This window comes from Euphorbia lathyris, chromosome 9 (assembly GCF_963576675.1).
Source record: "Euphorbia lathyris chromosome 9, ddEupLath1.1, whole genome shotgun sequence".
In the NCBI taxonomy this organism is placed as follows: domain Eukaryota; kingdom Viridiplantae; phylum Streptophyta; class Magnoliopsida; order Malpighiales; family Euphorbiaceae; genus Euphorbia; species Euphorbia lathyris.
The window spans coordinates 62357118-62501296 of record NC_088918.1 but is presented as its reverse complement, the minus strand read 5'-3'; the positions used below and the strand labels follow the sequence as shown (position 1 = coordinate 62501296).

Sequence of the window (144179 nt, the reverse complement as noted above, 5' to 3'; positions counted from 1 at the left end):
TAATTCAATATCATCAGGCCAATATAAGTGGGCTTATTATTATGTTTCTTTCTACTTTTGTAGGCCCAAACAAGATAAAAAAAAAGTGTTTCAAACGAAATTGGACAAGTTTGGGCAGGAAAATGAGGCATACAGAGACAGTTGTGTAAATAGGGAACAAAGGAACACGAGGACAATGTAATAGGTGTGGTGGTACCACGTAGGATTCCTATATGTTTAATAATTTTATTTTTGCAGTAAAAATTCTTTCTGCTGTGGGCATTCTCGGTACATTCTACCCTTTTGGTTAATGGAAAAGGTTTACTTTTTTTAGGAGGTGGCCTATTTAAGGAATCATTCTGGATCCTTTGGGGCATATATTCCACTTCCATCCTGAAGAATATTTCTAGTACATTTTTATAATAGTTAATTTTTATTTCCACCATTATCATTCTTTGGAGCTTTTAACCTCTTCTTTATATTCTACGAATATGGGCTTGTGTGATTTACTTGTTTTTCATGATTTCATTATCATGAAGAGTGAGTAGGTCCATTTATATAGAGTAAGCATCAAACGCGAAGTTGGGTAAGGTTTATATTTGTTTAGGTATTTACTTAAATAGTATTCTTAGGTTGTGTATTAATTCTGTGTTATTCGGCCATTAACACTCCTTGCTTATTGGTTGTTACTTTGAGAAAATGATTATCAATATAGAGTTCTGCCTAGGATGTTTAACATAAGTTTGGATAGAGATATCGACTTAAAATGCTAGATAGATCATATGTTTGATAAGAGATTATAAATATATTGTTCACTATGCTAATATGAATGTTGTTTACTATAATGCATATAGATATAGTTTTAATGTTATAACTAGATTCCTTGACCATACAGATGTAGAAAGAATGATTGTTTGAATATCTTGCTTGTTCTTGAATGAAAATACCCATTCGATCATATATTACTCGATGCTCTGCCTGTTTAGCTTATTCCATGTGTCTTTATCATATTAGTCTATTTTATCCTTAGACTATGTGATTTATTATTTCTTACGTAATTCAGTTTTCAATAATCAAAACTCTCAACAAATAATTTTTAGTTACTTTCCTCTTTTAAGTTTAAGCGAATATAATATATTAACCCATATTTCTCTATATGGATTGATACATGGACTTCCATTTTAATATATTATGAATCATGACCTACATGTAATAGGAATATTACCCTGTGCTAAATAGCTCGAATCAGTAAACACCATATCATACATCATGCTACCAAACGCGTTACAATATGGGACACATGCCATGTAATCCTCTTTTTCTCCAGATTTTGGTGACATCGTAGCAAAGAGCTTGAAATGGGTTGTCAATGGAGTAGACACCAATTTTGCATTCATAATGCTAAACCTCTTAAGGACTTTCTCGATATATGTTTCTTGATTAAGGTACAACTTACTAGCTGTTCTAATCTTGAAAATTCCCATTCTCAAGATTCTCTTAGCTCCACGTAAGTCTTTCATCCCAAATTCACCATTTAACAGATTTTTTGGCTTACAAATTTCAGATTTATCTTTGCAAGCTATCAGTATATCATCAACATATAAAAAACCAATAGATGAAGGAATCTTTATCTTTATTAGATGAACATAACTATTATAATGTGATCTCGAGTAACCATATGACAACATAAAAAAATCAAACCTCTTGTACTATTGCCTCGACAACTACTTTAGTCTATATAGAGATTTCTTCAATAGGAATACATGATGTTCTTTTCCTTCAATCTCAAACCCCTTAGATTGCTGCATATAGATCTTCTCCTCCAACTCTCTATGAAGGAAAGCTGCCTTAACATCCAATTTAAGTCATCATAACAATAAGAGCCAATAAAGCACAAATTCTTGTATGCTTTACTACAGGTGAGAAAACATCATGGAAATAACCCCCAGCAACTTGGTCGGACCCATGTGCCATAAGTCTTACCTTGTAGCATGTCTCGTCCACAACAGAAATACATTCTTTCTTTTTATACACCCATTTGCAGCAATCTATCTTCTTGCGTTTGGGTGCCAAAACTAAATTCTATATGCCATTTTGATGATGTGATTCACTTTGTTCTTTCATAGACACCAACCATTTGTCAAAATCAACTGAATTAATAACCTCATTGTAGGAAATTGGATCACCATCTGACTCCACCTCACTTGCAATAATGAGTGTGTATGAAACTTAATTTTTATACCTCACCGATGGACGTATATGTCTTCTCAGTCTATTCTTAGAAATAGATACAAACATTTGTTGCATCATAGATCCGAACCCCAAATGAATCGACTCATCAATAACAAGTTCTCTAGATGTTGGTGTGTGGGATGGCATTTTAATAGACGAGGGAGATACCTCTAACTCAATTGATTCATTAGTTAGAGTTGTGAGAAAGTATATGCATAATCCTGGTAAAGGACATTGACAAGCTGTGAAATAGATTCTACTATATATCCAACATATTATGGATGTTGGTTTGAGGTTTGAGGAAGATGAGAAAGTCAGCAAATATATAGTTGGATATTGTGATTATGACTATGCTGGTGATTTAGATAACTAACAGTCAACTAGTGGTTATTTGTTAACTATGGAAAAGACACTAGTTAGTTGGAGGTCTACATTACAGCCAATAGTTGTTTTATCTACGATGGAGGTAGAGTATATGGCAGTTATAAAGGTTGTTAAGGAGGCAATTTGGCTTCAAGACTTGCTGAAAGATTTGGGAGTTGGTCAAAAGCATGTCAAAGTGAATTGCGACGGTTAGAATGCTATTTATTCAGCAAAGAACCAAATCTATCATGCAAGGACGAAGCATATCGATGCCCGTTATCATTTTGTAAGGGAAATTCTTGAAGCGAGTCAAATACAGTTTCAGAAGATTCCGACCGTTGAAAATCTCGTGAATACGACAACAAAAGTTGTGACATCAATCAAGTTTCAATATTGTTTGGACTTGATTACTGTCCTCACTACTTGAAGTTGCATTTTGGAGAAATTACTGAATATGGAAAATGATAAAGAGATAGTTCGGTTGGGGTTTCTTGGAATATCGCCAAGGTGGAGATGATAGAAAATGACTATCTTTTGGATTCCTTAGGAAAGAAGAGGAAAATAAGATGTATATTAACTTGTTATCCCACATTGGAAAAAGTTTAGCTCATTAAAGCTTTTCTAAGACTATATATTGGGCTTTGAGCTTTATTAAGCTAAAAACATCACAAAACTTGCATCCTCTAATTCTAAGGCTAAGTTGTTTCCTCTTTCTTTCTCCATTGTACTACTATTTTGCTCATTAGTGAAATATTTATTCAATAGTGTCCGAGGATATAGGCAATATTTGCAGAATCTCGTTAAATTTTGGTGTTTTCTCTATTAGTTTTATACTTTAGGTTTCAAATTGTTGGTTGTTTCCGCAACACTTCAAACATGGGGCCATTCACATGAGGAGTATGTCAGAAATAATAATAAAAGCTATTATGAGGCTTTAACTATCAACTTAAACTTTTAGTTCAATTGGTTTTATGGCAATGAAGACAATACATGGATTAGCTGATATTCTCACAAAATCATCGACATTAGATTTTTTTTTTCAGAAATGGTATGTATGTTAGACTTATTCAATTTACATTGTCCAGATTGAGAGGCATTAATGTTTGTTTAGTTAAACTAGGATCGGTTAATTGAAATTAACCATGGGTTATTGTAGCTTAGTTAATATATATATAACCATTATAGCCATCACGATATATACAGAGGAACATAATACTTTGTGATATCAGTATACACGTGTCCTCATGTTAAGTTATCACGGATACCTGGATCGAGGAGGACCGTCAAAATAAACTAAACTGGAATAACATCACTCAAGAAACGTGGATCAATGGGACGACTCTCTGAATCCTCTTCAGGTCAGGACCCTTCAACACCACCTAAGATTAAGGAATCCCAATTCAGGCATGTTACTAACTACCTAAAATACGTCCACTACTAAGAAGCGGTTTTCTGTAGAATCTAAGGAGAAGTTTATATCATATACTCCGCAAACTTAGACATTGGAGTGAGATGGTGTACCAACCTCACGCTAATCATCTTTGTATCATACTTCGAGCATCGGCGAACCGTTTTCTGGCAAAGACGTACTTTCCTTGAGTCATCATAACCCAGTTTGATCAATCTTGATATGAAGTGCAAACAAATCATAAAATATTGGACAGGGCAGATTTATTAGGTTTTCTCAAAAAACAATTTTGATTGTAATATATATGAATGCAAACAAGAATTGTGCGGACACATGCATGCATCGTATCCTATTCATATTACAAGTGAAAGGAAATAATTAAAAAGGATTGTATGTTCTTCTCTATGTTGGCTTATAATCTCAAGAACGATATTAAGTGTATCATCTCATACTTTTGTTTGGTTCCTAATTAACTCATCCACCATTCCAAGATTAATTCCCATTTTAATCCCTTAACTACGTACACCACACGGACAACCTTCCAATTATATTGGAAAACACAAAATCAATTGTAACCCAATTACAAATAAAATTATTTGGTAAGTGTGAAAAATATATTTCCAAGCTTCATATAAAAGAGATAATTGCTAAAAGTATAATATTATATTCATAATATAAATAATAAATATTATATACTAAAATATTAATTGAATTCACAAATTTAAAGTGATATCCACTGCTAAATTATTATAGAAATGAAATGTATTTTAAAAAAATGATTGAAATTTTGGTAACAGAGCAATAGTACCATGTCCTACAATTGCATGGGATGTAAATATTTTGAATTTCATAATTAGGTGGATTAATCTCTCCTAAATTTGTACTAATTTCATGGTACTTTAAATATAATATTTTAAAGTAACTAGTGTGTGATTTCATGATCCTTGATTTTTCAATTATAATGTATTATATAACAAATTAATTTTCTAATATATTAATTTATTGATAGATAGAAGAGTAAATTTATTTTATTATCTACTTTTAATTAAAACATACAGTAAATAATAATATAATTTTTTAGTAAAAAAAATTAATAATATAATTACATTACTAATTTTATTTCTATACTTGTATTAATATAATAATATATTTTTTTTGGTAGGAATTAATATAATAATATATAAAGCTTAATAAATGATATATAGGTAAATTAATTAATGATATAACAAGATAAACTTATCATTTTATATAAAATTTTATTCCTTAACAAAACTACTACTAAAAAATTGTCAAACTGTGATAGAATGCTGTGATAGAAATATTTAATATATTCACTATTATGAGGATTATTCACAAATTGATCTATTTATCTGTTTTGCAAAGGAACAATATGTGTGCTGTTAAACATGGCAGGCAGTATGGAACAAATACATGCGTGTCTAAGCGTTTTGGGAGCTAATTTGCATAGTATCAAAAAAAAAAAATTTAGATTACTAGAATAATACACAACTATAACCTAATTTTGTAATGGTATTATATTTGTATATTTTGAAGTTTAAATTATGTTAAATGCATTATTTAGTATAGAAAAACATAAATAGTATACTGCGATGAAATTTCGGCAGAATTTCAATTCATAACGAGATTTTCATCTAATTTAATTTGATAATTCTCACAAATAAATGTCGCTTTAGATGTAATAAAAATTCTGACATTTATTTTCGTCTTTGTATTCCGTCCTAATGTTGTGACATGAAAACGTCACTGAATAACGTAAGGATGCCCTGACGTTTATTTACGTCTCGATTTCCATTTCCACTTGACGGAATTTCATCACCCGTCAAAGTTACGAAAAATGTATGTGAAATCTGCTTTGACGGATATAACCACAGTTTTGTTCCATCTCAAATTCCGTCTTACGACATTTAATGACAAAATTAGGCAATTTTCAGACGAAAATTGCCGTCATAGTTCGACAATTTTCTAGTAGTGATAATTATGCTATTAAAACTCATCGATTTTAGTCTCAATGTTTGTTAAATGACACAATTAAAATGATAATGAAATTGAAATATATTACATCTAGATCTAGATATTTATATTAATTATATCATTTGACAAATGTTAGACTAAAATTGTGTTGTTTTCTATTAGCTCCTGTCCAAAAATATCAAGACTATTTTTCTCGCATACTTTTTTCCTGTTTTTATTCTTAAATTTTGTATTAACCTCTATAGTTAATGAACACTATATATCACATTAATCAACAAATTTCTGACGGAATATCAAAACTTTTCCTCAGAATTTCTGACGGAATATCATTAATGCACAAAAATATTTTACTGGACAATTAAAATTTTGCAATAGAACAAAAATACAAGCACACTATTGATAAAATTACAGAATTAGCCATTAAATTGCCCTGCTGCAACTGCAAGTAATGACTATGAAAGCCGAGCTTTAGCAAGATTAATAATATACTCAATCTCATCAGCAGCTTCTTTCATTGAAGGCCTGTTCTGTCTTTTCTCATCTAAACAAGCTACTGCTAAGGACCCTAATGTCTTTATACTTTCTAATTCTAACTTATTAGCTCCTTCTTTAATCAAAGGATCAACAACATCTAACAATCTTTTTTCATTCAAAACCCTTCTAACATAAACCACCAAGTTTACATCTTCATCTACTCTACTAAAATCTATCACTTTTTTCGACGTCAAAAGCTCTAACAATACTACTCCGAAGCTATAAACGTCGCTCTTATCCGTCAGTTGAAAATTGAGATAGTACTCCGGATCAAGATACCCCAATGTACCTTGAGCACATGTTGTAACATGACTTGTATCACTCACAGCTAATCTCGAAAGACCGAAATCAGACACTTTCGCGTTTAGCTCTTCGTCGAGTAATATGTTGCTTGATTTTATGTCTCGGTGATATATAGGCGGTGCTGCAGATGAGTGGAGATATGCAAGTCCGTCGGCTGTTTGGTGTGCAATGGTGAGGCGATGATGCAATGTTAACGGCGGTTTTTTGCTTGAACTTGTGTGGAGATGATCATAGAGTGTTCCGTTTGGAATGTACTCGTAAACTAAGAGAGGCTGCTCTAAATCGACACAGCAGCCGACAAGTTTTACTAGACTTCTGTGGTTTACTTGGCATAAAATTCGAACCTCGTTGAGAATTTGATCAGTTCCTTTAGTGTTTCCAGGTTTGGCTCGCTTAATCGCGGTAACAATTCCGTCACTAGTTGTGCCTTTGAATACTTCCCCAAATCCTCCTGAACCAAGAAGATTGTCTTTGCTGAAGTTGTTTGTTGCTCTTTTGATTTCTTCACCGGTGAACATTTTTCCCATTATTCCACTTGTGCTTATACTTAATATTCTTTCCCTTACCTTACTTAAGCTTAGTTGCCCCATTTCGCTTCGCTTCCGACTCTGTTTTTTGTAGACGAAAACCGTGATTGTTACTCCAATTAGTAATGCAGCAGCAGCAAGTACTGAACCTTATAGATCATTCATGGTTTAGGGGAAAAAAGAATGAATTAGTAGGTTTCTAAATGTAGTTTGATGGCATTACTGTGTCAAATACATAATCTGTGTAAGAATTACATTGAAAATTCATAAATTGATCATAATTTTTTCATTTGATGACAGAATTTTCAAAGATACGTACCACCAATGAGGGGAGTTTTTTTCTTCACTTGATGATGGCAATGCTTCCCTTTTTTACATTTCTCACCTGCAATCAATCACTTTGTAAGAGTACAGACTTTTTTCTAGGAACAAGTACACGCGCAAAGATCCGTCACAAATTCCGTCTGAACATCAAGTTTAAAATGAAATTACCAACTAAAATTATATGTTTAACTATTCTTTAAGCTAATCCATGAAATTTTGTTAAATTTGAATTTTAAGCTTCACATTTAGCATAAAGTACAATTTAGGAAGATATTTTCTAGATACCCTGTTTTAGGAAGAACTAACCACTGGATTCAGAGTTTAAACGGATTAATTAGCTTCCAAGAATAGTCTTAATTATCTCTAACACATATTTCATCAAACACCTTGTAATCGTAAAAATGAAAAGAGTTAAATACAACTGAATTCCACTTACCTGCTGCAAGACAAATTCCATTCATAGGATCCCACCTGAATCCAGGCCGGCAATAGCACCGTTTTTGTGCAACATTGACCCGATTTTGCAAGCACAAAGAGTTCGGCAAATCCTGACAATCCAATGGAGTTTTACACTGAGGTTCCTCCGGCAGCGCCCACTCCAATTCTATCCCAGATTCCAGCCACTTGCTCACCGGTAACTCCATATCCAGATTCACAAAACTCTGATAAGCAGAACACCGGTCTTTCCGAGCCCTAATTTTAAACTCCGTCGCGGATCCACCAGTCTTCAACCAACAACAAATCAATTGAGGCATTGATCCACAGGCAGCTTTCGCCATTCCATTTTCCCTGATAAAGTCATGACATCGACTAGTGGATGAACAATTGATTGACGCATATACCTCCAGAACTGACAAAGAGCAGTTCATGATCATCACAGTGTTGCTAGTAGTAATGTTGAAGGGAAGATTGGTGTCTAATAGAATTCCTCCGCTTGAAAAATCAGCTGAAATGCAAGTGTGTGCATTTGCGTAGCCTGGATTTTGGATAATTAGGCGTTGGGTTAATGGATTAATGGATGTGATTAGATAAGAGGATCCATTCAAGGCATTAAACCATAACTTTCCTGCTTTGCAGCTAACTTTGTATAATGGATGGCCGCAGCCTTCGCCGGTGCTAAGTGGATATGGCACCGGAGTCCGGCCACATTGAGGGCAATGCTGCCGCAAGGGTTGTGGATGGCTACTGCAGGATAGGATTGTGAACATTATAAGAATAATGGAATATAGAAACCCGTTCACCATCACATTTGTTAGCAAACTGAAGTTGTAGAGGAAGATAGTATATATAGGTGTAGTGTTTGCTTCCTTCTATTTGATGAGCTAAAATTTCTGCTGTGGAAAGAATATTCAAAATTATTAGCAGTTTATTGTAAACAGGGACACAACTACATGCTAATTACCCGAATAAATTGTCAAATTGGCCCTTGAGGTGCCATGAAGGGTCAATTTGGCCAATTTGGTTCGGCTGTTTGGCTGGATAATTTTGTCAATAATATATAACTATAAATAACTGTTTACGATGAGTTTTTCATGAAACGCTCTATAACGTTGCAGTTTCCAAAGAAAATATTAAACGTTGTGTTTATATAAACCTAACCAAACGCTATATTTCATGCGATTTGGAGTGAAATACTAAACGCATGTCCGAAAAGCTGAAACAAACACCCTCTTAGTCAAATGAGTATCAACTCGTTTTTTTTTCCCGAATGGAATGGAGAGCTATAAACCCAGAAAACAAAAAACTAGGACCGAATCATCCCTGGACGATCTGTCCCACAATAATAAAAAAACATCCTGGATGCCTGCAGGAGGCTCCTCACACATGCACTAGTTAGCCAAAGATAAACGTCTACGAAGTTAGCCATCCAATCTGCATCGCAATTACCTTCCCGATACACATGCACTAGTCGAATCTTCAAATCATTTGCACACAACCTTCGACACTCATTCACAAGCCAGTAACAACGATAACGGTTCTCAGTGCCTTCCTAAACTAACTGGACCACAACTCTAGAATCTAACTCAACCACCACCCGTCTATACCCTTTATCCCAAGCAACTTGAAGCTCGAAGTAGACGCCCCACAGCTCAGCAAGGACTGCGAACACGCCCCCAGATTCACTGCAAACCCCGTAACTCAATAGGCATGATCATCCCACGGCACTCCTCCAGCCGACGCCAATCTGGAATTCCCTTTGCTAGCACCGTCGTTGTTTAATTTAAACCATCCAACCTCCGGCGGTCGTCAGCGAATGAAAATCTCATACGGATCCCCAACCCTCATGCACTCTTCAAAGCAGAAAGCTTCCCTGAACCCAACTCAGTTTTTCAAGTTGGTATGAAAGTCAAATTAACCATGATTAAATCAGTTTTGAAAGTATAATATATTTTTTATACCTGAACTTTATCATGTTTACAATTTGATACTTGTAATTTATTTTTATACTTAAAAACTATTATATTCTATGTAGCCGTAAAACGCTTTGTCAGAAATAAATCTCGATATATTTTATTTATATATAGATCCAATTTTAGATAAGGATTAATTGAATTGAGAATTTCAATTTTATAAAAAAAGTTTTTTTTTTTTTTTTGCTAATGAATGAATTAGATTAAGTGATAAAAATGTGTGAAAAATAAATAGAAGCTAAAACCATACAAACAAATAAAATCTCTAAAAATCACGAACAATTAATTTTGATAGAAACTCCTCGAAACAGAGGTAAAAAACATCACTGAACTCCTCAAAATAGTATCACTGTATTGATATTCTGCATTAGCGTATAAAGTAATGTGATGACCGCATAACATTCTATCGTTGCGTAGAATATAATAGTTTTAAGTATAAAAATCGAATTTATGTATCAAAATGTAAAAATGATATAGGTTGGATATAAAAAATATATTATACTTTCCGGCTGATTTGATCATGAGTTAATTTGACCATTCATACCAATTTTAAAAATCGAGTTGTCAAAAATTGATTTGACCTAAATTGACCATTTATTCCTAATTAACCCTTTCGGGTTTTTTTAAGAGCAGCTCTAATGGTGTGCTGGAGGCAGTGCTCCCTATCAGCATATGTTAGAAGTGCGACCGCTTATACTCAAAATTGAAAGAGTTTGAAATGAAAGGTTAGGGATGACCATTATGTTGAAAAAGGTAGAGTTATGAAAGACTTTTCAATTACCACCCACAATTAACCGTACGAAAATACCTTCAGCAGTCACGTTCCTATTGTTTGCTAGCTCATCACAAATAACGTCGTTTGACAGAAATATCTATGTTTGCTAACGGATTGAAATACATGGTACAATTTTTAAATTTTTTAAACCACATGGGTTGCAATTAAAAACAGGTGTAACCACTATATAGGAAAAATAAAGCAACACAATTGAGAACAAAATAACTACTATATATGGAAAAAAAAATCGAATACTTACGTTCAGAAACATAAGAATTTTCTATAATTTTTACACCTTTGCGTTTTCCGATTTTAGTTGTTCATGCATCTTCTATTTCTATCAGATTTCTCCAATTTGAGATATCAAAGTTTGAATTTTCCAAAATAATTTATAAATGGAAACCGTTTCTAAATAGATTTGAATCTTTTAATGAAGCAAGAACAAAATTATAAGACTATAAAGTAAGAACAAAATTATAAAACTATATTATTTAAATTTAAAGGTTGATGAGGACTTTGGTTTTCGATGACCAATGAATATAATGGTGGAATACTATCTATCATGCTTTATATATATATTTATTTTGTGACTTTTGGATTTTCCCTGCTTTATGTTTTTTCATCTTTCTTGAATCTTAGGCACTGTTTGTTTGGGGGAAAATATTCTGCAGGAAAATATTTTTCCAATTTTCCAGTGTTTGTTTGAGCAGAAAAATAAGTCAAAGGAAAATAAGTGTCAAGTCAATGGAAAATGAATGAAGAAATAAGGGAAAATGTTTGACCCTTAAAAGGGTCAAACATTTTCCCCAAAATATACGCGTTTAGAGAAAAATGAGAAAAACGTTAAAAAAATGTAAAAATACAAAAATATGAAACACAAAAAAAAACATGAATAACATGAAAACGTTACAAAACACGAGAATATGGAAAAAAAAACCTGCAAAAAAACATGAAAAATTGAACATACGTGAAAAACACAAAAACGTAAAAAAAATAAACAATTGAAAAAGCACAAAACATGAAGAACGCAAAAAAATGAGAAAATACAAATTATAAAAAAACGTGAAAAATACAAAAAATACGAAAAACGCGAAAAATGCTAAAACACAAAAACGTGACAATAAGGGAAAAACAAGATAAACATGAAAAGACAAAAAATGCAAATAAAACACGAAAACGTGAAAAATACAAAAAACATGAAAAAACGTGAATAACACGAAAAAGTAACAAAGCGCGAAAAATAAAAAACGCGAAAAAAAATGTGAAGAAGGGAAAAACCGAAAAACGAAATGTGCAAACACGAAAAAATGAAGAAAGAATGAAAAAAAAACACAATAACGTTAATAACATGAGAAAACGTACAAAAAATGCCGAAAATGTGAAAAAACGTTTTTCGTGTTTTTAACATTAATTTTTTTTCACATTTCGTGTTTTTTCTTTTTTTTCCATATTTTTAATATTCTTTTTACTTTTCGTGATTTTCGCATTTTTTTTACTTTTAATCTAGAAACCAAGTCCAAGTGTCAGTACTCAGTCGCTTACCACAACCCAAGCAATTGGGTAGATGCAGTCATTAGGATCAATGGTCACAGCGGACAATAGTTGACCTCCATAAGTTCCTTTAAGGAAACACCCATCAATACATACTAGTGGTCTTTCAGATTTTTTGAACCTTTCCTTTAATGGATTCTAACACATATAAAATCCACTAACAACCCCCATACCTCTTCGAACCTGAACAGTTGATCCTGGATTAGTCTGTTCAATATCTCTTTGATAATCAAGAAGCTTCGAGTATTGTTCCTTCTCTTCACCTCGAATCCACTTCTTCACAAATTCCTTTACACGATAAGCAATTTGTCTAGTGATCGTGTATGTTGTATCTCTTTGAACAACAACAATAATTCCATTGAGTGACCAAACGATGTCATTTCTGAATTGGTCATAATATTTATTTGCCAACCATTCTGCGTTTGCAAACTTATTTTTGAACACTTTACTGCATGTGTGCTTCAAGTTTAATTCTCTAATTTGCACGTATGATCATTAGGATCTTTTCTATTCACCTTACAAGCATAGATTCTGAACTTGCATGGTTGTTCATTGATGTCATTGTGACAAGTGGGTATGCATCTTTCACTACCATTGGTTTTAAACAGAAGCTGAAATTTGTTTTTTATTGACCAATTCCTGATAGTAGCCTTGAATTCCTTAAAATTCCCAAACATCATACCCAATTCAAATGCTGGATCATAACAATCTCGTTGTATGTTGAACTCGCTGAACTTAGGTCTCTGTTCTTCATCTGAATCTGATCCAATGTGCAACTCATCAGATTGTGCATAATCTGTATTTCCATCAGAAACATGATAAACAATTATAGGCCTCTTCCCTTTACATTTATCTACTCTGTATGGTCTTCTAATTAATGTGGTTGTAATTCCCGCTCCATCTCTATCATTCTTCTTCCTTGCTATTTCTTGTACCACTTCATTGTAGTCGTCATCCCCGTATGGGATGTCATAGTCATCATCCACAAATTCATCATCATCTTCTTCGGCACCAAGACTAACACCTCCACCTTCATGTCTTCCTTCATTCCCCATTTCTGATGCGAACCAACGAGGAACAGTGCCTCGAAAACCCGACAACTAGATTTGATCCCTAGGAAAGCTAACGAATCAGGGTCGGACAGAAAAGAACACTTACAAAACTAAGTTGTAAAGACCCAATCCCAGTCTCCAACAATTAAGGATTTAATCCCGAACTGTTCAAAGCAGTGCCCCAAAGAATACAAGAGAAACCACTCACAAACTCTTAAGAGTAATATTTTTATTGAAATCAAACTTGTGTCTTACATATGAAAAAGCTCACCTTTAAATAGGTAAAGCAAATACAAACAATGACTTGAATTGCCCTTACATATCTTTGATAACAATAATAATACAAGGGCATTTAAGTACTTTATTTAGTCAAACCATTAAGACAAAGAAAATCAATATACATAATTTGACAATAATGTAAATGAGAAAACAAGACTCAATTCTCATGGAATTGATTAGGTTCACATTGTGTTGAAATTGTCGTTTTGACCATTGAAATAATTAAATCAATTCATATTGAATTGATTTTATTTTCCCAATAAATCCAAATGGTTAAAATTCATATGGTGATTTTTGACTCAATTTCACCGCTTGTTTTGTTTAGTCCATGTTCGGTTTCTTTGATGTGTCCGCTTTCCGAATAACCCGAGAGGTATGAAAAAGTTATAGCTTCTTGAATTCCATCTGTGTCAATTTGGTCCGACATATCTAACATTTGCACCACATATGTTTGGAGCTCCTCTTCAAACTGCTTAGCACGTGCCCGAGTAACAGGTCCATCTAGTAGACGTATTCGCTCCATATGGGAATCCGGATTTTCAACCCGGGTTATATCATTCCCTCCCTCCTCAGAAGGATTCGACCTCGAATCAGAATCTACATCATAAAAAGATAAATCAGTAACATTAAAAGTAGCTGATACATTATACTCACCAGGTAAATCAATTTTGTAAGTGTTGTCATTAACACGCTCCAAAACTCGAAAAGGACCATCGCCTCGGGGTTGAAGCTTATTTTTACGAAGTCCTGGAAATCTCTCTTTTCGAAAATGCACCCACACCAAATCACCAGATGCAAACACAACCCGTTTACGATGTTGGTTTACTTTAGAAGCAACCCGTCTATTTTTTTCTTCAATGTGCTTGCGAACCTTCTCATGAATGGATTGCACTAATTCTGCTTTCTTAACGCCATCTGTACTAGACCTGCGGGATAGTGCATCAGCCACCACATTTTCTTTACCTTGCTTGTATTGAATAGTATATGGAAAAGTCTCAATGAACTCCATCCACCGGGCATGTCGTCTATTCAACTTACCTTGTCCCTTGAGGTGTTTTAGGGATTCATGGTCAGAGTGAATAACAAACTCCTTAGGCCAAAGATAATGCTGCCATGTTTCCAATGCCCTCACTAGAGCGTATAACTCTTTGTCATAGGTAGGGTAATTAAGTGAAGCCCCACTCAACTTCTCACTGAAGAAGGCAATTGGTCGTTTATCCTGCATCAAAACAGCACCAATACCTATGCCAGAGGCATCACATTCAATCTCAAATGCTTTCTCAAAGTTAGGTAATGCAAGTACAAGAGCAGAACATAATTTATCCTTCAAGATATTAAAAGCATTCTCATGTTTTATTCCCCATGAAAATCCTACTGTCTTTTTAATCACCTCAGTGAGGGGAGCAGCTAAAGTCCCTCACAAATCGTCTGTAGAATGATGCTAAGCCATGGAAGCTTCGCACCTTAGACACACTACTAGGTGTAGGCCAATCGTGGATTGCCTTAACCTTTTCCTCATCTACTTTAATTCCTTTAGCAGACACAACATAACCAAGAAAAATAATTTGGTCTGTGCAAAAGGAACACTTAGACAAGTTAGCATATAATTGTTCTTTTCTAAGCACATCAAAGACACTCCTTAAGTGACCTAAATGCTCTTCTAAAGACCTACTATATACCAATATGTCATCAAAGTAGACCACCACAAACTTGCCTATAAATGCACGCAACACATGATTCATTAAGCGCATAAAAGTCGACAGTGCATTGGTCAGACCAAAAGGCATAACGAGCCATTCATACAATCCGTGTTTAGTTTTAAATGCGGTTTTCCATTCATCCCCTTCTTTCATCCTAATCTGATGGTATCCACTTTTCAAATCTATTTTACTAAACACAATATCTCCATGTAATTCATCCAACATATCATCTAACCTAGGAATAGGGTGACGATATTTTACCGTAATGTTGTTGACGGCTCGACAATCAACACACATTCTCCAACTTCCATCTTTTTTAGGAACAAGAAGCACATGTACGGCACATGGGCTCATCGACTCCCTCACATACCCTTTAGCAAGTAACTCCTCCACTTGTCGTTGTAACTCCTTCGTTTCCTCAGGATTACACCGATATGCTGGACGGTTAGGAATGACTGCCCCAGGTACTAGGTCGATCTGATGTTCGATGCCTCGAATAGGTGGTAATCCTTCAGGCAATTCCTCGGGCATGACATCTTGATATTCCTGTAAAAGAGAAATACAAGAACTAGGCAGGACATTATCAATTTGACTTACATATGCTTCTCTATAAACAAGTAATAAGACAGGTTTATTTACAGAAAGAGCATACTTAACCTCGCAGGACCTCGCAAAGAAATTAGCCTTACCCCGCCCCACAATGTTATTCTCTATTGACTCTCCTTTTGCATGTGGCCCCTCTCCTTTTGTAATTTCAGAATTACTTTTACCTCGGCTCTCTCGCTCTTTGGCCACATCATTATCAATTCTCTTTTTTTTTAATTTTGCTTTTCTCTCACCAAATCCTCATTTTCATCACTCTTCTCACCATGCTTTTCTCTCGACTCTCGGTTATCATCCAATGATACATGAGTTTTATTAGAAACATACCCACTATGATTTCTAAGCTTGATTTGGTCTTCATAGACCTCTGTAGGCGTTAAGGGAGCTAAAACAATTTTTTTACCAACATGTTCAAAACTGTAACGGTTCTTTCTCCCTAAATGCATAGCATCTCTATCAAACTGCCATAGTCTACCCAACAAAATATGACCAGCTTGCATGGGTACTACATCACACAGTATTTCATCCTTGTATTGCCCAATTTTGAGCGACACTAAGACCCGTCTATTTACTTTAATCTCCCCACAATCATTTAACCATTGCAATTTATAAGGGCGCGGGTGCTTTGTGACTGGTAACCCTAGCTTCTCTACTAAGGTGGTACTAGCTACATTAGCACAACTACCACTATCAATAATCACACTACATACCTTGCCTTGCACGAGACATCGAGTGTGGAAAATGTTTTCCCGTTGTATCTTGTCTTCGGCAATCTTCATTTGAGAATTCAATAGTCGGAGGACGACTAAGGACTCCCCTCGTTCGGCTCTAGTGAAGCCTTCTGCCTCCTTAGAGTCTTCGTCTTCGTCACAGTCACTTTCAGTGTCAGTGACTACTTCTCCGCCCCTCATGATCATGGCTCATCTATTTGTGCATTCGGATGCTATGTGACCGAATCCCTAACATTTGAAACACTGAAGTTTGCTTGGTCTCGGTTTCTCTTCTCCTTTTTGCTTACTTTTGTCAACCGAGTTTGACTTGTGTTTGGCATTGTCAAACTTTGAAGGAAATCTGCTTCCTTTCTCCTGGTTACCCCACCGGTTCTTCCAATTAGAGTTAGAAGATGATGAACCTCCTATGTAGGATTTGTCATACTTTCTCTCCTTGAGTTGTCGTTCTACTATCTTTGCTGCATGTACCATGTCTTCCATGTCTACACAGTGTTGCAACTCGATAATATTAGCTATGTCCCTATTAAGACCAGCTAAAAACCGAGACTTAGTAGCTCTTCGATCTTCAACGACATCGGCTCTCAACATTGCTATCTCCATCTCCTTGAAATATGCCTCTACACTCTTTGAACCTTGTTGAAGGACTTGCAATTTTCTATATAAACCTTCATAGTAGTCATTAGGGACAAACCGCTTTCTCATAACAGTTTTCATTTTATCCCACGTGTCAACTTGCGGCTCTCTACATCTGGTTCTCGTGGTGACAAGTTGATCCCACCAGACTAATGCATAATCCGTGAACTCAATTACTGATGCTCTCACCTTCTTCTCCTTTGAATAATTGTGACATTCGAATATGAGTTCAATCTTTTTCTCCCATTCTAGGTAAGCTTCAGGATCGCTTTTATCATTGAACGAGGGAATTATCAGTTTTACATTTCCAAGACCCCTGTCGTCTCTAGCATTATCATCCCGCTGTCTATTCCGTCTTTCTTCATTATCACGCCGGTTTTCTCCACCAACTCGATTTGCTTCTAGAGCAACTCGATGATTTTCCTCCATGATGTCCATACGTTCCATCAAGCGGTTTAACATTGTTAGCACTTGATCTCCAGCCATATTATTGTGCAAAAGAAATTCAAATAGATCAAATAAAAAAAAACTCACGATTCACTCGGTGTTTCGCTCAAGTTTTTTTTTTTTTTTGCTATTCTCTCTTATATGCTCACCACTCTGTGTCTTTTACCGCTCGATTTCTCTTATAGTATTTTTTAAAGAACTCAGTAGAACAAGTTCAGTTTTAAAAAACTCAACAATCAAAAACAAAAATTTAATTGTACAACCTAAGAAAAAAGACGTTAAACAATTGAACGAAACGCGGATAAACAATTCGATGACCAAAGTGTAATATTGACGATTTGAGAATTTTAATAGACAAGAAAAAGATAATAATAAATACAAAAAAAAATGAGACAAAACAAAGGTTTCTTTTTAAATTATATATATATATATATATATATATATATATATATATATATATATATTTTTAAATATGAACCTTCAATTCTTTTGTTTTCTTTTTTTCTCTTCTGGAGTCGCACTTTTTTTTCTGTTCTTTTTTTATTTTTTTTTCTTTTCTTTTTTTTCTTTTAATTAAAATCAGATAAAAGAAAATTTAATAATCTATATATAATATAAAACAGTAACGATGGAGATGAGGTGTCACTTCCTCCTTTTTTACTGATAAAAAATATAATATAAAATATAATATATTAACTTTAGTTATATTATTATATTTATTTATAAAAAGATTATTTTATCCGTACTGTATCTAAGAGTTCTACAGAATTTAAATTAATCTCTAAAATCTCTATAATTCTCTGCATATCCATATCTAAAAGTTCTACATAATTTAAATTAATCTCTAAAATCTCTCTAATTCTCTGCATATCTATATTATTATATAATATAAAACAGTAACGATGGAGCTGATGTGTCACTTCCTCCTTTTTTACTGATAAAAAATATTTTTTTTTTTTGGTAAGAAGGGAAGAAAAAAAACAAACAAACAAAAACCTAACCCGGGATCAGTCTAGGAAGACTGACCCCAATCCTATCCTCAAGAAGAGAAGGTAACAGAAAAGAAGGAGGAACGGAAAGGGTAGAAACACCTAACATCCCCCCATGCCCAGCAGCTGCCAAGCGATCCGCCACGCAGTTTTGCTCCCTATAAATATGGGAGAAGGTAAGAGAATCGAAGGCAGGACGAAGCCTCAAGATGGCTTTAATGAGATTCTGACTCTTAAGACAAACAGCATGTCTATCCGAAATCCTGTTGATAGCCTCCAAGTTGTCAGACTCCACCGAAAGTCTTTTAACACCCATGCGAATGGCGAGTTTAATGCCAGACAAGATCCCCCAGAGCTCTGCAGTAAAGGAGGAGCCCGTACCTAAGTTATGGGTAAACCCAGCCAGCCAGGCGCCACCAGCATCCCGAAGAACTCCACCAGCAGCAATTCTGCCATTACTAAGGCAGGAGCCATCCGTATTCAACTTGACAACCCCTTCCCTGGGCTTCCTCCAACCAACTAACTGGACCTCTTTAACCAGAGAGGGGTGAACCAGGAGCTCTCCTTCAAAACTATTTGTAATAACAGAGAGTTTTTTCGAGAAGTAAAACCGGAGGTCAGGAATAAAGACAGTCTTCTCAGCAAATAACTCTTCATTCCTCCATTTCCACATTTGGTGACAAATAATAGCGAAGAGAATAGCCCCGTGCTCCATACTGGCCAACAAATTCCCATTAACGCCTTCAGAGAACCAGTCAATATCAGAGAACCCCATAAAGGAAGGAAGGATGTGGTGAGGAAGGACCCCTTCCCAAACCTTTCTACTATTCGGGCAATCCCTCAAAGCATGGCACAAGGTTTCCACATGGCCGCTGCATCTGCTACAGGCACCAGATACAGCCAAGTGCCTTCTGTGTCTATCTGCATTCGTGAGGAGCCTGTCTTTGACTCCCAGCCATAGGAAACTCCTAATGCGGTAGGGGACTTTGAGGGCCCAAATGGACTTCCAAATTTCCAAAGGAGGATCAGCCCTATTAGGGGTAAAAGCTTCATAGGCCGATTTGCAAGAATAAGAACCATTATTAGTCAAGGCCCAGCAGTGTCTGTCCTTATCCTCCTCCTGATTACTAATCTTCACACCTCTAATATTAAGGAGGGTCTCTAGGCTAAGAAAGGAGTCGAACTTAGACCAGATCCAGTCTCCCTCCGAGTCCACCACATCAGCAATTCTCCAGGAGAGGAGATCATTCGGCGGAGGGGCGATGCACACCTCAATCAACGGTTTGTCACCAATCCAGGTGTCATACCAGAAACTAATGGATCTCCCATTACCCACCTCCAAGCCAATCCCTGTACAGAACTCAGCAAAAACAGCACTAAGCCCTTTCCAGAGGAAGGAACAGCTGACAACCCTCTCCTTCGGGCCACCAAAGATTCTATCTTTCCTATACTTGCCGCACAGAAGACGAACCCAAAGGGAGGAGGAGGATTGCCACAATCTCCAAAGAAGCTTCATTAACAGGACTTTATTATTGTCCTTAGCTTGCCTTATACCAAGACCCCCCCTGCTCTTAGGCTGGCAGGCTTCCTTCCAAGGGACCAGGTGAATCTTCCTCCCATCCCCAGACTCTCCCCACAGAAAACGCCGATTAATTTTATCAAGGTCGTTGAGGACCGGCTCAGGGAGCTTACAGGCTTGCATGATGTGATTTGGAGCAGCGCAGTTGATAGACTGGATTAAAGTAAGGCGACCTGCAAGGGAAAGAGAATTAGCTTTCCAGCTAGCACACAAACCGTTAGATTTGTCCAAAATGTCTTTAAAAGAGGCTTTGGACACCCTGTCACTATGAAGAGGGACCCCAAGATATTTCCCAAACGATTGAGTCAGGGGAATGCCAGACATCTCACTCAGTCTTCTACACAAGCTATTATCCATATTCTTGGAACAAAGCATACGGGATTTATGGATGTTAATCTTCTGGCCAGAAGCCTCACAAAAGCAGTCGAGGATATCCATCACAGCCTTAATTTGTTCCTCATTACCCTCCACAAAAAGCATGACATCATCAGCAAAGAGTAAATGGGTAACAGGGGGGCAATGTCTGTTGATGGAAACAGGGTGGAGAGTCCCTTTGCTCACCGCCTCTTGGATCAGGTGAGACAATCTTTCCATGGCAATAACAAAAAGGAAGGGGCTCATAGGATCCCCTTGACGAATACCCCTGGATGGAGAGAACTCATCCGACATATCCCCATTGATCATAACCTGGAAAACAGGAGAGGAGATACACTTTCCAATCAAATTCCTCCAGTTCTCCGGGATACCAGCTTTGGCTAAACTATCCAGAAGAAAGCTCCAGTTCAACCTATCATAGGCTTTCTCCAGATCCAGCTTGAGAGCCACGATCCCTTTCTTGCCTTTCTTAATCTTCATAGAATGGACAACCTCCTGGGAAATAACAACGTTATCCATTAATTGTCTTCCAGGAACAAAGCTCCCTTGATTTTGGCTGATAATATCCGGAAGGATCTTCCGGATTCTATTAGCCACAATCTTAGTAATAGCTTTATACAAGACATTACAAAGACTGATGGGTCTCATCTGAAGAAAGGAAGAAGGCTTGGCAACCTTAGGAATCAAGACAAGGAGGGTTTTATTAACCAAACTGATATCGTTCGAACCACCAAAGACACCTAACACAAAGCTGTATATACCCTCTTTAACAGTGTCCCAGTGTTTATGATAGAAACTAGCGGGGATACCATCAATACCAGGAGCCTTAGTGGAACCGATGCTGGAGAAGGCCAGATCAATCTCTTTAAGCTCAATGGGATGGAAAGCATTATTAATAGCATCCTCCCCCAAACGAGGAAAGGAAATGCCAGAGTGGGCACTCTCTAGGTCCACAGCTTCCTCTCTGAACAGGTCCTTGTAGAAATCAAGGGCAAGGCGCCGAATGTCCTCCTCCTCAAAAATCCACTCACCACTGGCGTCTTTAATAGCCTCGATCCTATTTCGCTGTCTCCTAATGATCGTTGAGAGGTGGAAAAACCTGGTATTCCGGTCCCCATCTTGAATCCAAGCCTTCCTAGATTTCTGGAACCACAGAAGCTCTTCCTGTCTAAGCACAGCTTCCAACTCGTTCTGAAGAGCTCTTAGGTGACCATTCAGGCTATGATCAAAACGAACCTCCAAGCAACGCTGAACACCTTCCATTCTCCTCAAGAGTTTGTTCTTCCTCCTGATAATATGACCAAAAGTATTTTGATTCCAAACAGCCACATTCCTCCTGAATTCCTCAGTAGCGAGGAGAACATCAGAGTGGGGATGCCAATTGCTTTTAACGAAATCCTTAAACTCGGGGTGAGACTCCCAAGCCACCAGATACCTAAAAGGTCTATTACCTTTCAGCCGATTTCCTTTGACCAAATTAATGAGGATAGGGCAATGGTCTGAGTGACGGAAAGGGAGATTAAGTACCTTGACCTCAGAAAACCTATAAATCGCTGCAACATTAGCGTACACCTTATCCAACCTAACAAACACACTATTCCTTTTCCAGGTAAATTTGTGGCCAGCAGCACCCAGGTCCGAAAGCCCGCACATATCCATACTTTGCTTATGATTAAGACACCGGTTCACATAATGATTACCCCCTCCTCTCTGATCACTCAAGAGGGCAATGTCATTAAAATCCCCGGCAACCAACCACGCCTCCACCATGTTAGAGCTAAAAGAATGAAGGATCTCCCACAGCCTTCTTCGGTTAGTCGAAACAGGATCAGCATAGACGAAGGTAATAAAGAAGGGTTTATTACCCGGGTAACACACCTTACTATGGATGAATTGACTGTCCATAGTAACAATATCAATATTGACTTGACCTGGCTTCCAAAAGAGCCAAATCCCCCCTGCCCGGCCAGTAGCCTCCGACCTGACGCAATTCCAATTCTTAAACTTTCTAACCACCTCATCTGCTTTGGCTCCACTAACCTTGGTCTCAAGAAGGACAAAGCAGGAAGGGTTAAACTGTTTAATGAGATCATTGACATGAATGCGGGTAGCCTTGCTCGCCGCACCTCTAACATTCCAAACAAAGAAGTCCATCAGAGGGGGAGACTACTGATAAAAAATATAATATAAAATATAATATATTAACTTTAGTTATATTATTATATTTATTTATAAAAATATTATTTTATCCGTACTATATCTATATCTAAGAGTTCTATAGAATTTAAATTAATCCCTAAAATCTCTCTAATTCTCTGCATATCTATATATAATATAAAACAGTAACGATGAAGCTGAGGTGTCACTTCCTCCTTTTTTACTGATAAAAAATATAATATAATATATAACATATTAACTTTAGTTATATTGTTATATTTATTTATAAAAAGATTATTTTATCCGTACTATATCTAAGAGTCCTACAGAATTTAAATTAATCCCTAAAATCTCTCTAATTCTCTGCATATCTATATCTAAAAGTTCTACATAATTTAAATTAATCTCTAAAATCTCTCTAATTCTTTGCATATCTATATATAAAAAAATATATAATATAAAATATTAACGATGGAGCTAAGGTGTCACTTCATTATTTTTTACTGATAAAAAATATAATATAATATATAATATATTAATTTTAATTATATTATTATATTTATCTATAAAAAGATTATTTAAATTAAATGTAAAAATAAAATAATAATATTTAATTTATATAACACCTTTATATCATTAATTGTAATTATTAAATTATATTTTTTGTTAATATTTATATATTAAGATGAATCCGTGCATCGCACGGGTCAAAAACTAGTATTGGACAACTTTGACTCTAAAAGAAAAAGATAATAGTCACGTGAATGTTCAGTGGATACTTTTTTTTAACACAGAACTCAAGGAAATATTAATCAAGGTATTTAGGGATAATATTAAGCTAATGATTCAAAATTCTAAAATAAACAGAAATCCTAATTTCCGAAATTTGATAAGAAAAAAAATAACAAAAACAAAATAATATATTTTTTAAAAAAAAAATTTGCGCACAATGCGCTTACAATTAAAGAAGAAAGAAAAATTCCCACCCCACCCGGATGTGGTTCGAACCCATGACCTCCCTAGTCATAGGTAAACTCTCAACCACTAGGCTAAGAGTTTCACCACAAAAACAAAATAATATTACGAATAGTTAAAACCTGTAAAGTTAGAGCTCGGCTCTGATACCAAACTGATGCGAACCAACGAGGAACAGTGCCTCGAAAACCCGACAACTAGATTTGATCCCTAGGAAAGCTAACGAATCAGGGTCGGACAGAAAAGAACCCTTACAAAACTAAGTTGTAAAGACCCAATCCCAGTCTTCAACAATTAAGGATTTAATCCCGAACTGTTCAAAGTAGTGCCCCAAAGAACACAAGAGAAATCACTCACAAACTCTTAAGAGTAATATTTTTATTGAAATCAAACTTGTGTCTTACATATGAAAAAGCTCACATTTAAATAGGTAAATCAAATATAAATAATGACTTGAATTGCCCTTACATATCTTTGATAACAATAATAATACAAGGGCATTTAAGTACTTTATTTAGTCAAACCATTAAGACAAAGAAAATCAATACACATAATCTGACAATAATGCAAATGAGAAAATAAGACTCAATTCTCATGGAATTGATTAGGTTCACATTGTGTTGAAATTGTCATTTTGACCATTGAAATAATTAAATCAACTCATATTGAATTGATTTTATTTTCCCAATAAATCCAAATGATTAAAATTCATATGGTGATTTTTGACTCAATTTCACCGCTTGTTTTGTTTAGTCCATGTTCGGTTTCTTTGATGTGTCCGCTTTCTGAGTAACCCGAGAGGTATGAAAAAGTTATAGCTTCTTGAATTCCATCTGTGTCAATTTGGTCCGACATATCTAACATTTGCACCACATATGTTTGGAGCTCCTCTTCAAATTGCTTAGCACGTGCCCGAGTAACAGGTCCATCTGGTAGACGTATTCGCTCCATATGAGAATCTGGATTTTCAACCCGGGTTATATCTGTTGAAACACCTTTCCACATGATTTTGATTTGACAAAATTATTTAAGTATATGTTTAAATATATTCTAAACACACTAAGTTTAAATGCTTTGACTTATTACACTAATGTATTTGTTCAATGTTAAGTTACTTGTTTATAAGACACAAATATTAAAAGGCTAAAGGCCCAAAAGAAAGTCAAAAGCCCAAGTCAAACAGATCAAGACCACTCGGCCCATTTGAATAAAACGCTGTCGTTGTGGGCAAAACGCAGCTCAGCATGAAGAAGGATCTGGAAGACTTTCTTCATCTACTTCGGAATGAAGCTGCTGAGTTGGACGACAAAGAGTACAAGACAGCAGCTGAGCAGGAACAACTTCAAGACAAAGTATTTCTACTTTGGGTAAAGTTCAGAAGACACAGAAAGGTGTCTGGAAGACTTTGCTATAAACGGCGAAACATTCTGCCTGTTTGACTAAAAGCTGCTCAGCACTGACCAAAGACAGAAGATGCAATAATCTGATTGGCCAACGGCACTGAGCGAGTACTGAGTGACAACGGCATGAAGCCGTTTCCCCCCAACGGTTATTCGAAATTCGAAATCACCGAAGCCTCAAGTGTCACTATAAATAGGCCTTTCAGTTGCTTCATTCGATGCAGATCTTCAACTAGCAATTACGCTGACCAAATTCATACTCGAAGAATCTGTGAGAAAAGCAAAGCAAATACTTACACCAATTTCCATATTATTGTATAAAAGTCTAGAGTGATTATTCAATCGTCTAAAGTGTCTTAGCAATTGTTGTTTAGGACAATCTCATTATCATTTCTAGAAGAATAGAAAGGAGAGGCTGAGTACTCGGTTATAGTACTCAGCAGTAGAATAGGAGTGAGTAGAGGTATAGAGGAAGGTACTCTTGTTATACTCAGCTTCTAGTTGTAAAAGGTTTGATGCTCTACCTTTAAAGAGCTCAGTAGAGAATTCGAAAGCTCGGAACGTGTTCCGGGGACAGGACGTAGGCATAGAGGCCGAACCTGGATAAATCTGCTGAGTAATATCCTTCTAACCTTTAAACTCCTTTATATATTTTGCTTGCTTGAAAACTGACTAAGTAAAGAGGTCACACTGAGTTGTGTGTGCATTGAGTATCCGAGTTCAGGAATAGACTCAAGTGCTATCTCTTGACTCAAGGAAAAAAGCTGACTTAGTCACAAGTTAACTAAGCTAGTGTCTTAAAATCACTCAGCGCGCTGTGTAATCCTTTTCACTAAGAAAAGAAGTCAGCCTTAACGTACCAAAATTTTAAAATAGTTCCTATCCCCCCCCTTTGGAACTAACTTGTTACGTTATAAGGGACTAACAAGTGGTATCAGAGCCTTAAAAGCTCACTGAGCAAGGTTTAACTACCTTGATCTGATCCCCATTATGGCTGAAAACAGCACTCGGTTTCTCCCAGGAAATCTGACAACTCAGATTTTGCCTGAGGGTCTGTCCATAACTCGGCCTCCTTTATTCTTCAGGTCTAACTATACCTTTTGGAAGAATAGAATGAAGAATTTCATTCAGGCAACTAACATGAGCGCATGGCTATCTATAGTCCAAGGCCCATTTGTTCCTGGTGAAACTATTGATGGCCAAACGGTTGTCAAAGCTGAGACTATATGGACAGAGGATGATCTCAAGAAGCTACAAAACCATGCTTCGGCTATAAACATGCTTCACTGTGCGCTAGATGCTGCAGAATACAACAAGATTTCAGGTTGTGAGTCAGCGCAGGAGATCTGGAAGAAGCTGGAGGTCACCTACGAAGGAACCAACAAGGTGAAAGAATCCAAGGTGAACCAGCATATGAGATTATACGAGCTGTTCAAAATGAACGATGATGAAGGGATCTCAAACATGAATGCAAGATTCATAAACATCATCAACGAGCTCAAGAGACTTGGGAAGATCTTCACTGAGGAAGAACAAGTCAAGAAGATTCTTAGAAGTCTTCCTAAAAGCTGGAAAGCGAAGAAGACCGTTGTTGAGGAAGCTCAAGACTTAACCACCTATAAGTATGATGAACTCATTGGCTCACTTCTGACCCATGAGATCTCAATGAAGAATTTCGAGGTGAAGGAAAAGTCTGAAGATAAGAAGCAAAAGTCTCTTGTCATAAAAGATGACTCCACTGATGGGAGCTCAACAGACGATGAAGAGATGGCTATGTTTACCAGAAAGATGAAAAGGCTGTTCAAAAAGAATGATAAATATTCTAAGAAGCCTTACAAGAAGTTTGATAAGTACAAAGCTGACTCCAGCGACAGCAAGTACAAGAAGGACAGCTCAAAGCCCATTACATGCTTTGAATGTCATCAAACTGGCCATATCAAGTCAAGCTGTCCCTCGCTGAGGAAAGAAAGGAAGAACGGCAAGAAGGCAATGGTGGCAACCTGGAGTGATAGTGATGATTCATCATCATCTGAAGCTGATGCCATTGAGTCAGCAAAGATTTGTTTCATGGTTGACGAACTTGCTGAGCCATGTGTTTCTGAGCATGCTGACCCCTCCATTGCATCTGACGATGAGGAACACTCAACTGAGGTAATATCACTACCCCTGCTCAGAAATGAAATGGTTAATGCCCTGAGTGACCTCTACACACTTGTCAAAAAGTGTAATAAAAAGGTTAGAGCACTCAGCAGGCGATGTGACGAGGTTGAGGAGGTCAAACTGAGTGACCTTCGATATCTTCTTCAGGACAATTCAGATTTGCATAGTAACATAGGAATTATGCAAAAGTTTGTCTCTGAGGTCCAATCAGATTCTAAGAAACTGAGGAAGGACATCACATCAATTCAGAACCAACTTAAGGTTCCGAATAAAAGAAATAAACCTCTGAACACTGAGTACCGAAGTACTAGTCAGCAGAGATGGAATCCACAGCGGAATGTCCAGTGTGATTTCTGTGGGAAGAAAGGACACACCACAAAGGTGTGCTGGCACGCTCAGTACTGGGGTGCTGACCAGTCAGTGAGACATCCTAAACGGAAGGTCAGCTGTGACTTCTGTGGAAAGAATGGACATACTGTCCAAGTATGTCGTCATAAAATAAAATATGATGCTTTACCTGTTGAACCTAACAAGCAAGGACCCAAAAAGAATTCGGTACCTAAAAGCAACTAGCTATATTGTAGGTAAGCCTGAGGTGTGCTGAGAAGTCAAAGATGTGGTACATTGACAGCGCATGCTCGAGGCATATGACTGGTGATGAAACTCAGTTCATCACATTTGAGCGTAAACGAGGAGGAAGCGTAAGTTTTGGAGACAACAAAAAGGGTAAGATAGTAGGGTCAGGAACCGTTGGTGGTAATCCTACTATTGAGTCTGTCTCCCTAGTCAGCGGACTCAAATATAACTTACTCAGCGTAGCTTAGCTATGTGACAATGGGAGAAAAGTTATATTTGATGACACTGGATGTAAAATATTCGAGGGCAAAACAAATGAGTTAATTTTAACTGCCCCTCGTATTGATAATGTCTTCATGCTGAACTTAGAAAAGAAGTTTTCAAAAACTGTATGCTTAGTGTCAAAGGAAGAAAATTCCTGGCTATGGCACAGGAGACTTGGTCATGTAAGCATGGACCTCCTGGCCAAATTAGCAAGAAAGCAATTGGTTGAGGGTCTGCCAGAACTTAAATTTGAAAAAGATCAACTATGCCACGCCTTGCCAAGCTGGAAAACAAACCAAACAATCTTTTCATAGTAAAAACATTGTCTCAACTAAGCGTCCATTAGAGTTACTACACTTGGATCTCTTCGGTCCAGTCCAGCCGCTGAGTTTGGATGGAAAAAGATTTTCCTTGGTCATTGTAGATGACTTTTCTCGGTACACTTGGATCATCTTGCTGAGTAGCAAGGATGAGACCTTTGAGACATTTTCAAATTTGGTAAGAAAACTTGAAAATGATAAAGACCTAAGATTGGCTCACATCCGAAGTGATAATGGTGGAGAATTCAAGAACCAACAGTTTGTTGAGTTCTGTGAAACCAACGGCATTGACCATAATTTTTCTGCTCCTAGAACGCCGCAACAAAATGAGGTTGTTGAAAGGAAGAACAAAACCTTGGTTAAAATAGCCAGGACAATGCTGAGTGAGCATAGGCTTCCAAAGTACTTTTGGGGAGAAGCTGTCAACACAGCGTGCTATATTCTTAATAGGGCTCTTGTTAGACCTATACTAAAGAAAATCCCCTACGAACTTTGGAAAGGACGAAAGCCCAATATTGGATACTTTCGTGCCTTTGGCTGTAAATGTTTTATATTAAATACCAAAGATAGCCTAGCTAAGTTTGACTCAAAAGCTGATGAAGCTATCTTTTTAGGCTACTCAACAAACAGCAAAGTATATAGAGTTTTCAATAAATGAACTCAAGTTTTAGAAGAGTCAGTACATGTAGAGTTCGACGAAACTAACCCTGCAGGTAGATACCAGCCGCTGACCGAGGATGATCCACACTCAGCCCCCGCTGATCAAGAAACAGCCGCTGAGTCATTTCCTCAAGGGCTGATCAAAGGTAAAAGTGAACCTCAAATTGTTTTCACTGACCAGTCTACATCTGCAGAGATTATTGAAACACAGCCAGCGCAAGACATCAATCTACCAAAGGAAATTAGAATACCAAGAGGCCACTCAGAAAGTGCCATTCTTGATGCCGCTGAGAATACCCTGATGACGAGAAATCAACTCAGGAGATACCTCAGCAACGTAGCATTCGTCTCAATCCAGGAACCAAAGAATTTCGCTGAAGCTGAGTATGACGAATTCTGGATGAATGCAATGCAAGAAGAACTTGATCAGTTCAGACGAAATGAAGTATGGGATCTAGTGCCAAAACCAAGAAGCCAGAAGACCATAGGAACAAGATGGGTCTTCCGCAACAAGCTAGATGAACAAGGGAACGTGGTCAGAAACAAAGCAAGACTTGTAGCTCAGGGCTACAGTCAGCAAGAAGGTATTGACTACGGTGAGACCTTTGCCCCAGTGGCAAGGCTAGAGGCTATTAGAATTTTATGTGCATATGCATCTTATATGAACTTTAAATTATTTCAAATGGATGTTAAGAGTGCATTTCTTAATGGAGTTATAAACGAGGAAGTCTATGTTAATCAGCCTCCAGGGTGTGAGGATCCTAAGTTCCCAAACCATGTTTATAAACTCAAAAAGGCTCTATACGGCCTCAAGCAAGCACCACGTGCTTGGTATGAGAGGCTGACCAGTTTCCTGCTGACTAGAAATTACGTCAGAGGCAAAGCTGATACAACCTTATTCATTAAGAGGAAGGGTAAAGATACCTTGCTGGCTCAGATTTATGTGGATGACATTATTTTTGGTGCCACTAACGAGTCAATGTGCAAGGAATTTAGCAAGCAGATGCAAACTGAGTTTGAAATGTCAATGATGGGAGAACTCAACTTCTTCCTTGGACTTCAAATCAAACAAGGGAAAAACGGCATCTTCATAAGTCAAACTAAGTACGCAAAGGAGATATTGAAGAAATATGAACTTGAAAATTGTAAGCCAATATCTACTCCAATGGGCACTGACACTGTCCTCTGCATTGATGAGAATGATAAGTCGGTAGACAGCAGATTGTATCGAGGTATGATAGGCTCTCTACTTTACTTAACAGCAAGTAGACCGGACATTCAGTTCTCAGTATGTTACTGTGCTAGATATCAATCTAACCCTAAGGAATCTCATTACATAGCTGTAAAAAGAATCCTTAGATACTTGCAAGGCTCAGTGAATGCAGGTTTATGGTATCCCAACACTTCAGATTTCACACTTCTTGGATACACTGACGCTGACTACGGACGAGACATGCTTGAACGAAAAAGCACCTCAGGAGGATGCCACTTCCTTGGGAGCTGTCTTGTGTCCTGGTTCAGCAAGAAGCAGGCGTCAGTAGCCTTGTCAACCACTGAAGCTGAGTACATTGCTGCTGGAAGCTGTGTTGCTCAAGTCCTTTGGATTAAGCAACAGCTAGAGGATTATGGTGTTCAGACTAAAACAATTGAAGTCAAATGTGACAACAAAAGTGCCATTGACCTATTAAAGAACCCAATCCAACATAGCAGGATGAAACATGTCAGCATAAGACATCATTTCATCAGAGACCATGTACTCAAAGGGGAGATCAAGCTGACCTATGTTCCAACAGATGAACAACTCGCTGACATCTTCACTAACCCCACTAGCACGTGAGCAATTCAACATACTTAGAGAAGCCATTGGTATGTTTAATCCTCTTTCATAAATTCCGAAGTATTATGTGTGATATATACATGCTGAGTTGATTGCCATACTGAGTGTTTAATGCTAAATGAATGAATATCACATGCTGAGTAAGTATGCACACTGAGTGGTTATCTCAAACTGAGCAACCAATCACTTAAACCATCTGTTTGCGTAAAACTGACTACTCAGAATATAGAACGATTAGAATTCTAACACTGAGTAAAATATCCGTTGCACTTAATGCTAAGGCACGCGAATAACCACCTAGGATGACGTATGCGCCGAATGTGTCATAAATGTCAGGATCCTTGTCGGTTGAATATCCCAAGGACAAACTGACACATGGATTCGATAAGATCCACCTCTCACCTCTATAAATAGTGGGCAAATCCCCATTTTTATTTCTTTACGCTTACGAATTCTTTTGGCATTCATACTCTCTCTCTCAAAAACTACAAATCCTCCCAAACTTCTCTGCAAATATGACTAAGGTTTCACTAAACATCTCCGGTGCCTGTCACGCCTAGAACCCCTCCGATGCAAACCCCAAGCCTTCTACACCGCGTGACCTAACTAAAGCTACCACGCCGAGCAAGAAAACCCAAACTGACCAAGGCACCTCCTCAAAGGGAAAGAAACCTAAAGAACGAACATACACCAAGGTCTATGAGAACGTGAGGGAATACAAGATTGACCTCTCAAGTTGGTTCTCGAAAGGATTTGTGAAAACTGAGCAACCATTCTGTGAGTGGATCTCAAAGAATGAATGGACCGAGCTGTTCTCAATAAATTACCCTACCTACCCTGACTTGGTAAGGGAATTCTACCACAACCTGCGTGTCGCTGATGACAACCAGGACTATTTGGTCACCAAGGTGAAGGACAAAACCATCTTCATCAATCCCACCTACTTAGCCAGCCTTCTGAAACTTAAGAATGAAGGAGCCATTCTTAGGAAGTCTGGAGATCAGGACGGAACTGGGTACTCCACTACGTTCTGCAAACCTTCTGGCCATGCTGGAGAAATCTCCAGCTCTTCAATGGGCTGACACCAAAAGATGGCACACTACCTGCTGACTAATTATATCTTCCCAAAGATAAATTGCACCAGCTTAGCAACAAACTTTGAGCAATGCTTCATATGGCATATGCTGACCTACAAGCCCATCAACATGCTAGTATTCTTAATCGCCGGCTTTCAAAGGAGCACTGGAACTCTGAGGCTGGGCTCACTCATCACCAAAATCCTCCTAGACCACCGAGTGGACCTATCGGAGGAAACCAAGGCCCAAGGATCAGAGATAACTGCTGCTACTCTGTTCGCCTTAAAGTTTGATCAGCCAATTGCTCCCAAAAAAGCAAAAGGTGCTGCTGATCAGAACACTGAGGGAACAGTAGTCAAGAAAAGCAAAAGAACTAAGGCCCCCGCTGCCAGGAAGAGGAAAGCTGTGCAAACCACCTCTAAGGAAGCTGTTCCTCCTCCAAAGAAACTGAAAGTTGTATCCAAAGGAACAACTACTCAGCCTCAGAAAGGTCAAGCTGAGCCCAAGTCAACTGAGAAAAGACCTAGGCAAGATGAGCCTGAGGCAAAAGAAAGTGTGGACGCTGATGAGGAATCACTGAGAAAGAAAAAGAAGAACTCTTCGGAGTTAAGACCAATTGATGTTGTACCTACTGACTTCTTCCTACCCTCTAACTCTCATTATGCCCAGAGTCAAGGCATCGACGCTGAGCAACAGAACGATGCAATGGAACTGGATGATCAGTTCATTGAACAACTCGAAGAAGAGTTAGATGAAGAAGAGCAGGATGATGAGCAAGAACAACAAGAAGAAGAGAGTGGTCAGGATGACACTGAGGAGACAGCAAGTGAAGAAGATGCTGAGCCAACTAACACTGAGTTGACTGCAGAAGAAGAAGCTGAACAAACAGAACAGTATGATGCTGATTAGGGAGAACCTTCTCCATCTCATTCAATTGAGTCAACTCACGCTGATCCCACTCCTCAAAGGACCCAGGGACGAAGAAGAAGACTTGTCAAGGCACATCCAACCACAGTGCTTGACTTCATGGATGATTTACCTCAGCAAAGACCGACCAATGATCCATCGAACATCAAGCTGAAGTTCTTCAGAAAACCTTCTACTTCTCTGACAGAGCAAACTCAAAAGCACACCTCTGTTTCTCTTCCACAGGAACAAGCCAACCTAAATGCTCCTGAAAAACCGACCAACACCGAGCAAGTTCTCGATGGAGCTGCTGAACCTAGCCCTCTGCCGGCTAAGGAAACTCCTGCTCCAGGCAGCACTGAACCTATCCCACCTTCAATAGCAAGTCAGCTTCAGCCTGACTCTGAACCTATAATCAATGCTGCTATTCAATCACTTCCCAAACCAACAGAACAAGTGCAGATTGAAACACCAAGCCCAGTCACTAACCTCGCTGGCGCTTCAAATGCTGAATTGAACCTAACTCCTCCACCGACTGGTCATACTCCGGCAACTGGGCAACCAGATGAAGGATCCTACAACTATCTCACTGCCACTGAGTCTGGTAGAAGGATCATTAATTCGGCACAGTCCTTGATCCAAAACCTTCATCAGACTTCAGAAACTGCTGCTGGGTCTGCCGATTTTGAGTCCACTCAGCTCTCACCAGTCACTCAACTTCTCAACGATGTTCGAGGTCTAAAAGACCTGCTGAGGGTAATGACTTCTATCCAAGCTCAACAACCAAAGCAGGAGTCCATCACGAAGCTGGCTGAACTCCAGCTGACCATGGTTCAACATCTCAACTCCCTTCAGGGATAATTCCAAACCTTGTCAGCTGCAAATTCAGGGTATGCAACTTCTACCGAAGTTTAGCATCTGTTCACCCAGCTTAAGACTGAGCAAGAAAAGACAAATCATCAGCTTTCTTCTTACTCTTAATGTTCAGTAGAGCAGATTAGCGAAGCTGTTCGTCTACTAAATCTAAACAAGGCAGAGATGGACACTGACCAGATGAAGCAAAATGAGATTCTCCAGTACACACACAAAACCTTCACCCATGTACGTCACTCAAACATTCAGCGTCAGTACTATGACTCATCTTTGCTAAAGATGTTTCATCAAGCCTATGCTGCGCTGACTGATACAATCACTTGGGTGGGTAAATCTCAAGCATACGTACTGAGCATGCTCAACGCAGCTGAAATTGGTGTGCCTCAAGGAGTCTTGGATGATGGTGTTGCTGTCTTCGATGGCATAAATGAAAGCACCGGCAAGCTGAAGGATTTCTCAGCTCGCATATCTGAAGCTGCTCTAACCAACTCTTTCAAGTCTCCTCCTCCTCCCGATGCTGACAAAACGGGGGAGAAAGAACAAGCTGGAAGAACTCAGCCTGAGGCAGCTGGAAGTAGTCAGCAAAAGGGAAAGGGCAAAACAACCCATAAGAAGAAATAGCTTTTGGATAGCTAGTTTCTAATTCTTAAGTATCTGTGCTTTTGTATGCTGCTGACGTTAAATTAATACTATGCTTGCATCAATTATTCAACTTGATTAAATCTTATGTGATGCTGAGTTATTATGTTTTATGTTTTGCATCTTCAAATACATCAACTATGTTTATCATTTATAATGTTTGTTGATGGTATGCTGTGTGGATCAAATGTTAACATTGTCTTATAAGACTCATTGAACAACAATATACTCAGCGCTCTCTGATAGTTAAATCTTCCGCTTAAAACTGAGTTAATAGAATATGTTCCATGAGCTGACCTTTATCTGAAAACTGACCTAAGACTTACTCGATTAAACCTTAAAATGTTTAGAGTAAAACTAAGTCAGTAGCTCAACCCTTACGGGGGAGTTTATTAAGTAATATAAGGTCAACTATCATGGGGGAGCTCAACACTGAGTTCTTCACTGAATAGTTTTGCCAACATCAAAATGGGGGAGTTTGTTGAAACACCTTTCCACATGATTTTGATTTGACAAAATTATTTAAGTATATGTTTAAATATATTCTAAACACACTAAGTTTAAATGCTTTGACTTATTACACTAATGTGTTTGTTCAATGTTAAGTTACTTGTTTATAAGACACAAATATTAAAAGGCTAAAGGCCCAAAAGAAAGTCAAAAGCCCAAGTCAAACAGATCAAGACCACTCGGCCCGTTTGAACAAAACGCTGTCGTTGTGGACAAAACGCAGCTCAGCATGAAGAAGGATCTGGAAGACTTTCTTCATCTACTTCGGAATGAAGCTGCTGAGTTGGACGACAAAGAGTACAAGACAGCAGCTGAGCAGGAACAACTTCAAGACAAAGTATTTCTACTTTGGGTAAAGTTCAGAAGACACAGAAACTTGTCTGGAAGACTTTGCCATAAACGGCGAAACATTCTGCCTGTCTGACTAAAAGCTGCTCAGCACTGACCGAAGATAGAAGATGCAATAATCTGATTGGCCAACGGCACTGAGCGAGTACTGAGTGACAACGACATGAAGCCGTTTCCCTCCAACGGTTATTTCGAAATTCGAAATCACCGAAGCCTCAAGTGTCACTATAAATAGGCCTTTCAGTTGCTTCATTCGATGCAGATCTTCAACTAGCAATTACGCTGACCAAATTCATACTCGAAGAATCTGTGAGAAAAACAAAGCAAATACTTACATCAATTTCCATATTATTGTGTAAAAGTCTAGAGTGATTATTCAATCATCTAAAGTTTCTTAGCAATTGTTGTTTAGGACAATCTCATTATCATTTCTAGAAGAATAGAAAGGAGATGCTGAATACTCGGTTATAGTACTCAGCAGTAGAATAGGAGTGAGTAGAGGTATAGAGGAAGGTACTCTTGTTATACTCAGCTTCTAGTTGTAAAAGGTTTGATGCTCTACCTTTAAAGAGCTCAGTAGAGAATTCGAAAGCTCGGAACGTGTTCCGGGGACAGGACGTAGGCATAGAGACCGAACCTGGATAAATCTGCTGAGTAATATCCTTCTAACCTTTAAACTCCTTTATATATTTTGCTTGCTTGAAAACTGACTAAGTAAAGAGGTCACGCTGAGTTGTGTGTGCATTGAGTATCCGAGTTCAGGAATAGACTCAAGTGCTATCTCCTGACTCAAGGAAAGAAGCTGACTTAGTCACAAGTTAACTAAGCTAGTGTCTTAAAATCACTCAGCGCGCTGTGTAATCCTTTTCACTAAGAAAAGAAGTCAGCCTTAACGTACCAAAATTTTAAAATAGTTCCTATCCCCTCCCTTTGGAACTAACTTGTTACGTTATAAGGGACTAACAATATCAATTTTAGTCCCCTCTTCGCACATGTCTCTAGGCACTTGGATAGGAACTTCAACTTCAATTAGATCGAAAACAAAAAATTAATAAGGTATAAGATGCTACAAATAGCATAATTCTACAAATTAGAAACACCAATTCGTTATAAACAAACAACATAAATGATTCAAGATTTATCCCTTGCATCAAAGAAAAACAATTCAAGTAAAACAAACACATAAGACAAGCCAAAACAGGTATGAAACCATTAAATTGAAAAAAAAAGCATAAGCCACATAATAGATTTCAAAGAACTGTGAGAATATATGATACTAAATTATGAAATGTGTATGAAAATGATATATAATGGTGGTTCAGTTCCTTAAGCTTTTGAACATAACTGGATTCACAAAATTATCATTTGATTTCTTTTAATGGTGGTTCAGGTTGAAACAATGATCATCAATGCTCCAGAACCCATCATTACATATGAAATCAAACCTAAAAGCTGAAAAAACATGGTTTGTTAATTTGATTTTCATTAGTATCTCCTAATTAATTACTTAATTCACAAAATATATTTGAACAATCACATACCAGTTGTTTGGTTTTTTCCATCGTTTGGATATCAGAACTGACTGGCGTTTGGGAATGGAAGAATATGAACGAACTTGAGGGAAAGAATACTTAAAAGCAGTTCAGTGTTGGTGTTGGAATCGTAATGGTTAGGGTGAGAAGAGGAGAATGTCCTGGATTTTGAGAATGAAGAAATTGATGGGTTTTTTTTTTTTTTTTTTTGAGAATTTAGAATTAGAATTTTAAGTTTACCGAAATAGTGTTGGTTTGATTTTAACTCTAATTATATTTAGATAATTTTGGAAGAGTTAAAAGTTAAAAAAAAATCATAAAAAAAAGACACGTGGCAGCCAGTTGGTGATGACGTGGCTGCCACGTGTCATTAGCAAGATGACATGTTGGACACGTGATCATTCCGGTGATCTCAGTTCAGAAAAAATGACTGGAGTGACTTAATTGAGATAAAGTTTAAAGTTCAGTGATTTTATTGAAACAAATTGAAATTCAGTATGACAACCATGTAAGTAACGAGTGGTGCATTTAACCCCATATTAAAATAAAAGGGATTCAGTAATTTTAAATCGAACCCAAGTGATTCAGATTATGCGATCTGACTCAAATTTTGAACCAACCCATCGAAACGACAAGAAGTTTTAATTCAAGCATATCTGGTTAAACCCTAGAGTGGGGTTTAATTATTCTTTGAAAAACAATGTCAATCACGAATCAGTTCAACTATCTCAGATTGGAGCAGACAATGGCAGGTGCAGAAGAAGCAAAACTCGAAAGATTCCTCCAGTGGCTTCAGGTCTACTTCCCTTTTTTGATATATATTTTTTTATAATTTTATCATTGAATTTCTCTTGCATTTCTGCTCATCTTTTGGATACTGGAATTCAGGCGAATAAGGTTGAGCTACGAGGTTGCAACATCAAATATTGCGGTCCAAATAAAGGTTTTGGCATTTTTTCTGCAAATGATGTCCCTGATGGTAAATAATTTCATTTTCATCCTTTTCATGTTCAGTGATTGGTTTATATTCTGTTCTGCAAGTAAAAAGAAAATTCGTGAAATTTCAGGAATCCTGGTTGTTGTTCCGTTGGATTTGGCAATAACTCCAATGAGAGTATTGCAAGATCCTCTTATTGGACCTGAATGTAGAGCTATGTTTGAAGAAGGAGAAGTGGATGACAGGTTCTTGATGGTTTTGTTTCTAATGTTGGAGCGACTTAGAAAGAAGTCTTCTTGGAAACCGTATGTATCTAATGCAATTCTCAGAACTTTTATTCTCTTTCATTTTATTAGCAATTTCATGTGTTTATAAATGATTGAGATTGATTTTGGGTGAAACAACACAATAGGTACCTTGACATGCTTCCTTCCACTTTTGGAAATCCACTTTGGTTTACTGATGAAGAGCTATTAGAGCTGAAGGGAACAACTTTATATCGAGCAACTGAGATGCAGGTCAATCATTAACGCTTTCCCGCCTTGTGTTCTTGTGTCCCACAAAAAATTGTTCTATTTTGTGTAACATAAGCCTCTAAAATTTGAGTACTGACGAGAATATAAAATAAGACTATACAATTTGAGCACTAGAGAGAATAGGTATCACCACCATGGCTGATGACACCTTTTCAGAACTTCATAAACTGAACTTTCCATTGTCTAGTATTATTATTTCTGCCATTGGATGGTTGACATTTTTGCCCTTTTCAAGATGAACGCTGCATCAGGTGCAGTTCAATTCATGCTCCACTTCTTCATATGTGCTTTATTATCATGCATTATTTATTCATTGTCTAGACATTGGGTTTAAAATGTGAAGTTGCATTTATCTTAATAAAGCTAAACTGCAGTACACCTTTTTTTTGCTAGCAACTCTACTTCCTTTTCCCCCCTACAAAATCAATTCTGTGCATATGTAGCTTTGAACTTTATTATACCTGATTCCATTATTGCATACTATGGCTGATTGACTGGGGGTTTTGAACTTAACTGCACAGCATATATGACAAAAGACAGATTTATGTTACAGAAGAAAAAGTTGCTCTCTCTATACAACGACAAAGTAAAGGGTTTGGTGAAGAAACTTCTAAATCTAGATGGGGAGTCAGAAAGGTACGTATAAAGTTCAAATATGCTCTCCAAGTACCCTTGTGGTTCTTTGTTCCTGGTTCTTCTTGAGCATAATGGATTATCTTAGGGATATAACTAACACACAAGTAGAAATCAAAGTTTTGCTTGGTGGATTTGGTATATATTTTGTCAATTCATTTGCACTCTATGTTAACTGAAAGTATAACATATCAGCGATGGGAAAGTCTAGGGATTGATTGTGAAGTTTTCCTATTGCAAATTCTATATTCTGTTATTTCGTTGTTTGGTATTAGCAATCGTGGGTTGTGTTTCTTATATAGTAGTATTAGAAATTAAGTAGGAAAGTGCTTCCTAATTAGGATGTTACAGCTGTCCTTGTAACTGGCTTGTTCTACCTATCCATAACCAATACCTACAGCACTTCCTCCTAAATAGGAAGAACAAGGCAGTTACAAGGACAGCTGTAACATCCTAATTAGGAAGCACTTTCCTACCAACTTTCTAATACTACTATATAGGAAACACAACCCACAGATTGCTAATACTAAACAACGAAATAACAGAATATAGAATTTGCAATAGGGAAACTTCACAATCAATCCCTAGACTTTCCAGTCGCTGATATGTTATACTTTCAGTAATGCATATAGAATGAGTAAGACATAAAAAGGAACAACATTTTCTGCATAAAAACCTGAGATTTTTTGTTATGTTTTTCCTTTGCAGTGAAGTTCTTTTTGAGGATTTCCTTTGGTAAGTATTTTGTAAGCCACTTCTGCTAGATTTTTTTTTTCCTTTATTTAGATTGTTGATCTTTCTTCTACTTTCATTTGTTAATCTTGCACAATTTTTTTATGCTAGGGCAAATTCTGTATTTTGGAGTCGTGCGCTGAACATTCCCTTTCCACGTGCTTATGTATTTCCCCAAGTTCAAGAGGTTCAAGGCAGTCAATTTACTGTTACTGACAACCCTGAGCTATCCTTCAATGGTGATTCTGATGGAGGCATGATTAATGAAAAGGATGAAACAAGTGAGATAATCTTTTTCCTCCGGGTATGATTATATAGTTTACAAGTAACGGATTTGATGGTGCTTTTAACACTACCCCTCTTATATCAGAATTAAAGGTTCGTGCAATTGACACTCAAGTCAGTGGAGAGGTTTCTGCTTCAGTTCCAGGAGAGACAGTTTGGGTAGAGGGTCTTGTTCCTGGCATCGATTTTTGCAACCATGGTATGCCAGTTTTTTTTCTTATGAAATCTGGGTAAATTAGCTCATATGTTTTTTTACCTCCAGTAACATACATGTCCCAGAGGCTGTAATTTTGGTAACTGTTGATCGAAATTGATTTTCCATTTTGCAACCTTTTTACTTTGTTCAAAGGCAAGTACTTAGTTATGAAATTTTTTCCATCTGAATATTTCAAATTCTCTGCTTCATAGCCTTTTGTAGTTGCTGTGACAATGCAGTCAATTGCGAGGTTTGATACTTTTGTGTTTTATTTGTTGCAAATATGGTTATGTAGATTTGAAGGCAGCAGCGACATGGGAGGTTGATGGGACTGGCTCAGTGACTGGAGTTCCGGTCTCCATGTTCCTTCTTTCTGGTATTGTTCTTTTTTATATCTATATGTTCAAACCTCACAGACATGTATTAAATATGAGTTTTGGATAGTCTTAACTCTTAACTTCATTTAGTTTTAACAGTTACTGCTCATATTGATTACGTTTTCTTCATGACTTTTTGTTTGTACCAAATGGAAAGCTGAACAAACTCCCTTCCAAATTGAGAAAGAGATTTCCATTAGTTATGGTAACAAAGGCAATGAGGTAATTTCTTTTCACACTGTGAAGTTACCTTATTAACTGACCCCTATATATTTCTTTGCACACTGTTCAATGCTTGCAGTTTTGTCTACAGATGTATTCACCACTTTCTAGGATTTCTTGCTTTCGAAATGATTGTGCTATTTTATCAAATTCAACAAAATTATATGTTATACATTTTCTGGAACATGTTATAATATGGCATATTCTAACATTAAAGTAGTCTTCGATGGAGCTTTCTATTAACTTGCTCAATCTATTTTCTTTTCTTGATTATGGATGTTGTCAGAACTTTTACTTTGTTCAAGGGTTTCCCTTATCTGCTTACTTTTGCTATGTTGTAGCTCTAGTTTCACAAGTGCACTCATGGTGCATGTCCTTTTAGGTTACCATTAATCAACATTCTCCTCTGTCTTCTTGGTTCTGTTTTGAATTCAATGAGCTGCAGATGATTTTTAGGAACATTTGAGTATTGGATTTTGGCAATGCAATTAAAATGCGCTGATAGCCCCTTAATTATCCGTTATATCCACAAGTCTTTGCAGCGAGAGCTTGTAAATGATTGGAAATATAATCTGATGAAGTATTATCTTCAATCTTTCTGTTATTTTATTAGATTCTGTTTGTCTTATAGCTATTTTGCCTTTTTGTATTTTATTTCTTGCAATGATTTTGCAATAGCAGCTGTAGGGTTATCCTTCAAATTGAAAGCAATGTTCTTGTATTTTGATGCAGGAGTTACTGTATCTATACGGATTTGTGATTGACAATAATACAGATGACTATCTCATGGTAAGTAATTTATATGAATATTTTGGGTAAAATACAACAATGGCTCCTGAATTATATCACTACTAACATTATAGCCCCTAAACTTTCATTTCTTGACATATCACTTTACTTAATTGTTACATTAAAGACCAAAATCAAATAAAATTCGTTTAAAAATTAATGAAATGATAACGTAGAAATAGGTATTTGACCATAATTTATGGTGACATTGATAAAAACAGTCAATGATGTAGTCGAACTTTTTCTAGTCACCATTTCATTAATTTTTCAAAAGTATTTTCTTTTATTTGGACTTCAATGCTACAATAATGTAAAATTCAAGGACTTCCCTCAGGAAATCAAGTTTACGGGCCACAATGTTAGTAGTGTTATAGTTTAGGGGCCATAAATATATTATATCCTATTTTCGCTTGTAGACTTTAGTCATTTTCATTGTTTATTTAAGCTGCTGCACTCAAGTGAAGCCTGGAGGAAGTTTCTTTGAACATCTGGGCTGTTGAGATGGATTTTTAATTTTTCATGAGTTTTAGAAGTTAGAACCATACTTTTAGTCAAATTGCTGGATGTTAGCCAGTGGATTGTATGACAAATACATTGCTTGTCTAATGCTTGCAGGTTCATTATCCTGCAGAAGCAATTCAAAATGTTCCCTTTTCAGACTCTAAACTGCAGCTTCTAGAAGCACAGGTTAGCCTTTTGTGACTCCTAAATGGTCTGGTTGGTTCTATATCCTTTGTTAAGTTAGTGAAAATCTGATAACATTTCATAGAACTATTTCTTACCGTTCCATCCTCGCTTCCGTTCACAGAAAGCTGAAATGCGGTGTCTTTTACCAAAAAGCTTACTAGATCATGGGTTTTTCCCAGTAGACACCTCAAAAAGTGACAGCAATGAGAAGTGCCAGAACGATAAAATTTGCAACTTCAGTTGGAGTGGTCAGCGCAAGAACCCCTCTTACATAAGTAAACTAGTCTTTCCTGAGGACTTTTTAACTACATTGCGGACGTTAGCCATGCAGGAAGCTGAACTGTATGAGGTTTCCTCATTGCTCGAAGAGGTATTTTGAAATCTTTTCTTCCATCAATTATGTTCCGTATTATGGGCAGCAGTACAGCACAATATCTGCACTGCACATATATTAGAAAAAACATTCAGTCAGCAGTTGTAATATATGTTGCACGTAACTTTGATTTTATAGCGTTCACATTTTGGGAAACGTTTCGGAAACTGACTCTTGGAAACTCATACGAAATGTTTCGGGTCACATTTCCTTAATTTAAGAAAATTGGAAATTTGTTTCCTAGCATGTAATGTGTTATCAGAAGTAGATCAATACTAATATACATTGCATGTAACTTTGATCTTAAAGCGTTCACGTTTTGGGGAAACGTTTTGGAAACTCACACAAAATGTTTCGGATCACTTTTCCGTAATTTAAGAAAATTGGAAACTTGTTTCCTAGGATGTAATGTGTTCTCAGAAGTAGATCAATACTAATCATATATTCATTAAATCCCTAAAACTTTTTGGATGATCTTCTACAAGCTTTGAAAATGAAAAAAACTCTATTTTTTCCCCTCCTTTATGTGACTTGTATATACTCCCTCTGGTCTTTAACATATGTCGTTTAGGTTTTTCACAAACCAATAAAATATTAGTTAGACTATCAAAATGACTAATTTACCCTTAATACTTCTCTCCTAAAACTCTACTTTCTATGCGGAATTTCTCTTTCTTCTTAATTATTATGGCTTAATTAGAATTATTTGCATTAACTATTAAACCTCTCCCTTATCATAAATAAAGTAAACTTGAGAAAATATTGTTAAAAGTGCATTGGTAATACAAAACAGCATATAAAATAGACCAAATTAAAAATCCTAAAACGACATCTATTTAAGATCGGAGGGAGTAATTTCTCTGAACATAGATATAAGAAAATAGAATATACATCCTTCAATTTAAAAAGTTACTTACATATCCTTATACTTTTATTATTTATACGTTTCTCACACGTTTCCGTTTCTTATATTATTTAGAAATATCGTTTCTCTATATCAGTTTCAATTTCTGTATCCATTTCCATATCTGTTACCATTTCCAGATAACTTAGCTCGTAATGATTTTTAGTTCTTCCCACAATTGAATTTTTTCTTTTATATTTTTCTATTTAAAGCTTGTTGGAACTGAAGGGGAGAGACAACCAACTGATTCAGAAGTTAGAGCAGCAATATGGGAGGCATGTGGGGATTCTGGAGCTTTGCAGTTGCTTGTTGATCTACTTCAAATGAAGTAATCGTAGTGAAATCTAGACAATATACCAAAAGCATGATTCCTGTAGCTTAAGACATCTTTTTTACTCCGTGCTTTTATTTTTCTGCTTGCAAGGATGGTGGATCTTGAAGAGGGTTCTGGACCAGAGAGCTGTGATTCTGAACTTCTGGCAAATGCCCAGTTTGTTGAAAGCCCAGAAAACGATGGGAGGTAACATAATTTCACCAAGTCACAAGTCCTTATTTTTAATGGAAAATGCCCAATCCCAAGTCCTTATTTTTAATGGAAACATGCATATTTGAGCCCTTGATCAATTCAATTTTACTGATTCAGCTTTTGATCTTTTAAATGGATACATATCCTTGATCAATTATTTTTTTGATCAGGCTTAATGTATCCATTTAGAAGATCAGGGGTTTAATGTGTTCATAATTAATTGATCAAGGGAGTAATGTATCTATTTAAAGGATTAGGGGCTTAATCAGTAAAAATAGAATTGACCAGAGGCTTAAATATGAGTTTCTTCCATGTTTTTTTTTGTCTATAGATACTGAGCTCTATATTCTTTACCATTCAAAGTTAGGGGTGTCGACACAATAATGACACTATTATCTATCTACAGAATATGTAAATAGCAGGTACATTACACCCATGATCCCTTAACTTTGGCCTTAATGTCTTTACAGTCTCTGAACTTCAAAACAGAACATAAAAGTCCTTGAAATTTGCTTTTTATTAACATAATGGAAAGTCCAAGAATGAACCACATTTTCGAAATTATTCCTTTCTCTAAATAATTACTCTCTCTTTCCTTAGCAAACATCTAAATCACCTCAAAACCAAAGTTCAAGAATTAAAGTGTTTAAAAATATCATTTTCATCACCTCTACAATGGAGATTATGTTATTGGAGTGGTAAAAGGTTAGAAATTTTTATGTTAGTAAAGGACAAAGTTCATGAATTTTTATATCCGGTTTTGAAGTTCAGGACCATAAAGAAAGTAAGATCAAGTTATGCGGCTATAAGTGTTATTTACCCTATACGATAACCTAGATTGCCACCTCTATTCAAAGTTGTTTTTGCCTCTTCTAACTTCCTCTCATCATTCAGTATGAAATAAAACTTCCTCTCATCACTTTCAGAAACAGGAGGGCTTGTGTGGTGTACAGAAGGGGGCAGAAGGAACTCACCAGATTATTTCTCAAGGAAGCAGAGCATGCCTTGCAATTATCCTTGAGTGAAGGAAATTGATTTCCCCATTTACTATTGGTTTCACTCATGCATTAGGGTTTCTTTAACTTAGTTCAGAAAAAACTGATTGGCCCAATCAATTGTAAAGATGTCCCGTTAGCCTTTTGGACTTAAAGCGTAATAAGAGGTGATTTGGTCAATTTGAAAGCAAGTTCAAGGGGTTAATGTCATTTTTAGTAAGTTCAGGGGTCAATAAGTCACTTTAAACAAGTTTCTAGATGGTGAAACTCTTGATTTATCTTTTTTATTTGTTGGCATGTGTTTTTTATTACATGTCATTCAAGCGATATTTTCTGTGAACGTGTTTGTTGTTAGACATAATATTGGTTTGATAAAAGATCATGGTTGAAATCAAAGTTATGTCTTTCTGAATAAGGATTTAAGATTTAGGGTTAAGGTGCAAAAATATCCCTAACGTTTTGGATCAGGAGTAATTTTATCCCTAACGTCCAAAATGGTGCAATTTTACCCCTAATATTTGTAGCCAAGAGCAATTTTACCCCTAACGTTGATAAATTGAATCAATTTCAAACATTATTATAAAATACAGTCATTTTTTTCTTTATTTTGCACCGATTGCATATCAATTTGTTCTAAAAAAAAGGGATATAATGTTTTTTTTTAATTTAATAATAAAATTAGAGATTAATATTTATAAATTCGGTGAATTTTTTGATTTTTTTTATCTAATTCGTACAAAAGACAGTATATTTTTAATATTTTTTTCTTATTTTTTTCACATCCCAACATATGTTTGTGATTTGTTACTGATAAAATAACGCATGTGTGAAGTGTAAATGACAAGATTCATGACCGAGAAACAGTTTGATGAATTATTTCTCAAATTGAACCAATTTATTAACGTTAGGGGTAAAATTGCTCTTGGCTTCCAACATTAGAGATAAAATTGCACCATTTTAGACGTTAAGGGTAAAATTGCTCCTGATCCAAAACGTTAGGGGTATTTTTGCACCTTAACCCTAAGATTTATTATATTTTTACTTTTTGTGATAGTTAAAGGATCATTAGTGTTATTATCCTCTTTTGGGCACCCTACTTTCCTTTCGATGGCTGTCGTTGTCTCCTTAGCTTGATAAAAAAAAGTGTAAGTATTTAGAATTTTCTGTTAAATTAGCAAAGTTTTTAAATTTCTTTATGCAATATTAATTCTTCAATTCTCTTATATTATGGGGGTATGAGTTTAATTCTTAAAATTGAATAGATTAATGATTAATGTTGTGTTTAAAAATTTTACTTCTTCCAAAAAGACAGTTCAGTTTAAAGGTTTACATAGTTAAAAAAAAAAGTATAATTAATATATGGAAAAATTATAAAATTGGGGTAAATTGAAGGTCTATTTACATATTTAGATTAATTATTCAAGTCATTATATATCTAGACTATATATTTGTGATTTTTTCAAAATACTCCAAATCTTTCGTCTTTTTCATTTTTTTTCTATCAGTTTCATCGTCTCATCTTCCCTTTTATGTCTGTCGTTTTATCTTCCCCTTCTTTTATATTGTGCGAATCATCTCCATTTTTTCATCATCCTGTCTCTTCTTCCTCTCTTTGTCTCCCTATTTTTGTGAAGACATGGTTCTTCATCTTCCTGTTTCTTCTTCGTCTCTTGGTTTGTTTCTTCTTGTGCGAATAGAAAGTATCGCTATTCGACGTTTTTATGTGTTTATCATATGTTTATTGTCAATTTCAATGACAAAAGGCAGAAATAAGGTAGTATTTACTGTATTTCTCCTGTTTCATTTTCATCTTTTTCCAAAAAATGGTTTCGCAAAATGAGTTTGTGTCACGTTTTGTGAATTCTGCAAAGCAAAATCATCATCTAAAGTAATATTTTCTTCATAAAATGGCTTCGCAGAATGATTTTGTTTCACATTTTGCGAAGCCTGCAAAGCAAAATCATCATTTTTCAGGTGTATTTTTCTTCACAGACTTCGCAGATTCGCTTTCTGTGAAGCACAAATCATCATTTTTCAGTTGTTTTTTGCTTCGCAGATTCGCTCTCTGCGAAGTGTTTCTTTCATTATTTCCCTAAAAATGACTTGATTTTTTTATAAAGGTTGAATACAAAGGCATCAATCACAGTGATCCGTTTATCTTGAATACAAAGGCATCAATCACATTGAGGGTTGATTGGGATGTGATGAAGATGGTGAAAACCAAATGTTCCAGTTCCTTTTGCTTCTGAACTTCACCAAATGTTCTAGTTCCATTTTGTAACGACCCGGTCCGGAGTGGGTGGCGCCGGGGTAAGAAGGCCTAAGCAAGGAGCGGCCCTAAGGGATGGCGATGGGGGCAAGAATGAATCCCACATCGGAAATGGAGAGGGAGTGATTGGGGCTTATTAGTAAGATGTGAATCCAATACATGTAGACGCGTTTTAAAGCCGTGAGGCCCAATGTGTTGGAATTGGGCCAGAGCGGACAATATCTACATGGTATTGGACCAGAGTGTTACACATTTGCTTCTGAACTTCTTAGCAAATGTTCTGGAAGCACACTCTCTTCCAAATGTCTTGGAAGTACACTAGGGAGAAAGTGTGCTTCCATAACATTTTGATATTCTTTTTGTTCTGGAAGCACATTGTTAGGGTTTAGAGTTTGAATTATTGTTGCAATCTTGTTGTAAATTTTGATAATGGTTATGATTTGAATGTTATAATTATTGTTGCAATCTTGTTGTTATGATTTTGATAATGTTATGATTTTAATGTTATATACCACTTCGCATTTTTCGCGAACTGCGAAACATGCGAAGGTAAATAGTACTTCAATACATGATTTTGCTTCACAGTTTGTGAAAACTGCGAAGAAAAAGTTATTCTGCAAAGTAGTATTTACCTTCGCAGACTTTGCAGTTTGCGAAAAATGCAAAGTAAAATCATGTACTGAAAGTATTATCCTGGAAAAACGTACAAAATAATAAAAAACGGAGTGCCAAGTTCGCAAGAAGAAAAATTTTACGTATATATGAGTCGATAATTAAAAATGGAATGCCAAGTTCGCAAACTAAGAAAGAAACGAAGAGAGAAAGAAGAAAGAGTAAGAAATTTCTAAGTGCTTATATATATGAAGAGCATTTTGGGAAAGTCACAAATAAATAGTCTAGATAGGTAATGACTTGGGTAATTGGTCTAAATATATAAATGAGCCTCCCATTTGACCCAGTTGTGTAATGTTTCCTTAATATATAGTATAAACTTAAACTTTTACACATCACTTTTCTTATATACCTCTTGATATCATGCAAAATGACATTATGTTGATGACATCATGATCACTCCCTTTTTGGATAAAAGGCTGCATAAAAGACTGATGTCAAAACCCATAATTGGACAGTGGTCCAAGCCCAATGATTAGCCATCAATAGCCAATACACATGGCTTTAGGTCCAATCGCAAGGAGAAACTTCCGAAATCCTATGAGACAAAGGATTCCTTTCAAAATTCGGAATCCTCAAGGAAATAAAAATCCTAAACTCACAAGGATTCCTAATAAGGTGACAACCTTAAACTAATCGAGCACTATAAATAGACAGGTACAACCGTAAGGTTTGGTATGTTAACTACTATTTCAAAACATATTCTTACCCTCTTATTTGGTCCTAAATCCCAATTTGACTTAGGCATTAGAGCGGGTTCGCCGGATTCTGGCCCCGTCTGAGCTATTTACGGTTTTATAGGACTATTACGACGTCGGATCATAGTTTCCACCTTGACATGTAAGCAGGATCATGTAATAAGTTATCATTGGTGTGGTGAGTGTGGATTCAAACAATCTGCCGCAATTATTCAAAATATCAAGTCATGGCTACATCCCATCAAATTCAGTTAAAAGTTCATGGAAACAACGAAGAAGATGTTCAATAACCACTCCAACTGGATCCTCAATACTAGTTGTTGGCAAATGAGGTTTCTTGGAGATTTGGCCAAAATATGATCGCCATGCAAAAAGAGATGGATGAAGCGAAAGCAACCCATCAACGGGAGATGATCGTTCTCCAACGACAGTTGAGAAAGGAGAAGGAGGACCTTCACAATAAGACCGTTCAGGCAGCTCCCAAAGCGTATCACCAACAAGGAGATATTCCTGATCAAGAACCCCCCCATGAAAACTAGAAAAGACCAAGGAGAATGATCGATTCCGAGCCTATAGGAGAAATCGTTCCCCATCCAAATATCCCGGCCATCGGCATAATCGCCCAGAGACAGAGAAGCCAAAGCCAAAGGAAGCCACACTCCTTAGCAAAGAGGATGTATTAGAACTCCTCAGAAAAGATACGCTGAAAAGAAATAACTCAATGGATGCACATTCAGGTTTTTCGCATACTTGCACACCTTTATCTAGGGAAATCCAGAGGCAACCAATGCCATTGGATTTCCGAATACCAACTTTCGGCCAATATGGAGGAGTGGGCGATCCAGTTACCCATGTTAAGAATTTTCGAACGCTCATTCAAGCAACCACGACCACAGACGTAGTGTTGTGCCGTCCTTTCCTTACAACCCTAAAGGAATCAGCAGCCTTTTGGTATGAGCAAGCCCGAATCAGTTTACGACTTTAACCAAATGGCCAAGTCGTTTGTAGATCACTTTTTCACTTTGATTCCCGAAAGGAAAACTATGCAAGATCTCAATCGAACTATTCAGGCTGAAGGCTAGCCTAATTTATCAAAGAATTTCAGGCGCTAGCCATTAAGGTCAAAGAATTCAGCGTTCGAGGAGCTATTGACGCCATGACAAGTAACTGCCGAAGCAGAGCCCTACAACAAAGCATCATAACAGCTCGCTAAAGGACTTTCAAGACCTTATGAAGAGGGCCCGAAGTTATACAAGATGGGACGAGCACAAGCCGAACCCTTTATTAAGAAAGGAGTCCACACCCGGAGGTGACAAGACTTCCCAAGATAAAGACAGAAGAGACCGAAGCACCAACAAACCTTGGGAGCAAAGAGATAAAACACAACTATCCTTTAACGCTTCCCGAAAGGAGATGCTCTTTTGGATCAAAGATAATAAGATGCAAATTGAGTATCCTCTAAAACTAAAAAAGGGTCGGAGTAATAGAAGTACTGTCACTTCCACAAAAGCGAAGAACATAAGATAGAAGATTGTAGTCAGCTCATCATAGAGCTGGAAAAGTTAACCGAAAGAGGCAAGCTCAGCCGTTTCCTAAAAAAATATAGAGAAGAAAGCAAAAAAGAGAAGGGGAAACAAGGAGGAGGTCCGAGCCCTTGGGGAGTGATCAACGTGATAGTCATTGTTAAATGAGGTATGTATTTCCTCTGCAATAAGTTTCTCCATGGATGTTCTACTTTCATGGATTCTTCACTAGCCATAACTAGATCATCAAATTCTTCATCAACATCATTGACTCCACGAACTCTTCTCAATTGGGTTTTGGCCTTTTCACGATCACCACATTCTATCATGGAGTTTGCTGTGTCCGGAAGGACTAATGATCCAATGGTGATTATTAGAGCAGGGATAATTGCTCCTCCTAGACTCCATCTCCATCCCCAATTGCCGTCGATTTTGGCGAAGCAATAATTTAGAATGTTTGTGATCTGATTGTGATTGATAATTGAAAACCAAGGAACCTATGTATTTTGCCATTTGAGAGAGAGATAGACTGGGGAGAAATAAACGAGGTATATGAGCTAAGAAGATTATTAAAAATGAAATTATAAAATAAATAAATATAAAAATAAAAATACCATTGACTTTTGACTTTGAATGCCATTTTGATTTTTTTAACACCGTTAGTTAGTTTAGAATGTTTTTGCTAACAGAAATAGTCCAAATCACATGATTTATTTCTGTAATTTTCTCTAAATTTAATCTATACTTTTATATATAATTTATTCTATTTTTTATGTTTTGAAAATTTAGTACAATATTTCAAGTAGTTTTTAAGTTAATTTTAATCTTTTCAACTTTTGAAAATTTAAATTTGCCGATATATTCTTCCAGCTTCGTTCATGTTGGTAACCGTGGAATCCAAAAGAGTTCTTTGTACTGCCTTATTGATATGCCCATTTAATTGGTCTATATAAGGGCTAGAGTGAGCTATTTCTAAAAAGGAATTTACGTAGGCGTAAAGGAACTACACCAATCCATCCCGATTTTGGTGGTTAAACTCTACTGCGATGAGGGGAGGTCCTGCGAAAAAATAGCTCGACGTCATGATAAAAAGGTTAACACTCCTCATTCTTATTACTTTTTCAATATGAAATATAAAGAAAAAAAAATGTTCCAATTATGAAATCATTTTCTCACACTCCACGAACACATTGTTCTTATAGAGAGAGACGCTTTCACATCTTCTTAGTCCGAAACGGCTGGGGAGAGGAAATGTTATTTCTTTGAGTACTCCTCGAGAACAGATCCGTCTTCTATGGAGATGGGGTGGAACCTGTAACATAGAGAATTAAAGCACATGGCTATGAACCACGATGTGGAAGTAAATTAAATCTATTTAAATTTCTTTCTATAAGTCATTTTAGGATTTATATATAAATTAAGGGTCGAAGTAATAAATTTATATTGAAGAACTAAGATGATTTATTCTTTCAAAAAAAAAAAAAAAACTAAGGCCCTGTTTGGCAAAGAGCGTTTTGGGATAAAAAGAGCGGTTTTGACCAACTTTAGAGGTTTGACCACTGAAACCGCTAATTGGAGTGTTTGGTGGAGAGAGGTTTGAGAGAGAGTTTTGGGATGAAAACGCTAATTTAGAAAAAGCTCTTAAAAGGAGCTTTTTCAATTAGCGTTTTGGAATATTAAAATTAATGGACTTCTTTAACCCTAATAGATAGACTACCTCTTCTACTGCACCAAAATTAATGCCCTTATTCGTCTTTTTGCACAAACCGCTATTATCAATCAACTAATTTTTACCAAACAGGTCAACACAAACAGTTCATCAAATCAGTTAGTCAAATCAGCTAATGTAATCAACTTACAGCTAATAGCAAATGCAATCAGCTAACAACTAACCTCTAACAGCTAATTCCCAAAGGACCTAAGATGATTTATAATTGAAAACAAAATCATTTTATAGAATGATTTATATAAGCACATGAGGGAGTAGTAAAATGGAGTGATAGATATTATTAGAGACCTAGTCGCGAATTCTAAATTGCGACTCACAGGCATCTCTCTAATCTATTGCGATCGGCTCCTCGAATCAGAGTTTTTCAAGATTTGAGATTCTTTGTCAGCTTCATGCTTTTGGTTTTCTTCTTTTATTTCCAAATCTTTTAGAGTTTCTTAACAATCATCCATCAGCCGTTAATGGATTACCAAGATGTTATGATTGTCAAGGAATCGGTGTCTATGATTATGAAGTCCGCTTTGCTTGATATGCTGTGGTGGATTTTTAGGGTTTCCCTTTTAGATGCTTTCGTATTAAGGATTGGTAATCGGAAAATGCGAGTTATCGGGTAATTGTATTATGGATTTCGATGGTTGTTGACTATGTGGAATTCAGATACGTATGCCGATTATAATTCGCAGGGTTCTTTTAGGTTTTCTATCGCTTACTTTTAGTTTTAGGGTTTTTGACGGAGAATTTCAATAATTAATAGGATTTTGATTATCCGAAAATTACCTACAACTCTATTGAAGAAGATGTAAAGCCTTGGATATCCTTCAAATTGAAGGCAATGTTCTCGTCTTTGATGCAGCAGAGTTACTCTACTTGTCTTTTAATACAGATGACTATCTCGTGGTAAGTAATTTATATGAATATTTTGAGATGAATTTCTCATGTTTATTGACTTTTGGATTCAGAACCATACTTTTAGTACACTTACATGGCTTGCGTAATGTATGCAGGTTCATTATCCCCAAAGGCAATTCAAAATGTTCCCTTTTCAGACTCTAAAAATGCAGCTTCTGGAAGCACAGGTTAGCCTTTTGTGACTCCTAAATAGTCTGTTTCTATATCCTCTGTCTCAAGTTGGTGAAAATTTTGATCATATTTTATAGAATTATTTTCTTACACTTGCCCTTTACAGAAAATGGATCTTGAAGAGGGTTTCGGTTCTTGAAGAGGGTGTCCCCTTTATATGTTGAAAGCCATGGGATGTGCGAGAATAATTTAAGGTAGCGTAATTTCACCCAACAATGTTGCTCTTCTAGGTCCATTTTAGTCGATCTTTTATTATTCCGGATGCATGATGCTTGAATCGGCATAAGTCCTATGTCAAATTTATATGAACGATTAAGTCCTTATTTTTAATCATATATTGCAATATATCCTCTTTTTTTCTGAAGGGTATTATAGTTGTTTTTTTGTAACATATACACTTTCATTTGTTTTTGGCAAAACGGATATTTGAGCTCCTTATCTTTTAAATGGATACATTAAGCCCTTTATGAATTAGTTTTAACACATTAAGCCCCTATTGAATGACCCAATTATGTGTGTGATTCAAACTAAATATGTTAGATTTACTTTCGGGATTAGGGTAAAGTTAGTTTTGAGGGTTGATGTAGTAAGGTTATTTTAGGACCACATTTCCCATGGAACCACGTTTTTCGATTTTCCAAATCACCGAGTAAACTAAATATGTTAGATTGCTTTATTTTCGGGATTAGGGTAAACTTGGTTTCGAGGGTTGATGTAGTAAGGTTATTTTAGGACCACATTTCCCATAGAAACACGTTTTTCGATTGTCCATATCCCTCTGTTTTCTCTCTCTAAACAATTGATTTCCCTCTCCGAAGTCCTATCCAAACAACGCCTAAAGTTGGTTAGAATATTATTTTCTATAAGCTCTACAATGAGAGTTACCTGTTATTGGAATAGTCAAAGGTTAAGGAAGTCTTATGTTGGTAATGGGCAAATGGGCATAGTTCCAGGACTTTTATGTTCAGTTTTGAAGTTATGTGGCCATAAAGAATGGCCAAAGTTGAGGGGCCATGGGTGTAATTTACCCCTTTGTTTTTTGTCTGTACTGTGATTATATTGTTTACCATTCAAAGTTCTATTTGCCTCTTTAAACTTCTTCTCATCATTCAGTCTGAAATAAAACTTCCTCCACTTCTGAATGAGGAAAATAGTTATGAATAACTAGTGTTGAGTTTTGTGTTCTTTTGCACATTGCAACAATTGCATAGGTAGCGGGCGACTCAATCGGGTTCGTTAAGTAGGAACAAGAGGGCTTGCGTGGTCTATAAAAAGGCCAAAAGGAACTACTTACCAGCTTATTTCTCAAGGAAGCATATCATGCCTTGTTATTATCGTTGAGTGGAGGAAATTGATTTGTAAAAATTGCAACTTCATTGACAAGCTTAGCTTGGTGGCTGCATTCGCTGCCTTTTTATGATTTAATTGAATTCCAGAATAGATGAATTGTTTTAGAGGAAAAAATGAGAGAGAAGTGCATCTAAAACTGAGGTGTTTAGAATTTTCTTTTAAATAAAAAATGATTATGAATTTTTTATACAATATTAAATATTCAATTCTCATACTATGCAATATGCAAATTGATTGTAAGGAAAAATAAGAAAAAGAGACAAGTTCTTTTTTGGCCTAATACTCCTCCAGCCCCTTTAACTTGTCCAAATTGGTCATTTTACCCCTCAACTTATCGAATGTCCTATTTACCCCTGAACTCCATAAAAGTGGTATTTCTCACCCTCTCAACTTGTCCATTTATCCCCCCCAACTTATAGAATATCCTATTTATCCCCTTAACTCCATAAAAGTGGTATTTCTCACCCCCTCCCCAACTCATAGAATGTCCTATTTACCCTCTTAACTCCATAAAAGTGGTATTTCTCACCCCTTACAACCCGTCATCGAGGCCTAAATTGATACATTTTTTAAACGTTAAACCTATATTGGTGCTATTTTGTACGTGGAACCTAAATTGATACTTCCCCAAAATCATAGGCCTATTTTGGTACCTTTTTTCTGCATATAATGTCTTTAACTTGTTTATATTAATGTTCTTGTTTTTTTATTAAAAAAAAATGTTCTTATTATTTGTATCTTTTATTCATTCTTTCTCTTTTCAACTTTTTTTGCTAGTTAAATTTTGATTATCTAATTATTGTAATACAATATTATTATAATAAACACATGAAAGATCAATATAATTATCAAATTAAAACAAAATAAAAAAGTTGATATTAAAAATATATATTTTCAAACTCATTTGAATAAGTGTTATTAATTTTGCACTATAAAGGGGTAAGAAATACCACTTTAATCGAGTTAAGGGGGTAAATAGGACATTCGATGAGTTGAGGAGGGGTAAAATGACTAATTTGGACAAGTTAACTGGGTGGGAAATATCATTTCTACGGAGTTGGAGGGGTAAAATGACCAATTTGAACAAGTTAAGGGGGCTGGAGGAGCATTAGGCCTTTTTTTTTTCTTGTCATGATTTCTACGATTCCGTTCTGGGTTTTAGTTGCAATCATGTTCTTTGGTGCACTGTTGTTAGAATCATATGATTCCAGTCGGTTCTGTATGATTTCGAGTCGTACTTATGGTATGATTTGAAATCATACCTGAATCGGACATGATTCACGCGAGTCTGTGGTGAATTCGCTGAATCAGCCGATTCTGGCGATTAATATACTCCATTAAAAACAAAACTGTGTTTAAACTTTTAAATGGAGTAAAAACTGATGCTGGTCTAATTAAAAAGATATTGAAGAAAACTAGGAGACTCTTTCTATTACTTTGCAATTAGGAGACTACAAATTCCAAACTCTCTTCTTTCCTTCTCTTTTTCTTTCATCAGACCCTCCCTTCTCTTCCCTTCTGCCAACTCTTGTCTTTCTTTCTTTCTCTGTTCTAAATGGAGTAAAAACCGATGCTGGCCTAATTAAAAAGATATTGAAGAAAACTAGGAGACTCTTTCTATTGCTTTGTCAATTAGTTTTATTAGGATTGCATTAGATTTGAATTTTAACTTGAGTGCTTGGTTGATAAATTGATATAATTTCTGTTTAGACATTAAAATTGCATTTTTAGACTATTATTTAAAGTTAAACATGGTTACTATTTTATTTTTTATAATATGTTGAATTTTTTATAATTTCTTACACAGGGGATCACCAACTTCCACTTCAAATGTTTACAGAATAACTTCTAACCAATCAATCATTTACTGGAGGAAAAACAAGGAAGGCCTCTAACTATGGTCCAAGGGGTTCATTGGCTTCACGTGATTCACCTAAGAAGCGCATAGTCGGAACAATATTTTGGCCTCAACTCTTGAATGTTATGGTTCTGAATATACCAGTACTTTGGAGATCCACAGTTCTGGTACGAGGTGTTGAATACAAAGTGCCCAAAGAATTTGGGTTCTATTATTCCCGCAATTGATGCTTCTGAAGATAAAACTATGAAGAAGCCTTCTACTAAGGCTTGTTAGAATTGGATGTCAGACGATTGTGTTACAGGTGATGGATGCCAGTTTTGTGTTCATGGTTTTTGTGGGGATTGGTTCTCATTGTTGGTACAGCTCAAGGGGCATACTAAGGTAACCATTGTGGTCATTTGTTTCTTTTATTTCTTTAATAGTCTTCCCTTTTTGCTGAGAAGTTGCTTTGTTATTAGCTAAATTTCATTTATGTGGTTCTGTATGCTAGGCTATCTGTGGGATTGCTCTTCCCTCTAGATTAGATAAGCCTTACTCACGCAGCAATGATGGAATGGTGCATGTTTGGGATTCTCATACTGGTCAGCCCACAAAGACGATAAATCTTGGTGAAAAAATTGGATGTTTAATTGGTGAAGGCTCGTGGATATTTGTTGGCTTTCTAGATTCTATTAAGGTTAGTTTATAGATGACTTCGTTTCCTTCATTTAGCTGGACTAGTTTTATTTTTTGATCTTAAATTTTTAAGGTTCATTTATTAATTTATGTAAAATTGAAGTTTCATCATTTATAAGTGTAGGGAAAGATAATATTCGAATGATGGTTTTTAGAACTTGCCCGCATTTACCAATATAATTGTTATTTTATGTATCTTTATTTTGTACGATTATCTTTATCACAGCAAGTATTCACATCATTTTTTCTTTCTTTTGCAGGATGGTTCCATATTCGCATGGGAGGGCAGAAATGACAACCTGAAGCCTTTTAACGTGGTTGCATCTTTGAAATGTCATACTGTTGCTTTAACATGTTTAACTGTGGGAAGGAAGAGGTTATACTAGGGGTATCAAAATGGGTTGGCAGGTCATAAGTGGGTCGTGTCGACCTACTCGGGTTTGGTGCTAATAAGGGTAAGACATGATTTGGAGTTTTTAATTACTAGCTCTTTCTTTGGGTTTGATATCTGATATTATCACCTTTTATTTGTTTATTAATTCCTTCTTGAAGTTGTAGATACTCATTTTGTAGAACATGTAAGCCGCTTATTTATTTCCAATTCTGCCTTGTTGTATATCTGTTGCTAATTTTTTTCTCAGCATAATTTCTTTGTACATGGCATGTATATGCATTGCCCTATCCTTGAGATTGTCTTATGCAATGTGGTCTCTAGTGTTTATATATGCTTGCTATATAGATTACCAAGTTTGGCATGTTATTATGTGTAGCTTCATTTGGAGGAAACATATGCTCCAATTTTTAATTAGGTTTTCAGTTCTGTCTTATACTGCAATTACTTGTTTATATATATGTTCGTTCTTCTTTCGGTTTTTTTTTTGCTCCAGTATGAAGGGAGTTGCGACTTTCATATACTGAAAGCTGTTATTCTTTGTTACAGGTGCCATTGCTTTTTATGGAATATATAGTCAAGAAAAAATCCCCAGTTTTGTGCTTGTGCATTGATGTTTCTATTTGACCTCCCATTGTGAGTATATTAACTTAAACCTGTGAATAGACACACACATATATATCATTGATTTTTAGGTACATGTTTTGAATAATTTATCCCTACTTTTGTTTAGATTTGAAGAGAAGGATGAAGTCTGGAGAATCGAGACAGGACTTGGTGGACTGTTTTCAATGGTGATGGATGGTGAATTCTTTCAATGTGGAAATTGGCAGTAATACTAGCCAACAAATATCCACGATCCTTCACTAATTAAACATCCAATTTTTTGACCAAGATTTACTGTCTTTGTGGGCCGACCAGTATGACAGTCCCAAACATTCACCATTCCATCATTGCTGGCTGAGTAAAGCTTATCTGATCCAGAGGGAAGAGCAATCCCACAAATGGTTACCTTAGTATGCCCCTTGAGCTGTGTCAACATTGAGAACCAATCCCCACGAAACTATGAATGCAAAAACTGGCATCCATCACCTTTAACATAATTGCTTGACATCCAATTCTAACAAACCTTTGTAGAAGGCTTCTTCATAGTTTACATCTTCGGAAGCATCAATTGTAGGACTAATAACACATGCTCGAATTCTTTGGGCACTTCGTATTCACCACTTAAGTGCTAGAACTGTGCATCTCCAAAGTATCTGCATATTCAGAACCATTGTATTCAGGAGTTGAAGCCAAAATATTGTTCTGACTATTTTCCTTTTAGATTCATCACCTGAAGCCGATGTACCCCTTGGACCATAATTATTAGAGGTCTTCTTATGTAAGCTTTAGGAGTGATTGTTGGAAAAAAGATTGATTTTTCTTTGTGGATCTTACAGTTATTTTACTCTGATGGAAACTTTGTATCAATTGTTCATGGATATCTATTGATAGAATATTGTGCTAAGAATATGAGTGAATAATACCATTTATGAATAACCTATCACTTTCTATATTTAAGTTTTGAATTGTATATTCATTAGCAGATTCTTCCCATTTTGTTTTATTATTTGTAGAAGACTATTAGAATGCAACTCTGCCTGTGAGGGTCACTTGGTGGCACTTACAGCCGGTTCCAAGCTCGGACAAAGGAGGAATATCGTGGGGGCGTTTTCTACTCAGCGACATTTTATGACATGGGCGTTCCCTACTCAGCGACGCGCTGCACTTCTTAGACCCGGGTGTAGTGAAAAATGTGCAAGGGTTGCTAGGTCGTCACCCCGAAGCGGCGCGCCACCCCATGACCCAGGGGTGGTGTCAAATATGCAAGGGTTGCGGGTAAATAAGCTAGTCCACGGTAATGGTAGGGGTAGGGGTAATAGGTTACACTTTGGGACATGGAACATATGCTCTTTGACAGGAAGATTAGTTGAAATTGTAGATGTTATGAAGAGGAGGAGAATAAATATAATGTGCCTACAAGAAACCAAGTGGGTTGGAGCCAAGGTTAGAGAGATAGCTCATTGGGGTCATAAACCGTGGTACTCAAGAAAGGATAATGATAGAAATGGAGTAGGTATTCTTATTGATCGGGAGTATATTGATGATATAGTAGCGGTGTCTAGGAAGAACGATAGAATTATGAGTGTTAAGCTTGTGATAGGGGATGAGGTTGTGAATGTCATAAGTGTATATGTGCCACAAATAGGATTAGATGTCTGTATAAGACAAGCTTTTTGGGAGGACTTGGAGGAAGTGGTGCAACAGGTTCCTAGGGATGAAAAGATGGTACTAGGTAGCGACCTCAATGGACACGTGGGTTTTATGCGAGATGGGTTTGAGAATGTTCATGGAGGGTATGGTTTTGGAGATAAAAATGAAGCAGGAAACGATATATTGGAATTCGCATCGGCCTATGATTTGAGTATCATGAACACATGGTTTATGAAAAGAACATCCCACTTAGTGACTTATCGGAGTGGCGGTAATGCGAGCGAAATTGACTTCTTTTTAGTAAGAAGTGCTTGGAGAAAGAGTTTATTGATTCTAAGGTGATCCCTGGTGAGAGTACGACAACCCAACATAGAGTAGTGGTGCTTGATTTTCGAAGTAGGAGGTGTATGAGAAAACGAACACCACAAGTGAAGGCTAAGATTAAGTGGTGGAAACTGCAAGGGGAGAATCAACAAAAAATTTGTGGATGAGATGACCAAAAAAGATATTTGGACTTGTAATATGGATTTAGATATAGATTCGATATGGACTAAGATGGAGCATAGTATAAGGGAAGTAGCGAAGGAAGTTCTAGGGGAATCTAAAGGTAGCATGCCACCGGGCAAAGACACATCTTGGTGGACAGAAGAAGTACGACAAGCAGTAAAGAGTAAGCGAGAATCCTATAAAATATTAGGGAAGTGCAGGAGTGATGAGAACTACGAAAAGTACAAAGAGGCTAAAAGGGAAGTAAAGAAGGTCATACGAGATGCTAGAGCAAAGGTCAATCGAGATCTGTATACAAGATTGGATACGAAGGAAGGGGAAAGAGACATATATAGAATTGCTCGGATGAGAGATAGGAAGACGCGAGATCTTGAAAAAGTTAAATGTGTGAAGGATGTGGACCAAAAAGCCCTAGTTGGAGATAAGGATATCAAGGAACGATGGAGGTCCTATTTTGATAACTTATTTAATGGAGATCGTGGACAAGATGTTGGAGATATGAGTATTCCTCACGATATGATAAATCGTGAATGTATACGGAGAATTCAAAAGAGTGAAGTCAAAATGGCATTAAATAAGATGAGATTGAAGAAAGCAGTAGGACCTGATGGCATCCCTATTGAGATTTGGAGATGTTTGGGAGAGAGAGGAATCGAATGGTTGACGACGTTCTTCAACAAAATTTGGAGAAACAATAAGATGCCATCAGAATGGAGGAAAAGTATCATAATCCTTTTGTATAAGAACAAAGGCGATGTCCAAGATTGTGCTAACTATCGAGGAATCAAATTAATGAGTCACACTATGAAACTTTGGGAGCGAGTGATCGAACAAAGGCTAAGGAGGACGGTGAAGATCTCGGAAAACCAGTTTGGCTTTATGCCGGGAAGATCAGCTATAGAAGCCATTCATCTAATGAGACAATTAATGGAGCACTATCGAAATAAGAAGAAAGACTTGCATATGGTTTTCATTGACTTGGAGAAGGCATATGATAAGGTACCAAGAGAAGTACTGTGGTGAGCCTTAATAAGGAAAGACATTTCGCGGAAATATATTGACATCATAAAGGACATGTATGAGGGAGCATGCACGAGTGTACGCACCTGTGTTGGGAAGAGTGAAAAGTTCCCTATTACGATTGGAGTGCATCAAGGTTCTGCACTAAGCCCATTTCTTTTTGCCATCGTTATGGATGAACTAACGAGTTCACTTCAAGATGGTATACCAAGGTGCATGTTGTTTGCAGATGATATTGTGTTGGTCGGTGAGACGAAAGAAGGCGTGGAGAGGAAGTTGGAACTATGGAGACAAACTTTAGAATCTAGAGGCTTTAAGTTGAGTCGAAGTAAGATAGAATATTTGGAGTGTAAGTTTAGCGGCGATAGGAGTAGGGAGGCAGGGACAATCACCCTAGATGGGAGAGTTGTTCAGGCATCGAATTGCTTTAGGTATTTAGGTTCTATTATCCAAACGGATGGAGAAGTAGATGGAGATGTTGCTCATAGGATTAAATCTGGTTGGGCGAAGTGGAAGAGTTCTACGGGTTTCTTTTGTGACCCCGGCATGCCTAATAGATTGAAGGGAAAATTCTACCGCACGGCAATCAGACCCGCACTGTTATATGGTACGGAGTGTTGGGCAGTGAAACACTGTCACATCCATAAGATGTCGATGGCGGAGATGCGTATGTTGAGATGGATGTGTAGTCATACGAGAAAGGATCGGGTGACAAATGAAATAATTAGGACAAAAGTCGGGGTTACATCTATTGAGAATAAAATGAGGGAAAACCGACTAAGGTGATTTGACCATGTAAAACGAAGAGCGCTTGATGCGCCGGTTAGGAGGACTGAAGAGTGGCAAAGGGATGTAGTGGTGAGGGGTAGGGGAAGACCTAAGCAAACTTGGAGGAGGGTGATCGAGAGTGATATGAGTTTATTGGGGATTGAGGAAAATATGGTAGTGGATAGGACATAGTGGAAGGGGAGAATTTGTGTCGCTGATCCGACTTGATTTCACGGTTTTATATGATGGTTCATGTTAGCCGATCCCGAATCATTTCGGGATTAAGGCTTTATTGTTGTTACTGTAAAAGACTATTAGAATGCGATAGAATCTAGATGCACTTTTAGAACGACCAGAGGCTATAGCTAAAAGATTTCAAAAGAAGCTTCAGGCAACATTTTCTAGTATCTCTATTTTCGGTGATTGTTTGTTTAGAATAGTAAGTTAAAGTGAAGTGGAACGTAAAACATTTTTTTAAAATTTTTTGGCCTTAAAAATTTAACTATCACTTATTTTGATAACAAAAACTTTAACTACCAATTATGAACAGGTTCAGGTTGAGAACTGGCCTAGATCAGATGTAAAATCAACCTTTGATGATAATATATTGCAATATTAATGCAACTATCAACCAATAAACCACCACTAAAGATTGTTGAAAAAAATTCGTATAACGCAATAGTTTACAAGCTGGCGATTTTCGTATATTTCAACATATATTAAGAAAGCCGAGCCCGAGTTGATACGTGGATTCAAGAAGTACAACTTTTTAATGTTTTATAAGTCCAACGTTAATTTTTAAAAAATTATATAACTTTTATCTTTTTCTTTTTAGTTATATATTTTTTTATAATTTTTATAAATTAAATTTTCATCAAAATTGGAGTTGTTCGCATCTTCAAAGTAAATAATTGATTTTGGAAATTTTTTTAGTTCAAAGGATTAAGAAGATATATAATATATAAAATGTAATTAATAAGATAAAATAGCTATTTAGAAAATAAAATTCAATTTCAATTGCATAATCTCTTACATTAAAAGATTCATCTTAAACCTACTCAATCATTTTAAAATATTGAAATGATACTACAAATACACCCATAAAAACCAAAATTAAAAGAGAGTGCCAAACTCAAAATCACCGTTATTCAAAGATGGAGCCAACAGTCAGCGAAGCGGCAGAGCCACCTAGACTCTGGTCTAGATCCACCACTGTAGTCTACTAACTTACCAATGTAGCAATATATTGAAGAAGCTTTTAGCATTTTAATTACGCAAAACTATGCGATGCGAAACAACATCCTTTAATTTCTTGACATTAATGTGACCCGGCCTTCAATTAACATTACTTGCTAAGGAGTTTGATCTACACTGTAATACAAGGTTATATATGATGATATATGTAATGGTTCAGTTCTGAGGGTCTTGTTAATGGAAAAAGAAGCATCCCGGGACCTTGATTTTTTTGTCGATTAAACTTCTAATTTTTCAATCAGACGAATTAAGCTCTTGATCAATTACACATTGAGTTTCTAACTAGAAATACGAATATCAAATTTAGTTAAAAGTGAGTAGCTAATTTTATGTGCGTATAACATAGTAATTTTACAGCTTGAAATGGGAGTTTTACATGTTTGATGTAGCTAAACGAAGAACAAAAGAATAAGTCATGCATTTTTAATCAAATGTACATGATGTTCATCCCGATTAGAAGCTCAGTGTATCATATTGAAATATCACGAGTTGATAAATGAAAATGGAAAAGATAAAGCCTTTGATGTAATTTATTTAAGATATTTGATTGGTACATCCGCCACAGGTTTAGTTCTTCATAAAGATTCACCCGTCAATATTCATGCTTTTTCGGATGGGTATTAGGCTCGTGATAGAGATGGTTATATTACTCTACGGTACCATTTGGTTCGTGGAATAGAATATGAGAGAATATAATAGATCCTTATAAATAACTATTCATATGTTTCGTTAAAAGAATGAAATAAGTTGAACTAACTAGTTTTGTAAGTAAAAAAACATATTTACCCTCAAGTATAATTTCTTAGTTATTTTAAAATTTTAATTTTAATTATTCAAATATAGGTTAGTTTAGAGGAAATATGAAAAACAGTAAAAATATACGAAAAACACAAAAAAAAAAAAAGAAAAGAAAAAGAAAAACGAAATAAAAGTGGAAAAATGTGAAAACGCAAAAAAACATATAAGCGAGTTAACATAAAAAACAAGCAAAATAAGAACACGCAAAAAACAAAAAAATGTGCAAAACGGTAAAACACACAAAAAAAACGTAGAGACGTGAAAATTTGTGAAAACGCGAAAAACACTAAAAACTTGATAAATATGAAAACTATAAACCCGCAAAAAAAGAAAAAAATGTAGAAAAAAATCATAAAAACAAGGAAATACGAAAACGTAAAAAGACGTTAAAAACAGGAAAACTTGAAAAAATGTGAAAAATATAAAAACGTGAAAATACGGCAAAAACATGAAAATGTGTACAAAAGCAAAAAAGCATGAAAACGTTAAAAAAATGTTAAAAACACACAAAAAAAAACGTGAAAAACACAAAAGTGAAAAAATACGAAAAACACGAAAACTTAAAAAAAAATGTTAAAAACATGAAAATGTTAAAAAAACGAAAAATACAATAATATGGAAAATATTTTTTAATATTAAAAACACGAAAATTTGAAAAAATGTTAAAAACACAAAAATGTTAAAAAAACGAAAAATACAAAAATATGGAAAACATTTTTTAATGTTAAAAACACTAAACCGTGAAAAAAACGCACTTTGAATGTTTTCATGTTTTTTGCATTTCCATATTTTTCACGTTTTCTTGTTTTTCATGTTTGTTCACGTTTTGTCATGTTTTTGTGATTTTTCCATTTTTTCAGGTTTTCGCGGTTTCATTTTTTTTAAGTTTTTCTCTTTTTCGCATTTTCGTGTTTTTTCACGTTTTCGTATTTTTCACATTGTCACTTTTTCTGTTATTCACATTTTTACATATTCGCGGTTTCTCACGTTTTTGTGTTTATCACGTTTTTTTTTTGCATATTTTCACGTTTTTGTACTTTCGTGTTGTTACCTTTTTGGGTTTTCACGCTTTTCTTTTGTTTTTTTCATGTTTATTCACATTTGCACTTTTTTCGTATTTTTGTGTTGGTAACGTTTTTGTGTTTTCATATTTTTTTGAATTTTTAACGGTTTTCCCCTTTTTTTTATGTTTTTTAGGATATATATATTATGGATTCACTAAAATTTATATGATTTGTGAAAGTTAGGGCTGTCAATTAGTTGGGGATTCCCCATCCCAGTTGGAGACCCGACCCGTTAGGGATGGGGAATCCCCATTTGTGATTCCCATGGGACGGGATGGTTTTTATTTTGTCCCCGATAGTCGGGGATGGGGGCGGGTATGGTTATAAGTGTTCCATCCCCGTCCCTGTCCCCGAATGTCCCCAACGGGGGATCCCCGACTAAATGCCTGGATATCAAAAAAATAAACTAACAAAATAAACTAAAAAGATTGAGTTGTAACCTGGTTGCTTTAAAACAGAATATATTCTAAAAATAAATTAAGATAGATTAAGTAAGAGCTCTAACTAGGTTGGTTTAAAATTAAAACGACTATGCAATTAGGAGTAGAAATAATAAAATAAAAAAGTTGAAAGTTAATAAGTAATGCATGCACCGGGGATAAGGATTCCCCGTGAGGATGGAAATCTTAGATAATTAAAACCTTGAAAACCTTAAAAAAAAGTAAAGAAATTAAAAAGTTAAACGGGGATGAGAATTTCCCGCGGAGATGGGGATTTCTCGCGGGGCGGGAATGACAGCCAAATTTTTCTCCATATGTTATTCGGGGCGGGGACGGGGAATCCCCGATAGACTAGTAGTCAGGAATGGTTAATGCAATCCCCGCCCCACCCGACCCCGTTTAAACCCTTAGTGAAAGTAACCAATGTTGAATGTGTTTCGGATTGAGAGAGAGAGAGAGCCGAAATACTTAGAGAGAGAGAGAGATGATTGAATGATTTTCCTTAATTAGGGTTCGTATTAATCTCGTGTATTTATATTACAGACATATAAATCTATAGTAATTAGGTTTCTGCTAAACCCTAATTAGTTGTATAGTTTAGATACAACTCTAAGACCTAATTCTAGATAGACTAGAATCTTATCTCTGCACACTTAATAGACTTGTAAATAGACTACAATTCTATTTAGTGAGCAGATAATTATCTGTAGAGATAATACTGATATTATCTCTAACACCCCCCTTCAAGCCGATGCCGTGGAGAAACCAACAGTCTAGAGCGTAGCTGCGTGAAGCGTAGACTAGGTAGCGGCTTGGTTAACACGTCTGCTACTTGGTCATCAGTAGGAATGAATCTGACATTGAGAAAACCATTTGTGACTTGTTCTCGTACAAAGTGATAATCCAGCTCAATGTGTTTTGTACGAGCATGAAATACAGGATTTGAAGTGAGATAAATGGCACCTACATTGTCACACCATAGTTGAACGGGGGGCGGGATGTGAAATCCCAGATCTTTCAGCAATGACTTTAGCCAGAGTAATTCCGCTGCTGCATTTGCAACTGCTTTGTACTCACTTTCAGTGGACGATCTTGCAATGGTGGGTTGCTTTCTTGTTTGCCACGACACAATGCTATTCCCAATGTAGACACAGAACGCTCTCGTTGATCGTCTGTCATCCGGACATCCTCCCCAATCACTATCCGAGTAGCAATGCATATGCGAAATATGTTTGGGTGACATAAGTATGCCATATTCAAGAGTTCCTTGAAGGTACCGGAGCACCCGCTTTACACTCTTCCAGTGTTCATCCGTGGGACAGTGAAGAAACTGACAGAGCTTGTTGACTGCGAATGCAATGTCAGGGCGAGTGAGAAGAAGGTATTGAAGAGCTCCCACAATGCTCCGATATTCATCTCCTGATGCAAGTGGAGTGCCAAGGCTTTTTGATAATGTAGGAGTGGTGCTCATGGGTGTCGTGATTGGTTTGGCGTCAGCCATGTTGACACGATCAAGAATGTCAGCTGCATATTTTGCTTGACACAAGTGAATTCCATCTTTTGAATACTGAATCTCAATACCCAAGAAATATTCCGCACGTCCCAGATTGCGAATGGGAAATTCAGTTTCAATGGAAGAGATTACACGGACAATGTGAGCTGGCGAATTACCTGTGATAAGGATATCATCCACGTAACATAAGATGTATGTTTGAATTTGTCCATTTGTGTGAACAAAGAGGGAGTTGTCAGCCAATGACATTTTGAATCCAAGAGAGACAAGGAAGTTTCGTAGACGAGTGAACCATTCTCGCGGAGCCTGTTTTAGCCCATATAAGCTCTTCTGCAGCAAGCACACATGATCAGCTTGATCCGGATCACGAAACCCTTGCGGTTGTTCCATATAGATTGTTTCAGTGAGATTTCCGTGAAGAAACGCATTCGACACATCAAGCTGATTAATGAACCACCGTTTGGACGCAGCAATGGCCAAAACTGTGGGAATGGTGGTTGCTTTTACCACCGGACTGAATGTTTCTTTGTAATCAATGCCCGATTGTTGAGTGAATCCTCTTGCCACTAGTCGCGCTTTGTATCTGTCAATGGATCCATCCGACTTTCTCTTTGTGCGGAAGAGCCAGCGAGATGTAATGATATGTCTTCCTTGGGGCCGTGGGACCAATTTCCAAGTGCCGTTGTCAAGAAGTGCTTTTATTTCTTCGGACATAGCTTGTCTCCATTCAGGTAATTTGTTCGCTTTGCTAAAACACGTAGGATCGATCACTCCATTTTCATGTGTTGCTAGTAGTGTCGCGAATTTACCGCGAGAGTGCAGCGTTGTTTGCCGAAGTTGCATTGTGTGACGTCGTGCAGCGTCGGATTCAATGTTTGCAGACGATGCTTGTGATGATGGCGTTTGCACAGGCACCATTGGGGCAGTTGCGATGTTCTCTTGGTCGATGAGTTGTGAATTTTCTACTCTTGGAGCCGCGCACTGCTCTTGTGCCGTATCATGACAATTTTCGGCTGTCGAAACGCCAGACGGCGAGGCATGTCGGATGGTGCTGGTTGGATCAGCCCGCGAGACCCCCATCACATCGTCGCGGTGATGTGTTGCCGCACTGATAGTTGCCTGACTTGTCTGATGCGGTAGCGCCGTTGTTTTCAGCTTGCGGTTCCAATGCCGCATACTGCTGATCTTCAAAAGACAAATTGGCAACGGACGGAGCCAGATTTGTATGGTCATTCTGGACAATAGAGTTTGTGTGGCCAACCATGGGTTCCACAGGAATATGCGAGGGTAATGAATGAGGGACAGAGCTAGTGGATCGAGGAATACCTGGATACGGTCCGAGGAGTGAAGGTAGTTCTAGTGTTGTTGCTTCCAACCCTGCGCTAGTAGAGAGAGGCGGATTGACCGATTGAGCTGTCGGGAAGACCCCTTCATCATGCTTGACAAATTTATAGATGTAAATTCTTCCTGTGGATATGTCTAAACATAACTCGCCCGAGTGATTGGATGACGGTCCAAGATAAACACAGAGTTTGGAACGAAAATCAAATTTGTTTTTTGTTATAGGGTCGTAGAAGTGGATAAATGCCACTACCAAATATTCGAAGGAACGAGTAAGCAGGTTGCTTGCGAAACAACATAAAGAAAGGAGAGCGATTCCTAAGTGTTTTGGTAGGAAGAATATTGATCATGCGTACACTATGAACCATGGCATAATTCCAGAATTTAAGGGGTAAGTTAGCATTGGCTAACATGGTGAGACATGTGTCTACTACATGTCGAATTTTTCGTTCAGCGATGCCATTTTGAGCATGTGTGTGAGGACATGCAATCTTGTGTACAATTCCATGTTCATGGAGAAACGGCTGGAGTTTTTGAAACTCACCCCCAAAATCTGAGTAGAAGTTTTTAACTTTGGCATCATACTGATTTCTAATCATTGCAAGAAAGTTTTGAAATATTTGAGCTACTTCACTTTTATTTTTAAGACAAAATAACCAACTAAAGCGAGTAAATTCATCAATGATAATAAAAAAATAACGATGTCCATTAAAGGAGAGAATAGGGGCAGGGCCCCAAACATCCAAATGTAAATTTTCAAATCGAAAAGTACTAGAACGAACAATTGAAGGTAAAGAAGTTTGAGATAATTTTCCTAAAGGACAAAAGGAGCAATTATTGGTAGGTGCAGAAGAAGATAAATTATTGTCTTTCAGAATTCTACTGACTGTCTGATTCTGACAATGACCAAGCCGTGCATGCCACCGCTCGAAGGAAACCTTCTCTCCGACTAGCGCCTCTTTCAAGTTGGGTGGAAGCACATAGAGCCCATCCTTACTCGGACCGCGCAACAGGATTGTCCCAGTAGTTTGATCCTTCACAAGAAAATGGTTAGGCCAAAATTCAAAGAAACATGCATTATCACGAGTGAATTTCTGAACCGACAATAATGATTTAGTAAGCTTGGGTACCAATAAAATATCAGAGATTTTAAGATGTTTGATATGAGATTGACCAAGATGAGAAATTTGCAAACCTTGCCCATTTCCAAATTGAACCGTATCATTGCCCGGGTAAGGGTGCATTTATTGTAGTTGACTTGGCTGAGCCGTCATGTGATTGGTGGCGCCCGTGTCCGAATACCAGGGTTGTGGCGGCCCACTGAATGGGTCTACAGGGTTGTGCCATGCCATATAAGCCTGAGCATTGGGTTGCGATTGATGTGTTGCAAATCCTTTTGGCCTCTTGCATTTATCCGCCCAATGATCAAGATCACCACAGTTAAAACATTTGCCGCTTCTCCTCTTTTTCGTTTTGGATTTTGCATTCGTGGAAGAGGAGACAGATGACACATTTGCTTCATGCGAACTCCATTGTGATGCCGGAAGTGTGAAAGCAGATTTTTTTGTGGAGTTAATCATCCCTTCAACGGTTTTCAACTTGCTCAACAATTGATAGTAATCAATATGGATCCCCTTCTGAGTCACTAAATTCTGAATGCATGATTTGAAAGGATCCCCAACATTCTTGTAAAGTAATGACGGTAGAAGATGCATGGGATATGGATTGCCAGATGCAGCCAGATCATCAAGTATAGCTTTAAGTTTTTTCATATATTCACCAATTGGTAACTCATTTTGTTCAAACTCATGTAACTGAATGCTTAATTGGAACTGTTTATCATCAGTAATGACGCCATACGCGTTTTCAAGTGCAACCCAGATGTCATGTGAATAATGAAAGCAAGTAATAATTTCATAAACTTCCTCTGTAATTGAATGTAATAGCAGGGACATCACAGCATTTTCTAATTCATCCCACACAGTGTAGGCTGGATTGAGTATAACATCATTGTTGTTTGACAGAAAACCTCCCCTAGATAGAAATTTGGGTGGTGGTGGTGTATTGCTTGTGATGTGGTCAAAATAGTGATGATGTTTGAGGGTAGACACAATGGCCATCCTCCATGCTTTATAATTATTTGGTGTTAGTTTTATGTGAGTCTGTGTATGCATGGATTGAGGACGGGGTTGATTAACAGACTCACTGCTCGGTGTGGAGTAGGTTTGGTAATTGGAGGTACCAATGTGATTTGAGGGGCGGGTTAGAGGTGGATGCACATAGAATTGATCATTAGATTGAGTGCAAAAGGTAGAAGGCAATTGAGAACTATGATAGGACGGGGGAGGTCCAAAGCCAGGCCTTGTAACGGGTTGCGAAAAATTACCTGGAGGATGAAACAATGGTGGAGATGGCTGCTGTACAGTAACCCGCGGTATCTGTTCTTGCTGCCGCGGCCGAGGAAAACTTCCTCCATCATGATTTTCGAACAGGTACGTGGAGGTAACTGTCGACATTGGTGCGGCGGTGAACGGAGAGTCGAACCTCCAGCCAGACGACGGCTGAAGCGACGACGCAGACGCCGTATCCACGGTGTATTCCGTGGCAAAGCTTCGGTTAGAGTTCGACCGAGCTGCTGCTGTAACTGGTGGAGGAGTAACGAAGCTCGCGGCTTCTCCTGTTTCCGCAATTGACATGATCGCGGCCGGGGATACCACCGTATGCTGATTATTTGCCGATAGTGGTTCTGAATCGGAAAGAAAAATCGACGACATCGGTTGAGACAGTGATGTCGATTGATTAAGGGAATTAAACGGGATTGATGCGAAAGCCGAGCCAGACGGAGTGGAACCGTTTCCTGCTCGTGATACCATGTTGAATGTGTTTCGGATTGAGAGAGAGAGAGAGAGCCGAAATACTTAGAGAGAGAGAGATGATTGAATGATTTCCCTTAATTAGGGTTCGTATTAATCTCGTGTATTTATATTACAAACATATAAATCTATAGTAATTAGGTTTCTGCTAAACCCTAATTAGTTGTATAGTTTAGATACAACTCTAAGACCTAATTCTAGATAGACTAGAATATTATCTCTGCACACTTAATAGACTTGTGAATAGACTACAATTCTATTTAGTGAGCAGATAATTATCTGTAGAGATAATACTGATATTATCTCTAACAACCAAATGGTAATTTTGGAAATGAATGATGATATTATTAGGAATCACTATTATTTGGTTGAATTAAGAAATCCATATTCCTTCACGTAAGGAATACACATTCTATGTAATATAATTCCACGCGAAAAAAGTTATACCAAATATTGAAATAATAATTACACTATTCTATTCCCTACCAATTTCATAAATCAAACGAGTTGTATATCGTGGAGCAAGACTTTATATAGAAGAATATATAGTTTGTAAAGCTAGACCTAAAAGGGTTTAGCAATTATAACCCTAATAGGACATGTATTTAGATAAAATGTTTAGATAGAAGAGAAGGATATAAATACAATATCATATCATATGTAACTTAACTTTATTATATCTTGTCAGGGAGAGAGAGATGCAATTAGGAATAGGAAAGTGTTAAAACCTTGAAATGCAGAGATCGGCGTAAGATTAGATTGGTCCTTAATTATACTCCGGTCCTTGCTTTTCAATGTATTACCATCTTTCCCAACTAACTAAATTTGTTTTGAGCAATATATCAGAAAAGGCGAAACAAAATGATTTTGTGAGTAAAGTTGATTGATTTTATGGGTTTTGTTCAATATATATATATATATATATATATATATATATATATATATATATATATATACTTGATCGTTTCTTTCCAAGGTTGATTGATTTCAGATGATCAAGAGACTGTTTTTCTTCATCTTCTTGTCCATAGGGCACAATGGAATTGACATGAATCATTTCAAAGTAAGTCTCAATTCTTCATATGTATGTATACCTCATTTTACTGCTTTTCTTTTATGAAATTGTTTCATCTTATGGGCTTATTCTCCATCTTCTTCTCGCCGTTTCAAAATGACATTCTACCGCCATGTTTTCAAACCACAATTCCAACGGAGGAGGAGGCTAAGGGGTTCATTTCTCGATTCCCAAATCGCCCAATATTACAATTCTAAGAAGAAGATCAAGTTTTATAGGTTATTTCCAATTCCAAAACTCAAATCTTTTTTCCCAAAATTCTTCAATTCATCTCTTCAATGTCTTCTGGGTTTTATTTCAGAAAAACTGGATGGATCGATGTTTAATTCCTAATTCTCACCGACTTCGATTATCAACAGAATCCAAAAGGTTTCAACTTTCAATTCCCTAAGTTTAAAGATTTCTAACTCAGATTCTTCCCTCAATCTCAAGGAATTAGAAAAGGGCGATTGTTCAGTTCTATAAAGTTTTGTGAAGAACATGTTCGCAATGCGACACCGTTTGCAAATCCTAATTTTGAACTAATATGGTTTTTTTCTTTTTTTACTTTGGCTTGAATTTTTGTTTTTCCTCTTGAAATTGTTTTTTCTTTTTCATCAGATTATCCCCAAATATGCTGTAATTACCACATTTCCATATAACAAAGAGAACTTTTCCTAATCAACAGGATTTTTTAAGGTTAGTTTTGTCATTTTAAGTGAGAAGTTTTTTTAATAATCCGATTACCAGAGGCTCGGAAGACATTTTTGAAGTGGATTATTTCTCAACTAAAATTTATTGCGTACACTAAATTCCGAATTTGAAATCTTTAATTTAAATAAATCCAATGCTCAAACTAAGTTAATTCAGAGCAAATCAATTTATTTTAGTACCTAAATTTTAGTGGACTGCTATTTACCGTAATATTTTTTCCACCTACCGCACTATTTTGATAATTATACCCTCCTCATAATTTAAACTCAAAAAATCAAAAATCTCAAATTCTCTCAAATCCTCTCTAGCTTTTTGGTTTTTCAAAAAACCCGACCTAAAACAACATGCCGCCAAAGCCAGGAGCGGGTAAAGGCTTCATGAAATCTCCGGTAAGTTTTTTTTTTAAATTATTCAGAAATCACGGGTTCCGCCTCCGAATCGGAGGCGAAACCCGTATGAATTTACCCTAAACGGACTCCCCGTGCCGTTTCCGCCAAGGGTGGAACGGACGAACTGTCCATTCCACCCTAGGTGGAAACGGCGCCGTCGTTCCACAGTACGGTGGAACGAAAGGCGCAATCGTTCCACCATAAGGCGGAACGGTGCGCGTTGCCCGTTCCGCCGTAAGGCCGACACGAGCGCCGCAACCGTTCAACCCAGCGGCCGGACGGTTGCGACGCTCTGTTTAGGTCAAATTAGGCCCAAAATTTTGTTTTTTTTTAAATAACTTGGTTCGACCCGGTCTATGACAATGCCCAAGTATTAAAAAAATCGAAAAACGAGAAATTGAGTATTTTTAAATAAAAATACGTTATTTGCTTATAAATGTAAAATGTTTTTGGTTTTTACATGCTGATATTGCTGAGAATCATTTTACATAAATTATAGGTATTCTTATTGAAATAATTTTGTTTCGATTTCAATATTGGTCCAGTTCTTCTTATAACTAACCAATGTTCAGTTCTTTTTGATCAATTACACATTGAGTTTCTAACAGGAATACGAATATTAAATTTAGGTAAAAGTTCTAGTTTTATCTAGTTATAACATAATACTTTTACATCTTTAATAGCTAAACGAAGAAAAAGAGAGAGTCATGCAGTTTTATTCAAATGTACATGATGTTCGTCCAATCAGAAGCTCAATATATCATATTGAAATATCACAAATTTGATAAATGAAAATGGAAAAGATAAAAGCCTTTGATGTTTTTTTTTTTTAAATATGAAAAAAAAAGAAATCATCAAGGTAACATAAAATAAATGGCTATTCCAGCTCATTAATTAGATTTTTGCAGCTTCGGTTAATGTTAATTATAAGGGTGTAAAACCGATAGACGCTAGGGATTGATTAATCGAGGATTAGTTTCGTATTAATTAATGAGATTTGTATTTTTACATATTTTTATATAAATGTAATTAAAATATGTATTATAATAATATAGAAAAATAGGTATATCTGTAACCAACCATGTTCACATGCACCTTAATGATCAAATAAATTTGGTCATTCACCGTTAGATCTAGGCTTATTAAATCCAAGTCTTAGGATGCTTTGAATCTCCACCCTATGATTATAATAAATCTAGATCTAATGGTGAATGACCAAATTCTACGTGGTCATTAAGGTGCATGCGATCAAAACTCGTTCTGTAACATATATCATTAAAACATGTTAAAAAATATATATTTCAACAACAATATATTGAAATAACCGAAACAAGTAAAAATATTGTCAACAAGTAATATAATTAACCGAAAACTATAAAACACTGTTCTTAAAATTTTTTCAATCATATATTGGAAATAAGTAAACACAATTAATTAAAAAAATACAAAAAAATAAAAAAATTTACTAAAAAACATGCAACAACGTTTAAAAGTGAATTATAATAAAATAAAAAATGAAAATATTAGAAGATTTTTTTATTTTGATTGCTGCCAGGCATTCCCTAGGCAACTTTCATGCATCCCCAAGTCGGTCTAGGCGGCCAAAAAATGGATAAGGAGAAAACAAAAAGAACAAAAAGTAAGGAGTCTAGGCAAAGAAGATTGGAACAAATTTTTGATTTTGAGCACCTAAACGACCCAAACAACCTTTCCTCAAATAGTGGTTCATTCTATTAATGATAATTGGCACGAGTAACAAGGAGTTTATATCTATGTTTATTAGGTTTAAGGTCGTATTGTTCATTTATAAAATTATTTTTATTGATAAACAACTCTTATTAAGATTTGTGATTTCACATAGCTTTTCCGTGTTCCTTTGTTTGGGTGCTTTGTGCTAAATTAGCTACCAACTTGATTATTGTATTAATTGTGGAGGTGTTTATATATACAACAGTAACAATAAGCTCTAACTAATAATTAGATATTTAACTTTTATTATCTTCCTATAAGTTAAGCGTTAGATTTACAAATATTTAATTTGGAACAAAGAACTTGAAAACGTCCGTTGGATAAAGGTTCGATGGAAATGTCAGCCTCTTTATCAAAAGTGTCGATGTATTTAACATGAAGGAGACCTTTGAAGACAAGATCCGGACCGAAGAAAAAATCAACTTCAATGTGTTAGCTGTGACTTTGAAAAATGAGTTTTACTGTAAGATAAGTGGCAGACAAATTATGACATAGTAAAGACGATGGGGAGAAATCTGAGTTCCTTGAAAACAATTTAGAGCCAACCAATATCTGAGGCACCTGTAGCAAGAGCTCAATATTCAGCTTCGGTAGACAAGGAGCAACATAGTGTTGCTTTTTGAAGCACCAAGATACAAGAGAACGACCGGGATAAATGGCATATTCAGTGGTAGAAGTGTGATCATCGGTATTACCAGCCTAATCAAATAAAGGACCAGTCTAGTCAACATCAGTGAATCCATAAAGAAATAAAGGAGATTGCCGATGAAAGAAAATACAATTATGTCAAGTAAGTTGGAGATAACAGAGAAAATGTTTGACTTCTTGCCAACGGTGAATTGCAGGAGCACGCATAAATTGAGCCAATTTATTAACAACAAAGGAAATATCCTATCTGGTGAAACAGAGATACTGTAAGCTATGCAAAATGCCATGATACATCATGGATTCATTAAATAGTTCTCCTTTAGTAAGTATAAACTATTCTTTAACACAAATAGGGGTAGAAAGATCTTTGCATGTGGCACCATATTAGCCTTTTGTAACAATTTATCATTAAAACTATTTAGATCAAATTTAAAATTAAAAGATAAGTTTTTTTTTTATCTATATAACTACAGATAATTTGTGCTTTTATCTACAAAAACAAATGAAAAGATTAAAAATTGATTAAAATAAACCTTAAGGACTTTATAATAATATGATGGACCTACTAGTATATTAAATAAAAAAAAATATAATAACTTTATAATTATTTACCATATTTTTAATTTAAGTTTATGCTACAAAAACAATTGCTATCACCACTAAAATAAAAGCCGATTTTTTTTCAATGGAAATCACTAAGAGTATCTCCAATCGAGGTTGTTTTAAAAATGTCAAAACTGAACGTATGATACTAAAATACAATATTTTATTTTTTCAATCACCCACTGCAATTTTTACCAACTTTTGTTAAAAAATGCTCCAATAATAAACAATTTTAAAAGTTGACAAAATGACCCCACAAATCATTGTTTATATATAATTTATTTTTAATCATAGATATTAGGGTTAAGGTGTAAAAATACCTCTAACGTTTTGTGTTAGAAGCAATATTTTACCCTCAACGTTGATAATTTGGGTTAATTTCAAACACTATTATAAAACACAGATATTTTTGTTCCTTATTTTGTACTAATTGTATATCAATTTGTTCTAAAAAAAGGATTTCATGTTTTTTGTAATTTAATAATAGAATTGGAGATTAATATTTATAAATTCGGTGAATTTTTTGAATTTTTTTTGTCTAATTCGTACAAAAGACAGTATATTTTTTCACATCCCAACATATGTTTGTGATTTGTTACTGATAAAATAGCGCACGTGTGAAATGTAGATGGCAAGATTAATGATCGAGCAAACAGTTTGATGAATTATTTCTCAAATTGACCCAAGTTATCAATGTTAGAGGTAAAATTTTAGCTACAAACGTCAGGGGTAAAATTGTACCTGACACAAAACGTTAGGGTGTATTTTTGCACCTTAATCCTAAATAGTGCACCAATAGTAAGCAAGTAAATCATTTTTTATATTAAAAAAATGTGATAACCTTAAGGTATGTTGCAAAAAAGTAGCAACATTGTTTAAAAATTTCAAGCAACCACTTTACTCTTATTTCAATGGATGACACTCTTTAAAAGTTACCAAAATAATTGTCACACCCTTAATTGGAGATGGTCCAATAGACTATCGACAAAAAAAAAAAAAAAGTCAGGATACATCAAAGTTTGTACAGTCTATGTTGCTATCAGCAACATTGCTCAACGACATGGGACATCGGGCGGCATAATAACGAAAGTACTTCTTATACCGAGTAGGAACCGGTTCTGACAGATTATGAATCCTAGACGAAAACAAGAGTTAAGAGTTCCTTTAAAAAAAAAATTGTACGTACTTTTCCTAATGTATTGTAAATAAGTAATAATAAGAAGAAAAAAACAAAAAAAACAAAAAAACAAGAAATGCCAATGGTTGTCACATTCATCAATTGGAGCATTGTATTATTGCTATAATCTGTTATGAAATATTCAGTGGACAAGATACAAACAAACAAATGTAGTATTTTGGATTTATTATTATTATTATCATTATTATTCATGTTTTTTTCTTTACGAGTACCCAAATTTGGACCAACACCAATCTATCAATTCTGGAAAAGTGAAAGAGGGCAATTATAAGTTATATGAGATAGGCATATACAATGAAATAAAATTCACATTAATTTATTGAAATGGAAGGATTGGGAGATAAGAGATGGTCTCTCAACGGAATGACTGCTCTTGTCACCGGTGGAACTCGAGGAATCGGGTAATTTTCTCTCTTCTTCTTCTCAAGTTTTCTAACAAAAAATATCCTTTAATTTCCTTACATTTTACATAAATATAGGCATGCTATAGTTGAAGAGTTAGCAAAATTTGAGGTTGTCGTTCACACATGTTCCCGCAACCAAAATGAACTTGACGACTGTTTACAAAAATGGCAAAAGAAATGCTTTAAAGTAACCGGATCTGTATGCGATGTATCACAAAAAGATCAAAGGGAGAAACTCATGGAGACGGTCTCCTCCATCTTCCATGGCAAACTCAATATACTTGTATGTTTTCTTTTTATTAGTTTTTTTTAATAAGAGCACGAATGGTATTATTAAATATATATGCTTTGAATTAGGTGAATAATGCGGGAGTAGCTAAGATAAAAGAGATACTTGATCAAAAAGCTGAAGATGTCTCGATGATAATGAGTACAAATTTTGAGTCGTGCTTTCATTTATGTCAACTTGCTCATCCTCTAATGAAGGCGTTGGGTGGTGGAAGTATTGTTAATATTTCTTCCATTTCAAGTAATGTTGTTGCCATGCCTGGTGCTGTTTATGCCGCATCTAAAGGTATATATATGTTTTTCTAAGAAGATAAACATCTTTACAAATTTTACTAAAAAGAAAGTTTTGTAATTTACAAATAATAACATTATACAATGTATCAACATATATGTATATATTATAACTCATATACTGAGTTGAAACCTCAAAGATTATGGTTTAAAGTATAACTCTATCCAAATTTTAGTTCTCTTAGTTTTGAAGTACACATTTTTATGGGCTTAATCGAGTTTTTCACTAGACTATACTTTATTCAAGTTTAGTCTAACCCACATTATATTTACATCGGACTCGAGTCAGACAAGACCAAGTTAAGAATTTGATTTCCAAGCTCACCTAACCCGTTTTTTGGCAGGAGCTATGAATGAAATCACAAAAGGGCTCGCATGTGAGTGGGCAAAGGATGGGATTCGTGTTAATGCAGTTCTACCAGGGGTCATTCAAACCTCAATTTTGGAGTCCCTCAATGATGCTGTAAGCATATATATTAATCTATTATGTAGTAATTTTCACTTAGTCAGTGACAGATCAAATGAATTTGGTCCACCACCATTAGATTTATACTTATTAAAATCATTGTAAGGTTTAGATTCACATCTTCTAGATCTAATAGTGACTGACCAAATTCACTTGATCAGTCACTGACCAGGTGAAAACCACCGTCTATTCTGATCAATTAATTAATTACATTTCAAATAATGTATAAGGCTCTGTTCTTTATTACTTAATTTCAGTAACAATCAGTTCAGTAATCAATTTAGTTCAGTAATTTATCATTACTTATTATAATTATAATATTTTTATAATATTTTTTCATTATTATTATCACTGTTATTAGAACTATTATTAATTTTATCAAATTTTTATTTTAATTATTTCTATTTTTAAAGGATTATATTATTATTTCAGTTTCAGTATAATTCAGTTCAGTTCAGTTCAATCATAAAGAATAGAACCTAACTAAATTTTTTATGTTGACAGGAACCTAGTAATGTTCCTATATTTATATCAAATCTGATAAATAGAACTCCGGCTAAACGAATGGGAAAGCCAGAAGAAATATCTTCAATGGTGGCATATCTTTGCTTTCCATGTGCTTCCTATATAACTGGTCAAGCTATCATTGTTGATGGAGGACTTTCCATTAATGCACTCAGCAACTAATCATGTTCATGGCATATGTTGATCATATTCATAAGCAAAACCAACAACATTATATGGTTGGTGCAATCTTCAAGTAGAGTATTCTTGATCATTTTTCCACTACAAAAGTTTAAGGTGATTTAATATTAGAGATGAGTATTGTGAACTTATTTTTTAAGGGTATAATAATCCATCGCTTTATCTGTTATACCGATTTCTCACGTCTAGTAGATTGGATGGTGACTTTGTACAATTCAACTATACGCTGTTTAATGTTACATTTTACTAAGTATTGATCATTTTGTTGCACTCTTGATACAATGCACTTTTTTCCCAAAAGGTGGTGAGATTCCCCCGGAAGTATCACACGCTCACAGTAGACTCAGTTAGTGTCTTATTTTTTCTTTCAACTTTTCCATTCATCTCAGGCGAGCAAAGTGAAGGGGTTTCATGTATGATTCCATATGTGTTGTAAAATTTAATAAACACGCTACAATTATATTTTGTGCTTCTATCACTACGAAGTCTCTTAGTTTTCCTTTTGCATTGATTTCTAATATTAGCAACAAACAATTTTAAACATATCAAGATCATCACTATTGTTTTTCATAAAATACACAAAAGTGAAATTAGAGTAATCACCAATAAATGTGATAAAGTATTGTTTACCATTTCTGGCCAATGTTCCATCAAGTTCACAAATATTAGTATGAATTAAATCTAAAGGCTCAGATTTCCTTGTAACAGTTTTATAAGGTGTTTTGTGATCTTTACTTGGTTATAATATCACATTTATCAAATTCATTGAAAGACATTTTTGGAATTAATTACTCGTGTTCTTTATAAGAAGTTTGTTCATATGACAAAGGCGGGCAATGCCAATATTAAAACTACACAAGAATTCACTTTATTGATTTTAAAATTCAATTTAAACATGCCATTAATATCATATTATATCATTCTCTTACAAACATTCCATTCTTAAAGTAAACAAATATGCACTTATAACTTGAGTGAACCCCACCATTAGTATCATATCATTTCAGCAAAGATGTATGCCTGCAAGCGTAGCTGGGGAAACACAACATACATGATTGCAATTTTTTAGGGTTCCCAGTTACATAGTCTGATCCCCCCGAGCTAACTCTAACTATCAGGGCGAATTTTTCCATCTCTTATGGATTCCCGCACCTATTTGATGGTGGTCTAGTTCTTTCCTTCGCCGTAGAAAGGCTTATTGTTGGTGCAGGCCTTAGTGGCCTACTCGTGCCGACTGTGCATTAAGAAAGAGGGACCAATGGAATCTTAGATCGTCTCAGTCGGAAGATATGAACAACCATGCCTGCTTACCATACCCAAGCTCTTTCGTCGAATGAATTGAAGTTCCAAAAAACAGAGTCAGTGCTTCTTTTCTCGTCTGGAGGAGTGAACATCAGTTTGTTCTTTTTGAGAAAGATTTCAAGATCAGAGAGGGCAGACCGGCCACAACATTCTGAGGTTCCTCTACAAAAAACTGATTCTCTAGTTTGGATAGTTGCATTGCTTCCTCGGAATATTGTTCAACTAATATAATATGCTATGTCTTTTCTTAGAGCTTATTTCGCCTAAGCTCTCACAACATATCATTCGTCTTTGTAGGAGTAAGACATTGGGAAACATGATACACATTTCAAATCTTTCTTCTTCAGATTTTGCTGAGCGAGTTAAAAAAAGGGGAGAAAAGACATTGTTTGAGAAAGAGTGGGAACCTAAAATATTAAAATCAATGGTGTGATTAAGGGGGTAATTTAGTATTTTTTTTCTATAGGCATCGCTATTGATAAAGTTACATAATATATTGTCATTTGCGATGCGTTTTTTAACGCACAATTAACAGTCATTTATGACATTGGTTAGGTTGACTCATCGCTAATGCTAAATTTATTGATCATAACGACACATGTTAGGGTTAATGCATATATACACACCTAAATTTGATAAGTTTTGTCTAATGGCAACTTTTAAAATAACCTATCACACACCTATAGTTGGTTTTAAGAACCTATCGCACGCCTATAGTTGGCTTTAAAAACCTATCACACATCTATAGCTGGCTCATTCGGACCTCCTACACACAAAATTGTTGATCTTTTGTCTTTGACGGATGAGGTGGCATACCGAACGAACTCACACGCTTTTTTTTTTCTATAACACGCATACCACCTCGTTCGTTAAAGATGAAAGATCAACAATTTTGTGTGTAGGAGGTTCGAATGAACCAACTATAGGTGTGTGCGATAGTTTTTAAAATCAACTATAAGTGTGTGATAGGTTATTTTAAAAGTTCAGGGTGCCAATAGGCAAAACGTGCCAAGTTCAAGGGTGTAAATATGCATTAAGCCCACATATTACAATAACCGTCATTATTGAGGTGTCACAAACGACTATTTTTCCACTAGTGCTCCTATCTACTACTAACATCATCTAGACAACAGGGGTAAAATATGTGTAAATAAGATATGGGCAAATAAGAAAATAGGCCAAATGGCAAGACAATAATTAAGCAATGACAAAAGAGTAAATACAACATAAGGCAGAAAGTGGTAGACTCGCAGAATTTGATGATGAAGTAACGTCACATGGCATGTGGTTCTGGGGACACGTCGTGTGGGCTGAAACTCGAGCAGTTCACACGACGAGTTGGTGAGGGACTCGTCGTGTGGCTTTTCTTCTGAACAGTGATACATATTAATGTTGAACGAGTTGATTTTAATTTTAAATCAAAAAGAAGTTTCTTCTTTAGCTAAATTAGAAGGACTTAATCTCGGTATTCACGGACTAAATCCATATAAATGGTGAAAATCCCATTGTTGAAGGTATATAAAACTTAATAAAAGTTTCAAAGAGAAGATAATATTTTGATTAATGAAAAGTTTAAGTTGATTACAAAGAAAGAAATTAATTTATATCGTTTCAAAACCTAATTGACAAATCACATAAAGCCCAAATTACATAAATAATTAAAAAAATAAAGTTAAGGGTAAAATGTGGTAAGGGTAAGGGGGGGAGGAGGGTGGCAAGCTTGTAAATAGGGTAGTGGTATGAGTTGTAAATAAAGGGTGACAAAGTTGTAATTCGAGGAAAGTTTGAGTGAGAGTCAAATTTGATATGCAAGGCATTTTAAAGAGTCCACACAACATGTAACATATATTTCGAAAATCCACACGGCGTGTGGGATATATTTTCCACATAATAGCCTTTGTGTTTGCTCCGATGTGTTGCCCCTTTGACCCGGCTTCTTTCACAATTCCTACGAATTTAGTCCGTGAATACCAAGATTAACTCTTTCTAGTTTAGCTAGAGAAAAAACATTTTTATTGATTTAAGATTAAAATCAACTCGTTCAACATTAATCCATATCAGACAGGTTTAGAACTGACACAACTACGGTTCATACGACGTGTAACATTAATGACACATCATGTGAATTAAGCTTGGAAAAGTAGAAACTCATCAAACAATCTTACATTTTGTGGTATAAGTGACATCTCTTTCACTCAGTTTCTAGATGCCTATTTAACTCATACAAGGTGTGACTAATCTTACACGTTCAAATCGAGTATCTTGATATTTTGGATGGACAAATGTAGAACGCAATAAATGTATTGCTTGTGTTGTGGATACATTGTGGCCAGACTTTTTTATTTTTTATTTTTGTTATTTTATTTGTTTTATGAGTAAGGACCACAATTTGTAATGTCCCATAGAGAAATGTATTTGTGGTTTCATATTTCAAATGAAGTTAGCCGAGTTTTACTTATCAACCTCCAACTTATATCGTTTTCACATTTTTATTCTTTAAATTTCATTTTACAATTATATTTTTATATTAGTTTTTAGACCATGCACGGTTCATCTTAATCATATAAATATTGAATTTTTAATTTAATAATTAAAAGGGAAAATTATAAAATTGGATCAAATGGGAGACCCATTTACATATTTAATCCATTTACTTAACCTACTACATATCTAGATTGTTTTTGTGTAACTTTCCCAAAATATCCTCATTATGTTTGTAATTTTACAGCGCGACTGTCTCCCTCCCGTCTGACTTCTCAGATTCTAGTATATGCAAAGCCTGCGAAACTAATGTTTGGTTTAGTTGATGATTTTAATTAGCATATGTGAAACCTGGATGTATTTTTAATATAATTCGCTAAGTGGTATATAACAAAAAAAATACCAAACAACAACGGATTCCAACATTAAAATCATAACATTATCAAAATTTACAACAAGATTACCACAATAAACTCCTCAGCAATCATTTTAAAGCGAATGCGACGAATCTGGACGAAAATTTCTCCTATATTGGAAGTCCAGACCTTTTGAGATGGACGTATCACATGGTCCACTACGCCGCCTTCTAGAAATGGATGTTATGTATTCAACCACCTTCAGAAAAATTTAATCGTGTTAGACAGAAAAAAAAGAAGATTTTGGGTTCGCGAAACGAGGATTCGTGAAGTATGCGAATATAAATGTGAAAGAGAGTGGGTGAATTTACTTCGCGAAACGATGATTTCGCGAAGTCTGCGAGGGAAAAATCATGAACTTTGCCCTCACAGACTTCACGAAATCATCGTTGCGCGAAGTAAAATCATCATCTTTCAGGCTCTTTCTTCTCGCATATATATATATACATTCGCGAAAACGGAATATGCTAAGTGAATTCCTGGAAAAAGCGCAGAGAAAATAGTAGATACTTACATTTTTCGACAATAACCATATGATAAACATGGAAACACGGTGAAAATTACGTAGAATAACAATTGCTTTGAACTGCACAAGAAGAAAGAAGCCAAGAGACGAGCAGAAACAGAAAGATGAAGAACCATGACGTCGTTTTCTAGCAGTAGGAAGATGAAAAATCAAGAGATGAAGAGAGTAAGAAGAGAAAGACATGGTGATGAAGAGAAATGATGCAGATTTCACGAAATATAAAGGAAGAAAGGAAGATCAAAGGTCTGGGAAGAGAAAAGGTTAAGGAAGCGTAAGGAAGAGAGCGTTCGCTTAAGGGGGAAGAGGAAATGTTAGGGGTATTATGGAAAAGTCACACACAAACAGTCTAGATGTGTAATAGGTTGAGTAAATGAGTTAAATATATAAATGAGTCTCCCATTTGACCCAATTTTGTAATTTTTCCTAATTAAAATTAATGATACAAAGCTGTTATTTAAATTTAATTTAATTAATGAATTTTTATGTTTTCGCTAAATAATATTTTTATAGATATTTTTATCAGTAAAAGAAGGAGGAACCGACACCGTAACTCTATTGTTACTGTTTTATATTATATATATATGAACAATGATATCCTGATAGTTAAATGCATGCTAAACGGAGTGTAAGTTATTTAGTGGCTTAATGCATTTTTTAGTTTGAATAATTGATCAATGGTTGCAGTGGCGGAACCAGGACCCCAGATGACCCGGGGCTCAAACATATCAGTAAAAAAAAAATCAAAACGTAAAAAAAAAATTTGAAATTAACCATGCGGTTGATGGTAAATTTTCAGGACAAATTTTTTTTAGCCTCCAACGCGTTAAAACTGTAAAAATATTATTATTTTTTTAGAAACTAGCATTGAACTAATAGAAAATTAAACATGTCTAATTTTTTTAATGGTAAAAACATAATAAAAATGAATATTAAATATGTTTACTTTTTTTTAATGGTAAAAACATATTAAAAATGAATTTAAAAGTGTTATCAAAATAAAAATAAAGAGTCCATTTAAATTAATAAATAATGGTAACATGTTTTTATAATTATTAAAAAATAAAATTAAAATAAATAAAAACTTTTTAAAAGAAAATGAGGAAGTTGAACATAGGATATCTCAAATAGAAATAAGCATACTTAACCATCTCATCTACCTTTAAACATTGAAATAATACTATATAGAGTCAATATAATTCTTTTCAAAATATTACCAGACACCTTTACTAATTTTTTTCTCTCAATTGTCCGACGGTCTGCCGGGGCTCGAGCCCACCCCAACCCCTGAATGGTTATCAATGTTATATTCAAATATGATTATCGCTATAAGCACCATTTTATTAGTTGATAATACATAATATTATATTATTATTTATATATAATTTTATTTTTTTTGCTACTTTGTTATTATCAAGTTTTGTTAATTTGATATTATTAATTTTTTCAAATATGAAGAGAATTAGAGAGATTTTAGAAGAATAAATTTTATAGAACTCTTAAATATAATATGAATAAAATAATATTTTTTATAGATGAATATAATATAATGAATATATTATATTTTTTTATGAGCCACACTTCAGCTTTATATATATATATATATATATATATATATATATATATATATATATATATATATATAGTGATAATATCCAAAATTTGTCCCTACTGTTTTTAAGGAAATATAAATTTACATAAAATTTGACCTAGACCTAGACCTAAAAGGATTTACCAATTATAACCTAATAGGACATAAATTGGAGATTGAAGGCAATGGGTAAGGATTAACAAGTCCTAACTAATGAATATATACAATAAGAATAAGAAGATAAGATAATTACAAGAGAAGAAGATAAATAGAAGAGAAATCAGATTAGATTATGATACAATTTAGACTAAATCTTTTTTTTATAAGGAGATAGAAGATAAGAGAAGAGATTAGATTAGGATAGAATTTAGATTAAATGTTGGGATAATTACTAATCTAACCCAATGAAGGACCCCACTTTACATATCTAACCCACCTTCCTTTCATTTTACCAAATTAGACAAATAAACCCATTTTAGACAAAACTACCCTTGTTCTCATATAACAACCATCTCCTCTTTCCCTTTCATTTACTTTCACGTTCTCACAGCAAAATTCATCAACTCAACCCAAGATCTAAAGACATCCATACCCCATTCAAATTCATGTAAGTATCATTCCTTCATTTTTCATTCACATTACTAGAAATACACAGTTGGTATGCGAATATATTTGCTTGAATCTTGACATTTTCCGATTCCGCCATTGTCTCTCGATGTGTCGCATTCTGGTGCTCAAATGCGACACAGAGAATCAAATGCGACAAGGACTAACATATAGCTTGTCGCATTCATATCCATGTCGCATTTGCGGTCGCATTTGGCGGTCGCATTTGATGTAGCATGTCGCATTTGGCCGTCGCATTTTGGCATAGCTTGTCGCATTTGAGTCGCATTTTGGTGTATCATGTCGCATTTGAGCATCATTTACATATGGATTGGCTTTATTATGTTTTGATCACGTGTCCATTTTACTAAATGTAGAAGTATGTCAACCAAAGAGAGGTGTACGTGTTTTTTATCTTGGAATGGACTGTGGACCACAGAAGGAACTGTGATGACATACGTGGGTGGTAAAGCGAAGTTGTTGGTTTTGCCAACAGATATTGACTTGCAAAAGTTGAAAGAGAAAGTTTATGGTGCACTTCGCGTTGACTCAACCTCGTATGATCTCCAAATGTCCATGCAGGCGACATATGGTCCAAATAAACTGCGTGGTGGGATAGCAGATATTGATGACGATGAAGATGTCATGGGATTCATAGAGTATTGTCGAATGAATCCGACCGATTTGATTCCATTGTATGTTACTCTAAACATGCGAACAATACAAGCTTCAGCATTGCGACCTAACAAGGATGGACATGTTGGTCAAAGCAAACCAACGGAAGTAGTAAGTAATGATCCCACCATCGAACTGGATGCTCCTATACATGGTAAGGATGACAACGATTGTGGAAATGGTATCGATGATTATATGAATAATGATAATCATGATCATTATGATGAGCATTATGATAATGATTATTGTTACGATAATGGTGACAATGTGGAGAATGAAGATACCACTCAGAATGAAATTCATTTTAAAAGTGTTCATGAAACAGTTAAGCAATCTGAATGCGTCCAACGTATCCCATATGAGGATGGCGATGAAGATAGAATGAAAAGGATGACTGATCCATTTCGATGGCGTCCAAAGCCATGCGATGCGCCCGTGAATATGATTGCACCTAAACAATCAAACGGAGGTACTACTTTGAGGGTCAATGATATATTTTCAAACAAAGTTGAATTGCAAGATTCACTTGGAAAATATGCAATTGAAAATTCGTTTGAATGGAAGGTTTACAAATCAAACAAGTCTTTGTTTGAGGTGAAATGTAAGGATGTGGGCAAATGTAAATGGAGGGCTAGAGGGATCGTCATTCCAGGTTCCAATTTGTTCAGGCTTTCAAGAATAGATGGTATGGACATGCACACTTGTGGGAGAGATCAGATATGTCCGCACCATAGGCAAGCGGGGAAACGTGTTGCAGGGATACTACTCCGAAGCAGGTTTGATTTGGAAAATCGGGTGCATCGACCAAAGGATATTGTTTTCGATTTTGAACGAGATTTTTCCGTTAATCTCTCTTATATGTAAGCTTGGAGAGCAAGACACTGGGCATTGGAAGCACAAAGTGGTTCGCCGGAGGAATCGTTCATGTTGTTGTCGGACTACTGTGAGATGTTGAAAAATACAAATCCGGGTACCGTGACACATATCGAGACAGATGATGATGATCAATTTAGATTTTTCTTTATGGCTATGGGTGCATCATTGAGAGGTTTTAAACTACATATTCGACCTGTCATTGCCGTTGATGGAACTTTTCTAAAAGGTAAATATCCCGGCATATTATACATTGCAGTTGGTATTGATGCGAACAAAATGATCTTTCTTGTTGCATTTGGAGTTGGACCGAAAGAAAGTAATGAATCATGGCTCTGGTTTTTCAATAAATTGAAAGAGTGTCTGAATGATGTTGAAGATCTAGCCATTATATCAGATCGAAACCAAAGCATTATACATGCAGTTAGTTTGGTTTTTCCTAATGCTGTTCACGGGGCGTGTGCTCGTCATCTGCAACAAAATGTTAAGGCCAAATTTCGTGGAATTCGTAAGATAGATGAGGCGTTTTGGAAATGTGCAAAATCCTATCGGGTATCTGATTTTGAGGAATCCTTTGCAACACTTCGTTCACTACATTCCGGTGCTGTCGAATATTTACTGCAAGCTGGAAAAGAGAAATGGTCCCGTGCATTCTTCTGTGATCGTCGATATAACATTATCACGACGAATGTCGCAGAATCATTCAACGCGTTAATGGTGGAGGCTAGACGTCTACCAATCACAATGTTGGTAGAGTTCATACGCATGACACTACAAAAATGGTTTTACGAGAGACGTACAGAAGCAGGTTATAAACGTGTATTCTATTTTATTTTATTTTATTTATACATACGTAATTATTTACGAGATTAATATGTTTCTGCAGAAGAACGTGTGGGCTATTTGGCAAGGAAGCCGGAAGAAAAGATGATAAAGCGTGTAGGGGCAGCGATACGTTGTTCATATTTCCCTGTGGATAATCACACCTTTCAAATCGGTGATTGGGTTAAGGGTGGACTTGTTGATTTAAATGCAGGAACATGTACGTGCAGGAAATGGCAACTAGCCCAATTTCCATGTGAACATGTATGCAAAGTTGCTTCCAAACATAGGATGGATAACGCCTATAGGTGGGTGCATCGCTACTACACCAACGAGTCACTTAAGTTGGCATGGGGTGAGTCGATATATCCACTTGGTCATCAATCAGAATGGAAAGTGAACGAGAATCCTATGAAAGTGCTTCCTCCTAAGAAGGAGGGGCGGTCTGCTGGTCGACCAAAAGGTCAAAAAAGAAGGCCATCCGTGGGTGAAGATGTAATTCGCACAAGGTGTAGCAGATGCGGAAGCATCGGTCATAATCGTTTGAATTGTCCATCCATGCTTCCAAACACTACTCGGCTTCCTAGTGTAATCTCAAGTTCAGCAAGTTGTTCTAACACTACTACCTCGAAGCATTTATGATCGAGTTGATTAATATCATTTGTCTTTAGCATGTGCTTGTTTTAATACTGTATGATTCTATTGGGGACAAACAAATTTATCTTGTATTTTACGCGACAATACTTTAGCTTGTTTGAATACTTCGTGTCGCATTTGAGCGCATTCCATTCAAATGCGACAAGGTTTACAACAATTCTAGTCGCATTTGTGTGTTGAATGCGCTCAAATGCGGTTCAGCAAATTCCTTGTGTGAATACTTCGTGTCGCATTTGAGCGCATTCCATTCAAATGCGACAAGGTTTACAACAATCCTAGTCGCATTTGTGTGTTGAATGCGCTCAAATGCGGTTCATCAAATTCCTTATGTGAATACTTCGTGTCGCATTTGAGCGCATTCCATTCAAATGCGACAAGGTTTATAACAAATATTACATAAATATTACATATATAACAAGATCATGCATCAGATTACAATATCATTTGAAGTCTAACAAACGTCCATGAAACAACTCAACCGTAAGTCGTAAATGAAAGAAAGTGCCATCCGTAGAACTCTTTCTCTTCATCCTCAACCACAAGACGCGCGTCTGGAGGATCAGCAACCTTACATTGCAAAAAAAAAAAAATAGCAATGTATTGGTAAACAAATACAAAATAAAGAGAAACATACAAATCTCATTCCACTTACAGAAAACGTTTCTCTGACTGCTTTGTTTGAGGGGACTATTCTCTGGGTCCATCTCAGCAAGCCTGGAAGTGGGTTGCCACTTCTCATTGTGTAATATGCATGAGTCACATTCCACAACTCAAGAATCCAAGTCTGCAAATAAGAGGGTATCCCTTGATAAGAATTATAACATTGTCGCATTCCATTTGAATGCGCTCGAATGCGACAAGGTTAGAACCCAATATTGTCGCATTTAGTGTTGAATGCGCTCGAATGCGACAAGGTTAGCAACCCAACCTTGTCGCATTTGAGCGCATTCAACACTAAATGCGACACAGATGCAAATTTGGTTATCGCATTCGGGCGCATTCATACACCAAACATATATACACAAATCATACATGGAATACGTGTGCAAATCCGATAAGTTGATATGGAACATGATTCCTATTTCCCACTGCACTTGCCTCTAATTGCTTCAGTCTTTTGCTAATAGCCCAGTCCAAGAATCTATATGTCTCCTCCCAAGCCAACGTCCCCCATGGAAACTCATTAAACAGTCTTGGATAATCTGCAAGATCCAAAACCCAATCCTTTGCATGCCTCTCATTAGCATTATCCAATACATTGCCATGCACAAAGTACAACATGGCAATCATCACAGCATCTTGGTTAAATCTGTCAGTCGCATTCTTCTTCTTCCATTGTACACTTTGCAAAACTTCCAAGAAGTTAATTGTCGTTATTGTCTGGTATTGCTTGAAGTACTTATTTCGCAACCAATGCGGCATCTCTAATTCATACATTCTTTCCATGAATTCCCTAATGTTTACCCCAAACCTTAAACCACTTATCAAGCCAAACTCCCAATCTCCAAACCGCATATCAACTCCCCTCACCCTGAACCACATCTCCCTGTGTTTCCTTTCTTTATGTTTAATCTCCCGTGATAGGACATGATGCACTATGCCAGAAGAGAAACTAGCAACCTTCATATCCAAATATTGACCAAAACATGTTTTCCTATACATTTCTAACTGCTTTTCACTCAAATACTTCTTTATCATGACCCCAGAATCCACGTTAAACCTCACTGTTACTTGAGCATCCGAATTAACCGCCTTGGGATATTTGAAAATGGAACTATGTTTTCTCTTTTTAGATTCACTGGGATCATGCTGTAACAATTTTAAACATACACACATTAAATTCTCTAACAAAACTGACATATTCTATGTATAAGGCTTACAATCATGTCGCATTCGTCTGTGAATGCGCTCAAATGCGACAATGTTTCATGGTGTAGATTGTCGCATTTGAGCGCATTTAGGTAATAAATGCGACAGTTTAATGGAATGGCTCGTCGCATTTGTCGCATTTAGGTAACAAATGCGACACTATGTTCACGTATAATACCTTGTCGCATTTGAACGCATTTAGGTAACAAATGCGACCATATCTACATACAGTTAACATACGAGCGCATTCGAGCGCATTTAATCTTCATTAATGGCGGTAACAATAGGGAAGAAGATGATGCATGCTTACCTTATGCTTCGTCCGTCCTTCCTCTTCGCTTGCCGCCGCCGCCGTCGACTTCCGTTTTCTCGCCATAACTTCCGCGCGCAGAAGAACGAAACGGACTGAAACTGGTGTCGAGGTAGGAGATGAAAATAAAAATGAAAATGTAGAGAAGAACAACCCGGATTATATATAGTGATGAGTTCAAAACGTAAAATGCAGTTGAAACGAACTGAAACTGAAGAAGATGAATCACAATGAAGTTGAATGGGAAAGGTCAGGTGAGGAAGTCGAAGTGGAAGCAGCGGGAGGTAGGAGATGAACCTTCAAACTAAAACAAGGGTAGTTTTGTCCAAAATGGGTTTATTTGTCTAATTTGGTAAAATGAAAGGAAGGTGTGTTAGATATGTAAAGTGTGGTCCTTCATTGGGTTAGATTAGTAATTATCCCTTAAATGTTTAGATAAATAGATAGATAGAAGAGAAGAATATAAATACAACATCATATGTAACTTAAGTTTATTACATTGCATTACTATACCTAGCCACTAATTCTCATATTTAGGGGGTGTTTGGTTGCTCCTTTTCAGGCTCATTTTGTCTTTTCACTTCAAAAGGGAGAGTTTTAGATGTTTGGTTAGTGACCTCCTGTTTGCCTTTTACAATTGAAAAGCACCGTTAGATGTTTGGTTAGTGACCTCTTGTTTGCCTTTTACACCCGAAAAGCAGTCTTTTACAAAAGCAGAGAATCTCTGCTTTTTGAAAAAGCAGCTTTTTCTAACAGCAAACAGCAAACCGTAACAGCAACAGCAACAGCAAACTGCAACAACAACCATAACGGTAAACAACAATAGCAAACAGTAGGTAAAACAAACGGGCCCTTAGCCTCGGAAAAAGACCGAATACTTTTTACTTAAATTTCAAAATTCACAAATCCTCACAAACAACCTAAACTAATCTAATTTGGACTAATTTATCAACGAAAACATGGATCGGAGGAGGGGCGGCAAAGGAAATGGACTTATAGTACGTAATTTCGTTTGATTTGGATGATTTTTATACGTTTTTTGAATCGGATTTGTGTTTGAACATGTTCGGCCGTCGTTCAAAGACAATTGTTCGGACTTGGCAATGCCACACCGTTTGCAAATCCTAATTTGGGCATTTTTATGTTTATTTTTATTTCTTTTTTACTTTGGCTTGAATTTCTGTTTTTCCTCTTGAAATTGTTTTTTTTCCCATCAGATTATCCCTAAATATGCTGTAATTACCACATTTCCATATATATAACAAAGAGAGTTTTCCTAATCAAGGATTTTTTTAAGGTTAGTTTCTCGGACTCAGTAGACATTTTTAAAGTGGATTATTTCTCAATTAACATTTATTACGTACACTAAATTCCGATTTTAAAATCTTTAATTTAAATGATTTTAATACTCAAATTAACTCTAATTTGTTACATGAAGATTAAGTTAATCCAAAGCAAACTTGTCAATTTATTTTAGTACTTAAACTTATAATTCTTTATCATACCATCACTTATTAATATTATTATTATTATTAGCATGTTATGCATTCTTGAAATAAGTTTGTTTCGAATTTAATATTGGTCCAGAAGTTTTTGAGTTTTTCTTGATCAATTACTATAGTTTTAAAAGAAAGAAGAAGAGTAGAAAATTGTGCTGTATATTAATTGTTACGTTCAATTCACTGTATGTGAATTTATAGAATTACAGCAAAATTGAAATACATAATTTTTGCCAATAAAATCTCAACAACCCAACTGATCTCAGCAAATTTGAATTAAAATATAAAACAGATTATTTCAAAATTCGAAAAACAGAATAAAAGATAATTGCAGATTCTGAATCCCTATAAATCAGGAGTAAAATAATGCATAAATCAACAATTACACATTGAGTTTCTAACTAGAAATACAAATATCAAATTTAGTTAAAAATGCGTAGCTAGTTTTATCTACATATAACATAATACTTTTACCGTTGGAAAAGAGATTTTTGCATGTTTGGTGTAGCTAAACAAAGAATAAAAGAATAAGCCATGCCATTTTAATCAAATGTACATGATGTTCGTTCAGATGAGAAGCTCAATGTATCATATTAAAATATCGCGAGTTGATAAATGAAAAATGAAAAACATAAAAGCCTTTGATTTTTTTTACAATATGAAAAAAAAGAGAAAAGTTTTCAGGAAACAAAAGAGTATTTAAGATCTTTTTGTTTCACCTAGTGTTTGCTGTTTGTTGTTGGAAAAAACTGTTTTTTCATAAAACATAGATTCACTACTTTTGTAAAACGTTACTTTTCAGATGTAAAAGCCAAACAAAAATTCCTTAACCAAACAAATAAACTCACCATTTTGAGTTGAAAATATAAACATGAACATGAAAAAGAACAACTAAATAATTAATTAAGACAATTGAAGCTGAACTCTACATGAAATGAAATTGATTAATTATATAAGCTCAATTATTAAATAATGATTAACATAAAATAAATTGCTATTCCAGCTCATTATTAGATTTTTACAGCTTCCCTTAATGTTAATTCTAATAAAAACAAAAGTGGGAAATGAAATAAAACATAGAATTCACAGTTATTTTTGTAACTTCCATTTTCATGGCAAATTGATAATATTTCCACTGTGTAATTTGTAAATAAGTAACAATAAGAAGAAAAAAATGAAAAATAAAAAACAAGAAATGTCAATAGTTGTCACAATCATCAATTGGAGTATTGGACAACAATTATAGATACAAACAAACAAAATTTAGTATTTTGGTTTTTTCAGAAAAATGGAGGGCCACTCAATTTATTATTATTATTATTTATGTTTTTTTCCTTAGGAAGTACCCCAATTTGGACCAACACCAATCTATCAATTCTGAAAAACAGGAAAGTGGTTACAGAGGTTATAAAAGACAGGCATATACAATGAAATGAAATCCACATTTATTTATTAAAAATGGAAGGATTGGGAGATAAGAGATGGTCTCTCAAAGGAATGACTGCTCTTGTCACCGGTGGATCCCGAGGGATCGGGTAATTTTTATCTCTTCTTCTTCTCAAGTTTTCTAACAAAAAATATCCTTTAATTTCCTTACATTTTACATAAATATAGGTATGCTATAGTTGAAGAGTTAGCAAAATTTGAGGTTGTCGTTCACACATGTTCCCGCAACCAAAATGAACTTGACGACAGTTTACAACAATGGCAAAACAAAGGCTTCAAAGTAACTGGATCGGTATGCGATGTATCACAAAGAGATCAAAGGGAGAAACTCATGGAGACAGTCTCCTCTATTTTTCATGGCAAACTCAATATACTTGTATGTTTTCTTTTTATTAGTTTTTTTTAATAAGAGAATGAATGGTATTATTAAATATATATGCTTTGAATTAGGTGAATAATGCAGGAGTAGCTAAGATAAAAGAGATAGTTGATCAAAAAGCTGAAGATGTCTCGATGATAATGAGTACAAATTTTGAATCGTGTTTTCATCTATGTCAACTTGCGCATCCTCTAATGAAGGCTTCAGGAGGTGGAAGTATTGTTAATATTTCTTCCATTGCAACCAATGTCGTTGCGATGCCCGGCGCTGTTTATGCCGCATCTAAAGGTATATATATATATATATATATAATTTACAAATAATAACATCATAATATATACAATTTTGTATCAACATATGTAAATACTGAGTTGAAACCTCAAAGATTTTGCTTTAAAGTATAACTCTATCCAAAATTTTAGTTCTCTTAGTTTTGAAGCACACATTTTCATGGGCTAGTCCGATTTAATCGAGTTTTACATTAAACTACTTTATTCAAGTTTAGTCTAATACGCATTATATTTACATCGGATTCGAATCAGATAGAGCCAAGTTAAGAATTTGATTTCTAAGCTCACCAAATCCGTTTTTTCGGCAGGAGCTATGAATGAAATCACAAAAGGGCTCGCATGTGAATGGGCAAAGGATGGGATTCGTGTAAATGCAGTTCTACCAGGGGTCATTCAAACCTCAATTTTGGAGTCCCTCAATGATGCTGTAAGCATATATATTAATCTATTTTGCATTAATTTTCATCTGGTTAGTGACGGATCAAATGAATTTAGTCCATCACTGTTAGATTTAAGCTTATCAAAATCATTGTAAAGTTTAGATTCACACCTTCTACATCTAATTGTGACGGACCAATTTGTTATGATCAATTAATTAATTACATTTGAAATAACATATATAAATAATGTATAACTAAATTTTTTTTTATGTTGACAGGAACCTAGTAATGTCCCTATATTTGTATCAAATCTGATAAATAGAACTCCGGCTAAACGAATGGGAAAGCCAGAAGAAATATCTTCAATGGTGGCATATCTTTGCTTTCCATGTGCTTCCTATATAACTGGTCAAGCTATCACTGTTGATGGAGGACTTTCAGTTAATGCACTAAGTAACTAATCATGTTCAGGGCATATGTTGATAAATTTTCCACTGTTTTGTAAAATAAATAATAAGAAAAACCAACAACATTATATGGTTGGTGCAATGTCTTGATCATTTTTTCACTACAAAAGTTTAAGGTTGTGAACCTATCTCTGAAGGGTATAATAGTCGATCTCTTTATCTATTATACCGATTTCTCAGGTCTAGTAGATTGGGTGGTGACTTTGTACAATTCAACTATACGTTGTTTAATGTTACATTTTACTAAGCATTGATCATTTTGTTGTAATCTTGCTACGATGCACTTCTTTTCCAAAAGGGTGGTGAGATTTTCCCGAAAGTATCGTGCACTCACAATAACACTAAAATTAAGCATTATAACAACAATAGACTCAGTGGGTGTCTTATTTTTTCTTTCAACTTTTCCATTCATCTCAAGCGAGCAAGGTGAAGGGATTTCATGTATGATTCCATATGAGTTGTAAAATTTAATAAACTTGCTACAATCATGTTTTGATATCCTTGAGTTCAGCCACGTTTTCCGGGAGCAGAACCGTGTTGTAGATCACTTGGCGGCGGCAGGCCATGAGGGGGTGTTAGGTGTTTCTACCCTTACCGTTCCCCCTATCGCTTTTTCTCCTCTTCTTTTAGAGGATAGGATTGGGGTTAGCTTTCCTAAGCTAATCCCGGTGTAGTTGCTTGTTTTGCTTTGCTTTCCTTTCCTTTTCTACCAAAAAATAAATAAATAAATAATAATTTTTTTTTCAAATATATTAATTTCGGTGTATATGTATTTTAAAAACTCTATTAAAACTAATTAGATTAAATTTGAAACTAAAAGATAATTTTTTTATGTATATAACTAAGGGCAATTTTGGACTTTTAGGTTACTAAAGGAATGACTAAAGAATTGATTAAAATAAAACTTAAAGACCTTATAATAATATGATGGACTTACTAGCGTGTTAAGTAAAAATATAAGGGCTTATAATTATTTACCCTATTATATATATATATATATATATATATATATTTTTTTTTTTTTTCAAACTAAAAAAAATATTATATTTTTTTAAAAAAGTAATAAGAAAGCATGAGCGGGAGGGTAGTTATTAATATATTTTATTTATCTTTTTTTTAATATATATTTTATTTGTCTTTATTTACCATCTTCTATGTTTTTTTTTTGAATCACCATCTTCTATGTTTATAATTCAATATTTAATATTATTATAATTCCAACCTTAACTAGTAAGTTAGAATAGGTTGGACAAAATATCAATATTGTCCTTTGAAATGTGAGCAAAACATGAGTTGATTTAGTTTACCGAGTCATGATAACACGTTATCTTTTTAAATGTCACTACCTGCAGAAATAAAATTACTCTATCAAGTGGTAAATATTAAAAGTGACTAGCACTAGCAAATATTGAAAATTGAGATTTGGGACTCATCTAAACTGTTAAAATAACCGAATGGTTATTATTCTGTTTTAGAAAATATTATTGTAGAGTTATTTGTAATTAGTAGGTTGATTTGTTTCCTAGATTAGTTCCTAAAATTACTCCTAGATTAGTTCCTAAAATTACTCTTGTTTCCTAGATTAGCTCCTAAAATTACCCTTGTATATTTGTATATATGCCGTGTTAGGCTTAAGAAATAATCAACAGATTATCTTCTATTATAAACTTCTAATTGAGATAGAATTTAAAATCTTTGTATTACTTATTATTATATTATTAATATAATTATAACTATATTAGTTGCAATGAAATCTTTCACAATTTCGAGTTATCAATTTCACTTCTAATTGAAAGCTGTTTGATAATGTTATTCGATTTACGAATTCATTATGTGATTTGTTTAACGGTCTCTGCAGATTAGTTTGTGGGTGTGAATCATCAATGACGTGGTGACTTTTGACATAACTTATCTTATTTTCCATGGCATGGTACGAAGTTCCTATGTGGCATGGCTAATAAGAGGATGTTACTGGATAGTATGATGCTAATACATGCCTAAACACGTATAACATGGCTAGTCTCCATGTCTCCTTTACTATTACTATTAGACAAACAATTACGTCTGTCTTAAGAATGTAGGATGTGATTAACAAAAAAAAAAAACAAAAACAAACACTAAAACTAGAAATTAAAAGAAAAGAGTTAGACAAATCTAAGGCATGTATTAATAGTTTCCTTAAGACAGATGTCGTTGCTATTGACGATTGTCTCTCAGGATACAACAGCTTATGTAAGCGAACTCAAACCGTGTGTAGATTCGTTATTATCGGAGTAGGAAAACAAGACACTATGAACAGACAAAAAGTTTTTTCAACAACTTTTTTAACCTTTCAACAACTTGTGTATTTGACAATCCATTCTATATAAATAGAACTCGAAAGAATATGTATTTTCGCGAACGAACACGACTGTACATGGACAGACACGACTGTTCGTGACGGACACGACTATTCATGAAAGGAGGTATTTGTTAGTATATAAATTAATACATAATTTTATTCAAAATTTTCCAACAATTACTATAAGTGTCATTCCTTTTGTCGGTGTGTCTATCCCTTACAGCAGCTGTGAGCATGATTTTTGTTCCATCTATTGATCTAGTTAGAATGCAAGGGGATGACACTAACGCGTTCAACTTCAGTTATAGATCTGCTTTGATAGAGCCAGGCAAGGATTTGAGAATAAGCTAAGGACATGAAAGATTCTTTCACCCGCCAAAACTGCAGTTTCCTTTTTTGAAAAATCTCTTCACCAGGATTGGGCGCTTTCTCTCAACTACGTTTACCCTTGCTTTACTCTATTTCTATGCAATTCAAGGAAAGCGTGCTTAATCAGGCCCTTTGGCTAAGCTTCTCTGCCCGCTTTGTATTACGTATATCAATCAATTTGGTAACAATTTAAATTACACAACAAGAATTCACTTTATTGATTTCAAAATTAAATTTAAACATGCCATTAGTAGCATATCATTTTCTTACAAACATTCCATTCTTAGTTCAAGTAAACAAATATGCACCTATAACTTGAGTGAACCCACCTTATTGAGAAGATAGCTCGAAACCATATGATTCCTCAACACTGAAGTGTGAATTACATCCTTCAAAGTCATTGTTTTTCCAGAGGTGAAATTTAATTCTACACTAGGCATGTCAGAATCACCCAACAACACTTTCCTATCATTCATGTCACAGACGAGCCTAAAACTCCAACTACGAGCCAATTCAGTAAGGAGGCAAGGCCTTAACAACTAGGCTGCATGCATGCGCACTTTAGGCAAAGAGTGCCTTCCTCCGATGGTGTTCCTTATATCAACTTGGTGGCTGGGGAAATAGACATTGATAAATTCCATTCACCACTAGGTCACCAAGTGCACCTAAACCATTCCAGCAGTGAGCCAATGGTTTAGGGGGATTCAAAGGAACCTATTACACTTACTAACCTCTCATGACATGGGAAAATGTCTACATGTTCAAAGAATTGGCAAAAGGCCAAGTGTACGGGCCTGCAGGAATCAATTAGCGTGGACAACGGGCCCGTACATGGGCAGCACTGCCTAGAAGGTGCATGATCGGTATACATCCTATAAAGAGTGCATAATTTGATAATTGACTTTAGAAGACCCACCGACAATCCCACTTGAGATTGCTAGGATAAAAGACTTGGAGTTTACCCTTATGTGAAGGAGATGCAGCCATATGTACCTTTATGCTGAAAATGTTGTTTATGAGAACTATAAAATAGATCATATTCAGAACAATTAATAGAATCCAAAGTAAAAACTGTAGCGAAAATATGAAGAAATAAACCATAAAAATGATAACAAATGAACCAAATAAAACCATAACCAGGTGCTACACAAATTGGTATTCCTTTGTGATGAAGATGCCTGACCAAAAGACTAGCTCCTACATTAAATTTCAGCAAAGACCAAGGTTGTAAAAAAAGCTAGGCGCTAGTCGGGCAGACATGGCTCTCGAGGATTAATCAGGGATTAATCAGATTTGTATTTTTTGTTTGTTAATAAATAAATTGTTATATAAATTTAATTAAAATATGTATGATACTATCTAAAAAATAATAATATAAAATTATTTAATATAGAAAAACACGTATATTTGTAACATATATCTTTAAAAATATTCAAACATCAACATTTCAACAAGAATATAATTGAAACAACTCAAAAGTTAATTATAATAAAGTAAAAAATAAATTAATAAAAAAAAAATACTTTTGTTCATGGTCGCGTAGGCAGCGCCTAGACGGCATCGAGGCGGTCTAGGCGGAGCCTAGTCGACTAAAAATCGCCTTAAGACTAGAAAAATGCTTAGAGGGACTAATCGGAGAAAATCGGGGCGAATTCTCTATTTTGAACGCATAGGCGGACAGTGGCAAAGATGTATGCCTGCGAACGTAGTTGGGGAAACACAACATATATAATTGTAATTTTTTAGGGTTTCCAGTTACAGAGTCTTATCCCCCCAGCTAACTCCAACTATTACGCTGAATTTGCCCATCTCTTATGGATTCCCGCACCTATTTGATGGCGGTTCAGTTCTTTCCTTCACTATAGAAAGGGTTGTTGTTGGTGCAGTGCATGCCTTAATGGCCTATTCGTGTCGACCGTGCGTTAAGAAAAAGGGACTAAGGGAATTTTAGATCGTCTCAGTTGGAAGATATGAACAACTATGCCTTCTTACCATACCCAAGCTCTTTCGTCGAGTGAATTGAAGTTCCAAAAAACCAAGTCAATGCTTCTTTTCTCGCCCGGAGGAGTGAACATTAGTTCGTTCTTTTTGAGAAAGAGTTTGAGATCAGTGAGCACAGATCGACCAACAACATTCTGAGGTTCCTCTACAAAAAGATGATTCTCTTATTTCGAAAGATGCGTTGCTTCCTCAGAATATCAGCCAACTAATATAATATGCCATGTCTTCTCTTAGACCTTATTTCGCCCAAGCTCTCACAACATATCATTCGTCTTTGTAGGGGTAAGACGATTGGGAAACATGATACACATTTCAAATCTTTCTTCTTTAGATTTTGCTGAGCGAGTTGAAGAAAGGGAAGAAGAGACAATGTTTGAGAAAGAGTGGGAACCTAATGATATTAAGATCAACAGTGTGATTAAGGGGGTAATTTAGTAATTTACTTTATTTTTATTTTTCTACAGGCATTGCTATTGATAAAGTTACATAAAAATATATTGTCATTTGCGATGCGTTTTTTTAAACGCACATTACAATTGACAGTCGTTTGTGACATTGGTTAGGTTGACTCGTCATTAATGCTAAATTTAATGATCATTAGACACATGTTATAGTAACCTTCATTATTGAGATGTCACTAATGACTATTTTTTCAATAGTGCTCCTATCTACTACTAACATCATATATAGACAATATGGGTAAAATATAGGTAATAAGATAAGGGCAAATAAGAAAATAGGCCAAATGGCAAGACAATAATTAAGCAATGACAAAAGAGTAAATACAACATGAGGCAGAAAGTGGCAGACTCATAAAATTTGTTGATGAAGTAAGATCACACGGTGTGTGGTTTTAGGACACGTCATGTGGGCTGAAACTCGAACAGTTCACACGACGAGTTGGTGAGGGACTCACCGTGTGACTTTTCTTCTGGACAATGATACATATTAATGTTGAACGAGTTGATTTTAACCTTAAATCAACAAAGAGGTTCTCTACTTAAACTAAAAAGAGTTAATCTCGGTATTCATAGACTAAATCCGTAGGAATGGTGAAATCCCCATTGTTGAAGGTATAAAACCTTTACAAAACCTTCAAAGAGAAGATAATATTTTGATTAATGAAAAGTTAAGTTGATTACAAAGAAAGAGATGAATTTATATCATCTCAAAACCTAATTGACAAATTACATAAAGTCCAAATTGCATAAATAATTAAAGGGGTAAAGTTGAGGGTAAAATGGGGTAAGGGTAAAGAGGTGGTAAGCTTATAAATAGGGTAGTGGCATTAGTTGTAAATAAGGGATGACAAAATTGTGATTAGAGGAAATCTTGAGTGAGGGTCAAATATGATGTGTGATAGCTCCCATTTATATAGTGTTTTTAGGATTAATTTAGATTGTTTTATCTTAGTCTTTAGCTAATTTAGATGTTAATTTAGTAGTTTTTAGTTAAATTCAGTATTTTCCTTTATTTATGGCATTTTCAGTGTTTTCAGGGATTTTCAAGGACTATTCGAGCATTTTCGAACCAGACCCAAGCCTATTGGAGCATTTCCGAATTATTCAGGGACCGTCAAAGAACTTTTGGGATTCATCAGGGACCGTCAAATAACTTTTGGGATTCATCAGGGACCATTAGAGCACTCTTCGGAAGCCCAATGACCTAAACAGATAAAAGCCGAAGCAAAATCGCCCCATTTAGGACCTGTCTCGTCGAGATAATACCTGTCTCATTGAGACAGGCCCTCGTCTCATCGAGACACTCCTTGTCTCGACGAGACGAGGCAGGAAACGGCGCACCAGCGCCTTCCCCCCTGATGGAATGCGCGGATTTGGGCCTAAAGCCCATTTAAACACTTTGTAAATGTCCCTTTTTACCCTTGAGGCATTAGAGTTTCCTCCCTAACTCTATAAATAGGGAGCTAATCCTAATCCTTGGGCGGAGGATTAGCCATTCAATAAATCAGAGAGCTGCTAGGGCTTTCTCTCCTCCACTATGTAGGTTTATATTTTCGTTTAGATTAGATTTTCTGTTTTCTAGATTATGTTTATTTCTGTTTTGTCTTTTCTTATTGAAGAACAATTGATGGGAGAAGCTCCTCATCTTCTATTTTTGTAATCAGAATCGACAAGCGGGTTTTGGATTTCTATCTCGCCCTCTTATCTTTTCCTTTTATATTTAATTGAAGCTTTTTCCATTATTCATATATGCCTATTGCTCCGATTGGTTTGTCTATGAACTGATCCCCATCCAATTTGGGATGAGGATGAAATTGATTGTATGAATATGTATGATTAGGGATCTAGGACCTTTGATTGATCAATTTACGCATGCTTAATGCCTAGAAATTGTTAGGAACAAGATTTACGCTAGAATGAACATTGATAATGATCAACTAGCCTGTTTATGTATATAATGTGCTTAATGCCTGTGACCCTGACATTAAATAGGATTATATATAGATGAGAACCTGACCACGAAATCGTCTATACCGAATTTGTATTAACATGACTTTGCTAGAGACCACTAGGAATGAGGCTTTGTGGCTGGGCTACGGCTTTAGCCTTAGTTGTCAATAAACCTAATGTTTTTCATTACCTAGGGTATATGACTAATCAAGTCGTCATCCGAATGCATGTGAATAGGAAGGGCGAATACTGATCACATTAGTCTTTCACTTAGGACAATTACCTTCAATCACTGGTAAAACATAAATCTGAACTCCCTAAACCCATACATAGGATTTAATCAAAGGATTCCTCAGCCTAGGTTGTGCCATCTATTAATTCACATTCTACCCTGTCAATTGTTCACTCTATCTTGTTATCTTTATTGCTTTCAATTAGTTAATTAGTTATAAAAAAACCCAAACATTTATCCAACCCTCTAAACAATTAGATCACTCTAGGTAGATTTACTAGTTATAACAAATAGTCTTTGTTGTTCGATCTCGTGCTTAGTACAATATTACTTGTTGCGACAGGATACACTTGTCTTATTAAATGCTATATACTTTACGAGCATCAATGTGCAAGGCATTTTAAAGAGCCTACACGGCGTGTGAGATATATTTCAAAAATCCACACGGCGTGTGCGTGTGGTGTTGTGTATGATGCTGAATTTTAACATCCACATAACATGTGTAATATATTTTCCACATAATAGCCTTCCATTCTGCTCCGATGTGTTTCCCCTTTGACCCGACTTCTTCTACCACTCGTCTCCTCTCGTCTAGTCGATTAGATGCCCACATCATACTATCCTTCCTAAAAAAAGAACTTGACCTCAAGATACTTGTTCAGTATAGAAGAAACTCGTTAATCTTGAGCGAACTTAACACTCTCAAATCGAACCAAGGTGTTGTTCAAAATGAGTTCACTAAGCCCATTCCACAAGCTTCCAGATTCACCTTCTTCACACAAACTTTATCCCATATTTCAACTTGTGACTTGCCCTGGTTCTCCTCTACATTGACATTCGTCTTCCACTTCCTACCGGCATCAAATGGGACATCTCGGCGAAGCTTGTCAAACCACTCCCCCACAAGATCTTGCATTCTCTTCCAACTTCCCATGACATGTCGAACGGATCAGCCTCAGACCTTCTCGGTCTCCATATCACTAGCTTGAAGATTAGCCACCAATTTTCTCCGCTTATAGCTGACCTTAAATGGAATGTCCCGGTGAAACATATCAACCCAATTCAGATCGATCCCTTAAGCACTCTTCAAAACCCCAACATGACTTTGAGTTGAATCTTCTCGGACTTCACTAACCCTCATTTGTCATTACCCTGGATGATATGCTCAACCTCTACTCACCCATTGTCGACATAAAATGGAATATCCCGGCGGCACTTGTTAACCCACTTCATATTGATCTCATGGACACTTGTACAAACTCCTTCCTTGTCTTGAGTTATCGATCTCGAGACTTCTAGATTCAACTCTTCACTAACTTGGGCACTAACCCGCAACTCTTGAATATCTCATATTATTTGTACATCAGCCCAGATTCAATTCCACTTCCCAAAATACTCTATGAAGCTCACACTCTTCGGCACAAGATTACATCTCATAGACCCCTCAGAGGGTGAATTCTTCCTCAACAAACACAACATAGCTCCCAACACATAGATTTCAATGAAGCACCAAAGAATAAGTTCAGATTTTACCAAGTAGGCGACTTGATTCATTTGCATCATGCATGTGCTAGGAGTACCGATTCTTTCAAGAGGCATCACAAGGTACCCCTCATCCTCCTCTTTAAATCTCAATTTACCATGTGTAAGAATAGTTGTACTATCTCCAGGATCCCATGGCATGTCATGTGGTATCTTCTCCAAAGGTGGAAGCCCTCGATTACACCGGTGAGTAACTTGAAGCTTCTCCACCTCGTTGACCCAACCAATATGATAAGGTCCAGGATGTGGCTTGGGAACCAAATCAAACTTGCTCAAGATGACTTGACTAATGACATTCACTTGGCTTCCTCCGTTGATTATCACCTCACATTTCTTTCTAGGAACTAAGCACCGAGTTCTAAATAATTGATGTTGTCGGTCATGCTGTTTTTCACTAGACATTAACACCTCTGTCACCAAATACATATTACACTCATCGCCATCATCACCTTCATAGGTATCTTCATTTTGGCTCCACTCAACATCCTCCAACTCATCATCATAATGAAACCTATCTTCATCATTTTCATAAAGAGCCCCGTGTTGATTCCACTTAAAGTGCTGAAGCTCACTCTTATCATGATAGACCCCATCTTCTTCATTTTCATAAGCGACCCCATTTTTGTTCCACTCAATATTCCGATGCTCATTCTTATCATGTTAAACTTCATTATCTTCATCATAATCAAATTCATCCACATTATGATAAAATTCACCATCTTCACATAGCTCATCTTCGGAAGCGTTCTCTCTCTCTTCAACCATATCCTCGAATTCACTCTCATAATAGCCAAGTTCACAATTTCTTTCTAGCTCATTCTTGGATTGGTTCTCCTCTTCATCAATCTCCTCTTCGGGTTCATCTTCTCCATGATCATTTTCAAATTCGTTTCCCTCTTCGTCAACAATCCATTCTTTCCCATGACCTATCATTTCCTTCCACTCCTCCCCATAGTTCAAGCCGGTTACTTCATTTGCCAAGTTGCCCGACTCATATGAAATGCTACATCCCAACATAGATGAACCACCAACATCTCTCCCATCACCATAGCTATCAACCTCCACACATAATGTGATTTCATCACTCTCCTCAAGGAGATTGTCAAACCCCAAACCACTCGCCACTTCTTCAAGATTAAGGCTCTCACCTTCCTTAATATACAAGTGAAAGTTTGCCTAAAAGACATTTCATTAAACACATAGGGAGGACCCTTCTCAACACGAGTTTCCCCAATGTTCTTACTTACAAACACTTCTTCCTCCTCATTTATACATGAACTCAAATTCTCATTCACCATTTCATTATCAACAAACTCACAATGAGAATCTAATTCACTAACAACATCACAAACATCCAACTTATCACTAGTAATTTGATTACCCACAACTTTAACATGTTAAGGTGAAAATTTCTGATTTACCTCTTGAATGTGTAATAGAGAAAAAATTGGTGATGAATCTTTAAGAGGTAACATTGGGTCTTCTTCATTTATTCTTTATTGAGCTCTACGGTGTTGTCGTCTGCTACTTCGGGTTCCTCTCCGTAACATTTTCATGTCTTCTTGCTCCATGTTTTCTCTTATCTTTCTCCTTGTCTCGGCAAGCTTCAAATCCATCTGTGTAAACTCAGCTTGCCATTCTTCAAGGCTCTTGGCTACAAACTCCATTAATGCTTGTGAAAAACTCGGTTGAACCATTTCTCAAGAAGAAGTCTTCGTGAAGGAAAACGACTCAGCTCTGATACCAAATGATACAGATTAATGTTGAACGAGTTGATTTTAATCTTAAATAAACAAAGAAGTTTCTTCTCTAGCTACTAGAAGGAGTTAATCATGGCATTCACGGACTAAATTCGTATGAATGTTGAAAACCCCATTGTTGAAGGTATAAAATCTTAATAAAAGCTTCAAAGAGAAGATAACATTTTGATTAATGAAAAATTTAGTTGATTACAAAGAAAGAGATGAATTTATATCATCTCAAAACCTAATTGACAAATTACATAAAACCAAATTACATAAATAATTAAAGGAGTAAAGTTAAGGGTAAAATGTGATAAGGGTAAAGGGGTGACAAACTTGTAAATAGGATAGTGGTATAAGTTGTAAATAAGGGGTGTCAAAGTTATAATTAAGAAAAGCTTGAGTGAGGGTCAAATCTGACCTAAAAGGCATTTTAAAGAGCCAACACGTCGTGTGAAATATATTTCGAAAATCCACACGGCCTGTGAGATTTCCGCACGACGTGTGAGTGTGGTGTTGAGTCTCTAATGCTGAATTTTAACATCCACAGGGCGTGTGTGATATATTTTCCACATAATAGCATTTCTCTTTGCTCCAGTGTGTTGTCCCTTTGACCCTACTTCTTTCACCTTTCATACGGATTTAGTCTGCGAATACCGGAATTAATTCTTTCTAGCTTAGCTAGAGAAGAATCATCTTTGTTAATTTAAGATTAAAATCAATTCATTCGACATTAATCCGTATCAGACATGTTTAGGACTGACACAACTATGGTTCACACGACGTGTGATATTAGTGACACACCATGTGAATTAAGCTTAGAAAAACAAAAACTCATCAACACTTACATTTTACGGTATAGGTGACACATCATATTATCTTCCTCGCTTAGTTTCTGAATGTCCATTTAACTCGTATAATGTGTGGCTAATTTTACACGTCGTGTGACCTCTCTATCAAAAACTTATCTACTTGCTTCATATCGATGTCCTTATCATCATGGTGCAATCTTCAAACCGAGTATCTCGATGTTATCTACTTGATCTTTTGGATGGACAAATATAGAACGCAACAAATGTATTGCTTGCTTGTGGATATATTGTGGTCACATATTTTTATTTTTTATTTTTGTTGTTTTATTTGTTTTATGATAAACACAAGTAAGGACCACAATTTGTAATGGCCCATATCCACTGGAGAAATGTATCTGTGGTTTCATATTTTCAAATGAAGTTTGGTGAGTTTCACTTGTCAACCTCCAACTTATATCCTTTTCACATTCATATTCTTCAAACTTTTACGTAATCGTGCAATGCACGGATTTATCTTAATCATATAATTATTTTTTGTTGTAATTTAATAATTAAAATTAATGATATAAAAATATTAATTAAATTTAATTTTATTATTTAATTTTTATATTTTCTTTAAATAATATTTTCATTGATATTTTTATCAGTAAAAAATGAAAAAGTTACACCGCAGCTCCATCATTATTGTTTGATAATATATATAATTTTAGAGAAACAATGATATCCTAATAATTTTATGCATACTAAACGAATAAGAACTATTTAGTGGCTTAATGTATTTTTTTAGTTTGAATATTCAAATATGATTAACATTTGTTATAAGCACCATTTTATTAGTTGATAATACATAATATTATATTATTATCTATATATAATTTAATCATTTTTTACTACTTTGTTATTATATAGTTTTATTAATTTGATATTATTAATTTTTTAAAATATGAAAAGAATTAGAGAGATTTTAGAAAAGAATTTAGAAATTAATCTAAATTTTTTAGAATTTTTAGATATAATATAAATAAAATAGTCTTTTATAGATAAATATAAATATAATGAATATATTATATCATATTTTTTAAAGGAAAGTTCAAATAAAACCCATGTGGTTTCACTAATTTTCAGATAAAGGACTGTGGTTTACTTTTTGTCAAAACGAGGACTGAGGTTTCGCACTTTTAATAATACTATTAAAACTATCTTTAACGACCTGAAAATGAAAATTTTCACGAATTAAAGTTGTTCAATATCATATTTTCTATAGAACTACATTTTCGATTTTAGAAAATCATCTTTTTTGGAACTTTCTCTCTCTAAATATTAACTTTCTCTCTCTTTACCAAACATCATCTAAATAATCTCGAAATAAAAAAGTTGTAGAATTAAAGTTGCTTAGAATATTAGTAGTTCTTAAAATATGTCATTTTTGAAGTTGTTAATGGTGATTTTAATAGAATCAATCGTGTAGATACCCATTTTTGTCCGGGCCAATTTTTAAGTTTTTAGTAAATTTCACTCAGAATTTGAACAATTCATGAATTATCCAGAATATATGGTATTATCTCGAAAATAATTAATTAGGGAAAATTGTGCTATTAAGGCTAATTTGTCATATGTCGATAAAAATTCCGAAGTGTATCCAAAATATGACTTAATAGAATTAAAGTACAATCTAACCTATTATAAATTTTATTCGAGATATGTTCCTCGTATTTTGAATAAAATTGAATTTGTTTGAATCCGAGTTATAATTTATTAATTAAGGTTCAGATGTCAATCAATCGAATTAACATTTCAATGCTTATTTATTTGTCGTAAACTATATCTAGAAATGTCTATAGTCTGAATTGCAAATTATGATGTAATATCGTATATTAAAGTTAAAGTTAATATTGACTTTGATTACGATTTATATTATAATTAAACGTTTAGAATATAGTTGATTTCTAAATAACGAATTATGACAAATTGAAAAGTTAATAAGTTAACGACAATTGAACGTTTAAAAAATGGAATTTTTGCTAATAAATATTGCATTATTAATATAAATGTTTATCTTTGTTTTTACAGTAATTTTGACGGATTCAAAGACTCGCTCGTCAATGTCTGAGATACCCGAAAATGCTCACTTTAAAATTGGAGACAATTTTTATATCCAAAAAAGCAAGATCAAAATGCACGCTCAATTCAAGAAGCGATCAAATCCTATTCAAGTGACTGAGTTATCTCATTGCGGTATAAGTCCCAACAAATCGGAAGTTCAAAGAATATCCGTACGAGTCCAACAAAATCCAAAGCACGGGTAATTGTCAGTTCAAGTCCGATATATTCCCAAAGCACGAGTAACTACCAGTTCAAGCCTAAGAAGTTCCAAAGCTCGGGATTGTGTCCGTACAAGTCCAACGGAGTCTGCTCGGGTCAGAAATAGTTCAAATTCAATCCGGATCCGCATCAAATTCGGGTCAGAATTCAGTCCAACGGCGTCACTCTGCAAAAAAACACAACTACAGGGACCAAACAGCATTTTTGCCAAAAAGATCAATAATTCAACATCAACAAAGATGATCTCATTCAGCAGGTATCGAGACCAGAGAAAATGGGCAAGCAGATTGACGAAACAACCCTCAAGGGTACAGAAGGAAATAAAGAAAAATGATGAGCAATAATTCACTGGCAAATTTCTTACTATAAATAGAGAGAGTCTATCACTGTAAAAGGGGGGGATTTCTTTAAAGAGCTTCATCACTGTAATACAGAAAAAAGAGGAAAAAGGGGCAAGGAAGAGCAACTTTTAGTAAAAAAAACACACAGCAACACTGTAATAGGGACATCATTGTAACAAGGAGAGTGTGAGCTCGAGGGAAAGCAGGAAGAAGTTCTTCCTCAAACATTGTAACAGCCAAATAATCAATCAAAGAAAGGGTAATCTATTTGCGAAATTCATTCATACATACAGATATACACGTATATACATATATATTGCCATATCATTATCATTCTTTCTTTTACTTTTCTCATTTTGCCAATAAGGAACTAACCAGACAATAACCGAGACTCGTATTCACCCCCGAATACGTTAAACGGAACCGAAGCACCCTCCAGGGCCAACCACGGCTCTGGTTGCGTCTTCGGAACCGTTTGAATGGCACGGAAGGCTATCTCCCCTATAAGACTCAAGTTTAGATCAATAGGAAATAGAAATTAGAACCGGATTGGAAAACAGTAGAACCAAAAACACAGCAAAGCCATCCAACACGCCATTCTAAAATCACAACCAAGCAGCAAGCCAATACGGCAAACGAAACCATAGCCGTCCTAAATCAGAACAAACAGGAATAGCCAAACATTCATATAGCATTTGAACTTTAGAAACTCAACCCAGCAAGGATTTAATCCAAAAAAAAAAAGTACCAAACATGGTCGTGAGAGTTCTCTGAACTCATGGCAAAAGAGAAAGAGCCAAAACAGAGAAGGAGTAGAGAGAACACCATAGACCACGAACTTACCTTGCATGTCGAGTTAGGAACGGACCGGACCTTTTCAGGACACTAAACTTCTTCATCGGAGGCGGAGATCACCGCCGCCGACGCCAGAATTAGCTCGACAGAGCTTCCTATAAGCCCTTAATCAAATGAGAACAATAGACCCAGGTAAAGCAAAGTGAATGAGAGTGAAATCGGCGAAAGAAGAGCGGAATCCATGGGAGCCGGAGAAAGAGAGTCGATCGCCATAGAAGAAGTGAGAGGAGGGTGATGTTGGCGTGAAGAACAGGAAGGAGGAGAGTTAGGGATTCTTGTTTGTGAAATGGGGATGGGTTAGAATAGGTTAAGGCATGGGCTTGTACGGGCCAAAATTGCAATGAGAGTACAAGCCCAATATGATTTAGTTAATATCCATTAGCTTAGTTACACGGTTTCGTGTGTCGTTGACTCGTGATAGCTAAACACGTGGTTCGAATATTATCCTTTCAATAAGCGTCATAAATACATTAAGCTAAATAATAATAATAATAATAATAATAATAATAATAAATAGGATTATCTCCTCCTAGGATAAGACACGGGATTACTCGGGATGAGATTAGTTCATTAAGCATATACTTAGTTCGTCCTTATCGTTGTTAATGAGTAATCGAATTTTTGGGGACGATTTAGCCTAGTGAAAATCATTTATTTATCCATTTTGTTCCATTACAAATTAATTATATCCTCATTTGTTTAATTTTCCCGATTCGCGAAATAAATAGGTCTCGTGTGTATGTGATACACACGACCTTGATAAAAAATAATAAAAACAAAGTTAACTCGAAAAAGGCTAAATAACGCGATGCGCGATCCTTTCAAATCGGTTTAAGTCAATAGAAAAAGTAATATCGTATAAATTCAACGATACGTGTGAAGATATTCTTCATTAGAGATTTTGCGTTGGCTCTCGAGTAAATGCGTGCATCATATATTGTATTCGAAGAAATAGCACGACGAATTTCGAGATGTCCCCTCGAGTCGACGTGGTTAATCAGGTTAATTCGGATCAATATGGAAACGTCATCCGAATCAATAATTAAAGTAATTCGAACTAATGTGAAAACGTTATTCGAATGTGCAACCAAGATTAATTCTAGTCGATGTGAAAACGTCGCTAGAGTTCGAGTTGTTCCCTTTAGATCTTCTATTCTATTTTATCGTATATGTGATATACGTAAAATCATATCGAACTCTAATTTAATAAAAAGAGATTACGTGTATGCCGCACGCGTAATTTAAAAACGAAAATAAACCAATTCGAGATGTTATCCCGAATCAATAAAAATAAACCAAATTAATTCGGATCGATGTGAAAACGTCATTCGAATTCACCTCTGAATTAAATCAAACTGATGTGAAAACGTCATTTGAATTTATAAATTAGATCAATTCAAACTGATGTGAAAACGTCATTTGAATATTAAACTAACTCGAATTGATGTGAAAACGTCATTCGAACTCATAAACCAAGTTAATTCTAATCGATGTGAAAACGTCATTAGAATACAATACGAAACCCTATAACCCCAAAACCCATAAGTGCCCGGTTTATACTAACGATTCAAGGCAAAATAAATAGCAGACACGCAATATCATGATAGTACCGATACGTCGGGCGGGGTAGGGTGAGATCACATCTCTTCCCTACACATAACCGGAAAAACGAACCCTAAATCTCTGTGAAGACCGTCCTTATCAAAACCAAACCATACAGAGTCAATCCAAACAGATAGGACGACCAATCACGTCCGCACACACGTTTCCAAGTGATGATTGGTGGCGACTCGAAACCTTTAAACACGAGAAAGGCGAATCGAGCCGGCCACGCACCCCGACCTGCGAAAAACCGGGAAGCCAGGGTGCGACAAATCGAAAAAGTCCTTATTTTGCTAAAATTGAAAACCTCAGTCCTCGTTTTGACAAAAAGTAAACCACAGTCATTTATCTGAAAATTAGTGAAACCACAGGGGTTTTATTTGAAGTTTACCCTATTTTTTATTACCCAACTCTATGCATTATTGTTGTATAATAATCTATATAAGTACAATTTCCAAATTTGTTCATACTGGTTTTTGAGAAAATGTAAATTCACTTTAATGAATAAAATGATAAAATTTAACCTCTAACTTTTCCATACAAAACAATTTCTACCTCTACCTCTGTCTATCTAAGAGAAAAGTGGAACATGATGATTTATTAGATTTGATGGGTTAAGTTGTCGGATTGGACATTATAAACTTTTTATATAGGTTACTAATGTCAATGCGGAACCAGAACCCAAACTAAGTCAGGAGTTTAAATATTTAATAATAAATTTTTATAACATTAAATATACACATAAAATTCAATAATTTAGAGGCTAATTTTAACTATGTAGTTGAGAGTAAATTTTGAAAGCCCATACAATTAACTTATTAAAATACCAATAACTAAGTCGGTATTATATAAATCTATTTAAAACAATTCTATGAAACCTCAAAGATTATGCTTTGCAAATATCTTTTTTCAGCAATTTAATTATTTCTAGGGTAAATTATAAAAATGGGTCAAATGTGAGGCTCATTTATATATTTAATCCATTTACTCAACCTACTACATATCTAGACTGTTTTTGTGTGACTTTCCCATAATACCTCAATATTTACGGAACGACTATCTCCCTCCCGTCTGACTTCGCAGATTCTAGCATATGCGAAGCCTGCGAAACTAATGTTTGGGTTTAGTTGATGATTTTAATTAGCAAATGCGAAGTCTGGTTGTGTTTTTAACAAAATTCGCTAAGTGGTATATAACAAAAAATGCCAAAAAACAAAGGATTCTAAATTAAAATCATAACATTATCAAAATTTACAACAAGATTTCCAAAATAAACTCCTAACAAATCACTTTATAATACATAGGCTCCTATTCACTACCGATGGATGGATGTGTCTCACGGTACCCTCAATCAGGATTGCCACAATAAACTCCTAACAAATCACTTCATTATACATAGGCTCTTATTCACCACCGAGGGATGTATGTCTCACGATACATAAGCTCTTATTCACCACTGAGGGATGGACGTGTCCCACGGTGTAAGCTCCTATTCACTACCGATGGTTGGAAGTCCAGACCTTTTGGAATGGATGTCTCTCATGGCACCCCCAGCATGCCGGCTTCCAAGAATGAATATTATGTATTCAATCACCTTTAGAAAAAATTAATCGTGTTAGGCAGAAAAAATGAAGATTTGGCTTCGCGAAATGAGGATTCGCTAAGTATATGAAAATAAATGTGCATGGAACATGGTGATTTTACTTCGCGAAATGATGATTTCGCAACGTCTGCGGGGAGAAATGTGTCGCTCTGACTTCACGAAACGATGATTATGTTGAGTCTGTGGGAGAAATTTATCGAATTACCTCGTAAACTTCGCGTAATCATCATTTCGTGAAGTTAAATTGATAAATTTCTCCTCGCAGACTTCACGAAAACGACATATGCTAAGTGAATTTATGGAAAAAACCGCAGAGAAAACAGTATATACTTACATTGTTCGACGAAAACAATATGATAAACTAGGAAAAACGATGAAAATAACGTAGAATCACCATTTCTTCGATGGTCACAAGAAGAAAGAAACCAAGAAACGAGCAGGAAATAGAATATAAAGAACCATGTCATCATTTTCTAGGGTTAGAAAGATGAAGAATCAAGAGATGAAAAGAGAAAGAAGAGAAATACATGGTGATTTGTAGAAATGGTGCAGATTTCGTGCAATTTAAAGGAAGATAAAAAAAATCTGGGAATCATTAATGAAGGAGCTGCCAACCGTTTCGCGTAACCAAGAAGAAGGGGGGAGAGACCGTTCGCGTAAGGGGGAAGTGGAAAGGTTAGGGGTATTATGGGAAAGTCACACAACAGTCTAGATATGTAGTAGGTTGAGTAAATCTGTTAAATATGTAAATGAGTATCCCATTTAGCCCATTTTTTTTTGTTCGTAAGGGTATCCACCGTCGACAACAGTGACTATCCCTTTCGCAGATGGTTTGCACCTCTGTGGGTAGCCCATTTTTTTTTAATTTTCCCTTATTTCTAAAATACTTTTTTTTTTGCTATTTTTAGTTAAAATCGTAAATTAATAAGTGACTTTCAGTTCCCTTCAATTTTAATTCACTGACACAGAGTATAAGCTATCCAAAATTTTAGTTCTCGTATAGTTTTGAAGTAGATATTTTATGAGCTGGGCTGGCTCCGGTCTAGTCGGGTTTTATACTGAATTATTTGATTTAAGACTCTGTTTGTTTCACATACTCCTGTTTGATGTTACTGTTAGCTGTTTGCTGTTTGATGTTACTGATAAATAATAGATATTAATTGATTTTTCGTAAAAGTAGTTGTTTCGAATTTTTACCAAACGTTTTTTTATATCTCTTGTTTAGACTTAAACGACGAAAAACAGTTCCGAAAATTGAAAACAAACGGAAACTAAGTCAAACCCAACCCACATTATCACATTATACTTATATCAGACTTCAGCCCGACAGGGTTAAGATAAGAAAATTGATTCCTAAATACACACAACATGTCCAAATAATATATATTTTATAATAATTTTTTTTTTGATAAAAATTAAAATTAAACTATAAATATGAAAATAAAAATGCACCAAAATAAATATTTAATCAATTAATTCAATCAGTAGTGTTCATCTGGACCCTGGATGACCAAATGAATTTCGTCATTCACCGTTAGATCCAAGCTTATTAGGATCATGTGGTGGAGATGCAAAACATTCTAAAACTTAAATTTGATAAGATTGAATTTAAAGGTGAATGACCAAATTCATTTGATCATTCAGGTCCAGGCGAGCACTACTATTAATTCAATAAAAGCTAACAAAAATAATTTTATATAACCAAACAATATTAATAAAATAATACAAATAAAATAAATGTAATAAAAATGTAACCAAACAATATTAATAAAATAATACAAATAAAATAAATGTAATAAAAATGTATATAATATAAGAGCAGATTTGGTTGGATTTGGACTTTTAAAAATGTAATAAAAATATTTTTTTTGTTATTTAATATTTTTAAAAATTAAAAAAATGATATAAAATTTAAGAACCAATTTTTTCAAAAAGGCCAGTCTCTTGGGACTGTTTAAGAGCCGCCTAGACCCACTTAAAACCGTCTGAAACCGCCTAGGAAGTCAAAAATCGGGAACCGATTTATGCCGCCCGATTAGTAGAAATTGGGAAAATTCTCATCTAGACGCCGCCTTAGCCGATCTTTAGAACACTGATAAAAGCCAACCATTGATACATTGAGAAAATAAAAGGAAAAAGTGAAAATTGTTCTAAAAAAAAAGAGATTATTATACACGAGAGCAATAGATGGGACTAATTAAAGGATTGATATACCACCTGATGGGACTACTGATCTGTGCCTTGTTGGTTTGCTGATTTGGGCTTTACCCCTCCTCCTCTCTCTCTCCAACTTGGGAGCCATGTTTGGAAATAAGGTAGGTGATTGTTGGGCTTTGATGTATTTGTGTTGACTGATAATGCAATGGGCCAAGATGCTTCATGTAAATGATTTTTGATATGTTATATTGTTGTTATTAGTTTTAGATTCCATTATCTTCCTTTTTGATGAAGTCCATGTGGGTCAATTACATTACATGAATATCATAATTAAGTACAAAATTATAACTAGTCATATCACCAAACTTAATATTTAATATGTCATTATTTTCTATATATTATGATTTTATATCATAATTTAAAGATTCTAGACTCTAATTCATAAACCATCAACCGTAGAAAATATATTTTAGACTTCTAATTTATAAATTCTAATCCTTAAATATATTAAAAGTACTGATTTTAACTAGTTTGACATAATCCAAAATTATGATTTGACATAGTGGTAAATAGTTTTTAAAAGATGAATTTCCATGTAATTTTCCCTACTTTCTAACTATGAAAACTTGATTTCGTTTTTGAGATAAAATACCAAATGGCAGTCTCACATACACCTCCTTATAGAGGTGAGAGTTGTTAATTCCAAGTTGTTCAATGTTATCATGATTGGCTGCCTCCAATTGTTAATAGTGAACTTTGCCAATGGTAGAAAAAAAGAAAAAAAAAAAAAAAATCTCTTTCAAATCAATTCCGTCACATTGAGTGAGTGAAGCTTTTAGCCACGAGAAGTGCTTTGAACCGATAGATGATTCAAACAGTCTTATATTTGATTCTATACAACCATTTACAACCAATTGAGTTAGACCTTTTAAATACATTAGTATTTAGTAGAAAAAAAATGTAATCAATAACACCTTACTTATAATGAGATCATGTGTGTGCAATTATAATAATAATAAAAAAAATTATTTGTCATTACAAAATCAAGTTCAAATACTCAAGTTTACTAGACTATTTCTAACGGGTGTAAAAAGGCCTAATACAAAAAAATGTTTTGGTAACAAACTATGTTTCATTGCAAATTTTCAAGGCACAACCTTACGGTATATGTCACCGTACAGTACTAATAATTCATGCCCTAATTACTAGTTAATCTTACTCCAAACTTTCTATCTAGAGAGCTAGGCAAAATAATGCAGTGTAATAAGCGGGATCTTGTGTAAAATCTAAGTGAGGAATAAACCTCCTTATTACTTAAAGAATGTTTTACAAAAGTTAACTTTACAAAACTCTCAAGACCCTCATTTGTCACTTGATTTTCTCTCATGCCACTTGCATGCTTATAAATGAGCCCTTAGCCGGGTATTACAAAAGGTTTGTAAAGGGATTCTCATTTATAGCTTATCCAGTGATGCAGTTATTGAAAAAGGGAGTAAAATTCAAATGGACACCTGACTAAATTCCCTTTTTCTTTCATTGATCAAATAAAGTGATGAAATCATTAAAAAAAAACAATCAGAACAAAACAATAAAAAAATTTAATTAGGGAAGATTCATCTAAATGATGCATACAAATTGCCCTAATGTCTATGACTACGTTGCCCCCGACTTCTCCACTGTTATTCTACCGTCGCCTATGGAGAAAATGAAGTACAATGTGGTTTTCTCAAGTGTCCGTTTCACTCCGACTGATGATCAAGTTGCGGATATTTTAAGCAAGTGGCTTGCAAGTGTTCGGTTCGATATGCTTCGCACTCGCCATCGGCTTGGAGGAGGTGTCGGAGATAATTAATGTTAATTATCTTTTTACCTATCATCAGATACTAACGGATAACTATTATGCTTGTTTAGAGTTATTTAATTACTAGTGTTTATGTTTATAGAAGACTCTATGATCAACCATGTTTGAGGGAAATTCATTAAACATAATATCGTTTCTATCTATCTCCATTGTATATTCAACACTTCTAACCCACAACGTACCACCACCTCAAATTTATTTTTCAAATAACTTTGGTTTAACAAATTTTAAATTTTATAAGTAGTTGTTTTTGAAATGTAACTTCATGAATGAACTGTAGCACGAAAAAAGTTTAATACGGAATATGTAACAAAATTCGGAATAGCATAAAAAATAGATGGGCTAACACATTGTGAGATCGCTCTTGCTAATATATGAGCTAGGCTACTTGTTTGGCTTTTGATAAAACGAATTGAGAAACCGTCATTTTCTGTCAAGAAGAATCGTAACTGCTCAATGATGTCCTCAAATTCCAAGACATCGGTATTTACAGAATATTTTATAAGAAGTTAGAGTATATATTGTTACAAGATTTGAGTTTTGTACCTTCCATAAATAAAAAAAAGTTGTTACCTTTAATTTAAGGACCTTTGTTTTACTTACTGTTTTTTGTTATTGTTTGTTATTACGGTTTACTATTTATAATTTGAAAAAACTATTTTTTTTTTAAACAGAGATTTCTATTTTGTAAAAGACTATTTTCAAGAGTAAAAGGTGAACAAAAGGTAACTAATTAATCAAACACTTCAAATTCTCACTTTTTAAAATGCCAAAACAAACATCGCTGTGGGAGAAAAACTTATAGTTCAAACATTAATATTAATATTTAATTGTAATGGGTTGCTGCAATATGGTAGACAGTTGTTGGAATGGACTGTCTATCTAAACTATTTTTCTAATTACATATTGCACTCATTCACATATTTTAATATTCAGACTTACAAAATATCAAAAAAACTATTCAGATTTAAAAGTCCTAAGTTTAATTAAGGCTTGTAGGATAGTGACCAATCAACTTATTGTATTTTTCTTTCAATTTTTTTTTTTTTTATCTTAACCGTTATATTTCATCATACATACAAAGGTGCAAGCAAACTGTATTCATTAAAAAATAGTTAAATTACATCCATCATCCTTAAACGTTCCACTTATTTTTATTATGACATTTGACTTAAAAACCTTCCGTTATAACATTTAACTTTACATTTTATTAACATAATGACTTATTTTACCATTGATTAAGTTAAAATAAATGATGATGATCTCAAATTAGAAAATTCTAAGAATTAAAGTTATTTCGAAATACGTTTATCATTGTTAGCGGTATTTTCGAAATATCATAATTTCAACCTTGACGTGTGTGGACGTGATGCGAATGTGCTAGGAGAATTTATTCTCAATTAATTTTGGTATTTTTAAGAAAATAATTGCGCCTAAAAACTTAACTTCTAAAAATGAAACGACTAGTGAAGGACTTAAGGACTGAAAAATTTCCTCTTGGATTTCTAACTCTACTTATAAAAAGTTTTAACTAGCTCACAAATAGCTAAAAAAAACACAAAGATAAAAAAAAAACACAAAGGATTTTTTAAATTTTAAATTTTTATTGATTTTTTTATAATATTTTATTACAAATCGGGAATGCAAAATAAGAAATTACAATGTGAATCTCACGAGAGGAATGAATATTGCAAATAAAGGGAATAATGATAAAAATATATACCAAGCAAGAAAAATGGTATGTTGGGGCGAAAAATGGAAGTTGGATTTCAGACTCAGGTGTTGTTTGATAAAACTGAAAATTAAGTGCTGAAAAAATAAGTACTGAATTTTAAGAGCTGAATATTATAAGTGATAAAAGTATTGAATGATGTAACTTTTATAAAAATATTAGTTTTTTTATAAGAATTATAAAAATATTAGTTGATAATGTTTAACTTGAAATGTTAAGTTAAATATTTTGACTTATAAAAATAAGTGATTTTTAACTTAATTAACTAATAAGTGGTAGAGAAACAGCCTTTATCAAACGCACTTAAATTAAATAAGTACTTAATATTTTAATTTAAGTAATTAAGTGTTTTATCAAACAAGGCCTCAGTTTTAAGCAAAACTAAAACTTGAGGTGAAGTTGGTATGTTGGGGATGTCAATGAAAAAAGAGTTGCTGGAAAAATAGGTTCAGATTGGTCAGAAATAATTTTTTTAAAATGGCCCGAAAGTGTAGTTTTTTTATAAAAACCGATTTCATATAAAATTTTGAATTAATCAGAAGTTTAATTCCGAATCAATTTGTTGAATCAGGATGATTAATAACTTGGAAAGAATAGATGGAAATGGTTTGACAATTGAAAATAGCATAGAATAAAGATTTGAATGTTTTGGTTCGAAGCTCGAAACCTTAAAGATAACAAGGAAGACGATAATGACATATTGAATGGAGATTATTTTCGGATGAATTGAAGGCTTAGGTAATGCAATTAAAAGTTTGATAATGGAGATTGAATGTTCATAAAAGAAATTTAATGGCTGGAATGAAGAATTTAAGAATCGAATTAAGAACTTGATTTGTTTGTTAGGAACTAAATATTAAGAGTTTTGATATTCAAATTTAGAAATCGGAAGTTGAAGATTATAGCTTGAAGATAAAAATTCAAAGCTGAAAAACGAAATGATTTGAAAAGAATATAACCATTATTTTTCCACTTTTACATTTTCTTTTCATTTTATTCGTTTTGATTTATTTTTTCTATTTTATTATTTTTATTTCAGTTTTATTTCAATTATATAATATAATTATAACATATGCTATTTAATTATATGAAAATGAAATTAAAAATTTAACCTTCAACAATCATGAAATCGCTATGTTCAATTTTACAAACTGCCATTTTCAGAACTTTCACTTTTTGAAAAATCAAATTTTCTCTTTTAACCAAACAACTCTTAAATGACTTCAAAAAAAAAAAATCAAGACTTAAATTTTTTTTTATAATATATAATTTCCATTAACTTTACAGTGAAAGGTCACCTCCTATTGGATTGATCATTTTAATCAGCATTAAAAAGAGTCTATATTAGTACAGTCTAAATTTAGTTGTTATAATGCTCAATTATGAAGTTTAGAAGTTATAATGAAAGTAAAAACAAAGTTCAGAGACACAAGTATAATTTACTTTTAAAAAATTGCATAGACCAAATCTAAATTAATCAAGACCCCAAAATAAGCAAAAACACAATAGAAAAATTAAGTTTAGTACAATTTATAAGACAGAACCTGAGCTTTGCCTCCGAAAAAGAACACATTCACCTCGATTTTAGATTAGTCTAGTCTAATAGCGGATTTAGGATTCACTAACAGAGTATTTATCGTGATTTATATGGGTGCCTTCACATTAAAAAAAAAAAAAAAAGTTTCCTTCACAGTTTCCATAAATTTTTTGGTATTTTCCAACGACCTATTGATGCATAAGCTACCTAAACGTTCTGTGAATCCGTCCCTGGTCTAGCCTGCCAATCTAGGATACACCATATAGTCTTAGAAGAAAAAAGAAGCCCTTAACCCAACAAACACAAAAATAAATCACAATTATATAATTATATCACAGACAAACATTACAAAGCACTAATTACAGAAATCTAAACTTTTATTAACTTCAATATATCACAAAAGCAAGTGTCTCTCCCCTTTGGTTTATACACATTGCTTCATCCTCTCTATCTTCTTCAAATTTCCACACTAACATTTAATCAATTAATGTACCATAAAAGCATGGGTTTCCCTTTGGTTTTTCCACACGCTTACTTCCATTAATTCCAACTTAAAACCCCCCAACAAAAAAACAAATTAAAAGAAGAACATAAAAAAACTTACTTATATATTGTACATAAATTCTCCATATAGCATAACCACATCACGTAACATATCCTTTTCAACAAATTGCATGCATGCCTTTAGCTTTCCTCCGGCGTGACGATGATAATGATGACGATGATGATTATACATTTCACGCAGTTACTCGGCGAGAAACACGACAAAGCGGAGACTGAGCTCCAGTTGACACAATAACTTGAGCCGCGGAGTTCGATGATGTAAAGTCAGTTCCGAAAAGGTGCATGTCGGATGTCTGGAAGCGGCCAGAATCCCCAGTGGGAAGACGGATGTAAGAAGCGGCAGGTGAGTCATTGAGCCACGATCCGATTGGTCCTTCCTTTTCGTTCTTGTATTGCATTATAGTTCTATACACAAAAGGAATAAGACCCTCCATTTTAGAGTAGGACAGTTTTTTTGGGTGTGTATGTTTTGAGGAAGGAAAAAAGTGTGAAGGGAAGGTATAAAAAAGAGAAGAGGATGGTGACGTGGAGTAATGAAATGGAGTCCTACTCTTCACGTTAAGCCACGTAAGCAATGAAGATGACTTTGGAATAGAAAACCCACACGAAGACCTTGAAAACTATATCCTATCTATATCTTTGTTACATTACAATTTACATCTCACCAATTCTAAATAAAGTATATTTTTTTAATGATATAAAATTCATTAGTTTATTATTATTTTATATTGTTTGGTTAGATATGTATGAGCTTTTTTAATATGGTTGGCCGGTCTGTGATTCTTTATTATTTCTTTTTTATTCGTATGATTTCTTGCTGTTCCTGGCAAGGCACCTGTTTTTTTTTTTTTAATTTTATTATTTTAATTTTATTGACTCAAATTAAGTTATTATTAATTATTTTGAGCTAGTTTAGTTTAGATGTGGTTTTAGAGTAAGGTATTTGATAGATCATTCAGTTGGCGCCACATGTATTTTGCAAAATCTGTTGATTGGATTTATTAAGTGGTAACAACCTGGCTATTCTATGTACCAAATTGAAATTCTGAAATGTCTGTTTTTTCTGAAATTAAATTGTAGTGGATGAATCCATTTTCAAATGGGTCAAAATCTGAGGTTATTTTCCAATTATCCAAATGAGAAAAGAAAGTCCAATTGTGCCTAAATTTACTTTTGACTCAATTTAGGAAATCCCAAGTCTCCCTTTTCCCTATTAAACCAGTAAATAAGTGGAGCTGTCAGTACAATTGAAAATTGATTGATCATGAAATTAATAGGAACATAACCAACAAGAGAATTACCATCTTTGTACATAAAGAGATAATAGGGTTTTTTTTAAGAAATAAAAATTGATTGCTTGAAAGGTAACAAAAAAAAAAATGTATTTATAGCCTTACTTTAAAGTTTTAGTCTAATTTTAATTAGTTTACATAATTGTTTCATATCGATATTAAAATCTTCCAAATTAAGAGATTTAGCGCATGTTTGTTTCCATTTTTCAGAACTATTTTTTACCTTTCAATACTAAACGAGAGATAAAAAAGTGTTTGATGAAATTCCAAAACAAATGTTTTTTGTTTTGCAGAAAAAATAACTAATATCTATTGACTATCAGCAACAACAAACAGCAAACAGGAACAACCGAAACAAACGGACACTTAGAGTTCCAAACTTGAAAACCTCCATTTATTGATTATGATTAAATTTCATGATCATAATATAACAATTGTTTTGGAACCTTCCATATTAAGTTAAGTTTTGAATTTTTCAACAAAAAAAAAAAAAAAAGAAGCTAAGTTTTGAATTAAATACTCTTCTAATACAACATCAAAACCTTTAATTTAAATTGAAAAAAAAAACATATATTAACATCTGTTAGAGTTAATTTGAATTTCAGATATATAATATTGATTTAGTAGCGTTTGTTTAGTCCATTTTTACCTTTTGTTTGTCTTTTTATGTTGAAATGAGAGTTTTAACTGCTTGGTTTGGAGCTTCTGTTTGCTTTTCCATAGATAAATATTTTTTTACAAAAGCAAAAAATCTTGACTTTTTCAATAGCAACAGCAAATAGCAAATCGTAAAAAACAACAAACAAACAACAGGTAAACGAAATGAGCCCTTAAACCGCAATAATAATCAATAATTATGTATTTCCAGTTACAAATTTGCCTAATATTTTTTAATGTAAACCATAAATATTCTTATTGATATAATCTTTATATAGTTTTTCATCTCTTCATATAGATGTACTTAATGAAATTCAAAGATCTCTTTTCACAAACTCAACCTACGTTGTCAAATAACTATAACCGGTATTGATTATTCACACCTTATTTTTCTATTTAGTATATGATTCTATACTCCTTGAGGAAGAAGGGAAGAAAATATATTGGGAGTTGACATATACATATATATATAATATATGGTTGGCTCATCAAAATAACCACTCCAAATTAAGAGTAATAAATATAGTATAGATGAAGTCATGGTTTGCATCACCAAAATAAACAAAGGGTGAAAAATGAAAAAGATGATGATGTTGTCATTTTCATAACCCAATAAAATTTAAATTAGCTTCAAAGCAGAGATGGAAAACTCTCTACACTCCAAGCAAAAACTGAAAACTGTCCACATTTTTGTGATGTTAGGGTTAGGTGAAGAAGATGAAGTTAAGAAAACCCAAAATCATGTCATCTACTGTCACAATCCTATTTCTTTTCATTTTCCCTTTTTTAACACATTCAATCCCCAACTAATTTTTCAAATGAAATATTCCAACACTTTATAAATAATAAGGTTTTTAATATTTGTTTTTTGTTGGAGGCCTCAGGTGGTATTCTAATTCTACAATTATTAGGGAATCTCATCATTTTTCTGTGTTTCAATAATTAATCAACTGATTTTTTTTTTTTATAAAATCAAGGAATTTTGAAATTCCAAGTTGCTGAGAGTTGAGTGATCAAACAAACATTTATTATATAAATATATATTTGTTTTCTTTTGTCATCTATATATATATATATATAGTTCTAAGAGTTGAATAACTGATGATTCCTGGACCAAATTGCAAGAGCATGCCTCTACAATACTAGTATATAATAAACTAAATTTTATTGCTTTGAATAATAATAATAATAATAATAATAATAATAATAATAACAGTGGGTTGTAATTCTTTTCTTTATCCGGAATATAATTTTAATAATCAATTTTTATATAATTTTATTAATGAGATTAATAAAACTTTGGTTTATTAATTCCTAAGGTTATTTAAATATCAAAATAAATAATAATAAAAGTTTTTAGGGACTGGGAGAAGAATAAGTCAATAGCTACGTGTCTATTCTTCAGTCTCATGTAACTAAAACAGAATAGTTTTTATGGAAATATATGTTTTTTTTTGTCAGAGTAGTAAAAAAATGTATCTAATTGGATGGAAAGTGAATATTTTCACAACTCTAACTACTTTCAACTCACGTTCTAAGGTCTCTAAGATAAAGAGGACATGCCATGTTTGCAACTGAGAAGGGAAAGATTCCAACAAATTTGAGCAAGCTTCAATTATATATAAAGGGTTAATTTTTTAATTGAAGAACACAACACAATAAATTGTATTAATTTGAATGAGTTGGGCAAAAATACCAAATATTCTCATTAAGACTAAAATTACTAACTATTACATCTTATATTAATTTTAGGTGTGCTGATCAAGTAAACTTCTAGGCTAAGTAAAAAGGATATGACAAGCGGGTGAATCATCACCATTAATCAATTCTGGAGATGATGAATGGTGATGATTTATTTGAGTGATGATTGAGTAAGGTAGAGACCATCATAGGGGTGTGGACAGCTTCTAGAATGCACCAATCTTGAACAAAGACTGAACTGCCCTCCAATTGTGCGAAAATACAAAGTTGCCCCTGGTCAAGTGAAGAGTCATGTGTCTTTGGTTATATTGATAGATGTATTGGTCAGATAGATAAACTCTATCTCTTCCTTACTTCAAGCCGTAACCTTTGTGATCCCAAAAGTCTTCTCTTCTTCTTCTTCTTCTTCTTCTTCTTCGTGTAAGGCAATGTTCTCTATAAATGGAAGAAAAGCAAAAGTCTTTCTTCTTGTTATTTCAACACCTTTCCTCAAACTATGCTTGGTACAAACTCCTCAAGCCTAGTTTGCTTACCAAAAATCTCAGCTGCGGAGAGTGCTGCGCCTTAGTAAACAGATCTGCTAACTGCAAAGCAGAAGGGATCGGCATCAACCTGATGAGTCCTGCTTGAACACGCTCTCGAACCACATGACAATCTATGTCTATGTGCTTCATTCATTCGTGAAAGACCGGGTTCTGTGTTATGTGCATCGCCGATGTGTTATCGCAGAAAAGAAGAGATGTCGTGGACGGCAGCGCACCTAGATCCCGTAGGAGATTTGTGAGCCAATGGAGCTCGCATGAAGTCGAAGCCATGGCTCTATATTCGGCTTCCGAGGATGATCTAGAGACGATGTTCTACTTCTTCGATCTCTAAGAAATTAGAGCTGAACCGAGGAATATGGCGTAACCGGTGACTGATTTGCGGGTTTTTGGGCAAGTGGCCCAGTCCGAGTCTGTAAAGGCTTGAAGCTGTGAACTGTTGCATGCAGGGAAGAATAACCCCAGACCGATTGTCCCCTTCAAGTAACGTAACACCCTTTTCGCTCTACTTTGATTTTCGGTGGTTGGCTATGTGAGGTGTTGTGATAGTTGGTTCACTATGTATGTAATATCCGGTCTTGTATGGGTTAGGTATAGTAACTTTCCTATAAGCTTCCTGTATGATGTGTTTTCTGGAAGTGGCTTTTCATTCTTATTTGGTTTGTGGTTTGGTAAGGCTGGGGATGAGGCTGACTTAAAATCGATGAACCCCATGTCATGCAACAACTCTAATGTATATTTTCTTTGTGATATGTGGAGCCCCTGGTGGTTGCGAGAAAATTCAAAACCGAGGAAGTAATGTATGGCTCCAAGGTCTTTGATGCTAAATGCCTCATCCAAGTGCTTTTTGACCAAAGTGATGATCTGCATGTCGTTTCCTGCGAGAATGACATCGTCCACATATATTAATAACGTTGTTGTGCAACTTCCCTCACCTTTGGTGAACAAGGATGGATCTGTTATAGATTGGGTAAAACCTATTCCTTTGATGGTGGTCGTTAGCTTTGCATTCCATTGCCTTCCTGCTTGACGAAGCCCATAGAGAGCTTTGTTAAGCTTGCATACTTGTCGTGTATCTTGTGCAACCATCCTAGGTGGCATCACCATGTACACATCCTCGCATAACTCTCCATGTAAGTAGGCGTTGTCGATATCTAGCTGGTGAATGTGCCATTTTTGGGCAATGGCCAATGTCAGGAGTGTTCTAATCGTTGTAAACTTTGCTATAGGTGCGAAGGTGGCTGTGAAGTCCACTCCTTCCTTCTGGGTGTACCCCTTTTCCACCAGCCTAGCTTTGAATCGAGCCACACTTCTGCATGCGTTGTGCTTAATTTTGTAGACCCATCTGCAGCCTATGTTCCTTTTTCCAACAGGTAATGGAACCATATCCCACGTTTGATTCCTTTTTAAAGTTGTTAATTCCTTTTGTATTGCTTCTACCCAGTTCTTATCAGACTTGGCTTCTTGGTATGTTGCAGGCTCCCTATGGCATGTAAGGTTGATTATGAATGCCTTATTGGCTGAAGTGAGCTTGTCATAGGAGAGGTGCTTGGACAAGGCATGCGGAGAGTTGGTGAGGCAGGGCAAGGTGGAGCCTTGTGCCAATGCGAGATGGTAGTCCCTGAGATAGGTTGGAAGTTTCCTTATCCTTTGAGGCCTCATAACATCTGGTTGATTGTCATGCACTATTGTCTTGATTTGTTCTGGGATTTCATCACTTGTCTGTATTTCATCAACATGTTGTGTTGTCTCTAATAATGTGTTTTGCTCTTCTGTATTGTCTTGTTCATCGTCTTTTTACTAATGGATGCCGTATGTAAGGAATCCAGTTCCTCTTCACTGTAATATGGCATCTCTGTCTTTTGATCCTTTTCTGAAAAAGGGAAATATTGCTCGAAAAATCTCACATGCCTGGAAAAGAAGATTACATTAGTGGTTAGATTTAAAAGTTTGAATCCCTTTCTGTGAACTTATTCTTGTGTCTATCTAGAGCAGAAGCGTATGCTAAGCATCTGAACACCTTTAAATCTTCAAGGGCTGCCTTCTTTCCGTATATACGCTCGTAAGGCATTTGCCCTTGAATGGGCTGGGATGGCAGCTTGTTTATGAGGTAGATAGCATGGTTGACTGCTTCTGGCCAATAGTCATTGGGCAGTGAACTTTGAAAATTGAGTGCCCTTGTAGTGTTCATAATATCCTGGTGCTTTCTTTCAACTCTGCCGTTTTGTTGTGGTGTTTCTGGGTATGACGTCTGATGTGTGATTCCATTCCTTGCGTAAAAATACTTTATGATGAACTCAATGCCATTATCTTTCCGTATTGTCTTGACACTTTTGTTGAACTGTCTGTTAATATAAGTGCAGAATTGTTGTACTATTGTGCTTGCTTGACCTTTCATTTGCATTAACGTGATCCATGTATACCTGTTGTGATCGTCAAGTATGGTTAAGAAATATCGTTTTTTAGAATGCGATTCCTATGTCGGACCCCATATATCCATATGTACTAGGTCGAAACATTCCTTTGCTAAGCTATGACTCAACGAAAAATGTGTTTTTTTTGTTTAGCCTTTTGACAAACATCATATGGCATTGCTTTGGAGGAATCAAAATCATTACATGATAAGCTGAGGCCTTTGAATCTCTCGTAAGAAGGATGGCCAAAGCGTAAGTGCCATACATTTGCTTTAATTGAAAAAACAGAAACTCCACGTGGTAATGGGTATTCCAGATAACAGAGACCTTCATGTTCTCTAGCCAAGCCAATCTTCTTCCAACTTGTTGTGTCCTGTATCACACATATTGATCCCATTATTATGACACATAATCTGCTAGCACTCAGTAATTTACTAGTAAATATAAGGTTGTAATCGAAAGCAGGTATACACAATACGTTATGCAAAATGAGTTGTGGACTTAGTATCACAGTACCAACATATTCTGCCTTAACCCTTTCCCCATTTGGTAAGTTTACCTAGTATTTGTCTATTTTGGCATACGAACTGTATATTTGTACATCACAAATGATATGTTCTGCTGCTCCTGTTGGAAATTAGGCTAAGGTATAGCAGCGGAAATATAAAATTTTTAACCTATTTCCATTTAACCCTAGGATCCGTTAATCGTTATTTCATATAAAGAAGGATAAAAAGAATTACCTTTTGATGATCAATCTACCATTGTTAATGAAGTGCCCACAACTCTTCTCCGAGTTCCCAAACACGAAATAAAACACGGGAAGATTAATTTAGAATCAACCGTTGAATAGCAACCAAAGTAGATTGCCTCTAACTAATCAACACAAGATCAAGGATAAAAGAAATAGATGAAATCAATTGATCGGAAGGAAGCCGTAGAAAATCTCGTCTTCGAACTAGGGGTGTCGAAATTTTCTCTCTCCCGGTTGCACTAAGTATTTCGAAAATCTCAATAGGGTTTTCACTAGTGGATTTCGAAAATCCTAGGGGGGGTATTTATAATCTCTTGTATCTAATCCCTAGTTAGATAGAATTAGGTTACTGAATAGGAATTCAATTCGGAATAGAATTCTCAATTATTATCTCATTATATATCTAATATATCAAGGATAATAATAATAACCTTATTGGATAATAATAGGAGTATTATAATCTAATTAAAACTCCTAACTTATTTATCTCTTAATTAATTTAATTCATAATCCTAATCTAATTAGGATTAACAAAAACAAATTAATTATTCATGTATTTCACTACATGAATTTCGACCCCCCTTTGGTCCATGGGCCTTATTGGGCTCAATTGGGCTTCCATCAATTAATTAACATCTATCTCTCTTTTAGGTTCCAAGTCTTATGTGTGACCCATTAGGTTCTTATTGCTTCTAGCCGTATGCAACGTTATTAAATAATTTTCAAAGAATTATATTTAATCTTTGCATAATGGAATGATGTACAGAGTATATGATTAGCAAGTCCGTAATCATTCCCCTAGAGCTATAAGAAGACAGGTTGATTCTGTCGTTAACCTTTCCGTATTAGTTACAGTATAATTCGATCCTTTATCAACTACATCATTGAACTGAATCTTATGACTATGGATGATGTCAAGTCACATATAGCGAGACGTTCGTTTTACTTGTACAGGCCGAGTCAACTCAAATAGATAGGTTAAGTGAAATCTGTATTTCAAGTCTTAAGCTATCACCTTGCAAGGATTTAGAGTCGAGTCTTCCACAAGCGATCCTTGGATGTATCTCCCATTCATCGGGAGTGATAAATGCTCAATCCAATATATAACGATCCCATAATCACTTCCTGTGATACCCAACGTCTACTGTTCACACCCCAGAGTCATCTCTGTTAAGGATCGTGTTACACCAGAGTCAAAGCGTCACATTATGTAATCCAAAATACCAATTAATATTCCTTTGAGTCTGAGGATTAGTTATACCTATTAATACCAATGAGATGAACAGGTGACAAGGACGAATCTACCCATCCTGTTATCTCAAATCGGATCCCCAATCCCAATGAACTACTTTTCATCGGATCCATGTAACTGTCCAGATATCTTTATATATGAAGCTTGTGAGATCAGCTTTCTGTCGGACAGAAGACATTGTTACATGAAAGTCTCAACAGTGATATATCAATCCTAAACATATCGCTTGACTTGGGGTGGTTTTAAGTTTATTAGTTTATTATAAAGTTTTGTCTCACTTCATGCTTGTATGAACACTTTATAATCACTTTAAACAAACTTACGGATTTCCTTTTATTAGACTTTATTTAGTGCTTAAAAGGGATTGCCTTTATATAGTTATAAAACATATATCTCATTAAAACAAATGATATAAAGAACAATTCATTTACATTAAGTTTGTATCCTAGAACAATTGTCTATAGGACACTAAACCCCAACATACTCCCACTTGGACTAAAGCCAATTGTTTCTAAAACTTATCCCAGTAGAAGTTAAATGACGATGATGTACTCTCTGGGTTAAAGGCTTTGTCAACGGATCTGCAACGTTGTCCTCTGTAGGTACTCTTTCTATTCTCACATCTCCTCTAGCCACAATCTCTCTTATGATGTGGTATCGCTTAAGGTAATGCTTGGACGCATTATGAGACCGTGGTTCCTTTGCTTGCGCAATGGCTCCATTGTTATCACAATACAGTGTAATGGGATTTACAATGACAGGCACCACACCAAGTTCTGTAATGAACTTTCTAATCCAAACCGCTTCCTTTGCCGCTTCCGCAGCTGCGATATACTCTGACTCGGTCATAGAGAAAGCTACGCTTCCCTGATTGGAACTCTTCCAACTGACCGCGCCCCCATTCAAGATAAACAGGTATCCTGATTGGGATTTAAAATCATTCTCATCTGTGAGATGACTGATAGGGGTCAAAAACCCCTATCTTTGGGTACGGTTTTAGGACGGTTTTTAGAGTTATTTGGCTAATAAGCGAGAAATTCTCGCATTTAAATGCTTTTGTGTGAGTTAGTTAGGAATTGAGAACATTCTATTTACTTTTCATCGTTTAGGCTCGTTTTGTAATCAATTTAGGCAAATATGGCCGAAATAGCATGCGTATTAGAATTCCGTTATCTTTTGAAGCTAATTGGTCCGTCAAAAGTCGCACCAAACGAAGCGTTTGCTCAAAATAAGCGATTGACGGATCAATTTGGCTTTTGGACTAATGTTTTCCGGAGTTTTTATGCATGTGCAGGTGTGAAGTCGGACGAAAAAGGTTGCGGAACTCATCGAGCTTGGATCGAGCGCGCTTCAGGCGAAAACGCTCGGCGAGCAGGGCCCCACGGGCCATTTCTGCTCGTCGAGCAGGCCCTTGGTGGCCTGCTCACCGAGCAGGGCGCCAGGCGCCTGCTCGGCGAGCAGGAGCCTGCTCGGCACGAGCAGCCCTGCTCGCCGAGCAGCCTTTCCTGCTCGGCGAGCAGCCCTGCGGGAATTGGTCAAAAAGACCAATTCCGCCCCCACGAAGTCACGTTCGGCCCCACATCTTCCTACACCAACTAGGACATGAAAATAGGTCAAAACGAGGCCCGAGACGCGTCTATAAATAGGAATTTTCAATTGTAAATTAAACATCTTTTACTTTTGTAATTAGCTTAGCTTCCACCTTGAGAAATCCTCTCCACCTCCTCCATATCCTTCAAACCTCCATTGAAGATACCTTCGAAGCTCCGTTCACCGAGGATTACTCAAGCTCCATCCTTAAATCCTAGAAAGACGCCTGCATTGGTAGACAGGTTCCCTGAAAGGGATTTTTCTTCTTTTATATTCTGTCTAGCCTCTGATACATGCTATGAATTCTAGGTTTATTGTAACTTCGTGACAATACATTCATCTTTGATATATAATATAGTTTTTGTTCATTCAATTGTTTTGATGTTTTAATCTTTGTCTCACGCTTTGTATGATTGGTTTAACTCATTCGATAATCCCAAAATTAGGTTGGCACATATTGCGAGCTGAATCTGACCTAGTCAGTGCCTATAGGATTGACGACCCTATAGAAGATTAAGCCCAAATTACTGAGCCTTAGAGCTAGTTTCGGCCTTACAAGGGAATCACGAACTAGGGACTTTAGGAGGATAGGTCGGGTTAATCGCCTTGGACACAAGCGACTTAGTTTCAATTCAATTGCTTAAACATTCTGTCATTGTTATCATCGTATTCCTTCATGTTCATTCAGTTAATTGCTTTGGTAAAAGATCAATTAGGGGTAGAGTAACTTAGTTAGGCGTAGAATAACTTAGATAATTTAGTTAGAATTAGATAACTTAGCTAGAATTAGATAACTTAGTTAGAATTAGATAACTTAGCTAGGATTAGCATAATTCAACCTAGGAGTAGATTAATTAAACAAACCAAACTCAAAACCCCCTAAGCCTAGATAACATCCGAGATCGAGTAGCTTGATACTTGCAGAAATAAATCCTGTGGACGATAACCTGGACTTAAACCAGAAATTTATTACTTGATAATGACGGGGTACACTTATCCCTTAGTGAGGTTTCCCAGAAACCGCATCAAGTTTTTGGCGCCGTTGCCGGGGATTTATTTCTTCTGCAATATCGAACCAAAGGTCGACTTGTTAGTTTAGGCATTCTTTGTGAATACTTTCCTTGTTAATATCATATATACTTGTTTATAATCATGATTCTTTTTATTATGTATCTATACCGTTTATACTTGTTTATATACACTTATTTATATATACTCATTTATGATAACCATCCTTGTTTATACTTACGCTTGTGTGTATTCGTTTGTACGAACATGTAGTTATCAACTTGACCTATACATGTCTGTATATGTTTACCCATACCATTCTTATACTTGTACAAAACTGTATGATTTGTATGATTTCCCTTCAGCTTTCATTTATTTCTGTATTTATCTTTTCTCAGCGTATGCCTACGAGATCAGCGAAAATACCGGTTGTCCCTCTTAACCCTGAACTTGAACGTACTCTTCGCAGGAGCAAACAGATCGGAAGGCTAAAGCAAGACAAGATCATCGAGCCTATCAAGCCCATCAAGATGACTGACAATGAACGGAACAATGAGAACATCGGACCAGAGAGCGACACTCGTCTGATGAGTGAGATCCTGGCACCCCACCGACATCAGCATCTGTCAGGCATTGCTGCTCCAAACATTCCGGCAAACACATACGAAATCAAGTCTGGTATAATTCACTTGATCCAACAGACCGAACTGTTTGGAGGAGAAGCACACGAGAGCCCGAATGATCATCTGGATCGCTTCCTAATATGCGCAGACACTGCAAGGACCAAAGGGGTCCCCCAAGATGCTGCTAGACTGAAATTGTTCCCATTCTCTCTGACGGGGCAAGCTTTGGAATGGCTGAGAACACTGGAGCCTGGTTCAATCACAACATGGGCAGGGTTGGAGAAGGAATTCTTGTCCTACTACTTCCCTCCCTCGAAGACAGCAATGCTCAGGGGTGAGATCACATCCTTCCACCAACCCGAGCATGAGGCACTCCACACATCTTGGACTCGATTCAGGAAAATTCTACGCATGTGCCCTCATCATGACATACCCAAGCATCAGTTAGTGAGCGTCTTCTATCACGGACTGACACCCACAAAAAGAGCCATTGTCGACTCCGCAGCGGGTGGAGATTTGTTTAGAAAGACAGCAGTAGAGGCATATGACATGATTAATGAGCTGGCCAGAAAGAGTGTGCAGTGGCAAGAACAGAAGCTCGCCGGCCCCACTAGGCAGCGGGTATTTCCTGTGGAAGAACAGGAACAAAATCCAGCTGTTGCAGATTTGAGTAGGAAGATGGATGTACTGTTGGCTACGCTTTGCCGACCTCCCACCTGCGTGCACTGTGGCGGCGACCACAATGGAAAGGATTGTCAAGCAGGTAGCCCTTTCGCTGGAGATGGGGTGGAGATAGTCAATTACGTTGGGGGGCAGCCGAGATACAATCAGAACTACAACAACGGTAACCCCAACAACTACAACTCCTACAACAACAATGGCAACTACAGGAGGCCTCAGCACCCGAACCTCTCTTACGGGAATTCAAATCAGAATGTGCTCCGACCTCCTAGCGGATTTGTTCAAGAGCATAGAGAGCAGGGGCTTGACATGCCCCTATACCAACAGCAAAATCAAGGGCCAGTGCAACACCCTAAGGAATCTGACGAAGTGATCACTCTTCTAAAGGAGATCTCAGCTAGGCTTGCCAACAACGAAGCCTTCTGTAAGGACTTGAGCAATCAGGTGGCTCAGATTAATAGGGACAGGCAGGAAAGGCCACAGGGTTCTCTCCCGAGCATAACGGAGAAGAATCCAAAGATCCTGAGAAAGGATTGAGTAAGGGGGAGAAATCGGGTTCTCCTCGGTTTTTAATCCAAAATTTGAACAATTTGATTCTGCATTTTCTTTTCTTTTTGTTTTTTTTGCTCCTATTTCCTTTTATTATTTTGGTTAATTGAATTTTGATCTCGTTTGTTTATTTATACTGTCAAACTTTGTTCCCCCGCACTCTATTATAAAAAAAAAGAGAAAGAAAGAAGAAAAAAAAAATAAAATAAAGAAAAGAATAAGAAAAGAAAAAGGGGGGTGACTCATCATCCCCTTCCCCACCTTCTTCTTTCCTTCTCTCTTCTTTCTTTTTATCATATTCTTTCATTCTTCCCTTCTCCTTCCTCTTTTGCTTCTTCAAAACCTAACCCCCCAAATTCTTCATTCTAATCCGAATTCAAGATATAAGGTATGAATCTTTACCTATTTTTTATTTCTAACATGTTCATAGGCTTAGATTTTAGCTTAGGGTGATAATTTTTGAGGTTTGAGAAAAACCTAAGTTTTGGTTTTTTTTTCCTTTTCTCAAATTAATGTCTTGTTTGCTTTTAAACTCTTAATTTCCTTGCAATTTATGTTAACATAATGATTAATCTATAGTTTGGGTGTGATTTCTATTCTCAATTTGTGAATATTTGGAGAAATTGCTCAATTTGGGCAAAATCCCCATTTTAGCTCAAAGTTCAACTATTCAAATCATAGTTAGAAACTTGTCAATGGAGTTCTGAATTGCATTCTTTTTATGTTTTAGTCATTGGGTATCTTCAATTTTGCATGAATTTTGTGAATTTCGGGTAAAAGACTTAGGGACCAAATACTTATGGTTTAGTCCCTAAGTGCCTAAAGCTATGACTGTTGCCTATGAATGGTTTATTGGGGGTTTTATGTTGAAACTTGTAAATATTTTCTAACTCTTCCATTTTTGGTCTATTCCTCAGGAAATATGGGTCGGAAAGGCAAAGCTAAGATCGTCGTCGAGAACGAAGCCGAATCTGAGGTCGAGTTCGACGAAAGCCTCCAAGCTAAGTATGATCCACCCTTTGGTCTTATTGATGAACGTGAGGGAATTTTGTACGATAGGTTTTCCAAGCAAGACCTTGCTACACACGTAGTTGTCGATCAAACCTTTTTATCGAGTCTAGACTTAAAGAAGGATTTCAATGAAATCCTCAAATTCCACGGCTGGTATAGACTAGCCACAACACAGACTCCGGTTTATCACAACTTTACTATAGAATTCTTGACCACTTGGAAAAAGGAGCTACCCTTGGGCGGTGGGAAGCATTCTTTTAGGCTAAACAGTAAACCTTACCGCCTTGATGCTACCACACTAGCAGCCCTAATGGGAGTTCATAATCACCCAGAGGCGATCTCAGACTTTGAGAAGCCTATAACAAAAGATATAGCTTGGGAACAACTCATAGGCATATCAGACTTTAACTCCCAGACTGCTAGCCCAGTCACTCTCCTAGACCCACTTCTCAATCTTGTTCACAAATTTGTGGCCCACAACTTATTGGGCAAAAACGAGAGCAATAAAGTCTCAAAGACGGAATTACTCATACTGTGGTGCGTGGCCAACCACAAACATGTGGATAATGTTAAGACCATATTTGAAGGCTTCTCAAGCCAAACGAGCAGAAAACGTGGTTCCCTAGGTCTTGGGCACTTAGTTACCAACCTGCTTGAGAGCCAATTTAAAAATTTGGACAACCCCGAAATTGCTATTTACCCTACTTTGCTTAACTCCAAGTTTTTGGGGAAATCTACTTTTCAAGAAGTCTTAAACAGGAACCCAACTGGAGGAGCAAGTTCCAGCGGAGGGGGAAGAAAAAGAGCACGGGGTCCGCAACAAAGGGACAAGGAACCCGAGGAAGAAGAACCTGCGACAGCAGGAGACCAAAGGGAACACCAAGCGCCGGGGACGGAGGCCCAGTTCCAAGCCATCAACACTATGATGACAGAAATGCGAGATCTTAACCTACGAACCTTTAACACTGTTCAGCAGATGGACCAACGGTTCACCAACTTTGAGCAGAACATGGACCGAAGGCTTTCGGGTCTTGAGTACGTAGCGGCAGACTACTGCGAGCGCTACAACATGCCTTGGCCATACCCTCCGGCCGATCAGTAAGTTGTCTTCTCCACCCTAACTTTTTACACTCGTACTTCATGATTTATGATGCAATGTTGGAACTTATTGCATATTTTTAGTGTGAGGAGGAGGGGTAGACAAACTTACAAAAATTGTATAAATTTTAAATTTTTGTTGCGTCGTGTCTAGTTTAGTTTAGCGTTTTTAGGTTTTGTTTATGTTTTTTTTCATGTTTAGGACCTAAAACCGTGAACCTCCTTCGAATCTAAACTTCGTTATTTGTCTTTGAGGGATCTAAAATTGCATGACAACTAGTTTAGGCGTAGGACACAACTCTTATATCTGTAAAAGCATGAGCTACAGTTTGCATTTAGACCCTACTTTTGAAGAAATTCTAAAATCATTACTTAGGTAGATAACTTAAGAATTGAAGGCATGTGATATTAAACTTGAGTTTGGGGAAAACTAGTAAACACAAAATTGAAACCCAAAGAATTGTGAGCTGAATTTGAGCCTAAGAGCGAACATCAAAAAGCTCTTTTTCTTGACATTTTTGTGTGAATGCTTTGACTTGTGGAAGATTACAGATTTTGCACCTAATACTGTGTTGAACCTACATGCAATGATTTGAGATGGTAAGCGATGAATCAGCCTCATTAGAATTAACCATTTTCTTTACCTTGTTTTTCTTTTTCATCCACTCTAGGAAGCCCCTTTGAGCCGACATTTTTGTAGTTTGTAGATTTTTCTTTCATTCTAACCCGTTTTTGCGAACCACAATTTGGTTCGCCGCTTAACCTTTGTTTTTGCAAAGCTCGACTTGAGCCTTTGTTTTCTTCTAGCGCTTTGTCTTTGTTTATGGCATTACAGTAGCAAGCCAAAAGACTAAAAAGTGAATGAGCATCACTATCCCAAAAAGAAAAAAAAGGGGGGAAAAGAAAGAGAAAAACAGAAAAAGAAAAAGAAAAGAAAAGAGACGTACAAAAGGGAAGAACTCCATTCCCCAGTTTTTACAAAAATAAAAAACGTCTCAAAGAAAACACCCCAAAACGAAAATAATAAGGGATGAATAAAAAGCTCAGTCACTTCATATTTGCTAAAGCCATTTAAACTTTGTTTTTGTAGCGCTAGAACATTTAACCTTTGTTGTACCTTTAACCCTCTAACCACATTACAACCCCAATTAGAGGTTGTTTTTGATATCATCGGAGTCATATAGCATAGTAGAGGAACTCGGATGAACGTGCAAAATCAACGTAATCCTAAGCAAGAACTTAAGCCGAGAGTAAACACCTTAGCCACCAAAAATTGTGTGAATGAGTGAACTACCTATGGTGAGGTGTTTTACTTAGCGATCCCCTCAAGCTCGTTTAATTGAACATGTGTCCTTTTTGCTTAAAACTATGACCTATTGTAATTGAAATGCGGCTTTTGGATATCGTGTCTCTACTTTGTATTTCCGAATGCATGTAATTACAGATACTCGAAATTGTGTCAAGCACCTAGTCAAACTAGGAAGTTTTCTAGCTTGCTTGTGATGGCGGGTTTAGTTTTTTAGTTTACTTGGGGACAAGTAAAGTTTTAAGTGCGAGGAGGTTTGATAGGGGTCAAAAACCCCTATCTTTGGGTACGGTTTTAGGACGGTTTTTAGAGTTATTTGGCTAATAAGCGAGCAATTCTCGCATTTAAATGCTTTTGTGTGAGTTAGTTAGGAATTGAGAACATTCTATTTACTTTTCATCGTTTAGGCTCGTTTTGTAATCACTTTAGGCAAATACGGCCGAAATAGCATGCGTATTAGAATTCCGTTATCTTTTGAAGCTAATTGGTCCGTCAAAAGTCGCACCAAACGAAGCGTTTGCTCAAAATAAGCGATTGACGGATCAATTTGGCTTTTGGACTAATGTTTTCCGGAGTTTTTATGCATGTGCAGGTGTGAAGTCGGACGAAAAAGGTTGCGGAACTCATCGAGCTTGGATCGAGCGCGCTTCGGGCGAAAACGCTCGGCGAGCAGGGCCCCACGGGCCATTTCTGCTCGCCGAGCAGGGCGACAGGCGCCTGCTCACCGAGCAGCCCTGCGGGAATTGGTCAAAAAGACCAATTCCGCCCCCACGAAGCCACGTTCGGCCCCACGTCTTCCTACACCAACTAGGACACGAAAATAGGTCAAAACGAGGCCCGAGACGCGTCTATAAATAGGAATTTTCAATTGTAAATTAAACATCTTTTACTTTTGTAATTAGCTTAGCTTCCACCTTGAGAAATCCTCTCCACCTCCTCCATATCCTTCAAACCTCCATTGAAGATACCTTCGAAGCTCCGTTCACCGAGGATTACTCAAGCTCCATCCTTAAATCCTAGAAAGACGCCTGCATTGGTAGACAGGTTCCCTGAAAGGGATTTTTCTTCTTTTATATTCTGTCTAGCCTCTGATACATGCTATGAATTATAGGTTTATTGTAACTTCGTGACAATACATTCATCTTTGATATATAATATAGTTTTTGTTCATTCAATTGTTTTGATGTTTTAATCTTTGTCTCACGCTTTGTCTGATTGGTTTAACTCATTCGATAATCCCAAAATTAGGTTGGCACATATTGCGAGCTGAATCTGACCTAGTCAGTGCCTATAGGATTGACGACCCTATAGAAGATTAAGCCCAAATTACTGAGCCTTAGAGCTAGTTTCGGCCTTACAAGGGAATCACGAACTAGGGACTTTAGGAGGATAGGTCGGGTTAATCGCCTTGGACACAAGCGACTTAGTTTCAATTCAATTGCTTAAACATTCTGTCATTGTTATCATCGTATTCCTTCATGTTCATTCAGTTAATTGCTTTGGTAAAAGATCAATTAGGGGTAGAGTAACTTAGTTAGGCGTAGAATAACTTAGATAATTTAGTTAGAATTAGATAACTTAGCTAGAATTAGATAACTTAGCTAGGATTAGCATAATTCAACCTAGGAGTAGATTAATTAAACAAACCAAACTCAAAACCCCCTAAGCCTAGATAACATCCGAGATCGAGTAGCTTGATACTTGCAGAAATAAATCCTGTGGACGATAACCTGGACTTAAACCAGAAATTTATTACTTGATAACGACGGGGTACACTTATCCCTTAGTGAGGTTTCCCAGAAACCGCATCAATGACTTGCGTCTGAAAATCCTTCTATTTTCAGATCACCTTCTTCGTACACTAGGAACATATCTTTAGTTCTTCTCAAGTACTTAAGAATGTTCTTGACGGCAATCCAATGCTCGTCTCCCGGATTCCCTTGGTAACGACTCGTTACAGATAACGCGAACGCTACGTCAAGTCTAGTGCATAGCATAGCATACATAATCGAACCGATTGCGCTGGCGTACGGGACTACAGCCATCCGTCTTTTGTCATCATCGGTTTTAGGACATTGATGATTGTTTAACTTTACTCCATGTAGCATGGGTAAGTTACCTCGTTTCGATTCAAGCATGCTAAACCGATTTAGCACCTTTTCAATGTATGTAGCCTGTGAAAGACCAAGCAGTCTTCTCGATCTATCTCTATAGATCTTTATATCAAGTATATAAGCTGCTTCACCAAGGTCTTTCATTGAGAAGTTATCGGTAAGAATGTTTTGCAGATTGGTTTTAGTCATGATTATAAGAGTGGGTTTAATTAAACCTGAGAGTGAGAAAGAGTAAACGTATGTCATTCATTTGCTTAAAGTATATCAATCTAAAATTATAGGCCTTTTAGTTTATTTTAGATTGCTCCCACTATTTTGCCAAATTAATAGTCCTCCATATTAATTCGAAGAATTTCACAAATCCTTTAGTGAGCTAGGATCCTAACTTCTGAGATTTCGCCTTGAGTTTACTCAACAAGCTAGTCTCATTCATTAGGTAGATTCATGTAATCAATCACATCTTTAATGTGATTCCTAGGTTATTGGGTTACTAACCACATTAGTAACTAATATGCTATTCATATTAATCCCAACCGTATTGCCCATTAGTTTATGACAACATGAGTTTACTCATCCAATTATCATAATCTAATTTAAGTATTACCCCATATTCATGAAAAATGATTTTCGATAATTCAGGTGTTACCGTAAGACCCCGAGCTTGAGTTTACTCAACAACCCAAAGGCCCTCAGTACTGCCGGCTGAATTATAATATTAGGGAGGGACAACCGACTTTAATAACTTGCTTATTTACTTAACTTTTTAATGAGGGATTTTATTTTAGGTCTCATAATCTAACTTAGTCTTGATTTGCTTTAGCATACATCAGACACATACAATTCACATACATTGGCGTTATGGACATATCATCTAAATTATTCCGTCGAGCCAGAGACGGAAGGGCAAACCTAAGGAAATACTAACTATTACATATTTCTCTTTAGGTCCTCCGTCTTCTCCATGGCGCCTTGAAATTACATGTTAATTTCTATACTACTAAAGAAAACTTCAATTGAATTGAAGGGAATCAGATGAGAGGAGAAATTACAATAGATAGTAGAAAGGCAGGACTCGCAGGCCCTATTTCAAAAATACCAAAAGACTAAAAGAAGGTCCAAATATGTCCATAACTCCAAACATGCATAGACTCAATTAAATAAATTTAATTGGTTGATTACATAACTATCTTATGTAATATTTATGTTAATCACATTAACTTATCAAATTAACTTTCATCCAATTTTACTTCTAATAGTTTCGTATCTTTTATATTAATTTTTTTTTAGATTAATATAACTATACAAAACTTTAATTATGCACGTCCCAATTATTTTGATTTTAATTCATTTAACATTTTGATTTACAAATTGGTAAAACAAACTTTTAAACAAATTTTCATTCGATAATCAAAACAGAAAACTATCAATTTCTGAAACATATATATTTAAAATATATAAAAAACCGATTTTAAACAATTTAAAATTCAAGTGGGTGTCGGGCCGGGCCCGAGAGTGGGCTGCTGCCGATTGGCAGTAGCCCTAGGGCGGCTGAACCGCCGCTGCCTTACGGCAGTGGCGGCCAGGCGCCGCATGCGGCTGCTGCCGCGAGGCAGCAGCCGCGCGACAGCGGCCAGTCGCGCCGTGAGGCGCGACTCGGGCTGTTGTCGTATTTTTTTTTATATAATAACAATTTTAAATATACACATATCAGTTCTAAAACGGTTTTAAACGATTTTCAGAAAATAGGAAAACCTACTATAGATTTCCTGTTTTATCTTTAGAATTAATACCATGCAAACGGATGCCGGCATCACCCATTGGCCCACCGATGCCTCTGCCCGTGAATTCTGGGGGTCGGACACGTATGATGTCTCCAACCGTCACATGGGTAGCATCCGCGATCCCGTCCTCTACCTCCTCCATCGCTTCATCAACTACTACTTCTCGGGGAAATCCGAGGCCAACAAGGTCAACAAGCTCGAGCTTATTGTTGCGAGAACGACCTCACTTTCAACCTCTCCTACCTTGTTGTCACCATGCTCCACCAAATGCCCTCACGGAAGCGTGCCAAACTCGGGTTGGGGCACTTAATTACCATCTATGCCTCCTCCGCTCTTGGCAACGCCGCCCTTGATCGCCTTTCCCACTATGACCCCCGCCCATTGGATAAAAATGCCTTCCAAACACTCAAACGCCGTCCCTCCGGTCCGGGTGCAAGTTCAGGGGCCGGCCAACAACAAGCATACGACGAGTGGGACTCGGACTTTGGCCTCAACTTTAGCCCACCCCCCAACCCCGACTTCCAATCGATCTATGCCCGATTGGACGTCTTGGAAGGGAACCAAAGGCAAGATCGGGCCCACTTTAACTCCCGGTTTGACACCCTCGAAGCCCACCTCGCCACCCGCTTCGACACCCTAGAGGCTCATCGCCTCATGGACCAAGCCGCCCTCGCCACTCGCTTCGACACATTCGAGGCCCAAAGGTAAGCGGACCGGGCAAACTTCGACGCCTTCACCAACACCTTCTTCACCCACTTCAACATCCATGGACATCCTCCTCCGCCTCCGCCATAGTTTCTTTATGTTTTTGTTTTCGGTTTTTATGTTTTTATGATTTTCTGTCCTTGTGTTTTCATTTTTTGTAATTTCTGTGTTTTTACACTTCTGTTTTTCTGTTTTCCGTTTCATGTTTCTTTTCTTTTTCGTGTTTTTATTGTATTTTATTTTGTTTCTTTTATCTTAATATATCTTTCTCTTTCCTTCGGTCTTTATTTGTGTTTTGTTCGTTTATTTTCCGCCCTTCGGTTTTATTTTTCACTAACTCGTTATTTACGTGTTTGCTTTTCCTGTTTTTGCATGCGTTAATAAGGTTTACGCGGAGCGTCCCCCTGTTTACGCCCCGCGTGAACCACCTTCTACCATAAATAACGACTTGACACTTGGTTTACGCAGAGCGTCTCCGCGTCTCTGCCCACAAATCACACAAAATACCCTTCTTCCGCGGAGCGTTCCCTTGGGTACGCCTCGCGTAAGAACAGACCTATACGGTCCTTGTTTCTCTCTAATTCCCTCTTTATTTTTCATTTTGTTTTTGTTTTCATTTCTTTTGTGACCTCTTTGGAATACACATCATTTTAATCACGCGGAGGGCCGTGCAACCTCGCACTTACAG

At 35.8% G+C, this 144179-nt stretch overlaps 6 protein-coding genes and 1 long non-coding RNA gene across 8 annotated transcripts; 4 read left to right on the top strand and 3 right to left on the bottom strand.

Annotated features, from left to right (window-relative positions):
- Positions 1–6339: 6339 nt before the first annotated feature.
- Positions 6340–8885, bottom strand: LOC136206757 (wall-associated receptor kinase-like 20). Of its 2 annotated transcripts, none has more exons than XM_065997914.1 (3): positions 8082–8885; positions 7658–7718; positions 6340–7487 (listed from the first exon to the last, which is right to left on the bottom strand). In XM_065997914.1, exons 1-3 carry the CDS (start codon positions 8868–8870, stop codon positions 6427–6429), a joined length of 1911 nt encoding a protein of 636 aa, XP_065853986.1. In that variant the 5' UTR covers positions 8871–8885; the 3' UTR covers positions 6340–6426. The 2 variants fall into 2 exon arrangements, with proteins under 2 accessions (XP_065853986.1, XP_065853987.1); XM_065997915.1 differs by having other exon boundaries at positions 6340–7481; positions 7658–7723; positions 8099–8885.
- Positions 8886–37675: 28790 nt separating this feature from the next.
- On the top strand, positions 37676–45608 carry LOC136206919 (uncharacterized). The gene is made up of 16 exons (XM_065998127.1): positions 37676–37816; positions 37909–37999; positions 38088–38262; positions 38370–38475; positions 39047–39129; positions 39835–39861; positions 39970–40139; positions 40229–40342; positions 40635–40715; positions 40874–40938; positions 41671–41727; positions 42343–42414; positions 42536–42784; positions 43904–44019; positions 44116–44211; positions 45144–45608. Exons 1-16 carry the CDS (start codon positions 37721–37723, stop codon positions 45250–45252), a joined length of 1707 nt encoding a protein of 568 aa, XP_065854199.1. The 5' UTR covers positions 37676–37720; the 3' UTR covers positions 45253–45608.
- A 6750-nt stretch (positions 45609–52358) lies between these two features.
- Positions 52359–59036, top strand: LOC136205352 (zinc finger CCCH domain-containing protein 48-like). The gene is made up of 8 exons (XM_065995897.1): positions 52359–53000; positions 53108–53179; positions 53290–53377; positions 56341–56775; positions 56885–57070; positions 57330–57524; positions 58010–58096; positions 58194–59036. Exons 4-6 carry the CDS (start codon positions 56674–56676, stop codon positions 57453–57455), a joined length of 414 nt encoding a protein of 137 aa, XP_065851969.1. The 5' UTR covers positions 52359–53000; positions 53108–53179; positions 53290–53377; positions 56341–56673; the 3' UTR covers positions 57456–57524; positions 58010–58096; positions 58194–59036.
- Positions 59037–77887: 18851 nt separating this feature from the next.
- LOC136205351 (tropinone reductase homolog) lies at positions 77888–80281 on the top strand. The gene is made up of 5 exons (XM_065995896.1): positions 77888–78050; positions 78129–78336; positions 78411–78627; positions 78977–79095; positions 79603–80281. Exons 1-5 carry the CDS (start codon positions 77974–77976, stop codon positions 79783–79785), a joined length of 804 nt encoding a protein of 267 aa, XP_065851968.1. The 5' UTR covers positions 77888–77973; the 3' UTR covers positions 79786–80281.
- Positions 80282–94811: 14530 nt separating this feature from the next.
- LOC136205350 (tropinone reductase homolog) lies at positions 94812–96639 on the top strand. Its single transcript, XM_065995895.1, has 5 exons — positions 94812–94962; positions 95042–95249; positions 95324–95540; positions 95851–95969; positions 96201–96639. Exons 1-5 carry the CDS (start codon positions 94886–94888, stop codon positions 96381–96383), a joined length of 804 nt encoding a protein of 267 aa, XP_065851967.1. The 5' UTR covers positions 94812–94885; the 3' UTR covers positions 96384–96639.
- Positions 96640–110542: 13903 nt separating this feature from the next.
- Positions 110543–111698, bottom strand: LOC136207063 (uncharacterized). Its single transcript, XR_010676553.1, has 2 exons — positions 111346–111698; positions 110543–110584 (listed from the first exon to the last, which is right to left on the bottom strand). It is a non-coding gene; the product is annotated as an uncharacterized lncRNA (long non-coding RNA).
- Positions 111699–122154: 10456 nt separating this feature from the next.
- On the bottom strand, positions 122155–122859 carry LOC136206628 (uncharacterized). Its single transcript, XM_065997768.1, has one exon. It carries the CDS (start codon positions 122845–122847, stop codon positions 122587–122589), a length of 261 nt encoding a protein of 86 aa, XP_065853840.1. The 5' UTR covers positions 122848–122859; the 3' UTR covers positions 122155–122586.
- Positions 122860–144179: the final 21320 nt, after the last annotated feature.

What these genes read in the sequence shown, in the direction of transcription:
- LOC136206757 (XM_065997914.1), bottom strand. Translation starts at nt 8,870, where the DNA reads ATGTTCACAATCCTATCCTGCAGTAGCCATCCACAACCCTTGCGGCAG. An exon ending in CAGGTAAGTGGAATTCAGTT is followed by an intron (nt 7,719 to 8,081) that starts GTATTTAACTCT and finishes ATTGCAGGTGAG; the next exon opens with AAATGTAAAAAAGGGAAGCA. An exon ending in AAAAACTCCCCTCATTGGTG is followed by an intron (nt 7,488 to 7,657) that starts GTACGTATCTTT and finishes ATGATCTATAAG; the next exon opens with GTTCAGTACTTGCTGCTGCT.
- LOC136206919 (XM_065998127.1), top strand. Translation starts at nt 37,721, where the DNA reads ATGTCAATCACGAATCAGTTCAACTATCTCAGATTGGAGCAGACAATG. An exon ending in GATTCCTCCAGTGGCTTCAG is followed by an intron (nt 37,817 to 37,908) that starts GTCTACTTCCCT and finishes ACTGGAATTCAG; the next exon opens with GCGAATAAGGTTGAGCTACG. An exon ending in TGCAGCTTCTAGAAGCACAG is followed by an intron (nt 42,415 to 42,535) that starts GTTAGCCTTTTG and finishes TTCCGTTCACAG; the next exon opens with AAAGCTGAAATGCGGTGTCT.
- LOC136205352 (XM_065995897.1), top strand. Translation starts at nt 56,674, where the DNA reads ATGTCAGACGATTGTGTTACAGGTGATGGATGCCAGTTTTGTGTTCAT. An exon ending in AGCTCAAGGGGCATACTAAG is followed by an intron (nt 56,776 to 56,884) that starts GTAACCATTGTG and finishes TCTGTATGCTAG; the next exon opens with GCTATCTGTGGGATTGCTCT. An exon ending in GCTTTCTAGATTCTATTAAG is followed by an intron (nt 57,071 to 57,329) that starts GTTAGTTTATAG and finishes TTTCTTTTGCAG; the next exon opens with GATGGTTCCATATTCGCATG.
- LOC136205351 (XM_065995896.1), top strand. Translation starts at nt 77,974, where the DNA reads ATGGAAGGATTGGGAGATAAGAGATGGTCTCTCAACGGAATGACTGCT. An exon ending in ATGGCAAACTCAATATACTT is followed by an intron (nt 78,337 to 78,410) that starts GTATGTTTTCTT and finishes GCTTTGAATTAG; the next exon opens with GTGAATAATGCGGGAGTAGC. An exon ending in TGTTTATGCCGCATCTAAAG is followed by an intron (nt 78,628 to 78,976) that starts GTATATATATGT and finishes GTTTTTTGGCAG; the next exon opens with GAGCTATGAATGAAATCACA.
- LOC136205350 (XM_065995895.1), top strand. Translation starts at nt 94,886, where the DNA reads ATGGAAGGATTGGGAGATAAGAGATGGTCTCTCAAAGGAATGACTGCT. An exon ending in GGTGGATCCCGAGGGATCGG is followed by an intron (nt 94,963 to 95,041) that starts GTAATTTTTATC and finishes ACATAAATATAG; the next exon opens with GTATGCTATAGTTGAAGAGT. An exon ending in TGTTTATGCCGCATCTAAAG is followed by an intron (nt 95,541 to 95,850) that starts GTATATATATAT and finishes TTTTTTCGGCAG; the next exon opens with GAGCTATGAATGAAATCACA.
- LOC136206628 (XM_065997768.1), bottom strand. Translation starts at nt 122,847, where the DNA reads ATGGAGGGTCTTATTCCTTTTGTGTATAGAACTATAATGCAATACAAG.